This window comes from Staurois parvus, unplaced genomic scaffold (assembly GCF_062004578.1).
Source record: "Staurois parvus isolate SC_StPar_1 unplaced genomic scaffold, SC_StPar_1.0 ptg000586l, whole genome shotgun sequence".
NCBI classification, from domain to species: domain Eukaryota; kingdom Metazoa; phylum Chordata; class Amphibia; order Anura; family Ranidae; genus Staurois; species Staurois parvus.
This window is the reverse complement of record NW_028318382.1, coordinates 5,198,708-5,342,886: the sequence shown is the minus strand read 5'-3', so window position 1 is coordinate 5,342,886 and position 144,179 is coordinate 5,198,708. Positions and strand designations below refer to the sequence as shown.

General features: G+C 42.1%; 2 protein-coding genes across 4 annotated transcripts in view; both read left to right on the top strand.

Annotated features, from left to right (window-relative positions):
• The window catches only part of LOC149450059 (zinc metalloproteinase-disintegrin-like 4a), a 57,493-nt gene extending 19,193 nt beyond the window's left edge, over positions 1-38,300 (top strand). Inside the window, exons 9-18 of the mRNA XM_089692502.1 lie at positions 6,293-6,374; positions 11,236-11,366; positions 13,527-13,704; positions 15,582-15,671; positions 22,629-22,824; positions 34,352-34,454; positions 34,796-34,940; positions 37,902-37,982; positions 38,065-38,140; positions 38,227-38,300. Coding sequence (XP_089548628.1) covers positions 6,293-6,374; positions 11,236-11,366; positions 13,527-13,704; positions 15,582-15,671; positions 22,629-22,824; positions 34,352-34,454; positions 34,796-34,940; positions 37,902-37,982; positions 38,065-38,140; positions 38,227-38,300 — 1,156 coding nt within the window. The remainder of the gene's footprint in view (positions 1-6,292; positions 6,375-11,235; positions 11,367-13,526; positions 13,705-15,581; positions 15,672-22,628; positions 22,825-34,351; positions 34,455-34,795; positions 34,941-37,901; positions 37,983-38,064; positions 38,141-38,226) is intronic.
• A 27,834-nt stretch (positions 38,301-66,134) lies between these two features.
• On the top strand, positions 66,135-143,952 carry LOC149450058 (zinc metalloproteinase-disintegrin-like batroxstatin-1). Of its 3 annotated transcripts, XM_089692491.1 has the most exons (24): positions 66,135-66,194; positions 68,887-68,969; positions 71,719-71,795; positions 80,647-80,725; positions 81,990-82,066; positions 90,701-90,881; positions 92,052-92,114; positions 95,800-95,871; positions 96,986-97,155; positions 99,469-99,553; positions 103,608-103,738; positions 107,033-107,210; positions 112,025-112,114; positions 116,599-116,794; positions 120,273-120,360; positions 123,735-123,888; positions 130,649-130,720; positions 131,257-131,332; positions 131,427-131,535; positions 133,254-133,353; positions 134,318-134,455; positions 137,536-137,595; positions 141,752-141,814; positions 143,730-143,952. In XM_089692491.1, the coding sequence occupies exons 1-24, from the start codon at positions 66,143-66,145 to the stop codon at positions 143,754-143,756; spliced, it is 2,421 nt and encodes an 806-aa protein (XP_089548617.1). In that variant the 5' UTR covers positions 66,135-66,142; the 3' UTR covers positions 143,757-143,952. The 3 variants fall into 3 exon arrangements, with proteins under 3 accessions (XP_089548617.1, XP_089548618.1, XP_089548619.1); XM_089692492.1 differs by lacking the exon at positions 137,536-137,595; XM_089692493.1 differs by lacking the exons at positions 66,135-66,194; positions 80,647-80,725 and having other exon boundaries at positions 68,918-68,969.
• The last annotated feature ends 227 nt before the right edge of the window (positions 143,953-144,179 follow it).

The window sequence follows — 144,179 nt, the reverse complement described above, 5'->3', positions numbered from 1 at the left end:
TTTGTGCGTAGGGAGATGTTTGACAACATCCAATAATTCTTCAGTAGAGATGTCCGCGTTTAAAGCCATTACATCATCAGGTGAAAAACTTGGTAGTTGTAAGGAGTAAAAAAAAGCGTCAAAGGCAGCCATCTGAAGGGGCGGATGGGTATCAGGGGCTAGGAAATTATAGAGCTTCTTATAATTTTCCCCAAATACAGTAGCCATTACATGTGGGTCATATGTGGGTTTGCCATCTGACTGGAGTAAGTGACCTGGCAGTTAGGGGGACGCTTGAGATTTGAGCCTATTTACAAGCATGCAATGCGGTTTGTTAGAGAATTCATTGCATTTTTGCCTAGCCCAAGCAAGGGACTGGGCAGTTTTATGTAGGTCAAGGGCTCTGATTTGATTGCGTATACGGGACATTCTCTGAAGCTGAGGTATAGACGGGTTGTCTATTAGTCGGCGTTCGGCTAAGGACAGTTGGCACAAAAGAGATTGTCTGGTACAGACAGAGGCCTTCTTTAAATGAGAGCCCATGGAGATACAAAGGCCTCTGAAGACTGCTTTGTGAGCTTCCCAGAGGGTGGAAGATGAGGCTATCAAGCCAACACTGTATTGAAAATAAGCGTCCAGTCCCTGAGAGAGTTCCTCTCAAAGGTGGTCCGAACGCAAGAAACTCTCATTGAGGCGCCAGTGACAGACCCTAGGGGAGGAGTTAGGGAGAAGATTAGGCTACAGTGAGGCGTGATCTGACCAAGTCATAAGGTTGATCTCAGAAGAGACCAGAAAGGGGAGCAGTGGGGCGGTGACAAAAAAATGATCTAGGCGAGAGAATACACGATGCGGAGTAGAATAAAATGTAAATTGCCTATGGAGTGGATTTTTGACCCGCGTCAAAGAAGCGGTGCTCACGGATCAGTTTATGGAAGGCCTTCAAGGAGGAGCATAGCCTTTTCGCTGGAGTATGTGTGAAGAGGACTTTCCTATCCTTGTGAGGAGGCAGACAAGTTAAAATCCCCTCCAACAATCATGCGTGGAGTAGATGGGGAATACAATTTATCTAAAGTTTGAGAGAGAAAGAGAGCAGCTGGCCAGAGTTAGGTGAATACAAATTCAGAAGCACAAGTGGGGAACTCTTGTACATAAATTCCAATAAAACATAGTGACCAAGTGGGTCAACCCTGGAGGAGGAGACCCATAGGGAGCAGTTTTTTCGAATCAGAATAGCCACTCTGGCTTTCCCGGAGGGGTCAAAAGCTGAATAGGATTGTGGAAAATTCTTAGAGGCAAAACAAAAAGAGCAATTCTGTTTAAAATTAGTTTCCTGAATAAATATGATGTCTGCTCCCGAGGATCTGAACTCCTTCAGATCCATCCATCGTTTTTGAATTGAGTTAAGACCTTTGACATTATATGACAACAGCTTTAAAGCCAGTGGGTGTATCGGCTGTGTAACCTGAGTATGCAGAAATATTGTCATCGATGAGGCAAAACAGAAAACAACAGATAGAAAAACAGGCGATTATCAAGGCAACTGGCCTATTACTTACAAATGTATCACTCACAACAAAAGCTGTAAGAATGATGGCTAGAAACAAAGATATTATAAAACATATACATCCAGGATAATGGGTGTGACGGGAGTGACTTTTGGGGGTGGGGGAACCCCTGTATCGTCTTCCCAAATCCCTCTTATGTCTAAGGCACCCTGTGCCTGTTAGGGGGTACAGGGTGAAATGTTCTAATATGGGTGTGGGGGTTGTCCATTGTTCACTGCCATGAGGTTGGTCCATTGTTCACTGCCATGTGGTTGCTCCATTGTTCATTGTTCACTGTCATGTGCTGCATCCCATTGTTCTGTGTCTTGAATTGGTGGGGGGTGTTTCTTGCAGCCCTTCCCCCTGCTGGGAGGGCCTGATGATGTGTTTCCTGTTCCTGCTTCTATTTCCCCGCCCTGTATATATATCTTGTGTTTGTGTAAAAATAAAGCAGTTGAATTCTTCTCTTAAGAAGAGTCTGGTGCTGTCTATTTCCTGCATGATCGGCGGTGGTGTCCGTGGATTTGTGCTCGTACCAAGAAGCAGGAGTACAACGGAAATACCCAAGTGCGGTCTGGGTCCGGTTCCATTACAATGGGAATATCCCGAGTCCTCAGGGCCAGGGGTCTGACGCTTCAGGGCGCAACATGGCAGCTGACCCATTTTGACAGATGCCTACTTCAGTAAAACATATAGCAATTGTAGTCAAGACACATCAATGTGGAAAAACACTAAGGCACACATGGGGAAAAAAAGAGCCCATTTAACATGGTGGGAAACCTGACATGTGGATGAGTCAGGTGGCAGGGCCCACCAATCCAGGAAGTCGTGGATGTTGAGGGGTACGAGGAAATTGCTTCCTTCCAGGCTTAGCAGGTGTCTAAATCTTACATGGAGTGGCAGAAGGCCTGGATGGGGTAGGAGGAAGTGGAGGGGTTTCGTCCGGTAGGAGAGGAAGTCCCAGTTGTCCGCTTCATGTGGGTCATGGAGTATGACTTGGGTGTTATCTTTGGAGACAACCAGCTTGAAGGGAAACCCACACTGGTATGGGATATGATGCTGTAGAAGATGAGAGGTGATCGGATTCAGGATCCATATTTTTGCCAAAGTGATGGGGGCTAAATCAATGAAAATTTGGAGCCTGTCTCCCTTAAATTCCAAAGAAGGTTTGTTGCAAATAGAAGTGAGCAAGACTTCTTTGCTGTCAAAGTAGTGAAAGTGCATGATAACATCTCTAGGCCTGGTGCCCTCAGAGGGTTTTGAGACTAACGACCTATGGGCCCGATCCATTCACCAATCAACATCCGTGAGCCAGAGTAGTAAATAGAGACAGCAAGTGATGCTGAAGTTGAGAGTCAGAGACCGTTTCGGATATGCCATAGATACGAATATTCTGACTACACTCCCTGTGTTGATACATGTGTTTGACTGTACACCCTCCTTTAGAACTATCAACAACTACACTATTCCCAAAAGTATTGGGATGCCTGCCTTTACATGCACATGAACTTTAATGGCATCCGAGTCTTAGTCCATAGGGTTCAATATTGAGTTGGCCCTCGCTTTGCAGCTACAACATCTTCAATTCTGGGAATGCTGTCCACAAGGTTTAGGAGTGTGTCTATGGGAATGTTTGACCATTCTTCCAGAAAGCGCAGTTGTGAGGTCAAGCACTGATGTTGGATGAGAAGGCTTGGCTCACAGTTTCCTCTTTAATTCATCACAAAGGTATACTATCGGGTTGAGGTCAGGACTTGTGCAGGCCAGTAAAGTTCCTCCACCCCAAACTCATCCATGTCTTTTATGGACCTTGGTTTGTGCATTGGTACACAGTCATGTTGTAACAGAAAGGGGCCTTCCCCAAACTGTTCTCACAAAGTTGGGAGTATGACATTTTCCAAAATGTCTTGCTATGCTGATGCCTTAAGAGTTCCCTTCACTGGAACTAAGGGGCCAAGCCCAACTGAAAAACAGCCCCACACCATAATCCTCCCTCCACCAAACTTTACACTTGGCACAATGCAGTCAGGCAAGTAGCTTTCTCCTGGTAACTGCCAAACCCAGACACGTCAGATTGCCATACCAAAAAGCGTGATTCGTCACTCCAGAGAACATGTCTCCACTGCTCTAGAGTTCAGTGGTGGTGTGCTTTACACCACTGCATCCGACGCTTTGCATTGCACTTGGTGATGTAAGGCTTGGATGCAGCTGCTAAGCCATGAAAACCCATTCCATGAAGCTCTCCATGCACTGTTGTTGTGCTAATCTGAAAACCACACAAAGTGTTGAGGTCTTTAGCTAATGACTCTGCAGACAGTTGGTGACTTCTGCGCACTGTGCACTTCAGCATGCGCTGACCCCGCTCTGTCATTTTACGTGGCCTACCACTTCATGGCTGAGTTGCTGTTGTTCCCAGTTGCTTCCACTTTGTTATAATATTGCTAACAGCTGACCATGGAATATTTACTAGCAAGGAAATTGCACGGATGGACTTATTGCACAGATGGCAACCTATCACAGTACCACGCTTGAATTCACTGAGCTCCTGAGAGCGACCCATTCTTTCAAAAATGTTTGTAGAAGAAATGTGAATGCTTAGGTGCTTGATTTTATACAGTTGCAAGAAAAGTATGTGAACTCCTTGGCATTACAAGGAGTTTTGCATGAATTGGGCATAAAATGTGCTCTGAACGTCATCTAAGTCACAACAATAGAAGAACACAGTCTGCTGAACATAATACTACACAAACATTAGATGTTGCCATGGTTTAATTGCACATAACATGTAAACATTCACAGTGCAGGGAGGAAAAAGTATGTGAACCTTTGGACTTAATAACTGGTTGACCCTCCTTTGGCAGCAATAACCTCAACCAAACATTTCCTGTAGTTGCAGATCAGACCTGCACAACGATCTGGAGTAATTTTGGACCACTCCTCTTCACAAAACTGTTTCAGTGTAGCAATATTCTTGGGATGTCTGGTGTGAATCGCTCTCTTAAGGTCATGCCACAGCATTTCAATTGGGTTGAGGTCAGGACTCTGACTGGGCCACTCCAGAAGGCGTATTCTGTGCTGTTGCAGCCATTGTTTTGTTGAATTACTTGTATGCTTTGGGTCATTGTCCTGTTGCATCACCCATCCTCTGCGGAGCTTCAGTTGGCGGACAGATGGTCGTACGTTTTCCTGCAAAATGTCTTGATAAACTCTGGAATTCATTTTCCCATCAATGACAACAATCCGTACAGGCCCTGAGGCAGCAAAGCAGCCCCAAACCATGATGCTCCCTCCGCCCACCATGCTTTACAGTGGGGATGAGGTTTTGATATTGGTGTGCTGTGCCTTTTTTTCTCCACACATAGTGTTGTGTGTTCTTCCCAAACAACTCAATCTTGGTTTCATCTGTCCACAGTATATTTTGCCAGTAGTGCTGTGGAACATCCAGGTGCTCTTTTGCAAACTTCAAACATGCTGCAATATTCTTTTTGGACAGCAATGCCTTCCTCCATGGTGTCCTCCCATGTACTCCATTCTTGTTTAATGTTTTCCTTATTGTAGATGTGTCAACAAAAAATGTTAGCATGTGCCAGAGATTTCTGTAGGTCTTTAGCTGATACTCTGGGATTCTTCTTTACCTCATGCAGCATTCTGCGCTGTGCTCTTGCAGTCATTTTTACAGGACGACCACGCCTAGGGAGAGTAGCAACAGTGCTAAACTTTCTCCATTTGTAGACAGTCTGTCTTACCGTGGACACATGAACATCAAGGCTTTTTGAGATACTTTTGTAACCCTTTCCAGCTTCATGAAAGTCAACAATTCTTGATCGTAGGTCTTCTGAGAGCTCTTTTCTGCAAGGCATGGTTCACATCAGACAGTGCTTCTTGAAACCAGTAAACCCAAAACAGGTGTGTGTTTTTTAAGGGCAGGACAGCTGTCAGCAACACATCCAATATCATCACACTGATTGGAGTCAAGGTTGGCTCACTCCTGGCTCCAATTAGCTCTGGGAAAAGTCATTAAGCTAGGGCCTCACATACTTTTTCCTCCCTGCACTGTGAATGTTTACATGTTATGTGCAATTAAACCATGGCAACATCTAATGTTTGTGTAGTATTATGTTCAGCAGACTGTGTTCTTCTATTGTTGTGACTTAGATGACGTTCAGAGCACATTTTATGCCCAATTCATGCAAAACTCCACGTAATCCCAAGGGGTTCACATACTTTTTCTTGCAACTGTACACCTATGGCCATGTAGGTGATTGGAACACCTGAATCTAATGATTTGGAGAGGTGTTCCAATACTTTTTGGCAACATAATGTATGTGCAAGGGTATGCCTGGCAGGATATAGAATGAATGCATAGTTTATTTATAGGTATGGTAAATGTAAAGTTAATTGTATGCCCAGATTGGTAATTGTATAGTGAGCTTAACAGTTTAGAAACATCTGCTGTATGTTTCCATTAGAGGGCTGGCAGATGGCCAAGATATGTTCTCATAGAAAAACACAGTGACTGTATTCTGCCTGTGCTGGGAAATTTGAAAATTAATTTCTCCACAATGCATGTAAATACAGAGATGATTGTGGTCTTGTCTAAAAGTGCTTTTACTGCTAGTTCAGAATCTACAACTACTTTAGTGTGCTTCATCTGCGCACTTTGGAGTAGCTGTTCACCAGCTACTCCAAAAATATAAAAGAAAAATCTTAAATGATGAGCATTGTAGTAATAGTACCTAATACTCTGATTTTTGTGTTTGTTTTTGCAGGGACATTGACTTCAATGGTACTGCTATTGGGTATGCACAATTAAGTACAATGTGTGAATCGATGTCTGTTGGAATTAGCCAGGTAAAACAGATTCGACTTTGGGGTCACTTCACTAAAACATAATATGTAGGAACTTTTTATTACTAATACATTTATTGCTATTTTTATGATGAGGCACACTTGTCTTCTACCACGACCAGACCCCTCACATTCACAGAGGAGCTTCTTCTCTACAGAAGACAGACATATGATACCTACTGATAGCATATGTTGTTAGCTTAATTCTATTGTAGATGGTTATAGGACTACATCTCTCACTCAGGCCTCTCTGTCACTCTCACTAGTGCTCCACCTTAATCATGGGGACTTTCTTATCTGGTGCCCAGGAAGCTGCATGCACCACGTACAGCCTGCCATTCAAGTGAATGGTTGTACGTGCTTAAGGTCTTGTGAAAGACAATGCATTTTGCATCAGCATTTACTCATGCACATATGTACGATGTTTGAAAAATGGATGCCATGAGCAGATAAAGAAACAATGCAAAGAGCATTGCTGTTTACCAGAGCATAGCCACATACACTTGTATGGCGAGCTATGCACAACACGTGCAGCTCCCTGGGTGCGGGAAAGCATCAGGAAATTGTGGTAGGCACATAAAATTCCTGTTAAAGCCCTGTGTGTATAAACCTTAAATTACTGTGCCTGTGAATGAATGTGTCCCTTATGTAAACCTAAAGGATCAATAAAAAAAAATGCAACATGTGTACACAGACATCCAGAATGAAAGAATACACACAGGTACAAAACCTACAGATTGGCCACAGTTCCAGAACTTTGACCAATTACAAGTAAGAATGACAGAACAATTGCTTAACTGCTGACTGGTTGCGGATTCATTAATGCCAGCTGAAAAATGTCCTGCCCTACACCACCACGTAGAAAAGCTATGCCCAGCAAGAGGGATTGCGAAACAATGCTCAGCTCTACAGGATTTGTATCAAAATTTTGGATTGTTGGGAGAAATGCAATCCATTTGTAAGTGCACCTGTACCAGGACTAGTGACAATAAACTTTTTACACATTCTTTTCAAGCAGTAAATTATCTTTAAAATAAGACTTATCTCACCCATGAATCTGATTTTTATATAAATGTATTCATTCTCAGAGATTCTTAAAGATCTCAACAAAGATTCCAAGTCAGGTTTCATTTGGCTTCTTTCAATTTTGAAATACCTACTGCTTGTTTACATTGGAAGGATGGCAGACGGCCAAAATTCTGCTCTCGTAGAAAATAGCTAAAATGTCAATGCCTGAAAATTAATCTCTTTGCAATGTCCATAATTGAAAAGATGAATGAGTGCATTAACAGAATATATTAATATGTATTTGTTTGGTGAGCACAATTTGTGCTCAGGTTCACTTTAAGGTCACATTCTCTAATTCTAGAGTTGAATATAGCAAATGAAAGGCATAAAATTGATCTCTACATGAATTCCATGATTGTTTTATTTTTATCTAATCTACATTCCTTTCCAAAGACGGTTTAGAACTGATTAATGAAAATAGTACTTTTTTGGGGGCTTTCTATAGACAAAATTGAATATTTCTGTAGAACCAGACCAGAACACAAACAGTCCTCCCCTAACTATGGTCTTTAAACACACTTACATATTTGAGATTCATAACTTTTATTTATTAGTATTATACAGTATTTATATAGCGCCAACAGTTCGCTCAGCACTGTACTTTACAATGGGGGACAATACATAAGACAGTACAAGAACAATACAGTGCGATACACGAGGGGTTCGAGGGCCCTGCTCCTTGGAGCTTACAATCTAGGAGGGAGGGGATAGTGGTATGGGAGGAAAAGCTGTGGGCGATGGAGTGGTAGGCAGAGTGGAGGAGATCGTCAGTTAGCAGAGGGTGGGGTAGGCTTCCCTGAATAGGTGGGTTTTTAGGGTGTGCCTAAAGGAGAGGAGAGTGGGTGATAGTCTGATGGATTGGGGTAGGGAGTTCCAGAGGATGGGTGATGCCCTGGAGAAGTCCTGGAGGCGGGCATGGGAGGAGGAGATCAGGGAACTAGAGAGAAGGAGGTCTTGTAAAGAGCGGAGAGTGCGTTTTGGGTGGTATTTGAATATTAGGTCGGTGATGTAGTTTGGGGCAGAATTATGGACAGCTTTGTACGTCAGTGTTAGCAGTTTGAATTTGATCCGTTGGGCAATCTGAAGCCAGTGGAGGGATTGGCAGAGGGGGGTGGCGGAAACAGAGCGGTTGGTAAGGTGGATGAGTCTGGCCACCGTATTCAGGACTGAAGTGAGGATAGCCTGTTGTGAGCAGGCCAGTGAGGAGGGAGTTGCAGTTATCGAGTCGTGGTATGATGAGGGAGTGGATGAGCTGCTTAGTAGTTTCTGGGGTTAGGAATGGGCGTATTTTGGCGATGTTGCAGAGGTGGAGTCTGCATGAGTTTGTTAGCGATTGGACTTGGGGCTGGAAGGATAGATTGGAGTCTAGTATGACACCAAGTACTCTGGCTTGCGGGGTGGGCTTGATGGTGGCATGGTTGGACGTGATGGAGAAGTCAGTGGGAGGGGGCGTGGGCTGGGGGGAAGACTAGGAGCTTGGTTTTGGAGAGGTTCAGTTTAAGGAAGTGGAGCGACATCCAATCTGATATGTCGTTCAGTAGGCTGGTGATTCAGGCGGACACTGAAGGGGTGAGGCGAGGGGTCGAGAGATAGATTTGCATGTCATCAGAATAGAGGTGGTAGTTGAAGCCGTGAGAGTGTATCAGTTGGCCAAGGGAGGAGGTGTAGATGGAGAAGAGAAGGGGCCCGAGGACAGAGCCTTAAGGGACCCTAACAGAGAGGGGGAGTGGGGGGGAAGTGGTAGTGTTATAGGTAATGCTGAAGGAGCGCTGTGATAGGTAGGGTGAAAGCCAGGAGAGAGCGGAGTCTCTGAGGCCAAGGGAGTGTAGTTTCTTGAGGAGGAGGGGGTGGTTGACTTTGTCGAACGCCGCGGAGAGGTTGAGGAGTAGGAGCACTGAGTAGTGGCCATTAGCTTTGGCGGTTAGCAGGTCATTTGTGAGTTTGAGTAAGGTGGTTTCGGTGGACTGTAGGGGACGGAAGCCAGACTGTAGGGGGTCGAGGAGGTTGTTGTCATTGAGGTGGGAGCTTAGGCGAGTATAGACTAAGCGCTCAAGGAGTTTGGATGTAAATTGCAGCAGGGAGATGGGTCTAAGGTTGTTCGGGTCGGTGGGGTCCAGGGAGGGCTTTTTAAGTATGGGAGTAATGTGTGCGTGCTTCAGAGGGGAGGGGAATGCACCATGTAACGGAACCGGACCCCGACCACACTTGGGTATATTCCGTTATACTGCAGCTTCCCCTGTCCGAACACCATCCAAGAACCACACCCTTGAAATCCCTCAGGAAATAAACAGCACCCAGCTCTTCTTAAAACAGGAAGCCAACTCTCTTTATTTTAACACAAAAACACAGGATATATACAGAGGGCGGGGAAACACAACCAAGAACAGGAAACACATCATCAGCCCACTCCATCAGTGGGGAGGGCTACAGTATGGGCAGGAAACACCTCATCACCCCTCCCCATCCAACCAAGACACAGAACAATGGGATAGCACATGGCAAGAACAATAGACAGCCATGTGGCCGAGACAAAGGAATAACCACATGGCAGGGACAAAGACAGCCATGTGGCCGAGACAAAGGAATAACCACATGGCAGTACAATAGGCAACCACATGGCAGGGACAAAGGACAACACACCAATACACAATACTCGGACATTCACACCCTGTACCCCTTAACAGGCACAGGGTCACTTAAACATAATGGGGAGAACATGAGCTGACACAGAGGTCCCCCTACCCCCAAAAGTCACTCCCGTCACACACCAGAAGAGAGGGAGAGATTAAAGATGTGGGTGAGGGAGCGTAGGATGGAGGAGGAGGGAGATCGTAGGAGTTGTGAGGGGACAGGGTCAAGGGGGCAGGTGGTGAGGCGGGCTTCAGAGAAGACCTTGGTGACCTCCTCAGTGGTGGTGGCTTCGAAGGAGTGGAGTGTTGAGGGGGCTACTGTGTGAGGGATGTTCGATGGGGTTAGATGGGGTGGAGGTCTGAACAGTGGTGAGGCCAAGGGGGAGGGGTGTTGAGGGGGTTGCTGTGTGAGAGGAGGTAGGTGGGGTGGAGGTCTGAGCAGCAGCGATGTCCCTGTGAATAGTGTCAATCTTATTTTTGAAGTGATTGGCAATCTTGAGGGCGGTGAGTGAGGTACTGGGTGGAGGTGGGGGCGGATAGAGTAGAGAGTTGAAAGTGGAGAAGAGCCGGCGAGGATTGGAGGAGAGGGTATTGATGAGGGTCAGAAAGTAGGCTTGTTTGGCAGCGTAGCGGGAGGAGGTGTAGGTGTGGAAGGCAGATTTGTAGCGGGTGAACGCTAGTTGGGACCTGATTTTGCGCCATAGTCGCTTCAGCGCACGACTGCGTCATTTGAGAGTTTTGGTATGATCAGTCTGCCAGGGCTGGAGCGGGCAGGGTCTGATGCTTCATGTGGTTAAAGGCGTAAGCGAGTCTAGAGCTGATGACAGCGAGTTGTTATAGGCAGTCGTGGCAAGGTCAGGGCAGGACAGAAGAAGGATACTGTCGTAAAGTTGATCAGCTGCGGAGTGGAAGGGGGCAGGGTTCAGGTTGCGGAGGTTCCGGCTGGTAATAGTTTGACATTACCACTAAAATGTACAGTTTTGTAAAGCATATTGTGTTTTCATTGATATTCCGAAGCCAGAGATTATAGGTTAATGACTGTTATCACATAATTTCTGATTACTGCAGTTAAAATTAGGTTGTGCATTGAATTTCAATATCATATAATATGCGTTTGCATTTGTCCCACGACATCTTATGGTTTCTACCTATTTATCCTTTCCTAGGATGTCTTCATGGCTGCAGCTGGTGTTGGAGCAATAATTGCTCATGAGATGGGGCATAATCTGGGAATGAGTCATGACAAACCCACCTGCACATGTGGAGCCAATAAGTGCATCATGTATCCAAGTGTCAGGTACATAATGTCATTGTCTACATGGAAATCATATGTTCCACTCATGTGTATGTCTCCCCTTCGACAGTTTGAGAACATACTAGAGGGATAAGCTGGCTTGCTGTACATATCTGCCATTACTGACCTTACTGTATTTCTGTCCCTCTAGTCCTGAGATTTATACAGTTCTTCCCCACATCACATGGCTGTCAGGCAGGGGCAGGAGGCCTGTTTTTTTTGCTATGGTTAAGTAACACTTACCATTCTTGTTCTTGTAAATAAGTAGTTACTGATGGCCAACCATGACTTCTAGATTATATAAAATATTTATACCTCTTGTTTATATGATTTAGGCCAGCGGTTCTCAACCTGGGGGTCGAACAACACTTTCACAGGGGTCGCCTAAGACCATCGGAAAACACATATTTCCGATGGCCTTAGGAACCGAGACACTGCTCCTCTATCCGTCTGCAGGTGTGGGCGGGATGACATGCCGTCCCTGTCATCTGGACACACCCCCGGGATCAATCCTTCGCCGGTGATTGGCCGCCGGAACTGTAGCTCAGGAGAGGCACACAGGCGGCCAATCACCGGTGAGGAGGTGGAGCTTGGAGAGGAGGAGCCGAGCGGCACCGCGAAGATCGAGCGAGTAAAGAGGAGGAGAGCGGCCGGAGAAGGAAGACATCTGACCGGTAAGTGTCTGTACCATGGGAGAGGGAGGGAGCAAGCGAGCCTAGGCTGGAGCAGGGGTCAGCAAGGTAAGTATCATTGGTGTCACTGGGAGGAATAGTGCCCCATCACTGGTGTCACTAATACCAATGATGGGGCACTATTCCTCCCCCCACTGACACCAACGATGGGGCACTATTCATCCCCCCACTGACACCAACGATGGGGTACTATTCCTCCCCCCACTGACACCAACGATGGGGCACTATTCCTCCCCCCACTGACACCAACGATGGGGCACTATTCCTCCCCCCACTGACACCAACGATGGGGCACTATTCCTCCCCCCACTGACACCAATGATGGGGGCACTTTTCCTCCCACTGACACCAATGATGGGGGCACTTTTCCTCCCACTGACATCAGTGATGGGGGCACTTTTCCTCCCACTGACATCAGTGATGGGGCACTTTTCCTCCCACTGACATCAGTGATGGGGCACTTTTCCTCCCACTGACACCAGTGATGGGGCACTATTCCTCCCACTGACACCAGTGATGGGGCACTATTCCTCCCACTGACACCAATGATGGGGCACTATTCCCCCCACTGACACCAATGATGGGGCACTATTCCCCCCACTGACACCAATGATGGGGCACTATTACTACCACTGACACCAATGATGGGGCACTATTCCCCCCACTGACATCTATGATGGGGCACTATTCCTCCCACTGACACCAATGATGGGGCACTATTCCCCCCACTGACACCAATGATGGGGCACTATTCCTCCCACTGACACCAATGATGGGGCACTATTCCTCCCACTGACACCAATGATGGGGCACTATTCCTCCCACTGACACCAATGATGGGGCACTATTCCTCCCACTGACACCAATGATGGGGCACTATTCCTCCCACTGACACCAATGATGGGGCACTATTCCTCCCACTGACACCAATGATGGGGCACTATTCCTCCCACTGACACCAATGATGGGGCACTATTCCTCCCACTGACACCAATGATGGGGCACTATTCCTACCACTGACACCAATGATGGGGCACTATTCCTCCCACTGACACCAATGATGGGGCACTATTCCTACCACTGACACCAATGATGGGGCACTATTCCTACCACTGATACCAATGATGGGGTACTATTCCTCCCATTGACATCAGTGATGGGACACTATTCCTCCCACTGCAAAATTACAGTTATGAAGTAGCAACGAAAATAATTTTATGGTTGGGGGTCACCACAACATGAGGAACTGTATTAAGGGGTCGCGGCATTAGAAAGGTTGAGAACCACTGATTTAGGCACTTAGGATTTCAACAGTCATGCATATATTGGTTAGAAATTAAAAGGTTAGACAATCAAAAGTAGACTTTTAACTGTTTGATGAGCTTAACATATCTGTTTCTCTTCTGTGCTATGTATCCTTGTGATACGGTAGATTTTTATTCTCACTGTCTCTATTTTAAATTATTATTAGCTCTGACGTTCCACTCAAGTTCAGCGACTGCAGCATAGGTGACCTCAGGAACTTTATCTATGATAGTTACCCGGATTGCCTGCTGAATGTTCCAATCTCATCACAGATCTTGTCTCCAGCCGTTTGTAGTAATAAATTCACTGAAAGTGGAGAGCAGTGTGACTGTGGGGAGCCACAGGTAACTAAAAGAATTATATCAGTATATCTTCACTGAACAGGGAGTGTGTTGGAGAGACACAGCAAGTTATCCCAGCATTCTTGCTCAGTGCATTAAACTTTGAGCAAAGGCGGCCAAAGACATGGTTTTGATAGATTAGAAAATTAGACAATAATCATATTTCAAAGTTCGAGAGGGTAATAAAAAAGATCCAGAAACCATGTCTGATAGCTAATCGTTCCCCTTCCCTCAGGTAAGGTGATACTGCAACTGTCTACCAGCGTCTTCCTTTTTTGTTGAACATACTTAGGCAAAACAGATCTAAAATGACTAAATGATGAGCAAATTGTGCTTTCTCAATCAACTAACACAACACTTTCCTGCAAAATTTATCGGCATTTGATACATCATGGTGTGTTGAATGTCTGCATCCCTTTTAACACTTGGTGGTTTCTCCCACTGACCCCTAAGTTATTATGGTGTAATGTAATAATGATGGAGCCATAAAGGGGGACATGAGCATTCAGCACTCCCAGAAATGTTTAGTGCTGAGTCCTTTGATGGAGGCTCGAACGCTGTTGGCATTGCTAGCACTCCTTCTGCTAGTTACCTGACTTAATCTGGTTTCCATACTTCTGAATCAATAGCCTTGAACAAGTATAGAGAGTTAAAAGAAAAGTATGTCTAAAGCTTTTTTGTCCATACTTTTCTTGTGGGTTACAGAAGTGCACTTCTTTTTGCTCTCCTGTGACCCAAGGTCGACTTATAGCGGGCCATTGCCCACTGTCCACTGACATGGCAGAGCCACTCCAGGCTCTGGAAGGATCAGCTCAGCATGTGGCTGTGAGCCAAAGCCAGCTGCATTCACCCCCTCTTCAGCCTAGCACTCCAGTGAGCGCTCTAAACAGACTGAGAACTGAGCAATCAGCATATGATTGGTCAGTTCTCGGGCTTAGAGCCAACATGGAAGAGCTGCAGCATCACACCCATATTGTAGCATAGAGGTCAGTATGTGTGTTTATTTTTTTATGAATCCTATACATGTTCTTGTAGGGAAAGCTGAACTCCAGGTATGGTTTTTATTTCATAGTTACATTAGTCCAACTGGGATAATTGCAAGTATACTGTACATATTCCATACCCATGGGACCCCTGGGCAAGCAAAGAATCACTGTAGTAGTTGTCACTACTACAGAGTGATAACCACAGTTTTTCATGCCGTGCCAAGCGGCTGCCTGTCTGCATAGTAAACACAGAAGGTCACTCGCTTGGCACAGCCACCATTCACAGAATACTTTGTATTATTTTCAATGAATACAAGGTATTCTTTGGTTGGACAAGGTGAAGATCGTGACTTTACCACCTTGCATCTCCACTTCATCCAATCAGAGAATGCCTTATAAAACACCATGCTATAAAAAAAACATACCTGGAGTTCAACTATAAGAAATTCTGATTTTCCCCTGACTTTCATTTGCTATTTACTTGTTCTGGGTTAGTGACTGACAACCTAAGCTTGGGCATAGATCTGCAAAACTGAAAAAGACTTTCTATTTATTAACTATTGAATATTATGGTAAGAAGAGAAAATTGTTAATGCATGTGGCCACAGAAGAGCCAATAGCAGAAGAGAGGCAGGAGTACAGAAAAAGCATCACTGAAATCTCTATTGTAGCCATTTATTGTTATAATGGTTATTTTGCATACCTCTATCAAAATTTCTGGGAAATGTTAGCTTTAACGCTTGGAAGATGCAAGGATCACCTTGACTAACAGGGTGAAAAGCTGAATATTAAGCGTCAGAATATAAATTGACAATGGGGACATACTGTACAGTTTAACAGCACTGTATGTACTTTTGTTTAGTTATATGCTCAGTTGATATATTTTTCTTGAAGGAATGTACAGATACGTGCTGTGATCCATACACCTGCAAATTAAAGCCAGGATATGAGTGTAGTGAAGGAGCATGTTGTCACAAATGTAAGGTAAGTGCGTAGCTTTGCTGCAAAATAAGATATTTTCATTTTATCATTCAAGTAATTCATACTCTGTTGACATGCCTGGCTAACAGGCATATACAAATGTCATAGCCACTTTATTTAATTGTATTCTAATTAGCTTTACCCATTGTTGCTTGAACATGCATGCAGTTACATATGATAAATCTCAGATTAATATTCTTTCACAATTTTAGTAAATCCTGCTCCAGTAGAGGGGCAGACTGCTGCAAAAAGTCCCACCACTAGAAGTTCCTACCCAAGTAAAATCCAAATCCAAGGGAGGGACAGACAGTTGCAGAAAATTTCACCATTAGTAGTTCCTATCTATGGGTTTGTTTACATATACTGTATGTTTGGATTGTGTTAAAAAACAGGCAGTTGAGCCCTGTTTTAACTACCCCTCCCCCTTAAGCTGCAAAGACACCTGGATAGGGATGTACACATGTTGCAGCTATGGTGCTTTGAAAATGTCACGTTTGGCAGGCGGCACCACCACCACAATTCTCACCATTGCATGTTTTTACCCAAGGAAAATTCAGCTGCCATGGAGGGGTATGAAGTCTCACCATTAGTTCTCACCCAGGAGAAATCCAGCTGCAATAGGGGGATACATAGCTGCAGGAAATATCACCATTAGTTTACATCAAAAACCAAAATATTAGTTATGACAGGAATTTCCCATGTCCATTTGCGACTTTCTGTTTCCCTGGTTTTCACTTCCCACATTATTATACTTTTATGGTTACATACTAGCCTGTAATTACTTGGAACTGTGGGTTGTGGTACAAATAATGAGGGTTGTGGAACAGATCAGAAGCAGGACTGTGGATTGTGGATATACAGTAAGTTTGGTGTAAGGCTTTGGATATAGGTCAGGTGCAGGGCTGTCGATTGCAAGTATAGGTAATGTGCAGGGCTGGGGGTTATGGGTGTAAATTAAGTGCAGAACTCTGAGTTGAGGTTATAGGCCATGTGTAGGCCTCTAGGTTGTGGGTATAGGTAAGGTGCAGAGTTGTGGATTGTGGGTGTAGATCAGGTGCAGGGCTATGAATTCTGTGGGTGTAAGTCAGGGGCAGAGCTCTGGGTTGTGAGTATAGGTCAGGTAGAATGAATTGAATGATAATTAAAACTATGACACTATTGAGTCCCCAGGGAAAGAGGTCATAAGGGGTGATGGCTGCTGCTCCCCTGGCTTAGGTCTTAAGATAGTCTAATGCACATGTATTAGAAAAGAGGAAGAGGGGGCACACTATCTGAGTGTAACCTGTGATAACACTTACAACAAAAAGTAAATGATGTACTCACTTTGTATGGAGAAACCTCAGCGTGTAGAGGTGGTCATCTGTAAGGTTGTAGAGATTGGAGCCAAGTGGCTGGTGGATGCAGAGGTTGGCAGGCAAGTGGCTGGTATATACAGAGTTCGGCTCGGGAGGTAGCTGGATGGTGAATTAGAAGGAACTGCTGCTGTGCTTGGAGGTGGAACTGTAATGCTGTGCTGGCAGCTTCCTGGTGTCCTCAGCAGCGGTGCACTCAGGGGTGTTGGGGATGGCGTCACTACATTCAAAGGGCCGTGGTTACGCTTTTTTGAGGCTCCGTCCTTTTGTCAAACCAAACAAGGTTGTGGGTATAGGTGAGGTGCAGGGCTGTGGGATGTGGTTATGGGTCAGGTGCAGGGCTGTAGGTATAGGTCAGGTTCAGGGATGTGGTTTGTGAGTATAAATCATGTACAGTGCTGTGGGTCCCAGGTATGGGTCAAGTGCAGGGCTGTGGGTTGCAGATATAGGTCAGGTGAAGGGCTCTGGGTTGCATATATAGGTTAGGTGCAGGGCTGTGGGGTGTGGTTATGGGTCAGGTGCAGGGCTGTAGGTATAGGTCAGGTTCAGGGATGTGGTTTGTGAGTATAAATCATGTACAGTGCTGTGGGTCCCAGGTATGGGTCAAGTGCAGGGCTGTGGGTTGCAGATATAGGTCAGGTGAAGGGCTCTGGGTTGCATATATAGGTTAGGTGCAGGGCTGTGGGTATAAGTCAGGTGTAGGACTGTGGGTATAAATCAGATGCAGGGCTGGGGGTTGCAGGTATAGGTCAGGTGCAGGACTGTGGGTGTAAGTCAAATGCAGGGCTGTGGGTGTAAGTCAAATGCAGGGCTGTGGGTGTAAGTCAAATGCAGGGCTGTGGGTTGCAGGTATAGGTCAGGTGCAGAGCTGTGGGTATAAGTCAGGTGCAGGGCTGGAGGTTGCAGGTATAGATAAGGTGCAGGGTTGTGGGTATAGGTCAGGTGCAGTGCTGTGGGTTGCAGGCATAGGTCAGGTGCAAGGTTGTGGGTATAGGTCAGGTGCAAGGCTGTAGGTATAGGTCAGGTAAGGTGCAGGGTTGTGGGTATAGGTCAGGTGCAAGGCTGTAGGTATAGGTCAGGTAAGGTGCAGGGTTATGGGTATAGGTCAGGTGCAGTGCTGTGAGTTGCAGGCATAGGTCAGGTGCAGGGCTGTGGGTATAGGTCAGGTGCAGGGCTGTGGGTATAGGTCAGGTGCAGGGCTGTGGGTTGCAAATACTGTATAGGTCAGGTGCAGGGCTGTGGGTATAACTCAAGTACAGGACTGTAGGTTGCAGGTATAGGTCAGTTGCAGGGCTGGGGGTTGCAGGTATAGGTCAGGTACAGGGCTGGGGTTGCAGATATGGGTCAGGAGCAGGGCTGGGGGTTGCAGGTATAGGTCAGGTACAGGGCTGGGGGTCGCATATATGGGTCAGGTGCAGGGCTGAGGGTTGCAGGTATAGGTCAGGTGTAGGGCTGTAGATATAATTCAGGTGCAGGGCTGTGGATTGCGGGTATAGGTTAGGTGCAGGGCTGTGGGTTGCAGGCATATGTCAGGTGCAGGGTTTTGGGTACAGGTCAGATGCAGGGCTGTGGGTTGCAAGTACAGGTTAGGTGCAGGGTTGTGAGTTGCAGGTTTTGGCCAGGTGCAGGGTTGTGGGTTGCAGGCATAGGTCAGGTGCAGGGTTTTGGGTACAGGTCAGATGCAGGGCTGTGGGTTGCAAGTACAGGTTAGGTGCAGGGTTGTGAGTTGCAGGTTTTGGCCAGGTGCAGGGTTGTGGGTTGCAGGCATAGGTCAGGTGCAGGGTTTTGGGTACAGGTCAGATGCAGGGCTGTGGGTTGCAAGTACAGGTTAGGTGCAGGGTTGTGAGTTGCAGGTTTTGGCCAGGTGCAGGGTTGTGGGTTGCAGGCATAGGTCAGGTGCAGGGTTGTGGGTACAGGTCAGATGCAGAGCTGTGGGTTCCAGGTACAGGTTAGGTGCTTGGTTGTGAGTTGCAGGTTTTGGCCAGGTGCAGGGCTGTGGGTTGCAGGCATAGGTCAGGTGCAGGGCTGTGGGTATAATTCAAGTGTAGGGCTGTGAGTTGCTGTTATAGGTCAGGTACAGATCTCTTCTGCATATCCCAAAATATATAACCTTTTATTTAGACTCAAACTATAGGCTGATATATCTGAACACATATTGCCTGCAATGTGCACTTAGCTGTTCATAAATTAAGCATTTACAATCTCCACAGCTGTTTTTATTATAAAGAGATTACAGACAGGCAGCCCTTTTACCTCATACAATACTATAGTGCTCACATTTGGCAGGAAGAAACAAATGCCTCTTTAAACTACATAACATCTGCATGGAATGCAAGGGCAGTCATTCTGACCCCTAATGCAAGCAGTATGAAATTTCTGATATCAATAACTATGCTGCTTAATACCGCAGGGTGTATGTGCCTAGTAGAAACATTTATCTCACTTTAAATTCTTCTGGTCTGTATCTGATGCTCTTAACCAATAGATTTCTTAAAAGTCTTGAGATGATTGTTTGTACTAGGTGTTCCTATCCACACATGCAGAAGCCTTTCATCTGTGAAGCGATCTGACTGTCATGATCAAAGAGGTAGCTGCCTAGAACAGAAATGGGTCCATAAAAACTGTCAGGAAATGCTGAGTTATTACGTTAGTTTTAATCGATCGCATCACAGTGCCTCCAATACAATAGTTTAATAGGCAAACAGTGACAACATGTTTTGCTTTGAAACCGGATGTGATGTAACATTCTTTTGCCTCTGCTGTGCGATGAGACACCTAGCTAACAAATGAGAAGCCTCACTTTCGTCATTCACTGCGTGCACTGCTAGTTATAGAGAGCTGTTTCAGAGCTTACAGAGCTGTTTCAGAGCTTACTGAGCTTCAAAGAGGGCAAATTGTTGGTGCCTGCTTAGCTGGTGCCTTGGTGACTAAAATTGCCAATTTTTTTCCCGCTTCACAAGGTACTGTATGAAAAGTTATGACGACATATGCAGCTTCCAGGAAAATGTTATCTGATAAGCATAAGCATGGTCAACTGACCAAATATACAAAATGACATTGTGCAGGATTGTAACCCGGAAAAAGAAAACAACTTCTGTAAATGTGACTGCTCAATCTCAGTCCCTGAAGACTGAGATTGAGCTTCCCACCTGTTAGCACCTGTTTGCGGAAGCTTCTGTTTTCAACTCAAAACTTTCATACCTGCTAATCATGTAGTGTTCCATTTTTTCATTTAACCCCTGTGTATACCAATGAGACAATGATTTTACCCTTCTGTATATATCCTAACTGATTAAGTAAAATTTAGCAGATAATGATCTGCATTGGACTAACTTGACCCATGAACCCGCTGTAGTTGAATCACCGAATGAAGTTCGTCTATAGTTATGCCAATAAGGCAAATTAAAATGACCAGATTTACAGGTGTTAGGATATTGGGTGGGGTAGCAAATCAACTAGCATAATTACTTGCATACAAACAAAATCAATAAATAAAGATGGAATATATAGTTACCCTTTTAAAATGGCTATTTGCTTTAAAATGGTCACCGCCAGATGGCTGTCAAATACTGGTTGTAGTTTACCTTTCTCAAGAGGTGTCTAGCTATGTTGGAGATGTGAGCCTGATGTGATGAGGTGTCGGATTTAGATGAGGTGATCCTTCAGATCAGGGTTTGACAGATTTTTAGCCAGCTAAAAAAGTTAGGATCCCTTTTTTTGTAGCATAGCACGGGTTATTAGCACCTGGAATAAGGTAAGTCATTTGCGCTCTCCAACGCTAACTTAGTTACAATTACGTCAGGGTTATAGGCTGGCTGGAAAGAATTACAATAAAAACCTCTTTTGGGGGAAACTCCTCATTATGCCAATTGCCCTCTCACCAATTTTCACAAATCCCCCCCCACACTCTTCACAAACTCTGTCCTGAGCCCCCCATTACTTGCCGTAGCCCCCATTACTGTCCAGAGTTCCACCATTACTGTCCTGAGCTCCCCCCTTAACTGTCCTGATTCCCCCCTTAACTGTCCTGAGCCCCTCTGTTACCTGTCCTGAGCTCCCCCCTACCCAATACAGCAGACCTATGCCTCCATCCCCCTCATCCAGCACACTTATGCCTCAAATCCCCCCCCCCCCATCCAGCACACCTATGCCTCGAATACCCCTACCCATCTAGCACATCTATGCCTCCAATCCCCCCCAATCTAGCACATCTGTGCCTCCAATGCCCCCCCTCCCCCATTCAGCACACTTATGATATTCCCTAGTACCTCACTATTCCCTGGCAGTGGCATCCCTCCAACACCTGAGCCCCTCATTACCTTCTCAGTTTCCCAGTGGGGCCACTTTGTCCGGTGTATGGCAGCGTAATGGTGAAGCACATTGAAAAGATGACGTCAATGCTGCCAAACCCTGCCTCCTCTGACTCCACCCCTCTCCTTTTACAGAGGTGTGCTGTTGCTACAGCCTGGCAACTGCTCCCTGTGCGAACTCGCTGCAGGAACTGTCAAAAGCTTAGGTGCCAGGATGCAGTTTTTAGTCACCATGGCGACCTGGCGCCTGGGATTTGTCGATCCCTACTTCAGATGTGCGTGTGTGTCATCCAGATGAGATGATGCAGATGATATGTTGATGATCCTTAAGTGTACCTGACTTCTATTTTTAATATTGTGATAACAGGAAGAAGGTGTGACCTTATTCCTAGTGGTGGATATATTTAATGATCAAACCAGTGTTTACTCAAGCAATATCTCCATTGGCCACTAGGTCGCACCCTCAGATAAGGAATTAATATTTTAAGTTTAATTGGACACTCCCTGGTGATTAACTCTGATATAATAAATTCACACACAGCAACAATTACTCAGTTTCTCTGAAATATCTGGAACGCTTTGGAGAGTCTGGGGCAGCAGCAATTAAATGGGAAATTTACCTCCTGCAAGAAAAACATTGACACTGACCAATTTCCACTCTCTTCCTTCCAATGCTATCACACACACACTTATCATGCTGTTTAATGAAAAATGTGCAATATTCATGTGCTTTATTTTTTTATTATTTAAAGTGAACCTGTCACCACAGGATCACTTGTACAGAAGGGTACACCCTGTAAAAGAAGCAATATACTTACCTTTCTGGTGCCCCACGTGTTGAAACACAGCTGCTTCACTTCTCTGACCCCCACCCTCCACAAGGCCAGCAGCAACTATTTAATATTTTCAGGCATGTAGAATACCTGCTCCCTGTCACCGGCTCATAAGTCAGTACAGGATGTGCAACCTGTCAGGAGGAACCACCACATGTGGAAGTTGCAGCAGCTTTCTGACACAACTGAATGGTCAGATACTTACAGCAGCTAAAGGGAAGCAAAGCAGTGGTGTTTCAACACATGGGCCAGAAAGGGAAGCATATTGTCTCTTCTTTCATAGAGTGTTCCTTCAATACAAGTGACTCTAATGTGGCAGGGTCACCTTAAACAACAATTTCTTACCTTGAGCATAGACATATTAATCTAAATAACTTTTATACCTGTAATTTATCATTTATAATTTTTACTCCTGTAATATATTTTCTAATATTGACTTGTCGTTAACATGTTTGTCCTTTACAGTTCAGACCTGTAGGATCTATTTGTAGACCTGCAAAAGATGAATGTGACATTGCAGATTATTGTGATGGGATATCACCTATATGTACAAAAGATAGCTTTAAAATAAACGGATATCCCTGTATGAATGGAAGAGGGGCCTGCTACAAAGGAACATGCCCAATCATTAGTAACCAGTGTGCTGCTATTTGGGGAGAGCGTAAGTACCTAGAATATTTTTCTTTTGTTTTGCTAGAATACCTAATAATAAGTCACTAGCCACAAGGTAAATCAACATCTTCATTAACAAAACATCTTCATTAACATACTGGCAGAACTGTGCTCATTTGTTGAATGGGCTGAATAAAGAAGGATACATCACTGCAGTGACAGAAAGCACTAAAGTGCGCATTGTACACAGATGCTGAGGACTGTCATCAGTGCAGTGGCAATTAGTGCCAAGATAGCCATTGATGCAGTTTTAAGTGTAGTGAGGGAATGTTGGGGAGGTGGTGAGAGCAGGAAGAGAGGATGGGAGTCAGGTGCAGTGGCAAGAGTGGGGGTTGGTGTGCAGGTGTCATGTCGGGGGAGGATGGTGGTCAGTGGCAGTAGTGAGAGCACAGAAGGTGAGGTGTAAAGGCGCAGTGGTGGTGAGGTTTTAGGCATAGTGCAGCCACAGTGATGATGGGGGATGAGGGGGCAATGGAGCAGTGGTAGTGAGGTAGTGGTTGCAGGCACAGTAGTGAGTGGTCCCTCCTCAAGGAGCTGTTAGCTTAACTCCAGATGCAGTCCCCTTGGCCAGTAGCAGAGGTTAGACAGATGGGTTGGTAGTGTGAACTGTCAGTGCGGAGATTACAGATTAAGACCCAGCCGCTGAAGGGTAGAGAGTTTGTGTGAGCTGCTGGGGCCAAAAACTAGAAGGTCATGTCCCACTGCAACACAGACTTCCCTCCCTGGATGTGCTTTCTATTGGGTACAGCTGTTGCAGATGGCATTGGTCTACATTTAATATCAACACAATGTTATTACCTTCCTGCTGCTACTGTGCATGGACCAGGTATTGATACCATTTTATCTTATCCCAAAGACTTTACACTACCTCCAGAGGAAGTAGGACCTGGACACAATGTATCGCTCACCCCAAAGGGGCCGCTGAGAATATGCCCAGGTCTTCCTTGTTAGTACAGAGGTCATCAGTCACACGCACAGTCTCATGCACACTTACAATAATAGCTCAGTCTAGAAGATGTCTTTTTTACTATTTATTGCTGAAGAAATTCAACATCAGAGGGCATTAACAATAATAACAATCAATAGGAGGACAACTTCTTTAAAAAGAAAAACCCTTACAGGAGCAAGCATACACTACATTCCCAAATCAGGTCTTACTCACAATGTGGTTAGAGAGAAAACAGGTGGCGCACACACCTAGTGCATTATCCAAGGTTTATTGTAGGAATTAAATCATAAAAACATACTCACAGACGAAGCATGTATCTAAAAAGCATAGAAAAATGACAATGGCCACAACGGCGGGCAAGGTGTTCTCACTGTCAGTGCGGTCAAATGGCTGACGCGTTTCGGGGACTAATCCCTTTCCTCAGAGCTGATGACCAACCTGTATGGAGGTCAAGTAGTAAATAACCAGGGCTAGATGCCTTGGGAGCAAAGCTCCACCTCCTCTACTTGTTATAAGATGAGGGGTTGAAGGGGGTTATTTAAAGTGCAATATTTTGTAGTTTTTATAAACGCATATACATACATATATACACATATACAAAGAGATATGCATGCACTAAGAGACAAAGCAAATAAAAAATTATTAAAAATACATGAATATAGCACCTGCAAATGTAAATAAATAGAAAACATTTTTTTAAAATAAAATATATATATAAAAAAATAAATAAATAATGTATATGAAAATAATCATAGTAGTAACACTGGCAATGCTGATAAAAATAATGTTAGTAAACATCATAAAAATAAAAGTAATAAGACTAGTGGATAATGGATGATTATCAGTTCAAAGTAATGAGTGTGGCTGTAGACCATATATATCTCTTCAAACGTGAAGCGGTGAGCAAACTGTCAGCACTGTGTGAGTGCTGTGTAGTGATATTGGACTGTTGGGAAAAAAAAAAAAAATGGGAACATTAGAAAACATAAAATAAAGAGTGTGTGTATGGGTAAATGAATGACCTTTAGGAGGCAATGGTTAAGTGAATGGATGAGACATATGAATATGGTGTAGATACCTCTGATGCTGATGCACGATGAATGGAAAGTAAAGTAAGAGCCCTGCTGTTGATGCCTGAGTGAGATGGTGTGGGAGTGTGCTTTTATACCTGTGGGGAAATGGCTGCTGGAATGCAAACCACAAGACAGGAAGTAAACTCCGGATGACTCATGCCTGGTATCCCTGGAACAAAACATGAACAGGTGCAGTGATATGTTCTATAATGGAAATTAACCTATGAAAGTGGCAGACTTCGGGGGCAAGGAAAAAAGGGGGAGGGGAAGGGAACCAAGAGGGCAAATATGTTTGTAATGAATATTGAAAATGTAATGATCAACATGTCAGAACTGAGGGGAGGAGGAGGGAAGGGGGATACAGACATGTGGGAGTATTGTATGATGTATGGAGTGTGGCAAAAATAGGGGGGGGGGGGAAGAATGAGAGAACATGAAACTAATGAATAATAAGTCTGAGAAGAAGAAAAAAAAAAACAAAAATAACAAAAAAAAACCACACACCCTCTGATGCGGGTGTATATTAAAAATATGTGATATACTGATGTAATTGTATTGGTTTAACTGATCGCAAGGAATCTGTATATATATATATATATATATATAAATAAATGAATAAATAAAACATCAAATTCACACCGCACATGAGAAACTGAACATAATCATAAACTATGGTGGTGGAAAAATTATGATCATGAAGACTATTAATAAAATAATGAGAACAATCGTGCAATAAAACCATATGAACCCTGAGGGCGCATGCGCGGCTGGGAACTTTGATGGCTGCATTCCTGTGAGCTCTGTACATCCCCTGACCTAAGAGACTCACCCACGGCGCACCGCTGCTCCATATTCCTCCCTGGGTGAGTCACAGTAGCAGGGCACCCAGCGCGCCAGACCTCAGTCCTATAATGGGGAAGATAGGGCGCTGGAAGCCCCCCTCCCCTCCGCCACGTGAGCCGCGGCCGTCACCGCTGCAGCGGTTTCTTCACAGGCCACAATCCTCGGCCTCAATTACAACAGGGATCCCACAGACGAGCTCCGACGGGCCCCCAGTGGCGGTCGGAGGTACTACACCAGCTGCCTCCAGCTTCCTCCACAATGCCTCCACAATGCAGCCAACCTCCTCACTCCCAGGGATGAGCTCTGATGGGCCCCCAGTGGCAGCAGGAGGTACTACACCTGCTGCCTCCACAATGCAGCTAATCTCCTCACTCCCTCAGCACCAACATATAGATGAATCTGAATCCCAAATCCCTATAGAGGGGACAGCAGAGCATCCTTTGATGAGCCTTTCCTCCTCCGCTCTCACAAATCTCCGTGTGTCACCTGCCCTCTCGATATCTACGCTAGAAGAAAAATTGCAGGTATTCTTGCGCAATATTACCGCCACTATTGCCGCTGAAGTGGGCAAATTAGCCTTGGATCTTCGTGGAGAAATAGCGCAGATTGGGGAGCGTGCAGATCAACTGGAGAATAAATTTGATGAACTGGTGCAATACGTTCATGTCTTGGAAGAAGACAATGCGTACTTGAAACACACCATGTCCCAAATTCAGCTCCAGCAAGAAGATTTGGAAAACAGGGAACGCCGGCAAAATGTCCGTATTCGAGGTATGTCTGAATCCATTGCCGATTCCCAACTTCGCCGACACCTCCTGTCTTTCTTCACCACAACCGCACCCTTGGTCCCAGAAGCGGAGTGGCGCAGAGCTCATCGTTCTTTAGGTCCCAGACCTGCTGATGGCACCAGACCACGTGATGTCATCGTCCGCTTTCATTTTTTTGAGAGCAAGGAAGCCTTGTTGGCCTCTGTACGCAACGTTCCCTCCCTGGAATTTAAAGGGGACCGGCTTCAGCTCTTTTGTGATCTTTCTCCTATTACCCTGGCTAAACGGCAAGCGCTGAAACCACTCACCACACATCTTCAACATCTTCGTATCCCTTACCGCTGGGGTTTTCCCTTCAAGCTGGTCGTCTCCAAAGATAACGCCCAAGTTATTCTACGTGATCTTTTTGAAGCGGACTCCTTCCTGAAGCAACTGGGACTACCCCCCCTGCCGGACGACAATGCCTCACTACCATCTACTCCATCTCGTCCTTCCGCTACCCCCAGCAAGATCTGGACACCAGTTCGTAGGGGCCGGAAGCGTCCTTCCCGTACTCCACAACGCCCTCGCCCTGCTCGTTGTAGTGATGATCCTGCTTGATGTTTTTTTGAGGTGTTCTTCAAGGTTGTATCCCTATCTCCTCCCCTCTCTCCTTTCCATCCCCCCTCCTTTTCTTCCCCCCCCTTCTTCTCCTTCCCTTTCCCCCTCTCCCTTCTTTTCCTCACCCTCCCTTTTTTTTCATTTTATTTTTGCGCTGGGTGCCTTTTTATGCTGTATCTTTTTGGCCGGGTTTGCCGATTTCTATGTTCCGGTTGTCATGTTGCCCCCGATCACGTCCAGACATTTGCCTGGACGACTTGGGTGCCGATGTCTTTCCCAAGTTCATATCCATATGGATATCTATGTTCTTTATTGTAATTTTTTTGGTTTGTCTATTAATGTTATTAGTTCTAATGTTTCATGTCCCTACTGTTCTTAGATTTGCCTCATCGATGCTATCTCCATTATTCTTTATCTGGGTACATTTGCTATTTGTATGTTTATCTAATGATGGCTTTACGGTTATTATCGTACAATGTCAAAGGTCTTAACTCCATCCAAAAACGGTGGATGGCTTTGAAGGAATTTCGATCCTCAGGAGCAGATATTATTTTTGTCCAGGAGACCCATTTCAAGTCGACTGGCTCTTTTCGTTTTGCCTCAAGGTTTTTCTCCCACTCCTACTCGGCTTTTGATCCCACTGGGAAAGCCGGAGTGGCTATTTTGATTTGGACACACTGCTCCCTTCGGGTCATTTCCTCCAAACTCGACCCACGGGGTCGTTATATCATTTTGGAATGTATGTTTGCTGGTTCCCCCCTTATCCTGTTAAACTTGTATGCCCCGAACGCAGGTCAATTACATTTCCTCTCCCAAACCCTTGCTAGACTGAATGTCTTTACCACACCACATATGATCATTGGAGGTGATTTTAATTTAATCATGTCCCCCCACAAGGATAGGAAAGTACTATTTGAATCCACCCCCTCGAAGCGGCAGTGTTCCTCTTCAAAATCTTTTCGCAAATTGATAAGGGAACATCGTCTCTTTGATGCTTGGCGGATCAAACATCCCCTTCATAAACAGTATACTTTCTACTCCATCCCTCATCGGAGTTTCCCCCGCTTGGACCACTTTTTTATCTCTTCCCCCTTACTCCCTCTCTTGGTTTCATCCGAAATCAATCCCAGTACATGGTCCGATCACGCCTCTTTGTCTCTGAATCTTTTCTTCCCTGATTCTTTACCGAAAGCTTGTCATTGGCGTCTCAATGAGACCTTTCTCACTACTGCCTGTTTCCGTGAAGAACTCTCTCGGGGATTGGATATGTACTTCCAACACAACGTTGGCTCGGTGACTTCTTCCTCGACACTTTGGGAAGCCCACAAGGCCGTTTTCCGGGGAATATGTATCTCTATAGGCTCCCGTTTGAAAAAGTCCTCAGCCAGTGCCAAGACTTTTCTCATCCACCAATTATCCTCAGCTGAGCGTCAACTGCTAATCAAGCCGTCCATAACTCATCTTCGTAGGGTTACTTCTCTACGCGACCAAATCAAAGCTCTTGACTCACATAGAGCTGTGCAATCACTTCTTTGGGTCAAACAGAAATTTTATGAATTTTCCAATAAGCCCCACCGTATGCTAGTCAACAGGCTTAAAACGCAATTTTCTCCCTCGTTACCAGACCATCTTCTTCAATCAGATGGTACACCTACATATGACCCTCATGTAATGGCCTCACTTTTTGGATCATATTATAAGACTCTCTACAACTGTTTAACCCCGGATCTCCATCCTCCTTTTTGTAAAACGTCATTCGATGCCTTCTTTGAGTCATTCTCTTTGCCGCAGATATCACCTTCTGACCTTTCGGCCCTTAATGCCGATATCTCATCTGAGGAGCTGTATGATACAATTAAGCAGCTCCCTTCTCACAAATCACCAGGACCTGATGGCTTGCCTTATTCTTATTACAAGACATTCATAGGCATTTTGGCCCCCCATCTTCTCTCTTTGTTTCAGGATCTCTTAAGAGGTGTCCCCCCTCAGGCTGATTTTTCACGTGCCTATATTTCCGTTATCCCCAAGCCTGATAAGGATCCTTCTATTCCGGACAATTATCGCCCCATTGCCCTGTTAAACTCTGATTATAAAATATTTACTAAGATTTTGGCCAATAGGCTTTCCCGATTCCTCTCCAAGCTCATACACAGGGACCAAGTGGGCTTTGTGCCCACCAGACACGCTGCGGACAATACCAGGAGGTCTATTGACCTGATCGACCTGATTCACAGAACTTCATCCCCTGCTATATTGCTGAGTTTGGATGCTCAAAAAGCTTTTGATCGCCTTAGCTGGCCCTATATGTTTATGATCTTGGAGAGATATGGTTTCCGGGGCCCGTTTGTGATGGCCCTGAAGGTCCTTTACTCCTCCCCGTCCTCAGAGGTCAGATTGTCTTCGTTTCTTTCACCTTCTTTCAGGATGTCGAACGGTACAAGGCAGGGGTGCCCACTTTCCCCTTTACTGTTTATCCTCTGCCTAGAGCCGCTGACCACTGCCATTCGATCTAACCCTGACATACGAGGGATACATTCCCATGGGCGTGAATATAAATTGTCCCTATTTGCAGACGATATCCTTCTTACTCTAACTAGTCCTTGCACCTCTCTTCCGGTTCTTCATAAAACCTTACAATTATTTGGGACCCTGTCAGGCTACAAGGTAAATACATCCAAAACCGAAGCACTCCCACTTCATATCCCACCCGACATGTTAACCTCTCTCCAAGCATCTTACCAATATCGTTGGTGTACCCACTCACTGAAGTATTTGGGTACCAACCTTACTTCCTCCTACCATTCCATATATGAGGCTAATTTCCCCCCCCCTATTTGTCGCTATTTCCCGTTCCTTAAAAGTTTGGGACACCCTACCTATTTCCTTTCTTGGACGTATAAATGTTATAAAAATGACCGTACTGCCCATACTTTTGTATCTATTTGAAACTCTCCCCGTCCCCATCCCTATGTCCAAGCTAAATTCTATCCAAAAATCTCTCTTACGTTTTATTTGGCACAACAAACAACATAGAATTGCACGTACTGTACTCCTTTCTTTACGCTCTAGAGGAGGCTTGGGAGTTCCGGATATTGTGACCTATTACTATGCCACCCACCTTCGTTTTTTAATCTCCTGGTCCACCAGACGCCCTTCTAACAAATGGACTGAGATTGAAACCTTACAACTTACTCCGACCCATTTATGCTCTCTGCTTTGGGATATGTCAGCGGTGGCCATCGCTTCTCACCGACACCTTTTACTTGGACCCATGCAATTCTCCTTGTCTATCTGGAAGAGATGCAGGGCTAAATTCGCTTTGTCCTCCGAGTGCTCCCCTCTGACTAATGTTCTCTTTAATCCCTCCCTTCCAGATAGTTTGTCCTTACACCGCATGCTCCCATGGGCCTCAGCCGATCTTTTCCAACTGCATCATCTGGTCCATCCCGTAACTCAGAAATTTAAATCATTTTCCGACATCCAAAAAAATACCCAAATACCTCCTCAGCACTTCTATGTTTATTTGCAGATACGCCATTTTTTCTCCACCCTGTCACCCTCATTGACTTTGCAGAAGCCTACACCCTTTGAGCGCCTGTGTATTCAGGGCCCACATCAAAAGGGCACAGTCTCCAAATCATATAAGCTCCTGCTGGATGTCCCTCCCTTAACTATTGATACCCATCGCTATATGCGTAAGTGGTCCCAGTTTCTCCGCTGTGACATTGACTTGTTGCAGTGGAAGAAAATATGGGAGAACGCATCCAAATCCTCTATGTGTGTAGTTTATAAGGAAAATGCTTACAAAATCATAATGTTGTGGTATCGAACCCCTGATGTGCTCCATTCTCGTAACTTGAGTGCTTCTCCTGCTTGCTGGCGCTGCGGAAGGGAAACCGGCTCCCTTTTTCACATTTTTTGGGACTGTAGGCTTATCACTCCCTTTTGGGAAGAGGTTTTGGCCTTATTACAACTGGTATTACATTCCTCTCTCCCTTTTGAGCCTCTTTATTTTTTATTGGGCCTGCCCTTTCCAGGTCTCTCTAGACCATCGAGGAGACTCTCTGTGCATATTTTGACGGCGGCCAGGAGAAGCATTCCAATGAGCTGGCTCTCCCCTACACCTCCCTCAATGTTGACATTATTTAAGATTATTGCAGATATCAGAAAAATGGAATATCTAACCGCTTCACATGCCGATTCTATAATCTCATTTGAAGCTGTGTGGAACCCGTGGGATGTTTACACCTCTGGTCAACCTGCTTGACTTGTGCGGACTTGATCATCCTTCCAATGTTGCCCTATTGTCATTGCATACTGTTATTTTTCTACCCATGTTACTAGCATCGATGATCCCTTTGTTTTTCTTTATCTTTATTTCTTTTTAAAATGTCATGTATGTATATACATGTGGAAAATTTAATAAAATGTTATTCATAAAAAAACCATATGAACCTTAGTGGCTAGGGGCGGATGGATCACCCGAGGGTCTGGAGCCAGCAGGTGCCCCATGAGGTCCCCCCGGAGCCTCCCCATGTGCCCTCCCGAGTGTGGGCAAGGCCACAAGTGCCCAAAGACCCCCCACTGGCGGGGGTCCCACGAGCCAACAGTCCGCCCCTACTTTTGGCCATGATAGCAGGAGAATGACATCTCTAGGAACTAAAATGGTGATATGCCTAATGTATTGACCACAAAGAAAGTGACTTATCTTAAAAATATCCCATCACCCAGATGGGCATATATATATTAAAAAAAAAAAAAAAAAAAAAAAAACCAAAGGGGGGAAGTGAGTCAAAGGGGATAGATATTTAAAAACTAGATGAGAGATTGGATATCCAACCCCTCATTTAGCCCTCTGGGTGATAGTGTGCCCAAACGGTGGATCCAGAAGGTTTCCCTCTGGCATAGACGGCGGAAACGTCTGCCTGTGTCTATGTCCTTAGGTATGCTGTCCAAACCGACCACCCTAAGACCCATGGGGCTCTTGTCGTGTTTTTCTTTGAAGTGGTTTGGGATGGAGTGTTTATCACGACCATGTTTGATATTCCTTTTGTGTTCCCCAAATCTTGTACGCAAAGTGCGGATGGTACGACCCACATATAATAGACCGCAGGGGCAAATGAGACAGTACACCACATATTGTGTGCTACAGTTGATGAAATGCCTAATGCTGTATGTGTTGCCATCATGCCCCATGACCTCTTTTTTCTTGTGCCACATGTACTTACAACAGCCACAGTTGCTGCCACCACATTTGTAACTACCTTTTTGGTCAAAAAGTCTGTTCCAAGGGGACCCCATTGAATTTTGAATTTTTTTGACTCTGTTAGTGGCTATGTAACTCCTATAGTCTTTTGGTTTTCTGAAGATAACCTCCGGATGTTCTGGGATGTTACTACTGAGAAAAGGGTCCTGTTGTAAAATGCCCCAATATTTTTTAAAAATATTTCTTATCTGGAAGGCCTTGGGGTTGAATTGAGTGCAGAAGGCAGTACGTTTGGTAAGCTGTTTTCCTTCAACACGAACCCGCTCTTGTTCTGGAATGACCAAGGAATATTGTGCTCTATATTTTGTGTATGCCTGTTCAATGACAGCTGAAGAGTACCCCTTCTCTATAAATTTATTTCTTAGGGTGTTGCTCTGCATATCATAATCCTCTAAACGTGAGCAGGTTCTTTTCAGCCTGCAAAATTGGCTTACTCACAATGTGCCAGGAGCTGTCTGCCACCCAGCATCCTTAGATCCTTAGTGAGGGAGATAACAGATCCTTCTGCAGACAAGGACTTCAGGACAGTGCCAGCAAATAACCTTTAGCAAACTTCTCCAGGCCCTCAGCCCAGCTACTGATGAGGCCCAGACTGCAATTTATTGTCTCAGTAGCTATTTTCCAGGGGCAGCAACCCTCCCTGGAGAGGAAGGGACACTTTGGAAAGTCCCAAACATTTTTCACCTCCCCAGTCACCTTCTGGAAACCTCCATCCAGGCATTGGCTTGAGCATGATAAATATACATACTGGTCATTTGACTTCATCTAAAAGCAGGTAAAAGAAATCAAACACCTTGCTTAGGAAACCCTAACCAGAAAAAAACAATAGATCACTGCTCTATTGACTGTAGTGAAGCCAAAAACTAAATTTAGCCTAGCAGCCTAACTAGAGGATGGGGGGAGAAGGTGAGGAAATGGACAGAAAATGCTGTTTTAAAGTGTGATTGTTTTTTAGGTAATATCAATGATAAGGAAATGATGTATGTTATTCACTTGTAAAATAGACAAAAAAAGGTGGTCCTGTATATTAAAGTCATAATGTGATCTACTCCATGAGACATGAGGCTTGAAGCTGATGTGCATTACTGGGAACATGAACAAAGGGGTGGAGCTATCTATACAGCATGAACTAACCAAAGGAAGGGGAGGAGCAGAGACAAAATACAAAGAACACTTAAAGGCATATGACAATCATGTGAAACATTACAGGCCTCAGTTGACACACATTGGTGAAGCAAATCCTTCTACATAACTTGTACCTGTTTATCTGCAGCCGTGTGATCTTTACATTCTTGTAAAACCCAGAGATGAAAAGGATTTTTCAGACTCACAAAGCAAGGGGTGGGGAGTTACTCACTGTACAAGAGCTCTGAAGCTGATTGGAGGGAAGGGACACACCCCTTTTCACACAGCACACAGGAACGGAGCTGAGGCTGTCAGGCACAGGCTTTGAGCTGGAGGTCCCTCCCTTGTCACCTTTTTAGCTCTTGTTGTCAGGAAAACTTGTCAGAAGTGACCCATGCCTGTAACAGAGGAACTAGAGAGCAGAGAGAAATAACACTTAGCCCCCGTTCACACCAGCGTGATTTGTCATGTGATTTGACAGTTCAAAATTGCATGACAAGTCGCACCCTATTTGTGCTTTTGGAACTGTTCAAATTGGTGCAACGTCGACTTACTCCGATTTTGAAAAAAGGTTCCTGCACTATCTTTGGTGAATTCATGTTCAACTTGCATTGACATATGTGCATGAAGTCGCACAGATGTCTGCAAGACGCATATGAAATCGCACTGACAGGTGGCTTTGAAATCGCGCCACTGTTCTGTGTGAACTTGGGCTTAGTGCTTTGGAGAGAGGCAAGTAAACATTACAGAAATATGTGCTTTCTTCAGTTTTCATATCTGAGGTTTACAACCACTTTAACAATGCTTATCATTTATAGGTAATATTTGTTTTCTGTCATTTCATTATACTGTGCATGAAATAGATGTGCTTATATTGCTTCTTCTCCCTTTAGAGGCTACAGCTGCACCTGATTACTGCTTTAACATTAACACTCAAGGCAATCGCTTAGGACACTGTAAGAAAGAAGGGAATACGTACATTGCATGTGAAATACAGTGAGTAACGCGTAACCTCTGAGCAGATTAGTGTTGCTAAATGTCATCTTTGAATCTCCATGATTCACAGTCATGTATGCTGTGTTTCTCCTTACTTGGTGGTGGGTGCTTGACTCCCTTCAGAGCTAGCCATGCGTTTCTTTTTCTCAAAGATCATTTTCATCTCAAAGTGGTGAATTGTAATGAAATGTGAAAAACATGGCTTGACAAATACGGGAAAAAGTGGAGGAAGACAAATTGTCCATCTTTTCAAACTCTAGATCTTTACATGTAATGTCTCTTATGCAAGTCCCTCCAACAATTATAAAATGACACACCAGAATTCAATGCTTTTCATGCAGAGATAAGACGTGTGGGCTTCTCTACTGCGTTGGAGGACAAGACTTTCCCAGAGTTAGTGGAGCTGCATTCAGACATGGTACATGTAAAACTGTTGTGTTTGAAGGTGGACTGGTCAGCACAGGAACAAAATGCAGCGATACAGATGTAAGTACATATTTATTTATTTATCAATCACAGTCATTTATATAGAGCCGAAAATTTAGGCTGCGTTTTACAAATTGGACATTCATATCAGTCCCTGCTGTCAAGGAGCTTACCGTCTAAGTTCCCTATGTCTCATGTACGCACAAACTTACTAGGGCCAATTTAGGCAAGAGCCGATTAACTTACCAGCATGTATTCACGTATATACAATATATATGTAGTACATGTAAATTGTGAAATAATAGCAGTAAAGATCACCATTGAGCATATTACTGTAAACTGTTTTTACCGACATTATACCTATTCATCTTTTCCACTGATTCTTCTACTCTTGAGGAAGGTTGGGCAAAATTTTGTTGACATGCAACTGAAGCTGAAATTTTGTTGCATTTATGGTCATTTTTGTTTTAGTGCAGTGTGCTTTAAATAACTGCTGAGTGTTACAGAAGTTCCTTTCTACCCTGGATCAGTAATTCTGTCAAAAAAGAACATCTCGTTAGTCTCAATATACTGTCCTGTTTTAACAGAACAAAAAAGAGTAAAAAAAAATCTTAAAGTGATAGTACACTAAAAAAAAACTACAATTAGCTAAATTACTCTAAATACAACCCCCCAAAAAACTCTCAAAATAAAGTTTAAAAAGGAGTAGGTATTTTATTGTTTTTTTTTCAGCAAACTTCATCTAAGCAGCTCCATGAGCAAATGGTACAGTTGCTGCTTATACAGGTGAAACTCGAAAAATTAGAATATGGTGCAAAAGTTCATTTATTTCAGTAATGCAACTTAAAAGGTGAAACTAATATATGAGATAGATTCATTACATGCAAAGCAAGATAGTTCAAGCTGTGATTTGTCATAATTGTGATGATTATGGCTTACAGCTCATGAAAACCCCAAATCCACAATCTCAGAAAATGAGAATATTTCATGCAATCAATAAAACAAGGATTGTACATAGAACAATATCGGACCTCTGAAAAGTATAAGCATGCATATGTACTCAGTACTTGGTTTGGGCCCCTTTTGCAGCAATTACTGCCTCAATGCGGCGTGGCATGGAAGCTATCAGCCTGTGGCACTGCTGAAGTGTTATGGAAGACCAGGATGCTTCAATAGCGGCCTTCAGCTCTTCTGCATTGTTCGGTCTCATGTCTCATCTTTCTCTTGGCAATGCCCCATAGATTCTCTATGGGGTTCAGGTCAGGCGAGTTTGCCGGCCAATCAAGCACAGTAATCCCATGGTCATTGAACCAGGTTTTGGTGCTTTTGGCAGTGTGGGCAGGTGCCAAGTCCTGCTGGAAAATGAAGTCAGCATCCCCATAAAGCTCGTCTGCAGAAGGAAGCATGAAGTGCTCCAAAATCTCCTGGTAGATGGCTGCGTTGACTCTGGACTTAATGAATTACAGTGGACCAACACCAGCAGATGACATGGCTCCCCAAATCAACACAGACTGTGGAAACTTCACACTGGACTTCAAGCATCTTGCAGTGTGTGCCTCTCCATTCTTCCTCCATACTCTGGGTCCTTGGTTTCCAAATGAGATGCAAAAGTTGCTCTCATTGGAAAAGAGGACTTTGGACCACTGAGCAACACACCAGGTCTGTTTTTCTTTAGCCCAGGTAAGACGCTTCTGATGTTGTTTGTTGTTCAGGAGTGGCTTGACAAGAGGAATACGACATTTGAAGCCCATGTCCAGGATCCGTCTGTGTGTGTGGTGGCTCTTAATGCACTGACTCCAGCCTCAGTCCACTCCTGGTGAAAGTCCCCAACACTTTTGAATGGCCTTTTCCTGACAATCCTCTCCAGGCTGCGGTCATCCCTGCTGCTTGTGCACTTTGGGAACATCCAATTTCTTTTGCAATTACCTTTTGAGGCTTTCCCTCCTTATGGAGGGTGTCAATGATGGTTTTCTGTACAACTGTCAGGTCAGCAGTCTTTCCCATGATTGTGATTCCTACTGAACCAGACTGAGAGACCATTTAAAGGCTCAGGAACCCTTTGCAGGTGTTATGGCTTAATTAGCTGATTAGAGTGGGACACTTTGAGCCTAGAATATTGCACCTTTTCACAATATTCTAATTTTCTGAGATTGTGGATTTGGGGTTTTCATGAGCTGTAAGCCATAATCATCACAATTATGACAAATCACGGCTTGAACTATCTTGCTTTGCATATAATGAGTCTATCTCATATATTAGTTTCACCTTTTAAGTTGCAATACTGAAATAAATGAACTTTTGCACCATATTGTAATTTTTTTGAGTTTCACCTGTACTAGATGTACACACAATCACTAAAATTTTGTGTAGCCACCCTGCCCTAAACAGGAGTGTTTCGGCAAATTTAGTACTGCCTGGCTGTATCTAGCTAGTACTTAAACCATAGATGGTGCTGTTTTTCTTTCATTTCCCTGACTTCAGCCTGATTGTTTGCTCCTGCGTGTTTTTAGGCAGGTGCAGTCTGTTTTCTCCACTGTAGGTGGCACTCGACTGCAGCAGTACCACAGCCCAGAGAGGAAGTCAGCACAAACTTGGTTTCTCTATGGTTTCCTGGTCCTTGGGGACAGTGTTTCAGTTGGGTACACTGATTTCTGGTGGCCATCTTGGGTCAGCAGAATCTTTACAAGTCCCTGCCCCCAGGTTTTGGTGTGCATTTTGCGAAGTTGCTAGAGTAGGGAAAGAGCACCTGTCTGTCAGATAAAAAGGAAAGGTCCCAGACAAATAGGGACAGGCTACAGCTGATGCTGGAGTAGGTACATCTGGGCAGGAAATGACTGCAAAAGAGAAGAGGGCTTTAGCAGCAGTGAGATGCCAAAACCTATGAACATCGCAGTTGTTTGACATTTTAGCAAACTGTGTCATCCAGTTAGGGAATTTTATCTACTTTACAATGTTCGATTTGTGGTTATATTTGTGTGGTTTGCTCTATTTTTTGCTATGGTCATATATCTATTATTTCAGGTTTGTTTTAATGGAAAATGCTCCAATATAGAAGAGACCTACATGACAGAAGGCTGTGCAAAACAGTGCCCAGAGCACTCGGTGAGACTTTGTTGCTCCAGAAAGTATAGAAAGGTTTTGTTAAAATGAATGATTATTTGTATTTAAACTCAATTTTCTGCAGATTTGTGATCATGAACGACAGTGTCAGTGTGAGCCAGGCTGGGCACCTCCAAATTGTAGTGTCCCTGCAGGAGCAAGTGAGTTTACTATCCAATACAGTCTATGGATACATTATATATCTGGCTTTAAAGAGAATCAGTCACTTCTGTATTTTGTTCTATAGGTCAGTTTATTCTAGAAGTTTTTTCTTTATGGTGGTGGCCAATCTTGCTGTGGACATTGCCACTGGACACGTGAATCTAAGTAAGTTGCTTCCCACAGGAGACAAGCAAAAGACTTTATTAAATAGGCACAGAAACTAATTCAAGGATGAAAGGAGTGAAAGAAAAGATTAACATATTCATAAATGGAAATATCTGAGAATTATATGTAAAGCTTAACCTTTTAACCTTGATTCTTTTTCTCTTATTACTCACCTGCCTTGCCTTGCTGAATTCATCATGAAGATTCTTCATGAATTCATGAAACCACCGTCTCTATGGGAATATACCGGCAGTCCAATGTTGATGATCCTTAGACTGCTTCAGAGGTTGTCAGTGATCCATTGTTGATTGGAGAGGCAACCTGTATGGCCATCTTCTGTTGTACTGCAAAGAGTACGATGCATTATAATTTCCAGTACGGATTAACAGTACTGTAGCTTCATCCCCTTTTGAACCCCAAATCATAGACTTTCCTGTGGAGGGAGACACAGCCAGAACAGAGCCAAGAGCCTCCCTCTCTAAGCTGAGTGATCTATCACTAACATGAATGAACAATCAGCGCTGCTTGTTCATTCACAATAGTAAAAGATAACTTAGAGCTGCTGCAGTATGTAACGTTTGAAGTAAAAGCAGCCGCAGATACTTCACACAGAGTCGCAGCTCTGATTGATCTTTTACCATTGTGAATGAAAAAACAGCGCTGTCCATTCATAATAGCGACTCACAGCCTGGCCAATGAATTCACTTTTATGCATGAATGATCAGCAATGTCTGGACCAGTGCCATGTATAACACAACCCAGCACTGATTGCTCATTCACAAAATTAAAAGCTCACAAAGTGTTGCAGCATAATATAATCCATCAGCAAGGTTGTGTTTGGGTAAAAGCAGCTGCTGATAGATGCTCAGCACTAAAGACTGTGTTTTTTCCGTGAATGGCAGCACTGGTCTCCAGAGCAGCCCCTGCTACCAGAGTAGAGATGTCAATCATAAGTCAGTCTTCTTTCTAGTAGCAAGGTTGGAGAGGAGGAGGTGTCCAACCACACTGCATAGAAATTAAGGGACAAATAGAAATTGGACTAATGCAGACCATAGACGGGTTGTTTATCGGCCGAATTTTCGTCCGAACAAAAAATCGGCCGATATTCACACCATTAGTAGGGCAATGCCGTCGGCCATTTTTCGTGGATCTTCTCGTTTCTTTTTATCTGTCATGCTGGAAAATCCAATAAAAACATCCGTTTTTCGTAAGCATTGGTGGCAGCATCCATGGCAGCTTTCGCTTTTTTTCGCTTATCAGCCGACAATTCGGCCGATAAACTGCCCGTTTATGGCCAGCCTTAGTGCAATAAGCACTTGGTCCTCTGTTCAGTTAAATAACATTAACATGTTTGTAATGATAGTACTTCTTTAAATGATCCTTTAATTGCACCAATGTGTTACTGTGCCTTTTAGAGTACTCACATTTTAAAGACTTGGTGCTCCAGGCTAAATGTTATGTATTCTTTATTGCACTATTTTAAGACTAATAAAAACTATTGAAATTAAAATGTATTGATATATTTTCTTTCAGTCATATACTGTAGAGTGTCTTGAACACATACATCTACATAAATTCTTGAAGCATCATTTAGACTACCACAATACTTATGCAATTATTTATATAGATGTTTCTCTGCGTGACCTAGGTGCAAATGAATTTCAAAATAATCTGTGCTAAACAAGTATGCATAGAGAATACAGTGAAAAAAACAACAATTCTCCTAGTTACTGCTTACACTGAATTGTTTTTCCACATTTCTTAAAGATACATGCAATATAAAGTTCAGCGCAACCAGATTAAATCCAAAAGGATTATCATTTGATTATCTCTCATATGATCATCATATAAACACACTTAATTGTGAAAAAATAACTAATAAATTATTTCAAAATAATCAGTGACTTTGAGTCAATTATTTTAAAAAGATGAGTAATTATATAAGTGTTGTAGTCCACATTTCAGTGTTCAGTACACAACAAATTAATCAAAAGTCCCCAAATGTATCTGTGCAATGTGATAATTGACTATTCCCTTATTGCTTCTTTTGTGCTTCACCGTCACTTTGTTCTCTCACCTGAACAACTTGGCCTATACAAACAATAGGTCACAATGTGCATTCCCCTTTAAGGGGTCTCAGTAATCCTTTTGGGGTATCTCCAGATTAGGTGCACACCATCCCACCCCAGATCTTGCGTTTAGGTCCAGCATTTGTATACAATGCACATAAGCAGCTCCATAGAATACATTTAAAGTGAGGGATGTTCACACTCTCAGCTTCTTCCAGGTGTTTAAAGTGGTATAAAGAACATTGACTGCTTATGTCGGAGCAGTACCTGTGCACAGACCATCACACATAAAAAGCGCAGGCTCTGTACTGAACAAAAGGGTTGGAAATCACCTTTGCACCTGTCACTGATTATTTCAAAATAATTTATTAGTTATTTTTTTCACAATTAAGTTCACTAAAATTTTCTTCTGGCGGAGGTCCTAATCTCATGTTTGTGCTATGACTCAGAGTGTAGTCACTGTATGTCTATTAAAAAATGAGAAATGTACAATCTCCATAGCAAGGAAGGAAGGGGTGGGTGGAAGGAAAAAATGGAGGGGTGGGTGGGTGGAAGGAAAGAAGGGAGGGGTGGAAGGAAGGGGTGAATGGAAGGAAGGAAGTGAGGAGTGGGTGGAAGGAAGGGGTGGGTGGATGGAAGGAAGGAAGGAAGGGATGGGTGGATGGGTGGAAGGAAGGAAGGGAGGGGTGGATGGAAGAAAGGGAGGGGTGGGTGGAAGGAAGGGAGGGAGGGGTGGAAGGAAGGGAGGGAGGGGTGGAAGGAAGGAAGGAAGGAAGGAAGGGAGGGGTGGGTAGAAGGAAGGGGTGGATGGAAGGAAGGGGTGGGTGGAAGGAAGGAAGGTGTGGGTGGAAGGAAGGTGTGGGTGGAAGGAAGGGATGGGTGGAAGGAAGGGAGGGATGGGTGGAAGGAAGGAAGGGAGGGATGGGTGGAAGGAAGGGGTGGATGGAAGAGAGGGGTGGGTGGAAGGACAGAAGGGAGGGGTGGTTGAAAGGAAGGGGTGGGTGGAAGGAAGGAAGGGAGGGATGGGTGGAAGGAAGGAAGAAAGGAAGAGAGGAGTGGAAGGAAGGGAAGGGTGGGTGGGTGTAAGGTAGGTTGGACTCACGTGACTCAATCAGATGCATCAGAGCTGTCGGCTGTTGTGTTCAGTTTCCCGCCCACACCTCCTCTGTAGCTGCACGGACTGGAGTGTGGGCAGGCACAGGGAGGAGGCAGAGCAGATCCAGCCTCTCTCCCCTCTTCTCCTATTGGTGTGAAGGATGGAGGGAGGAGCTGGGCATTGAGAAGAACACAGCAAAGGTGGGAGGGAGGGGGGGGGGGTAGAAAGAAAACTGAACTGTCAGGTATGTTCTGTGCAGCGGTGGGGGCGGTGACAAGAAGCAATCTCCTGTATGGCGTTCAATAAAGTAGCTGGAGGGGGGCGGGGCTGGTGAGTGAGGAAGATGGTGGCTTGAGTTAGCAGCTCCTAGCAGCGCATGGCTACCGGAGCAATTTAAAGCATTACAGGACCAAATTGGTGTTTTTTCACGCCCGAGGACCGGGCACACATGGGCAACATGACGAGGAAAAGAAAGGATCGGGGCAAACTGGGCAAACTGACATATTTCTTCTGTCCTCCGGTCCATCACAGCAGCCAAGATAGTGCCGGCAGCTCTCCAGGATCCCGCTCAAGCAGATCATCCGTGGAGGGAGAGCGAGGAGGGGAAGGTAGGCCTGCAAGCAGCAATCTCCTACATATCATGGAGGCTCCCAGACTTCATCCAGTGCTAATAGCCCTGTGAAGACAAGCCTAAAATTAGTACAGAAAGCTCTTTATTCAGAAGAGGTGAGAGACACTTGCAATTCTCTGAAGTAAGTGACAGAGTCACTCACATAGAGAACAAGTTGGTTGACTTTGCTGATACATTTAACGAAATGGTGGATGCACATAATGATCAGATAATATTTTATGGCTCAAAGCAAAGGTGGCAGACATTGAGCATAGTTGCAGAAGGAACATTATTAAAATATGTGGAATCCCAGAAACGGTTAAACCATACAAATTGAATGCTTTCTTGACAAATATTCTAAAGAAGTCACTTCCTGATCTGCCATTGGAAGAATTGGTCATAGACCGTAATCACAGATTTCCTAACCCTAGACACATTCCAGCAAAGCTTCCTAGAGACACTATTGCAAGAATCCACTATTTCCATGTAAAAGAAAAGTTGATGTCACTCACCAAGAAATCAACTCACATTCCTGACTGCAAGGATTATCTATTTTTGCTGACCTCTCAGCCTACACGTTGCAATGCAGACGCAACCTGATAACAATAGCCAAACCCCTCAGAAACCATCACATTCTATATAGGTGGAATTAAACTGACAAGTTGATAATAACCAAGGGGGAAAGAGAATTTGTTGTATCTACACTAGATGAAGGTTTGCGCCTGCTCGGAGAGTGGAAGATTCTGGCCCAAAATGGTGAAAACGACCAAAGTCATCCAACTTCTCCTCTTCGCTCCACTGAATGAGGCCAGGGCATATCCATTACAAGTCCTGTAAATTGATCACATTGGCTACAACTTAGCTCTGGTGGCTGTGAGTGGCAAGATTATGAGTTTATATTTCCCCCCAACACATAGTGAGCTTCAACCTACGCTCAGATTTCCGCAAGAAATCGCAATTTTATATTGTGGCGCAATTGGCTCAACTCAGTTTTGTTTTATTTTCATCACACTCTTATGTTAATATGCTTTATCTAGGTATCACTGTGGTAAACTGAAGATCAATATATTGAGTAGGGATCTGTATTCAGGCTGTTTACGTCTACTGGCTATTTTCCTATCAAGCGCCTCACTGCTCAAAAAAATATGTCCTTTAAGATTACATCGCTCAATGTTAATGGCCTAAATAGTCCGCAGCGGAGGCATATGTTGTGGCTTTTTTCGCCAATGCTCCCTGAAAAAACGTGGCATGGCCATCTTTATTAAAAATACGGTATCTTTCGAACCTGTCTTGTCAACCTTTGATGAAGAAGGGCGATATGCCGTGTTGACATGCAAAATAAACAATGTGGCATATACCCTGATCAACTTATATGCACCAAACACAAGACAACTCTCTTCCCTTAACAAGCTGTGTAAAAAGGCCACATCCATAAGCAAAGGCCATGTGATCATGTGTGGAGAACTTAATACGGTTTCAGACCATTTCCTAAACAGCTCTAAGTCTTCTGGCCATAACCAACATAGAATAACCCTATCTAATTTTCTCAAGTTTACAAATCTATTTGATATCTGGCGTTGCCACCATTCTATGGAGAAGGATTTTTCCTTCTTCTCTTGAGTACACCTTACATATTCAAGAATCGATATGTTCCTATCAGATAAATTTCTGCTTCAAAAAATTTCCAGCTCAGAAATTAATTCCATTACTTGGTCAGATCACGCTCCAATCTCAATTACGGTGGGAGCTCATGGCTCTTTCACACAGGCCAACAGATGGAAGAATGAAACATCTTTTTATGCATCCAGAGATTTCTAAAGAAATTGGGAACTCAATCCAAGAATTCTTCGCAATTAATAGTACTCCTGGAATAGACCCTCATACTTTATGGAATGCTCACAAAGCATTCATTAGAGGTGTCCTTCTTAAGATGGGGGCAGTATTAAGGAGGCAGCGGAAGCAGCAGCTGGAAAAAAGTTTAGATGAAATCACCGACTTGGAAAGTAAAAATATAAAAATCACCTTCCATTTATATCAGTAACAAACTACATCAAGCTAGACATGAGCTACGCAACTTCCTGATAGCGCAACACACACGTAACATGAGAATTATGAAAACAATATAAAGCAAGTAAACTACTGGCTAACCAAGTTAAACAAAAATAATTAAATAACACATACCATTCATACACCATCCCAGTACTGGTGCCAAATTATATAATCCAAAAGAAATTGCTGATGCTTTTAGCAACTATTATAGCTCTTTATACAACTTAAACGATGACCACAACACAAAACAACCTACAGAGGATCTAATTTTGGAATTCTTAAACAGCATATCCCTGCCTAAACTCCATTCCTCTGATCTAGAACTTTTAAACCCACTTTTCACTAAGGAGGAATTAGAGAGAACTATTACATCACTACCTCTTAACAAATCTCCAGGACCAGCTGGATACCCAGCTGAGTATTATAAAACTTATTCAAATACTTTAACAGCAAACTTTCTGAAAGTATTTACATCTGCTGCTTCCAAAGCTTCTTTTCCATCTGAAATGCTTGAAGCAACGATAATAACTTTGCCTAAACCTGGGAAAGAGCCAGACTGTGCTCAAAATTTCAGACCAATATCTCTACTTAAAAATATATGCAAAACTTATAGCCAATAGACTAGCACAATTTTTACCAGGTTTGGTAAAGCAAGACCAAGTAGGTTTCATAGCAGGTAGACAAGCTCCAGATGCAACACGAAGAGTAGTAAATCTTATCCATACAGCGAATTATCTAGGTGTCCCTCAATTCTGCTATCATTAAATGCTGAAAGGCATTTGACAGAATACATTGGGGATACCTGTCGCAAGTTTTACTAAGATTTGGTATTGAAGGTACATTTCATTCAGCTATTTCAGCACTATATTCTTCCCCGTCAGCATATGTCTACACTGAAAGCCTGTTCTCAGAGAAATTCCATATTACCAATGGTACAAGGCAGGGATGCCCTTTACCTCCTTTGATCTTTGCATTATTAATGGAACCCCGTGTTGAAAAAATTAGAACACATCCACAAATTACAGGTATTGCCAGTGGAGGAAAACACCACACCATAATACTATTTGCAGATGACATCATTTTATCAGCATCCAATCCGGCTCTCTCCCTGCCTGCTGTACATGAAACGTTGCAATTGTTCAATGCCATATCGTATTATAAGATTAATACTTCTAAGTCAAGTATACTAGGCATAGCTTTAACAGATGCAACAAAAATACTGCAAAGCAAACTACCATATACGTGGTTAGAGGGCTCCTTTAAATATTTAGGTATAACTCTAACCCTCTCTCACATTTGTACAAAGCTAACTTTGAACCTCTTTTGAGATCCATAACAAAGGAAGTAGAAAGATTCAGTTTGATCTATCCTGGTCAGGCAGATTGGCGGCCTACAAGATCATTCTGCTTCTTTAGATTTTGTTTTTCTTTAGAGCACTGCCTATCTTAATCCCCCACAAATTCTATAAAATAATGCATAGCATGTTGGCTGGATTTCTCTGGACTGGGAGTAAAGCTAGATGTCCACATGCTGTTCTGATTAAACATAGACGAGTGGGAGGTATGGGAATTCCAGATATGAAATATTATCATATGGCAGCCATACTGAACCAACTTAAACAGTGGTTCGATCAATCAGACTCAAAGCACTGGTGTGTAATAGAACATGATAGGTGAAGAGAGGCAAGTGCTCCCAGGGGCTCTAACAAAAAACTCAGAATTCAGTCATCATCCAACAATATCAACTGCATTACGAGCTTGGGAGTACTTCCTATTAAAAAATGATAACTCAGTTCCGTGTTCTCAGATTCCTATACCATTAATTGCACTGGAGTAAATTTGGCTTAAGCAATCTAGATGATATGGGACCTCAAGATCATCTGATTTCATTCACAGATCTTTCCAAAAACCTCTCTTTGCCCAATAAAGAGTTTATAGCTTATGCTAGAGTAATAAGTATCATGAATACAACCAAGAACCCATCTATATCGATCCCAGATCCTGTGTGGTCCTTTTGGACTTCTAAAACTCCCTTAAAAAAGGAATCACACTCTTCTACAGAGAAGAACTTACTACAGAGTAAACTGACCTTTACAAAAGTTACTCACCCCAGTAAATGGGAAGCTGAGTTAACATTATAACTCACCAATGATCAATGGTTGAAAGCCATACAACTTAACTACTACCAAACTAAAATGTGCAAATTTTAGGGAATTATCTCAAAAGATACTCCTTAGATGGTACAGAACATCTTACTTTCTGGAAAAATTTTCGACAGGAATGTCTAACACATGCTGAAGTGAATGTGGACAGGTGGGCATTTTACTGCATAGGTTCTGATTCTGCATATACTTGCAAAGCCTTTGGAAGGCCATGGCAATACTTATAGCAAAAGTTACAGGGATCCTTAACAAATTAAAAATAGTGCAGGCTCTACTGAGCGTTAACATGGACATATATCCCATCAACTCTCGTACGATTGTCATGCAAATATTATACGCAGCAAGACTTGTAATAGCATGCAAATGGAAATTGACTATTTCCCCTAACATTAGCAAAGTACTAAACCTAGTAAATTAATCATATGACTATGAAAAAACATTGGAATAAAGAAGGCAATTATGCTAAATTTAGCAAGGGTTGGTCTATTTGGAAAACATGCTAATTATTGCATATTTGACAGAAGTAATTGACGAAAAGATACAGTTACTTAACAAGGGAGGCATCGTGGTATAATATTACTCACGTTCCCCCCCCCTCATATTTGATGCTGTTCTTGACATGTTAGGTGGAATAATGCCAGTTTAAAGTATTACCTAAATATGATACTTTTTTCTTCTCATTTTCCTTTTCTGTATGTATTGTCTTTTCTTATACACTCTCGTTTTATTTGATTACACTGGTCTCTTAGAATATTGGACTTTGTGACTAGACATATACTATTGAATGCAATTCCAGTATGTTTGAAATATAACCATGTGCATCAATTGGTGCTACCATTGACCATTGTTTGAAGACTATATTGACCGAGGACATGTTGTCTCTTGTACTGTCAGTACTCTTTTTCAACTGTTTTGAAAATCGAATAAAAATCTATATGATAAAAAAAAATAAAGCAGCTGGAAGCCGCATCTCCTCCTCTCTCTCCCCTTGGCTTCCAGCTGCTTTATTGATACATGAGATCACTGCTTGTCACCGCCGTCCCTCTTACACACCCCAAGTGCTGGCACTGCTCACCGCCCCCCACCTTATTTCCACTCGTGGGCGAGTGGAAATTTCGAGGGCTGTAGGGATGGTTCGCAACTCTCCTCTGGGGGGGTTCAGACCCCCCTGACTTCCCCCTTATCTACACCCCTGCTGCAAGGGGTGGGTCGCACACTGTGATGTCATGTTGCCGTGAGGACTGCCCTGCTCAGCAGTGGATCTGTCATTGCGGGCTGGCGGTCCGGAAGGCAGCGCTGTTGGGGCAATTCTCAGACCGCGTTCTGCCATTTAGTGACCTCTGATATAGGCGATAATCACATGATAGTTGTTTTGGATTTAGTCTGGTTGCGCTGCATTTTACATTACAAATACTTATGCAATTGCTTTTTCTTCTTGATAAACCACTCTTTTGAAACAATAGTCTTTCAACAAGCCCAATTTTATTCACAATTGTTCTGTACTCATAAATTCTCATTGATCCCCTTCCCTGCATCATGATCCATGTAAAGGCTCATGGCTGAGAATATGTTGGGTCGCTCTGCACACATTTTCACAGCCTCTTTAAGCTCCTGTGAATGCTCTTTGAGCTCTTACAAATTACACAGAATTCATATTCAAAATGAATAAACTGGGTGATTTTAGCAGAGCAGCATTTCTGTCAGATAATGTACCACTTCGCCTAGAAAATTGTTGCAATTACAAATGTTTAGGCATTCTCATGTTTATTTTTTTTGGTTTGTATTGGTATGACACAAAAAAGTGGAGAAACAGTGCAGAATCATACCATAGTATATAGAGACTATTTAACCTCTTCCCTACCGTGCTATAGCTGAAACACAGCTACAGCGTGGTTGTTTAGTTCTGGGACGACGTCCATGGACGTCATTCCAGAACACGCCTCCTGCGCGCCCCTACGGACACAGCTGATCACGTGATACGGTAAACAGCCAATCACAGCAGCCTTTTACCACATGATCAGCTGTGTCCAATGACACAGCAGATCACTGGGTAAACACAGTCGCTGGTTATCGGCTGCACTTTCCTCATGTTATCACAGCGTGAGGAAAGTACTGCCGATAACCGGCAATTGTCAGAGAAGTGATCGGCACTGATGATCAGTGCCCAGCAGTGCCGCCCACCTGTGCCCATCAGTGCTACCCACTTGTGCCCTGCAGTGCCACCCACCTGTGCCCAGCAGTGCCACCCACATGTGCCCAGCAGTGCCACCCATCAGTGCCCAACAGTGCCACCCAGTGCTGCCTATAAGTGCCCATCAGTGCCGCCTATCGGTGCATCATCATCAGTGCCAGCTCATCAGTGCCACCTATCAATGCCTCTTATCAGTGCCCATCAGTGCTGCCTATCCATTCCACCTCATCAGTGCTGCCTATCAGTGCAGCCTCATTAACGCACATCAGTGAAGGAGAATAATTAACTGTTTGCCAAATTTTATAATAGAAGCAAACCTTTTTTTTTTATATTTTTCTCTTTTGTTGTTTATAGCGCAAAAAATAAAACACCCAGTGACGATTAAATACCACCAAAAGAAAGCTCTATTTGTGTGAAAAAAAAATTATAAAAATTTCATATGGGTACAGTGTTGCATGACCACGCAATTGTCATTCAAAGTGCGACAGCACTGAAAGCTGAAAATTGGCCTAAGCAGTGTCTTGGAAATTCGCTTTAACGAATTTCTCCTTACCGTGAGTACTCGCAGTTGGATGCGCAGAAATCCCCCATAAAGCTGTGCGAATCTTGCTTACCACGACTGCAGCTAAACTACACAATTCCTGCCCATCCAACTACTTTAGCTTCTGTTGAAATGTGGGTGATTGGAGCTCCCTATACCTGGAAATGATCACACGACACCCTTAGGTTGATGGTTGAATTCACATAAGGGCCGGCTTCAGACTCAGCCCTCGGTTTTATTACAAGCACACACATGCCCCCCACATGAATAAAGTCAATCCCCTCCCACCGAACAATGCAATGGGGAGTGCCTATACACAGGATGTACATTCCGATTGGAGCATAGCCTTTCCTATTATCTATCACTGGTCCTCCCCCATGAGCCCTCTGAGGTCAGCAGACTTCCTCCCCTTCCACCCATGAGCCTTCTGAGGTCAGCATATCTCCTCCCCTTCCTCCCATGAGCCCTCTATGGAGAGCATATCTCCTCCCCTTCCCCCCATGAGCCCTCTATGGAGAGCATATCTCTTGTTCCAGCTCCTAGCAGTATGTTCATTCTCTGTACAAGCATTCCCTAGAAATATCAGTCTGTACCTGGATGGGCCCGATACGATCTTTATTAAAACACATCCATCCGGATACAGTTCAGATTGGTAATGGGTTGTAAGATATGCATAAGCCTACACGCGGAGTTCGTACCGCTTGGCGCCTTGCGGCACGGAGTCCATGTGGTACTATGCTGCTGATATGTGGATACAGGCCCACGGTCTACTGCCAGCGGCATTCGCATCGAATGCCGTGGTGGTATACACGCCGGTCTATAAGCGCAGATCTGCCATCTCATCCATTACCGAGCTGAGTACTGTAATACATACATTGTACATGCGCATGGCCCAATTGCAGCCTTCAGAGCTTTAATTAAGCCACACGAGAGACATATGAATAACACGAATATATGACACATTTAAAGTTCGACCAACAATACAAAATTTCCATGACAGCAGGAAGGGGGTATAAGTGCCCGGTAGGCAAGTGGTTAATAGCATAATAAAAGTTTGACGCTTTTTCACGCCCTTATCAAGGGAATAAAAACTTGCAATACAAAATACAGTTTCGCAATATTAGTAATGTGTGATGTAAGTTCCCATAGGAACTATCAGTCATCAGCTATTTCCTGAATTTGAACACTGTCCTTTAGATCTGTAACAAAAATGTATGTAACAGAAATATATGTATCTAATGTGTAATCATAATACACTTATCACATCTAGTTCATTAGTTCAAATATATAGCAAAAAATATAGTCTGCACACAACCACATAAACATTTTCCAGTAAACTATTTGCAAAAATTCTTACCCCAGCACTTGAAGTTTACAATCTTCGAAGCTGCTGGGTCCTGTGGCACAGTGGACAGTGCAGTCTCCAGTCAGTCTGTTGGAAAAGGGAGGGGGAGGAGAAGGGAGGAGCAGGGGAGTGTTTTGCTATTCTAGGCAATGGGGCTGTGTATTTCTATTGAAGTACATAGTGTAGGGAGACAAAACTTTAGTCCCTGCATACAAGAGTGGCTTCATAAGACACTGCAATGAAAAGGAGCCACCCTGAAACAGGAGACCCAGGGCAATGGTAATGGCAGCAGATTAAACTGGAACATAGACAAGGATTTAATGATTACCCTGCTGATTTGTTACTTTTGCCATAATGAGCCTCCAGGGGTTCTTAACCTGGGGTACACATCCCCCTGATGCATCTTAGCTCATATTGGGGGTTGAGGACTGGTTTCAACATAGCAGATCATCACTTCGCTGCTCATGTTGCAACATTAAGGAAACTTTCCATGGAGCTGACTGAAGGTTTGCTACAATGAAACTCTGCATAAAGAGTATATATACTGTATTTATATAAGTAATAGACATTGAAACCAGGTCCAGTAATCCAAGCCACTGCTTCTTGCATGATGACGTAGATTGTAAGCTTGAAAGAGCAGGGCCCTCGATACCCTCATGTTTTGCATTGTATTGGTATTGTTCTGTCACATGTTCTGTCCCCCTTTATAATGTACAGCGCTGAGCGAACTATTGGCGCTTTATAAATACTGTATAATAATAATAATAATAATAATAATGACGTCATGTCACATCATACATAGAGAAGTAATATTCGACTGGGTCACCTCAGGATTGTTCACAAAAGCACTTTGTAACCACTCAGTTTCTGGGGGTCAATACAATTTAATAAGCAGTTTGTGTTGCTTGTCCTGTCCTCGGTGGAGATGTGGAAGTCTTTGTGACTTCAGTTCCTGCACAGATTTTTTTGTCCCATAGCACTTGAATTTAAAGCGTTTAATGTTTCAGTATTGAAGTTACCACTTTGTAATACATTGGAACTGCTTATGGACTACTAGAGTATATACAGGGTGATTGAAAAGTAACTTCTTATTTTAAAAATCTTATCATTTATTTTTTAATCATTATTTTTACAAACAATGAATATGAGAAGAACACACATAACATGGAGTTTTATTTAAAATTCGATATGTGCACCAGCATTCGCCTGCAGCTTCTGAAGCCGCTCGGGAATCGCATCAACTGATCTTCACAGGAACTCTTGTGGGATGGCAGAAATAACTTCTCGTAGTCACCTTTCAAGTTCTTCTAAAGTCTTTGGTTTCGTAGAGTAATCTTGTTCCTTCAACCAACCCCAAAGAAAAAAGTTGCAGGGTGTTAAATCAGGACTTCTGGCCGGCCACTCATGCAGACCACGTCAACCCAACCATCTCCCAGGAAAATGTTCATTCAGCCATTCACGAACAATAATAGCAAAATGTGGAGGAGCACCATCTTGCGTAAAAATCAAGTCTTCAATATTCTCCCAGGTATTGACAACTGGCCAGATTTCATCTTGCAGCATAGTGAGATACCTTTCGGCATTCATGGTATCGCAGATTTAATTGTCATAGATTAAGGAACATACATTAAAGAATTGAGAAAAAAGTAACTTCATATAAAAAATTTATAAATAGTTTAAAATAGGGAGTTACTTTTCACTTGGCACCTATAGAGCGATTGTCATAGTTACCACTTACTACTAGATGTTTTTTGTTTTCACATTCATGAACTTTCACTTTGATTGTGAAAATTGTTCAGTGTTGCACTTTTAAGTGTACTGAAGTACAGGCCTCTTTAAAAATTTACTAATTAACCACTAAGAGCTGGTTCACATCTGTGTGGTACACTTTTGGTGCATTGCCCCTTAGGCTTGTTTACATGCAAAAAACGCATGGGCGTGAATGGGGCCTAAGGGTTTGTTTGCACTTGTAGTGCTCTCTGAAAAGCAATCTGCATTCGGATAGCTCTTTGGAGATTATTTGATGGTGAGGAAGTGTAGTATTACCTCATCTCCTGCTTTATCACCTGGCATTCCGCAGCGGCACATGCGGTTCTTGGCTGCTTGCAAAGCAGCCTTATTCACTTGAATAGGTCACTTCTGGTAGGCACTACATCTGCCAAAAGCAACAGGGGGTGTAATTCTGCTGTGGCATGTGTACAATCCTGGTCGCTGTCTCTGCAGCTAAAGGGGGTAGTGGCTGAAGGATAGTATGGGTTCAACAAAACAGTTTTTACATGCTAACTCTGTGGTGCTTGTGATTGGGGCATGGGGGTTGTGTGACTTTTGCCTACAGACATTGCAACACAATGTGTCCTTCTTTCCCATCATAGAAACTTGGGAAGTTTGGTATTCAGCTTTTCAGAATTTCCTTCTAAATTGGGTTGATGTGGGCAGGAAGGAAAGAACAGAGAGGGTTAATATTTAGGCTCTGAATAGAAAAACAGACACCTGATGCTTCTGCAGAAAATCTCTGCCAGTTGTCTCCACTGGCACCAAAGTGTAGCCAAATTGTGAAAACAAATTTCTCATTAATTTTCAAAAACTGAATATTTGTATGTGTAGAGTCAATAGATAAACAAAAAAAATGGAATTTAGATGTAATGATATGTGAAGACATCAAGTTCCTTCTCTTATGAAGAACAGGAAATAACAACCGAATGATGTAAAGACTTCTCCAGTATACCATTATCTCTGTATCAGTCTTACATGTGTGATCAACCAAAACACGTAACTCCCTTATAGCACTCAGAAAAAGGGCAGTTTTAAAGCTACAGTTTATTTGGCCTCCTTGGTCCCTCCATCAACAACATCCTAATGAAATTATTAACCATTTGCCCTTCAGAGGATTTACCCCCATCCTGACCAGGCCATATGGCGCTGCGTTACTTTAACTGACAATTGCGCGGTCATGCAGTGCTGCACCCAAAATAAATGTACGTCCTTTTTTCCCCACAAATAGAGCTTTATTTTGGTGGTATTTGATTGCCTGCTCGTTTTTTATTTTTTGTGCTATAAACAAAAAAAGCTATACAGAGCCATACAAAGCAGTGTGCAGGAGCTGACAGGGGAGAGATCTGTGTTTTTTATACACAGGTCTCTCCCCCATTGGAGATACTCAGCGATCATCGGGTGCCAGGGAGTAATCACTGGCTGGGACCTGGTGATAGACAGCCGAGGCAACAAATGGCGGCGCAGATAGGGCGTGCACGCAGGTGCGCCCCCTACCCGGAACTGCAAATTCACGTATATATACACATGATTTTACGCACACGTGCTGCCCTGTAGCAGTATTTCTGCTATAGGCAGCGGAAGAGGTTATTTAAAAATTTTCTGCTCTCATTACATACCTTATATAAGACCCAGTGACATCATCACTAGGAAATAATAATATTATACAAAAATGCAGCGCAATACTATATTCTCAAATAAAGTTATATATAACAAATTATATATATGATGAATTAATAAACATAAATCTTACTGTGTGACAATGTGGTATGCTTAAATGACCATATCTGTGCATAATCTGTGCTCCATATATATAACGTATCGCAATATAATAATATTAATGACGCACCATTCTCATATTGCTGCCCTTATTAACCATGCGTTATATGAACCATATCCACTGTGCATCTAATATCTACTATCAGTGTCCCACTATACATTAATAACAATCCTTGGTGAACCGTCCCTTTAAGACTCAGTGCTCCAAGTGCTTATGTGCAATCTCTCCACTGCGTATATTCATCCAGTGTTTTCGTGTGACCCCCAGTGTTTATTCCACCTTCGACACACTTATGCGCTCACCTTGTGAATTAACCTGAACTGTCCGGTCAAACCAAGCCTTTCCCTTTAACCCAGGCGGGTATGCTGGTGTACAAATCTCCAACTTCTCCTGCACCTCCATACTCCAAAATGCACTACTTGAGGATTGACCTGAACCATCAGGTCAAAGCGCGCCTTTCCCTTTAACCCGGGCAGGTATGCTGGTATATAAATCTCCAACTCCTCCTGCACCTCCAAACTCCAAAACGCACCACAGATAAATGGAAAAAATGCTCCAAATGGTGAAGTATATCAAAAAAGTATAAGCTTTATTAAAACACTTAAAATCTTCCACTTACATTTATTTGTGTCCGCCTGGGACACTACAGTTTCAAGGACTCTTTGTATATCAATTTTTGTGAATGAAACTGCATGGATCCCTTATTCAAGATGGCGGTACGTACACTTCTGGTTATGGCTTGACGTCATTAGCATACCCTAAGCATTAGGTCACGACATGTGACTTCATCATTTTTTTCCCTACTCATCTTTTCTTTTTTTCACTAGTTTTGCATTTGGCTATGGTCAGTGTCACTACTGGTAGCATAAGGCGATACCTGGACCCTATAGAGGTTGCACAGGCAGTCCAACTCCTCCAGGATGGCACATCAATACGTGTCATTGCCAGAAGGTTTGCTGTGTCTCCCAGCACAGTCTCAAGATCATGGAGGAGATTCCAAGAGATAGACTGTTACTCTAGGAGAGCTGGACAGGGCCGTAGAAGATCCTTAACCAATCAACAGGACCGGTATCTGCTCCTTTGTGCAAGTAGGAACAGCATGAGCACTGCCAGAGCCCTACAAAATGACCTCCAGCAGACCACTGTTGTGATCAGAAAACAGACTTCATGAGGATGGCCTGAGGGCCCAACATCCTCTAGTGGGCCCTGTGCTCACTGCCTGGCACCATAGAGCTTGATTGGCATTTGCCATTGAACACCAGAATTGTCAGGTCCGCCACTGGAGCCCTGTGCTTTTCACAGATGAGAGCAGGTTCACCCTGAGCACATGTGGCAGACGTTAAAGGGTCTAGAGAAACTGTGGAGTATTTTATGCTGCCTGCAACATTGTTCAGCATGACCGTTTTGGTGGTGGATCAGTGATGGTCTGGGGAGGCATATCCATAGAGGGATGCACAGACCTCTACAAGCTAGACAATGGCACACTGACTGCCATTAGTTATCGGAATGAAAACGTTGGACCCATTGTCAGACCCTACACTGGTGCAATGGGTCCTGGGTTCCTCCTGGTGCACGACAATGCCTCATGTGGCGAGAGTATGAAGGCAGTTCCTGGAGGATGAAGGAATTGATATCATTGAATGGCCCCCACGCTCACCTGACCTAAATCCAATAGAACATCTCTGGGATATCATGTTTCGGTCCATCCAACGCCGCCAGGTTGCACCTTAGACTGTCCAGGAGCTCAATGATGCGCTGGTCCAGATCTGGGAGGAAATACCTCAGAACACCATCCATCGTCTCATTAGGAGCATGCCCCGATGTGATCAGGCATACATACAAGCACGTGGGGGCCATACAAACTACTAAGTACCATTTTGAGTTGCTGAAATGAAATTTTAGCAAAATGGACTAGCCTGCTGCATCATTTTTTCAATTTGATTTTCGGGGTTTCTTTGAATTCAGTCCTCTGTAGGTTGATCATTTTCATTTCCATCAAACGATGGGGCATCCTTACGTTACACATTACCCAGGCCATATCAGTATAGATATCTAGCATAATATTTTTCCCCATTGAGATCTGATGTGTTTTCAAAGTGTTTCTTTACTTTTTTTGAGCAGTGTATAACTGGATTTCAGAGTACTTATCCTATTATGTATACTGGTAAGAATAAACTCCTGTAACCGTGTCCTAAACACCCTTCAGTGCTTTTAGTGGCTTTTCTTCACTGCTCATATTGCTTCTGCCTCTGCAAAGTCATCGGCAATCACTGAATTGTATGTCGCCTCCCCAGTGCAACAGCCATTGGGACTGGTGATTGGCCAATCAGCGAGACTCTTACTCAGAGCTCATGTGCTGCTTTATGGGGAGGTAAGTTACATATCCTATTATTCCCCTTACCATGAAGTATGATGTTTTAGAAATTGGTAGAGGAAAAGGAATAGCAGCAAAGGTAAGCCTAAAAAGAGGAGCTTCTCTAAGAGAGTGTGGACTATTGAGTTGAGAATTTTGTTTCTGACTGGTTAAATTTAAATCCTTTTCATGAGTTGCCCATTATTGTAAGAGTGGATGGTAAACATACTTTATGACACATTGGTGGATGCAGCAGGAAAACATGCAAAATCAGTTGTTTCAAAATGTGAACAATATCTTTGGGGTCTTAATGCAGGCCATAGATGGGTCGAAAATCGGCCGATTTTTCTTTAAAAAAAAGGAAAAATCGGTCGTTCAAGCAGCCGACGCTACCAGCAATGGTAAAAAAAAAAAAAAAAATCGGCCGATTTTCATCCCGTCTAGAGCCGGCAAAAAGTGTCCCTGCAGAGAGCTCTGCTATTTCTTTGACAGTTCCTTGACATTTATAGCGGTTGCAACAATGTATCTATTTGTATCCATTTAGGATACAGATGTTTTTATTCGGAAACAAATAGATACATTGTTGCAACCGCTATAAATGTCAAGGAACTGTCAAAGAAATAGCGGAGCTCTCTGCAGGGACACTTTTTGCCGCACTGGAATTCCTCTTCTTCTACTTCTTCTTCATCCTCTTCTTCATCCTCTTCTTCATCCTCTTCTTCTTCATCCTCTTCTTCTTCATCCTCTTCCTCTTCTTCATCTTCTTCCTCTTCTTCATCTTCTTCATCTTCATCCTCTTCTTCTTCTTCTTCCTCTTCGTCATCCTCCTCTTCTTCCTCCTCTTCATCCTCTTCTTCCTCCTCTTCTTCATCCTCTTCTTCATCCTCTTCTTCCTCCTCTTCTTCATCCTCTTCTTCTTCCTCTTCTTCTTCATCCTCTTCTTCTTAATCATCCTCTTCTTCTTCCTGTTCTTCTTCCTGTTCTTCTTCCTCTTCTTCATCCACTTCTTCTTCATCCTCTTCTTCTTCACCCTCTTCTTCTTCTTCCTCTTCTTCATCCTCCTCTTCATCCTCTTCTTCTTCATCCTCTTCTTCATCTTCTTCTTCCTCTTCCTCTTCTTCATCCTCTTCTTCGTCCTCTTCTTCATCCTCTTCTTCATCCTCTTCTTCATCCTCTTCTTCCTCTTCTTCTTAATCATCCTCTTCTTCTTCTTCTTCCTCTTCTTCTTCCTCTTCTTCTTCCTCTTACTCTTCTTCATCCTCTTCTTCATCCTCTTCTTCTTCCTCTTCTTCTTCCTCTTCTTCTTCCTCTTCTTCTTCTTCATCCTCTTCTTCTTCCTCTTCTTCTTCCTCTTCTTCTTCCTCTTCTTCTTCCTCTTCTTCTTCTTCATCCTCTTCTTCATCCTCTTCTTCTTCTTCCACTTTTTCTTCTTCATCCTCTTCTCCATCCTCTTCTTCTTCATCATCCTCTTCTTCTCTTCCCCTTCTCCTTCTTCCTCCTTTTCTTCTTCCTTTTCCTCTTCTTCATCTTTTTGTCTTCCTCTTGCAGGTCACTGCTCATGCGCAGATTTTTTTATCGGTAAAAGATCGGCCGATTTGCCCATCATTGCCGCGAAAATCGGCCGATCGGCAAAATCGGCAGATTTTTTTCCAACTTTACCGATAAAAAAAAATCTGACAAAATACCGAAAAACGGCCGAACATTTAGCCCACTAACGATCCGAAAATCGGCCGATTTTATTTTCGGCTGAAAAATCAGCCGATTTTCGACCCATCTATGGTCTGCATAAGTCTTAGATTAAAATTTGTCCAGTTCAGCAGAGATTGGACCAATTTATATCAATCTATGGCCATTCCTGCTCAGCAATAGTTGATTGAATAATAAACTTGAACGTGACTGTTGGAAACTTTTTCTTGATCAGCCAACTGCAGCCAATCAGCTGCAGCTACCAATCAGTGTATTCTAACATAGGAGGAATCCCACTGTCAGAATACAATGACAGAACAGAGAAGCATCTATGGTCAGCCTTAGAGGGTACTGTCTCCAGAACAAGGTTCTTGAATATTCAGCTGTTTACTAAAAAGAAAGCAGCTCCCGTACAATCTACCAAGCCCTACAATAAACTCACAATGCAATACAAGATCTCAACCAGACACGTTAAATCATTATTTTTAGCTGCCAAGCACCAATCAATGTCGATTATGTTGACAGATCCTGACTAAGCTTTCCTGCATTGACTCATCACAACTGATTGCTCAGCAATGTCAGCCTTAATTTATAAAGAGTGATTTCCGAGTTGATTCATTCCACTCTACTATGCAAAAATCTTGCTTGGATAGTGTTTTTTGCATATATTTTATTTTTTGTTATGTTGAGCAATAATTTTTTTAAAAATATTTTTTACTCAACTAAATATGAAATACTATATGTGAATAATTCATATTTATGACTTGCAGCCAGTGCTTTGTACATTCAAGTTGCTTCTTTAAACTTTCCCCAGGTTATGTTACAGCTATGTTGTAAACAGTTTGAATAGACTTGCAATTCTTCTGCTTTTCAGCTCTATTTTTAATACACACTTAAAGTGAAGCTCCGGCACTCCCCCCCCCCCCCAAAAAAAAAAAATTAAAAGTCAGCAGCAACAACTAGCTACAAATAGACCTAATATAATTTCTCCATTGCAGAGATCCACCCACAGCTAATGCACTCCTAAATACATAACTCATACACTTAGTATGGATTTTCAGTTGCAGAGATTCAGTCAAAAAGATGACATTGGTGGGCGTTCTTGCTGGAAAGAGCAGTACACTTCAGCTCATACATGTATAGTACATACACCCAATATAGATTTACAGAGATTAATGCAAAACTATTTTTTTAGTTTTGGATATAATGAAGATGGATTAGAACACCTATTAGGTAATTATTGCTCTCTGTGCCCCCATTAGGGAGATTTGTCTTTTCTATTAATGCTCTTTAACAATATAATCAAAAGTGAAAGTAAAAGAAATTACAAATTTTGGGTGTCCCCAGAAAATAATAGACTGTACAGGTGAAACTCAAAATTTAGAATATCGTGCAAAAGTTCATTTATTTCAGTAATGCAACTTAAAAGGTGAAACTAATATATGAGATAGACTCATTACATGCAAAGCAAGATAGTTCAAGTCGTGATTTGTCATAATTGTGATGATTATGGCTTACAGCTCATGAAAACCCCAAATCCACAATCTCATAAAATTAGAATATTGTGAAAAGGTGCAATATTCTCGGCTCAAAGTGTCCCACTCTAATCAGCTAATTAAGCCATAACACCTGCAAAGGGTTCCTGAGCCTTTAAATTGTCTCTCAGTCTGGTTCAGTAGGAATCACAATCATGGGAAAGACTGCTGACCTGACAGTTGTGCAGAAAACCATCATTGACACCCTCCATAATGATGGAAGGCCTCAAAAGGGAATTGCAAAAGAAGTTGGATGTTCCCAAAGTGCTGTATCAAAGCACATTAATAGAAAGTTATGTGGAAGGGAAAAGTGTGGAAGAAAAAGGTGCACAAGCAGCAGGGATGACTGCAGCCTGGAGAGGATTGTCAGGAAAAGGCCATTCAAAAGTGTTGGGGACTTTCACAAGGAGCGGACTGAGGCTGGAGTCAGAGCATCAAGAGCCACCACACACAGACGGATCCTGGACATGAGCTTCAAATGTCGTATTCCTCTTGTCAAGCCGCTCCTGAACAATAGAGATGAGCGAATCGAACCTGGCGAAGTGGAATTCGTTTCGAATATCAGGAAAAATTTGATTCGCATCGAATCCGAATTTTAGCAAACTTCGGGTGCACGAATCGAATTTTTCCCGATCAGCCGGCAAAAGTGTCACTGCAGAGAGCTCCGCTATTTCTGACAGTTCTGACAGTTCATTTACAGCGGTTGAAACATTGTATCTATTTGTTTCCATTTAGGATACAGATGTTTTTATTCGGAAATAAATAGATACAATGTTTCAACCGCTGTAAATGTGAAGGAACTGTCAGAGAACTGTCAGAAATAGCGGAGCTCTCTGCAGATACACTTTTTGCTGTACTGGAATACTTCTTCTTTTCATTCTTCTTCTTCTTTTCATTCTTCTTCTTCTTCTTTTCATTCTTCTTTTCATTCTTCTTCTTCTTTTCATTCTTCTTCTTCTTCTTTTCATTCTTCTTTTCATTCTTCTTCTTCTTCTTTTCATTCTTCTTCTTCTTCTTTTCATTCTTCTTCTTCTTCTTTTCATTCTTCTTTTCATTCTTCTTCTTCTTTTCATTCTTCTTCTTCTTTTCATTCTTCTTTTCATTCTTCTTCTTCTTTTCATTCTTCTTCTTCTTCTTTTCATTCTTCTTTTCATTCTTCTTCTTCTTTTCATTCTTCTTCTTTTCATTCTTCTTTTCATTCTTCTTCTTCTTCTTTTCATTCTTCTTCTTCTTTTCATTCTTCTTCTTCTTCTTTTCATTCTTCTTCTTCTTCTTTTCATTCTTCTTTTCATTCTTCTTCTTCTTCTTTTCATTCTTCTTTTCATTCTTCTTCTTCTTTTCATTCTTCTTTTCATTCTTCTTTTCATTCTTCTCATTCTTCTTTTCATTCTTCTTTTCATTCTTCTTCTTCTTCTTTTCATTCTTCCTCTTCTTCTTTTCATTCTTCTTTTCATTCTTCTTCTTCTTCTTTTCATTCTTCTTCTTCTTCTTTTCATTCTTCTTTTCATTCTTCTTCTTCTTCTTTTCATTCTTCTTCTTCTTCTTTTCATTCTTCTTTTCATTCTTCTTCTTCTTCTTTTCATTCTTCTTTTCATTCTTCTTCTTCTTTTCATTCTTCTTTTCATTCTTCTTTTCATTCTTTTCATTCTTCTTTTCATTCTTCTTCTTCTTTTCATTCTTCTTCTTCTTTTCATTCTTCTTTTCATTCTTCTTCTTCTTCTTTTCATTCTTCTTCTTCTTCTCTTCATTCTTCTTCTTCTTCTTTTCATTCTTCTTCTTCTTTTCATTTTTCTTCTTCTTCTTCTTTTCATTCTTCTTTTCATTCTTCTTCTTCTTCTTTTCATTCTTCTTTTCATTCTTCTTTTCATTCTTCTTTTCATTCTTCTTCTTCTTCTTCTTTTCATTCTTCTTCTTCTTCTTTTCATTCTTCTTCTTTTCATTCTTCTTCTTCTTCTTCTTTTCATTCTTCTTTTCATTCTTCTTCTTCTTCTTCTTCGTCGTGCCCCGTGACTGCCCAAATGAGTGAAGTGTGCGGTGATTCTAAGATTGACTGCACTCATCTGCATGTCATACTGACTGACAGTATTATTTCTCTTCCCCAGCAGACTCCAAGGGCATTTAAATTAAAGGTACAGTGTTCTGCACTAATATAAAGGCTCTCTGAAGCCTAGAAACCCTTGTAATAAGTTAAATTCGCGGCGAATAAATTCGCATCGAATCGAATTTCTCCCGCAAATTCGGCGAATCAGCCGAATCGAATTTTTGAATAATTCGCTCATCTCTACTGAACAACAAACAATGTCAGAAGCGTCTTACCTGGGCTAAAGAAAAACACATTCCTGGTCTGTTGCTCAGTGGTCCAAAGTCCTCTTTTCTGATGAGAGCAACTTTTGCATCTCATTTAGAAACCAAGGACCCAGAGTATGGAGGAAGAATGGCGAGGTACAGACTGCAAGATGCTTGAAGTCCAGTGTGAAGTTTCCACAGTCTGTGTTGATTTGGGGAGCCATGTCATCTGCTGGTGTTGGTCCACTGTGCTTCATTAAGTCCAGGGTCAACGTAGCCGTCTACCAGGAGATTTTGGAGCACTTCATGCTTCCTTCTGCAGACGTGCTTTATGGAGATGCTGACTTCATTTTCCAGTAGGACTTGGCACCTGCCCACACTGCCAAAAGCACCAAAACCTGGTTCAATGACCATGGGATTACTGTGCTTGATTGGCCAGCAAACTCGCCTGACCTGAACCCCATAGAGAATCTATGGGGCATTGCCAAGATAAAGATGAGAGACATGAGACCGAACAATGCAGAAGAGCTGAAGGCCGCTATTGAAGCATCCTGGTCTTCCATAACACCTCAACAGTGCCACAGGCTGATAGCTTCCATGCCACGCCGCACTGAGGCAGTAATTGCTGCAAAAGGGGCCCAAACCAAGTACTGAATACATATGCATGCTTATACTTTTCAGAGGTCCGATATTGTTCCATGTACAATCCTTGTTTTATTGATTGCATGTAATATTCTAATTTTCTGAGATTGTGGATTTGGGGTTTTCATGAGCTGTAAGCCAAAATCAACACAATTATGACAAATCACGGCCTGAACTATCTTGCTTTGCATGTAATGAGTCTATCTCATATATTAGTTTCACCTTTTAAGTTGCATAACTGAAATACATTTTTTTCCACAATATTCAAATTTTTCCAGTTTCACCTGTATATTTTCCAATGTAAACACTGGTTCCCAGTTCTTGTGACCTGGGGGTCCCAAAGTAATTCCCTTACTTTGTAGGGTTTCCTCTCACTTCCTGTTTTGGCTATGGGGCAGGAAAGTGAAGAGAAATCTCCATAATGGGACACAGATGGCACAAAACAATCTGACATGGGTTATAACCCTCTACTCTATGAAAAATGTAAAAAAAGCAGGTGGGGTTCTGGTTCAGAAGTTAGTGACTGGCCCAGGCTGGGTGAAGGAAGGAAGGAATCAATCTGCCTAGTCACAGTTGGCAGGCTTTTTGGAGCTTCAGCTGGCCCACCTGTGATAGAAAACTGGAGAAGGCTGAGACCCGAGGCCCTTTTTCCCTCCAGTATTCAAGCCTGAAGGAGGGACTGCAGCTCTATGTAGTCTACTACAGTCACTGAGGGTTTTATCAGGAATTAACTCTGCCTGCATGGACTTTGCCAGTGCACTTCCACAGCTCATATGTGTATAGTATATACACCCACAATGGATTTTCAGATACAGAGATATTGAAGTCAAAAAGTTAGATGACATTGCTGGGCTTTCTTACTGGAAATGTCAGTACACTTGTAAGCAGGATGGGCTCTGCTTAGTGAGTTGGTGACTGGCCCAGGCTGGGTGAAGGAAGGGGCTAATCCGCCTAGTCCCTGTTCACGGGCTTTTGGGGGCTTCAGCTGGCCCACTTGTATTATAAAAAGTGGGAACGCTGAGGCCTATTTCCCTCTTTTATCCAAGCTTGAAGGAGGGACTGCTGCATTCTGCAGTCCACTACAGTCACCGAGGGTTTCAGAGGACCACCAGGAATGGACTCTGCCTGTATTGACTTTAGCAACATTGACTCTTGCTTCTAGGAGCCGCCAAACATTGTAGTTAGTGTTATGGACATGGAACTGTCATACTGAACTGTACTGCAAAAGTTCTTCAGTAAAAATTACATTAAAGGGGAAGTTACGCTCTTCCTTCTCCTCCAGGGACCAATCAAATAGCACAGCATGGCTCGTGCATGCACAGTGAGCAACGGGATGTGAAGCTGCATTTAGTATGCCACTGCCTCGGACCAAAGCTCAGTGATGAAACTAGCTGGGTGAGGACATTGCTGGATCCTGGGACAAGTGAGTGTCCTATTATTGAAAGTCAGCAGCTACAGTATTTGTAGCTGCTGACTTTTAATTTTTGAACTTTATACTGGACAGCTGCTTTAACTGTTTCTTGAGCCTGGTTTGAAGTTATTAAGGGGGTGCATGATGGTTCCGGCATATCCAAAAGAACCTTGGCCTGGAAAGCATGAAGTACGTCACACTATAGTGTCAACTCAGTATGCTAAGGAATAGCAAGTCCATTGCTAAGGACAGCTAGTACAAGTTCAAGACACAAGACAATCAGTCGTAGGTGTAGTACCTGAGTGAGGTGGGGTGTCCTCTGGTAGTGAGGGGGTCTCTGCTTGGGGTCCTTCCCTAGTGGTCCATCTCCCATAGCAACCAGACCAGCATTACAGAGGCCCTCAGCCTAGCCGCACAGGATGAGAGTGATGGAGTGAACACAGGAAATGCATGACATACGAGCTATGTGTCTGGCGGGATCCCATGCTGTTACTGGGAATGAGGCAACAGAGGTAAGCTGGTTGGTGGAGGTGGCATGGCTTTGCCTGCCACTCCAAATGCAACATTTCAAAAATCACAGTGTGTACAGACATAGGACACTTCATTACAGAAGAACTTTGCTACATGCAGTGAAAGCTCATTTGTAAGTCAGGGACATACAATACCTTAATGTTAAACTTTGCACATGACCGCAGTTCCCGGCTGGTTCTGGGCATTGGTAAGCTCATCCTTGGGCAAAGGTCCCCTTAGTGCACTGATGCAGTAGGCCCCGCCCAGACACTTCCACAACTTATACATGTATAGTACATATACCAAAACTTAGGGAAAGGGGGATGGGAAAGGTTAGGGAGTCCACCCACAGTATCTAAAGAATGAGGTGCCACCAGAGAATCTGGAAGGTTGCTACCTAATCCACTATCAAAAACAAAAGAAAAAGAAGAAAAGAGGCTGCACACCTAATTGGCTAACCTCAAATTAATTTTATTATGCACCATAAACAGTAATAATCCATTGGAGACATGACAATCCTGCATAACAGAGGACACTACCCCCCCAGAGAATTCAAGAGAAGGACCCCCAAGAATGGACCAAGAATGGAAATAGTCCACAGGGACTAACCTAACCCAACCTTCCAAAATCCAACCCTTGACACAACCCACCCCGCCAAACACTCCCAACCCCCTAGCAACCCCCACAGGGACCCATAATGCACCCCTCCCCTAGATGAAGAACCCTCCCGTCCCGACACCCCTCTCACTAATATGAGAGAGAGGAGCTGAGAGGGAATACCAGCCCACTGACACCCCCAACCCCCCCAATACCTGTTACATGGAAGTATATACCAACTACATACACCAGGGGCTCCTGGATAAATTAAACCACACAAAGAGAAAGTTGTATACACTACTATACAGCAGCCATGTAATGCATAAGCCTAAGGCAATAAAATGAATTGCAATCAGTTAAAGCCAGAGTGGATGTGTCCTCTGTTATGCAGGATTGCTAGGTCTCCAATGGATTATTACTGTTTATGGTGCATAATAAAATTCATTTGAGGTTAGCCAATTAGGTGTGCAGCCTCTTTTCTTCTGATAGTACATATACCCACAATGGATTCTCAGTATCAAAGTCAAAATGTTGGATGGCATTGCTGGGCTTTCTTATCGAGGAAAACAAAAAGCAGTACACTCACAGTTTATATACTTAAAATTGTATAGTTCATATATGTATTATCAGTGGCGGACTGACAACTCATGGGGCCCCCGGACAATAGGGGATCATGGGGCCCCTGTGTCCTTGCCCAAACTCAAAAAAGCCTATGAAAAAGGTACCAGGGGCATCTCATGGGGCCCCCTACTGACCCCGGGCCCTCGGGCAGTGCCCGAGTTTCCAAGTGGTCAGTCCGCCCCTGCGTATTATATATTTTTAGTTAAGGAGAGTTCATCAAAAGGTTACATTGCTGTATGATCTACAAAGGGAAATTAAATGACCCTATGAGAAATGTAGTTCTAAAATAGAGAGTTTATATACATAATTAAAATATATGTAATTACATTTGTAAAATAAAAATGAATACATTGATTCAAAACAATCTAATTTGAGGGTTAGATGGGTAATTAATAAAAAATTATATCAACTTGCTACTTAGCATAAACAGAGCCTATTGATAAAAAAATGAATAAACTGAAGTGCTGATGTTTCCATAATTTTACACCCGTGTACAGATAAGTACTATTGAGCAATTCTTCAGCTCATACTTAAATGCAAATACTTCCTGTGTTACTTTCACAACAGGATCAGCACAGTGACAATGCCAGGACCTTTTATGCTGCTACTTTTGCTGGTGAACACCCAGATTATCGGTAAGTCTGCAGATCCATTTCTGTGTAATCTAAAAATTTACAAAAACTTTGCAATGAGGTTAATTTACTAAAACTGGAGAGTGCAAAATCTGGTGCGGCTCTGCATAGAAACCAATCAGCTTTCAGGTTCCAATTCAAAGTTTAATTGAACAAGTTAAAGTTAGAAACTGATTGGCTACCATGCAGAGCCCAGTGTTTTACTGTTTGTGTTTTTTTTTTCTATTAAGAAAATGTACGTGTTCTAAATTATTGCCTATTTCTTAAGTGTGTTCATTTTTTTTATTATCTTTATCTATTTTTTTTTTTTACATTTCCTTCTAGTGGTCATGAACATCCTGCACACTTTACATTCTGATCGTTTAATCTCTGTTTAATCACCTTTAGATTTAACAACTCTGTAGCATCAAGGCCTACCTAAAAATCTATTCAATGGGTGTCCAGTCAGGTAGACCTCATACTACCCAGTTAGTGGTAAATATAAAGGCAATTATTATAATTATACAGGATTTCTATAATAGTTTGCTCAGCACTTTACAATGTAATGGGAGACAATACAGCAACAATACAGTTCAATACAAGAGGGTTAGGAGGGCCCTGCTCCTTGAAGCTTACAATCTAGGAGGGAGGGGCTAGTGGTACAAAAGGTAGTAACTGTAGGGGATGGACTGGTAGGAAGAGTAGAAGATTCCATTGTTAGCTGACAGCAGGATAGGCTTCCCTGAAGAGAGAGGTTTTCAGAGATCGCCTAAAAGTGAACAGAGTAGGCGATAGTCTGATAAATTGGGGTAGAGAATTCCAGAGGATGGGGGAAGCTCTGGAGAAGTCCTGGAGATGAGAATGGGAGGAGGAGACAAGGGAGCTAGAGAGCAGGAGGTCGTGTGAGGAGCGGAGAGTACAGTTTGGGTGATATTTGGAGACAAGATCGGTGATGTAATTTGGGGCAGAGTTATAAATGGATTTATATATTATTGTTAATGTTTTGAATTTTATCCGTTGGGCAACGGGAAGCCGGTGAAGGGATTGGCAGAGAGGGATGGCAGATACAGAACCGCTAGTAAGGTGGAGGAGTCTGGCAGCAGCATTCATGATAGACTGAAGAGGGGATAGCCTGTGATGAGGTAGGCCAATGAGGAGGCAGTTACAAGTCAAGGCGAGATAACCAGGGAGTGAATAAGTTGCTTAGCGGTTTCCGAGGTTAGGAACGGCCATATCTTGGAGATGTTGTGGAGGTGAAGTCTACAAGATTTGGACAGCGATTGGATTTGGGGCTAAAAGGACAGGTGGGAGTCTGGGATTACAACTAATACTCTGGCATGAGGGGATGGACTGATGATTGTGTTATTGATCTTGATGGAGAAGTCAGAGGAGGGGGCACGGGCTGGGGGGAATACTAAGAGCTCAGTTTTAGAAAGATTGAGTTTGAGGAAGTGGAGTGACATCCATGCCGATATGTCGCTTAGTAGGTTAGTAATGCGAGAGGAGACTGAAGGGGTGAGGTGAGGGGTAGAAAGATAGATTTGTGTATCATCAGCATAGAGATGGTACTTAAAGCCATGGGAGTTTATCAAGTGACCAAGGGAAGAGGTGTAGATGGAGAAGAGTAGGGGTCCAAGGATGGAACCTTGAGAGACCCCTACAGAAAGAGGAAGTAGAGAGGAGGAGACAGAGTTATAGGTAACACTGATGGAGCGCTGCGATAGGTAGGAGGAGAAACAGGACAGAGCAGAGTCTCGGAGGCCAAAAGAGTAGAGTTTTTTGAGGAGGGGATGGTCAACCGTATCAAAAGCTGCAGAGAGGTCGAGTAGTAAGAATATGGAGTAGTAGCCATTGGTTTTATTGGACTATCAAATTGTCACATTTCCCACAAGTGTGAGAGATGCCTTTTATTTTTTTTGTCTTGATGAGAATGTGAAGTAAGCAGCCTAATGAAAATAATCGTACCTACATCTGGCTGTTTAAAAAAATGGCAAAATTTGTAAGTACGAGGGATCAGCAAAATTTGCTCATTACATCTGTGGCCTCTGCATCCTGCATTCTAGTGCTGCAAATTCTGCGCCATGCTGAATTTCTATCCAGTTGTCGTGACTCCTGCTGCCTATACAAATCCTCCCACAGCCTTACCTGTTACTCAAAAACTTTGATTTTGAATATTCTACAGACAAATGCCATCTAGCTGTTTTTGACTATAATTACCATTGTGTGTTCCCCAGATCTGTGGTTACACCATTTAGTAATTTTCAAAATTGACCCCCATGCACTCCAGATGTTTAGGCCCAGTCTGACTGCTGCTGTGGCTAAACGGGAGTGGGCGGTGTACGCAGCAGTATGTACATTAAAAGTAGACTTTTTGTGTTCTGGGCATTCATCCCTGGGCTCATTCTGCTCTAAGTGGAAGTGCTGATAGGTGCACCGCCCAACCCTAGACTCAAAAAAAAGTTTGACAAACAGCAGCAGGACTGGATGGCGCACCTATAGCTAAACATCAAAGCCCCCATGCATCGGGGCTAAACGCCAACTTTCATGAGTTTGCAGTGTTGCTTTGCTTCAGATGGCATTGTATTCTTAAACATATTGAGTGTCACAATGACATCTCATCTTACAAAAATTTCTTATGAGCAATAATGAAAACTTCAAAATGTATTATATTACACTGTTGCTTAATTTTGTTAAATAATGATGTTCTATTTTCTAGCATTTAATGCAATACCTGAGGGATGGAAATATGAGGTGGTCTATCCTCGAAAACTTCATACTCAGCACAAAAGAGACACTAAGGTAAAGTAAACATACAGTTAGGAAAAACGACTGATTCTGTACTGTTGAACAAGCATGAAATATGTTATCACTGTGGAAAATTAAATGTAGTCTATTTTGTTCATTTATAATGGTACAAGTATATTCTGTAGAGTTTTACAGAAAACATGAAAACATTCACCCTGCTCCTTCTGCACTGCACAATATGCAGGTATCCTTTTATCATGCAGCGGTAAATGACCGCTACTCAGTTCTCTGGAATTCTCAGAGGAGACAGTTCTCCTCTGAATGCCTGTTCATGAAGCGGTGTGGATCACTTCTCCTAATGAGTGAAGCAGTCTACAAATGCTTTGAACTCTAGAAACCGGCTGCTGGTACTGTAATCTTGCGAGATTACAGTAAGAGATCAGTCAAACACAGGGGCGGACTGACAACTCATGGGGCCCCCGGGCAATAGGGGACCATGGGGCCCTTGTGTCCTCGCCCACACTCAAACCACACCCAAAAAAGCCTATGAAAAAGGTACCAGGGGCATCTCATAGGGCCCCCTTCTGACCCCGGGCCCTCGGGCAGTGCCCGAGTTCCAAAATGGTCAGTCCGCCCCTGGTCAAACACACCATTTACTAAGAAGCGATAAATTACCTTTGCTTCATTTGCGGCTCTCTCAGTGGAGATCGCTCAGTACCTCACTACACTACACACACACACACATTGTTTTTCTAACTTGATCTACCCCATTGGGGTTTGTGAAAGACAGCGGGGCTTTTCCACTGTCTTGGTGGCTCTGATTGAGTTAGAAGGAAGTCAATAATCTTCCTCCTTCCTCCTCAGTTCTCCCAGGATTCACTCTTCTCTCCCCGATTCTCCACCTCTGGGCTAGAGAATCTGGCAGCGAGAAGTTTCACACAGATTGCCAGTGAAGACCTGACATCACTCATTAATACTTTGGCCATTTCTGACAGATTCTCTGGGTGCTGAGATGATCAGCGGAGAACATGTTCTCCGCTGATCATCTCTGTTTCCTAAACCACTAATGATCTGAGATCAGCAATGATCCTCAGGATCGCCACTGATCTCAGTTTCATAAAAGGACATCAAAGTCCTAACTTGCTTACACATGGACAGAAATGTTTGCATTGGACAGTAAGCCTTATAGAATGTTCTAGAGTTGTGGGGAAAGAAATAAAAACACTTGTAGAAAACCAAGCAGTCATAGACAGCACGTAGCATTTGACTGCGTGATGAAAATTGAACTCATCGATGCCATCACATCAAGGGGTGCAGTGATCAATTTTCAACAAGTCATTATAGGTGTTGTTGAAAATTCATGGCTGATTAGCTGTAGAAACAATTGAGTACTGTCCGTGATACTTTTTTTATTTGCACTAACAAACAATTTTGACAAGCTATCGGGGAGTGTCCCCTTCTTCAGGTCAAAGCAGTACTGATCACAAAGGTATAGGAACAGTTCTAGCCTCCACCCCCAACACACGAAACGTGCCATCATACACAGTCAGGCCATTAGATAACACTGAATATGTTCTGACCCAAGAGACAGAGATAAGCATCTCGGGACACTAGCAGACTCCTTCCATAAGAAAGGTTACAAGGACAAAACTATCAACACCAGCATAAACACAGCCTTGAGAACCCGAAGAGAAAATTTACTTCAGTACAAAGAGAAAAAAACAAACAACCGAGTACCTTTACTAACCACATACAACCCAGCACTAGAAGGGATAAGAAAAATAATCAAAGATTTATAACCCATCATAACAGAGGATGGAACTCTGAAAGAAATATTCCAGCAACCACCAATACTGGCCTTCAGACAACCCCCCAACCTCAGAAATAAACTAATCAGTAGGAAACTTCCTTCTGATCAAGATGTCACAAATAATGGAAGCAAACCCTGCAATAAAAAACACTGCAAACTGTGCAATCAAATCAATCCATCAAAAAGTGTCAGACGCTCAAAAGGGATCTTCAATATCTCCGGATCATACAGCTACACTTTTAGTAATGTTGTGTACCTTATCCAGTGCAGAAAGTGTAGCAAAGGATCTTATGTTGGCGAAACAGGACAGACGTTGCAAACAAGGATGAATTTGCACAGACATACCATCAAGGAACATAAAGAAGATGACCTTTGCACACCTGTGGGACACCATTTCGCACAACCAGACCACACTTTGGGAGACCTCAATATTTTAGTTCTTAAAGGAAATTTCAAATCCATTCAGGAAAGAAAAACTTTTGAACTAAGAATGATAATTCTATTTGACACAAGAGATAACGGCCAGAATTTGAACATGGGATTCCTCAATCATTATCCAACAGTTTTATCACCTCAAGCATGACTGCCTCTGTGAGTGTTGTCTCCCCCCCCCCCCCCCCAGACTTTGCTTTTGCTGTGTCTTATCTCTGTTCTCTTCTCTTTTTTTTTTTTTTTCCTATCCCCTACATCTCTTCTTACATTCTGCTATACCTTTGTGATCAGTACTGCTTTGACCTGAAGAAGGGGACACTCCCCGAGAGCTTGTCCTCAAAATTGTTTGTTAGTGCAAATAAAAAAAATATCACGGACAGTACTCAATTGTTTCAGCCGCAAATGCACTAATATGGCTACAATCACCTCAAGCAAAATGGCTGATTAGCTGAAATGGGTTGCTACACATATCTATTATTTGTAATATGATAAAAAAGTAACCAGTAGGTCCTGTTTATCTGATGCATTTTCCCATTGAATAATGAACCTTCCCTTTCACAGAGCAAGTATCCAGACCTAGTGCACTTTGGATTAGAAGTAAATGGAAAACCAATAGTTCTTCAGCTGGAAAAGACTGAGTGAGTGCCCACTGTATCTCTGTTTATCATCACATTACCTATCTGTAATGAACTGCTATTTATTTAATATCTTTACTATATTATCATATAATTATCACTTTATTAAACAAAATTATGCTTTTTGACAAGTCACTAGTGACAGAATCACTAGCAGCAGTGTTGCTCATCAGACATCATCCTTAGATGAGTTAGCTTCTGACCCCTGGTTCACATATATGTGGCTGTCATTTGAATGGACTCCCGTGCCCGTGACATGCAGTGAAGAAGTCCCTGCACTTCTTCTGAAAGCTCAACCCGCATGGGAACCTCAGTTCCCAGTATGGTTGCGTTTTCCAGTGTGGGAGGCATGCCATTAGAACTAATAGCATCCGCCCGCGGGTCAGCATTTCTCTGTGCAGGTGGTGTAGCTGCATAGATTTTCATGCAGATCTGCAACGGCACCACCCGCACATATGTGAACCTATCCTTAGGCCTTGTGCACATGAAGTGCATTAATGCATACCCCATGCAAGGGCTGTGTTTACCCACACAGTGATGCAAAGGTGTTCCATGCATCCCTGTGCAGGCAGTCCCATTGATGTTAATTAGGGACGCATCGGCTGGATGGACATAGCCGTTGCTCCCAATATGACATCTGTGTGGGTGCAGGTGCATGGCCCCGAACCCAGACAGTGTGAGTTCTGGGACCCGCACCCACACAGATATCACATTGGGAGCAGTGACTGTACATCCCAATAGACATCAGTTGGAATGCATGCATTGGGATGCATGAAATACCTGTGCATCCCCATACAGGTAAGCATTGCCCTCGCACGTGGTACACATGGATACTTCCCATGTGAACAATGCCTTACAAAGACATCTACTTGTGGTAGGCCTCATTACCACAGGTGCTGAGGCCCATAACTTGCTGCATAAACATAGCCCCTCGTCCTAATGTGAGAGGCGTGCGGGTGAACTGCCCCGAACAAACACTGTCTTGTCTGCATGAAATTAGAGCTCATTTAGGGCTCATTTAAACTGGCTGCATGCTAAATACTAAATACTGTTTAGCGTTCAGGGAGATTTCACTTTTTTGGTACAGTGAGCAGGCGTTTTATTTATTACAGGTACTTATATAGCACTGTCAATTTACGCAGCATTTTATATATACAGGTGTAACCTTGGTTTACAAACGCCTCAGATAACGTAATTTTCAGTTTACGAATGAAAGTCCATTGAAAATAATGCCTCGGTTTACAAACTTTTTACAAATTTATTTCGCAATACAAAGTGTGTGTTGGTGCTGATTTTTAAATGCAATTGCTGGCTTTTTTTTTTCTTCACTATAGCTTACAGAGCTGTTACTTTCCCCGGAGTTAAAGGAAGCTTTGTTTCTTTTAAGAAACTAAAAGGAAATATTGTTTCTTTTAACTTGGGGAAATAAACTAAAAGGAAACTTTCTCTTGTAGCTGTGGGGAAAGTGACAGCTGAATCTCTGAGCTATAGTGAAGGAAATAAAAAGCGGTAATTACATTTAAAAACCAGCACCATAATAAATAAAAAAACAACATGGGGTCCCCACTCCCATCCATACCAAGCCCTTCGGGTCTGGTATGGATTTTGAGGGGAACTCCCACGGCAAAATTAAAAAAAAAGGCTCTGTTTCTGACGATGACTCCTGCCGTCTACCTGCTCTGGTAGTTTGACAGTTCTTAAATAGGTAAGGGGCGGGGCCATCCGGGGACATCACACATGTGACCCCACCCCATGTGACATCAACTATTTAATAAAATATTAATTAAATATGCAACGCTATTCTTATAAAACAAGGTTAGCAAAACACCTCCACCATGCAGGGCAGATGATATGGGGGTGCAGTAAAAAATGTCAGGTGGGCAGTGAATGAAAGGTCAGCAGGGCAGTGTACAAAGGGTCAGCAGGGCAGAGGATAGGGTCAGCAATTTTTAGGGCAGCATACAGAAGCCATTAGCTTGTACGGCAGTGCACAGGGGTCCAAAGGGTGGAGAACAGGGGTCAGCAGGGCAGTGTAAAGGGGTCAGCAGATCTGAGAACTGGGGTTATTACATAGTTCCCAACAGTCCTGAAATGCCCGGGACGGTCCTGAAAATCTGACTGATGTCCCATTCAGAGCTTGTCCCAGGTAAAATCCTGAAAATTTAGCTCTGTCACAGGTAACTCTGAGACATGCCAATTAACTTTATTGAAAAGGGTTGTGGTTCCCGGGTTTATTAAAAAAGAGACACACTCACAATCAGAGAGATCCCTCCACCTACCTCCTCCGCCTCCAGTAAGTCAGGTGCTGCCTGCCTGTTTGCGGATTGGTCAGTCCTGAGTGAGGGGGCATGGCCACCTGAGGGTGATCACCATGATTACCTTTGGGTGGCCACACCCCTTCGCTCAGGACTGACCAATCCGTAAATAGGTAGGCAGCACCTAACTGAGTGTGTCTCTGTTTTGATTCACCTAGGCACCGCAACCATTTTCAATACAGTTAACCGGCATGTCTCAGAGTTGTCCATGATGGAGAGAGCCTTGTGGTACACCACCATGTGTGATGCAGGGGGAGGCTGCAGCAGAACGGACCCAATAAAAGATATGTTTAGTGCTGTAATTTTGGATCTCCCTGCATCTGGATCTCTGGGGGGAAGATCATGATGGCTGGGGGGGAGGGGTAGGTCTCTCTCTCTCTCTGTTTTTATCTTGTGGGTATGGCTGTCAGTGTTCTCCATCCTGCACACAGTCATCTCCATCCTGCACACAGTCATCTCCATGTCATCTCCGTCCTGCTCACAGTCATCGCCATGTCATCTTCATCCTGCCCACAGTCATCTCCATCCTGTGCACAGTCTTCTACCATGTCATCTCCATCCTACACACAGTCATCTACCATGTCATCTCCATCCTTCACACAGTCATCTCCATGTCACCCCCATGTCATATCCATCTTGTCATCTCCATTCGGCACACACAGTCATCTCCACCCAGCACACACAGTCATCTTCATCCAGTCATCTCCATCCTGTACCTAGAGTCAACTCCATCCAGTCATCTCCATCCTGTACACAGTCATCTCCATCCTGTACACAGAGTATGTGCACAGCATATAACTGAACCTATTTTAAACTGTGGTAGTCTGGCTTTGGATGAGTTTTTGGGTACAATGTAGTAAGCTACCCACTTATTCTTGCTTTGGAAAGCTGGAACTGATTTAAGTTGGTGGATAGCTGAAAATTGTGCTTAGAAGTTCATTCTTGTCGGTAGAAAAAGGATGTGCCGGCGGCTGGTCACATGCTGAAATTATTTTGTGTGCTGTTGTAAGCACTTGCATTACAATCACATTACTGTCACAAGTGTCACTTGAATCTGTCACATAATTTGGTATTATTATGGCATGGTGCACACACATCAGGATAAATACATACATTACAGTCTGATTGTTCAATTTTAATTTTGAAACTATGAAATGCAAGGGCCTACCAGGGGCAGCCTGACCATTTGGAAACTCGGGCACTGCCCGAAGGCCTGGGGTCAGTAGGGGGCCCCATGAGATGCCCCTGGTACCTTTTTCATAGGCTTTTTTGAGTTTGAGCAAGGACACAGGGGCCCCATGATCCCCTATTGCCCCATGAGTTGTCAGTCCGCCCCTGGGGCCTACCCAACTGGATAAAAATGTAATGTATTGTTTATGTAGTAGGACCATGTACTACATAATTGTAGGCAAATCTTAAGAGGAACGTGAGTGTACAGGATGGTATATAAGAAAGGAACATAAATGAATAGGATGGTACATAAGAGAGGTACATGGATGAATAGGATGATATATAAGAGAGGAACATGGTATACAGGATGGTATATAAGAAAGGAACATGGATGAAGAAGATGGTATATAAGAGAGGTACATGGATGAATTTGATAGTATTGAAGAGAGGTACATGGATGACTAGGATGGTATATAAGAGAGGTACATGGATAAAGAGTATGGTATATAAGAGAGGTACATAGATGAATAGGATGGTGTATAAGATAGGTACATGGATGAATAGCATGTATATAAGAGAGGTACATGGATGAATAGGATGGTATATAAGAGAGGTACATGGATGAAGAGTATGGTATATAATAAAGGTACATGGATGAATAGGATGTATATAAGAGAGGTACATGGATGAAGAGTATGGTATATAATAAAGGTACATGGATGAATAGGATGGTATATAAGAGAGGTACATGGATGAAGAGTATGGTATATAATAAAGGTACATGGATGAATAGGACAGTATTTAGGAGAGGTATATGGATGAATAGAACGGTATATAAGAGAGGAACATGGATGCAATTTCTAAACACCATAGATCTGAAAGCAGATATATAAAATTGTATTAAGTCAAATTGCAGAATTACATAGTTATAAGCTACCTTGTTTCCCAGTTAGAAATTTTGAAGATTGACTCTGTTTTACCAAACTTATGACTACATTGCACAAGTGAAACACCCCACCCTATCCTGTTAATTTTTTTAATTGTGTTAATATCTTAGGGTTCTAATTGTGGTCCACTATACGAACCCAACCACTCTATGCACTAGTCATCCTTTTTTGGTATGAGAGGAAGGTTCACACTTGGTATCTTTGCCCCCTCGTTCTGCACTGTACATTCCCTATTTTACATTACCACATTCTGCACTATGTAAGTCATTTCAGACTTTATTTAACCACACTCCTTTAAGCCATGCCCAATATTTAGCATAATTTAAACCACAACCATTTTTCACCACAGAGTGTTTTGAAAGCCACATTTTTGTTTCTCTTGCTTCTGGTAGAACCACACCCATAATAAATGAATGTGGCTTTCTGCAAACACAGAAAAAAAGCAGTCCCTAGTGACAGATTAGGGCAATATAGTGGCAGGCTAGAGCATTACAGTATACGTTTAGGGCAGTATAGTGGCAGGTTAGGGCAATATAGTGATAGTATAGTGGGAAGTTAGGACAATATAGCGACAGTATAGTGGAAGGTTACGGCAGTATAGTGGCAGGCAAGAGCAGTATAAAGGCAGTATAGTGGCAGATTATGGCAGTATAGTGTCAGGTTAGAGCAATATTTTGGCAGTATAGTGACAGGCTAGAGCAGTATAGTATAATAGCAGGTTAGGACAATATAGTGGCATGTTAGGGCAGTATAGTGGTAGTATTTTGGCATGTTAGGGCAATATAGTGGCAGATTAGGGCAGTATAGTGGCATGTGTGGCAATATAGTGGCAGGTTAGGGCAGTATAGTAGCAATATAGTGGCATGTTAGGACAATATAGTGACAAGCTAGGGCAGTATAGTGGCAGGTTAGAGCACAATATAGTGGCAGGTTAGGGCAGTATAGTAGCAGGTTAGGACAGTATAGTGGCTTCGTAAGACAGTATAGTGGCTGGTTAAGACAGTATAGTGGCAGGTTAGGGCAGTATAGTGGCAGGTTAGGGCAGTATAGTGGCAGGCTAGAGCAGTATAGTAACAGTATAGTGGCAGGTTAGGGCAGTATAGTGTCAGGTTACGGCAGAATAGTAGCAGGTTAGAGCAGTGTAGTAACAGTATAGTGGCAGGTTAGGGCAGTATAGTGGCAGGTTAGAGCTATATAGTGGCAAGTTAGGGCAGTATAGTAGCAATATAGTGGCATGTTAGGACAATTTAGTGGCAAGCTAGGGCAGTATAGTGGCAGGTTAGGGCAGTATAGTAGCAGGTTAGGACAATACAGAGGCATATTAGGGCAGTATAGTAACAGTACAGTGGCAGGTTAGGGCAGTATAGTGGCAGGTTAGGGCAGTATAGTGGCAGGCTAGAGCAGTGTAGTAACAGTATAGTGGCAGGTTAGAACAGTATAGTGGCAGGTTAGGGCAGTGTAGTAACAGTATAGTGGCAGGTTAAGGCAGTATAGTGACAGGTTAGGGCAGTATAGTGGCAAGTTAGAGCAGTATACTAACAGTATAGTGGCAGGTTAGAGCTGTATAGTGGCAGGTTAGGGCTGTACAGTGGTAGGTTAGGGCTGTATAGTAGCAGAGTAGAGCAGTGTAGTAACAGTATAGTGGCATGTAAGGGAAGTATAGTGGCAGGTTAGAGCTGTATAGTGGCAGGTTAGGGCTGTATAGTGGCAGGTTAGGGCAGTGTAGTAACAGTATAGTGGCAGGTTAGGGCAGTATAGTAACAGTATAGTGGCAGGTTAGAGCTGTATAGTGGCAGGTTAGGGCAGTATAGTGGCAGGTTAGAGCTGTATTGTAGCAGGTTAGGGCTGTATAGTGGCAGGTTAGAGCAGTGTATTATTATTATTATACAGTATTTATAAAGCGCCAATAGTTCTCTCAGCGCTGTACATTACAAAGGGGGACAGAACATGTGACAGAACAATACCAATACAATGCAAAACATGAGGGGATTGAGGGCCCTGTATTACCAGTATAGTGGCAGGTTAGGGCAGTATAGTGGCAGGTTAGGGCAGTATAGTGGCATGTTAGAGCAGTATAGTAACAGTATAGTGGCAGGTTAGAGCTGTATAGTGGCAGGTTAGGGCTGTATAGTGGCAGGTTAGGGCTGTATAATAACAGGTTAGAGCAGTATAGTAACAGTATAGTGTCAGGTTAGGGCAGCATAGTGGCAGGTCAGAACTGTATAGTGGCAGGTTAGGGCTGTATAGTAGCAGGTTAGAGCAGTATAGTAACAGGTTAGAGCAGTATAGTAACAGGTTAGAGCAGTGTAGTAACAGTATAGTGGCAGGTTAGGGCAGTATAGTGGCAGGTTAGAGCTGTATAGTGGCAGGTTAGGGCAGTATAGTGGCAGGTTATGGCAGTATAGTGGCAGGTTAGGGCAGTATAGTGGTAGGTTAGGGCAGTATACTAGCAGGTTAGAGCAGTGTAGTAACAGTATAGTGGCAGTTCAGGGCAGTATAGTGGTAGGTTAGAGCAGTATAGTGGCATGTTAGAGCAGTATAGTAACAGTATAGTGGCAGGTTAGAGCTGTATAGTGGCAGGTTAGGGCTGTATAGTGGCAGGTTAGGGCTGTATAATAACAGGTTAGAGCAGTATAGTAACAGTATAGTGTCAGGTTAGGGCAGCATAGTGGCAGGTCAGAACTGTATAGTGGCAGGTTAGGGCTGTATAGTAGCAGGTTAGAGCAGTATAGTAACAGGTTAGAGCAGTATAGTAACAGGTTAGAGCAGTATAGTAACAGGTTAGAGCAGTATAGTAACAGGTTAGAGCAGTGTAGTAACAGTATAGTGGCAGGTTAGGGCAGTATAGTGGCAGGTTAGAGCTGTATAGTGGCAGGTTAGGGCAGTATAGTGGCAGGTTATGGCAGTATAGTGGCAGGTTAGGGCAGTATAGTGGTAGGTTAGGGCAGTATACTAGCAGGTTAGAGCAGTGTAGTCACAGTATAGTGGCAGTTTAGGGCAGTATAGTGGTAGGTTAGAGCAGTATAGTGGCAGGTTAGAGCAGTATAGTAACACTATAGTGGCAGGTTAGGGCTGTATAGTGGCAGGTTAGAGCAGTTTAGTGACAGGTTAGAGCTGTATAGTGGCAGGTTAGGGCTGTATAGTGGCAGGTTAGGGCAGTTTAGTGACAGGTTAGAGCTGTATAGTGGCAGGTTAGGACTGTATAGTAGCAGGTTACAGCAGTGTAGTAACAGTAAAGTGTCAGGTTAGGGCAGTATAGTGGCAGGTTAGAGCAGTATAGTAACAGTATAGTGGCAGGTAAGGGCAGTATAGTGGCAGGTTAAGGCTGTATAGTGACAGGTTAGGGTTATATAGTGGCAGGGTAGGGCAGTATAGTAGCAGGTTAGGGCAGTAAAGTAACGGTATAGTGGCAGGTAAGGGCAGTATAGTGGCAGGTTAGAGCAGTGAAGTAACAGTTTAGTGGCAGGTAAGGACAGTAAAGTGGCAGGTTTGGGCAGTACAGTAACATTATAGTGGCAGATTAGGGCTGTATAGTGGCAGGTTAGTTACAGGTTAGAGCTGTATAGTGGCAGGTTAGGGCAGTATAGTGACAGGTTAGAGCTGTATAGTGGCAGGTTAGTTACAGGTTAGAGCTGTATAGTGGCAGGTTAGGGCAGTATAGTGACAGGTTAGAGCTGTATAGTGGCAGGTTAGGGCTGTATAGTAGCAGGTTACAGCAGTGTAGTAACAGTATAGTGGCAGGTTAGGGCAGTATAGTGGCAGGTTAGAGCAGTATAGTAACAGTATAGTAGCAGGTAAGGGCAGTACAGTAACATTATAGTGGCAGGTTAGGGCAGTAGAGTAACATTATAGTGGCAGGTTAGGGCAGTACAGTAACATTATAGTGGCAGGTTAGGGCTTTATAGTGACAGGTTAGGGCAGTATAGTGGCAGGTTTGGGCAGTACAGTAACATTATAGTGGCAGGTTAGGGCAGTACAGTAACATTATAGTGGCAGGTTAGGGCAGTACAGTAACATTATAGTGGCAGGTTAGGGCTTTATAGTGACAGGTTAGGGCAGTATAGTGGCAGGTTTGGGCAGTACAGTAACATTATAGTGGCAGGTTAGGGCAGTATAGTGGCAGGTTAGGGCAGTATAGTGGCAGGTTAGGGCTGTATCCAGGGTGGAGGAGGGCAGCAGTTGGCTTCAGTGGGGTGCAACTAAAACCTGGGTGGGCCTTAGATCCGGCCAATCAACCAAGCTATGATTAGTAGATTGGTGCAAAAATTTAACATAAGACACACATGCCTTTTACTGTGTAAGAGCAGAAATAGCTGTTTATTCTACTAATTACAAAAAGTGTTAATTAATTTTTATGTAATTCTTGAAGTCACCTAATTTTACAGTAGAACATTTTGTTAGATATCTTATGTTTCCCCACAGTGATGTGCTCTCTAGTAATTATACAGAGACTCATTATCTGGACGATGGAACACCTGTGACCACTTTTCCAGAACAGAGGGTATGTTGAAAGTCAAAAAAAATGTTTTATTTCGTATCTCCCAATTTTCTGAGGTCAAAAAACTGGGACAATTTTAGCTTAGTTTGTAGACAAAAATACACTCCTGCCAATCCCCGTTATGTGGATCAGGAATAATAAATATTTAAAAAGAGCTTTTGGTGCTTTTCCATTATCCAGGAGCCACAGCCTTATTTCATATCTGAACTTATTTATATATGTCTGAATGAAAGTTGTTTTTGTATTTCAGGAGGCTAAAGGCTAATATATTGTCTCAGCACTGGGTACACTAGGGAAGTGGTTAAGTGGTACTAATGATTGACCAAATCAGAATAGGGAGTGTACCACACTTAAATGCTGAAATTCCATCATTTGATAAGCGCATAAGGTTAATCAATAACAAAAGAGGAGACACAGCAGTTAAAACTTGACCATTTCACAATTTATCTAAAACAAAAAAATGTGGCTTTAGTTTTGTCTATATGAGTTAAGTTAAATATGCACAGATTCATATATGTCCAAGTATTGTGCAAGGAAGGTTGTTGCTCTAGTTTGCTATATTTTGTTGGAACACAGCTCAACATATCTGGCTATTGTTGCTTGAACACAATGTTTTAAGTCCTCTTACAAAGATTGCTCTTATTGTTGATTTCTGTTTTCTGCTATAGCTTAGATCAGCAGGAATTGAAGTGGGCACCTATGATGTTTTGTGGTAGAACAAGCCACCTTGTAGATCAAATATAATCTGATCAATTCATAACTCATTTGATTAATTCAGTAGGAGCCTCCATTTAATTTGCTACACATGGTAAATCACATAATCCTATGGAAATTGTCAGCTCTCTTAAACAGCTCCAACACGCACTGAAATTATTGCAGCTTTGAGCCTACCCTTCTGAGCCCTGGATTATCCATTCCTTCATATTATTGGTTCCTGTGATTCAGTTGGCCAGGGAAACATTTATGGACTGTTTTATAAGTTGTTCCTTTTTTGTGGTGGTAAACCTGCAAACATTTGGCCAAATTTTTTTGTTTTGTGAACTTCATACTAGATCCCTGGAATTTCCCACAAACACATGGTAGCTTAGAACCTAAACATCATCCCTACTGTCCCATCACAATATGGGTTTTGACATTGATGCCGAATGTCAATATCTGTCTGTCACCATGGATAGCCAATTGTTCTGCAGACTGTACCACCTAAAACGTAAAAAGAACATTACTAGCTGCAGTCTTCCCATACATGACTACTTTGTACCTCTTTCAGGATCACTGCTACTATCAAGGCCATGTAAAGAATGACAGCAGCTCACTGGTCAGCCTCAGTGTGTGCCAGGGACTAAGGTAACAAATGGAGGATGTTTTCATGCAAATCACATTGGTAATAGATACTTCATACAATACAAGCAATACACTGAAGAAGAAACTAGAAGGAAAGATCATAGAATTGATCACCAGTATACTTTTCACAATTCATAGCATTAATGGCATCTGCACTCCAGCACAAACTGATCAATCATCAGTATCCATGTATCCAGTGTGATCCACACAGCAGAACACACCCATCACCACCCTCTACCAATTGTAACATTTGGGAATGTGTAGCTCAGTGGTAGGTGTGTTTTGTAAGCGAATTCATCCAGTCAGGAAATATTTTTCAGGGCTTGGTAGCCCACTTATATTAAAAGGAAAATAAAAAAGGAAAGTCCAAAACACATAATGTTTCCCACGCAGGGGTTCTTCTTCAGCAAAATATACACAATCCAAATGAGAATGCTAGCTCACCTGGCTACTCATCAGCAGCACTGCTGCTATAGATACTGGTCCCTCTGACCACCAGCTCTTCCAGGCACACAGCTTAGAGCTTCTTGGACACACACAGCTTCTCTGGCCTAGTCCCCAGGCCATTAACTGTCTCTTGCAGACATTCCTACTCCTGCTGCCACATGCAGCCTCTCTGACTTCTCTAGGAGGCCTTCTGTCTCTCTTGGGTGAAGCCCAGAACAATGGTTAGACCTCTACAAAAAGGCCTGCACACACCTGTGTAATCAGTGCGCTGGCTGTTTACAAACCCTGGACCCAGGACTGGAGATTTCATCCCATCCAACATGGACTTTAGAAAGCAATGAGGAAACTGAAAAGACAGTTTCCTCTGCATTAGGAAAACCCCTGGAGCCCCTCAACCCGCCTGGATGAGAATCCGAGGTTATAATCCTCACTTAGACCCTACCAGGGTACTGCACTGCCACATATCCCCCCCCTTTGTTTTGACCCCGGAGGGGGCAGAACACATAAGCATAAACTCTTTAATTTGGCACCTTTGTACCAGCTATCACCCACATGAGCCCATTCCTGACTCACATTACTATCAAAGGGACCCTTTACTTCCTGTCTTATGAGGCAACTTTCTCTGTGTTCCCCTACTACACTGACTTTTTTTTTTTTTTATAAATATTTATTAAATTTTTCCAATTCATATACAAAACATTTCAACATTTCTATTAAAATAATTATCCCAAATGTTTTCTCTTCTTACATAAATTATCCCTGTATATGACTTTCTTTTCTTGCCCCCCCCTCCACCCCCCCATCTCCTCCAACCCCTCCCACGCTCAACATTCTCTTTACTCTCGTTAACTCCATATTATTCTGTTGTTTCTAAATCTCAGTTCTAAGCCAGCTTCCAGGAATATTATCTCTTCATATATTTCACCTTTTCTCTGTATTCTTCCCAGCCTTTCCATTTTTTATTATATAACTCCAGCTTGTCCTCGTGCGTGTAATACAATCTTTCTGTCCCAGAGATCTGATTTACTCTAGCCATCCAATCCTCCTCAGTTGGCACCTCTCTTTTCTTCCAGAACCTGGGTATCAGACTCTTTGCTGCGGTCAAGTAATGCCATATCCCAGAACTCTTATATGTTTTCACTGAGAGTTCTGAGATATGGAGGAGACATACTTCTGGATCTAATCCTATATTGATTTTTGTGATTTTCCCTATCAAATAAACTATCCTCCGCCAAAACACCTGTATTTCTGAACACTCCCACCACACATGATACCACGTGCCCACCTCTCCACAACCTCTCCAACACATCTGTGAGATTTCCGTATTCATCTTGTGCTCCAGGTAGGGGGTAATGTGCCATCTATTCAAACACTTATAGTTTATTTCCACTTCTCTCATACTAATATTTTCGTGAATTAATGTGAACATCTTCTTCTTCTCCTCCTCCTCTATTTTTCTTCCCATATCTCTTTCCCATTTCTCTATGTGCATTAATTTTGTGTCTATATCAAGTTCCATTAATATCTTGTGTATTTTTGCCGTTCCGTGTCTACCATTTCCCCGTGACTCAAAAATTCTCTCAAATGGATTCCAGTCTTTTCTAGTTCTTATTGGTTTTGGAAGGCTTTAAAATAAATTTTTCAGTTGGTAAAATCTTAGTCTATCCATCTTATTAAAGACTTCACCCTTTCTTTCCTCCATATCCTTATATGACCCCATTTCCTCTCCTACCATTATATCTCTCAATTGCGCCTCCTGTTTTATTATCCATTTCCCTGCTATACTATCTTTTCCCGGGATGAAATATTTTGTGTTCCTAAGTGGCATTAGTTGTGAATTAAAAACCCACCCCTTTTGTCTGTGTAATAAATCCCATTCTTTTAGAACATTAAGAGTGTACGTGCTTGTGCTCTCCTCTAATTCTCTGTATTATGCAGGGACCCAAATACTATTACTCAAACTTTTTCCACTCAGTGCTTTCTCAATTTTAACCCAAGTTTTCTCCGGATTATGAATCCAGTCGAAGATTCTTACAATAATCCCCGCTTTGTAATATCTCCTAAAATCTGGTACCCCCAATCCTCCTCTTTCTTTACTTCTGGTCAGCGTTTCATAACCTATTCTAGGCTTTTTATTCCTCCATATGCATTTTATTATCATTTTCCTCAGTTCTTTAAAATATGCCTCTGGGAGTTTGATTGGGATCATTTGAAATTTATATAATACTTTGGGGACTATTACCATCTTTATCAAGTTTATGCGACCTATCCACGATGGATTTCCATTTCCCACTCTACTCAACTCCTCCTTGATTTCATTTAATAGCGTTATATAATTGGCTTTATAAAGGTTCTTATTTGAGGCTGATAGTTTTATTCCTAGATATTTTAATTCTTTGTCTCTCCAAAGGAAAGGGAATTCCTCTTGTAGTTTTTCTTTTTCACTATTTTTGAGATTTATGTTTAAGATTTCGGTCTTTGTCGGGTTAATTTTTAGGTTTGACAGGTCTCCGTACTCCCTCAATGCTTTCATTAGATTTGGAAGTGATGTTCTAAGGTTTCCAACATAAAACATCAGGTCATCCGCATAAGCCACTACCTTGTGTTCTCTATCACCTATCTTTATTCCTTTTATGTCTATGTTCCTCCTAATCATGGACAGTAAGGGCTCCAGTGATAACACATATAGCAATGGAGACAATGGGCATCCCTGTCTTGTACCATTTGACATCTTAAAGTACTCTGATCTTCCTCCATTTACCATTATGGTAGCGGTAGGCCCTCTGTACAACTCACCAATCCACCCTCTCATTCTATCTCCCATTCCTAATGCTTCCAGAGTGTCCATCATAAAACCCCAACTCACTCTGTCGAATGCCTTCTCAGCATCTATCGACATCAGTTTCATTGAGGTTTTCCCTTTTTTGCCCTCCTGTATAAGCAACAATGATCTCAAAGCATTATCTCTACCCTCTCTTCCCGAGACAAACCCCACCTGATCTCCATGTATCCACTCCGGCATCAGCTCTTTCAGTCTATTTGCCAGAACCTTTGCATATATTTTAGTGTCTACATTCATCAGCGCTATTGGATGATAACTCGCACATTGTGAGGGATCTTTATCTTCCTTCTGTATCAATACTATATTCGCCTGTAAAGACTCTCCCCTTATCTCCATCCCGTTCCCCAAGGTGTTCATATAAATCTTCATTTTGGGGATTAAAAGCTCTTTATATTTTTTATAGTATTTGGCCGTATATCCATCCGGACCCGGGCTTTTCCCTCCCGCCATACATTCTAATGCTATTTTTATTTCCTCTAAAGTTATTTCTGCCTCTAGAGAGTTCCGTTGTGTTTCTCTTAATTTCGGTAGGCCTGCCTCCTCTAGGTATGTCTTTCTTTTCCCTCTATTTACTGTTTCCGTTTTCCTAAGCGTATCCTGAGGTATGATATTATACAGCTCATTATAATACTCTTTAAATATTCTAGCAATATCCTTGGTTGAGTGTACAAATTCCCCCTTGGGATTTCTTATTTTCTCGATATAATTTCTATTTTTCTTCTTTCTTAAAGTTCTCATTAAATACTTTCCCGGCCTATCTCCCCATCTGTACCTTTCACTTGTTATTTTATTAAAGACTCTTCTTTTTTCCTCCTCCATTACATTCTCTAATTCTTCTTTATTAACATCTGCATTATCTCCTTAGATCTTTCCCTTTTATGCACCTGTTCAAGATCATATATTTCATTTAGTAATCTATTTATCTTTTCTCTCCTTTCTTTTTTCCTTTTTGCCCCCATTGCGATAAGTAGACCTCTGATGTAAACTTTATGTGCTTCCCACACCGTTGCAACCGACACATCCTCTGTTTCATTATCTTCAAAAAACCATTCGATTTCCTTCTCAATTTGACCAATCTCTTCCTCCATGAGAAGTGCCTCATTCAACCGCCATACATAACCTTCTTTCCCTTCTCTACCCCATCTTAACTTCATTGCAACTGGGGCATGATCCGACAGGGTACTTCCTTCAATTTTTACTTCTGCCACCAACTCTATCATTCGATGTTCTACTAATATATAATCTAGTCTAGAATAAGTCTCATGAACGTGCGAAAAGAAAGTATAATCTCTCTCCTTCATATTCCTAATTCTCCAGATGTCCACCAACTGACATTCATGCATTAATTTCTTTAACATTCTCAAGGATTTGCTTTCCTTCCTCCTCACAGAGGAAGTGGTGTCTATCCGCGGGTCCATACAGATGTTAAAGTCTCCCACTACTATCATATACCCGCTTTTAAAATCCATCAATCTCTTCAACACTTCTCTCATAAACCTCTCCGGCCTCTTATTTGGACTGTATATGTTTGCTATTGTACACTCAATTCCCAGTAATTTTCCTCTCAAAAATAGATACCTTCCCTCCAGATCCGTCAATCTCTCCTCCACCTCAAACCTTATATTCTTTGCGAAGCCTATAGCAACTCCTTTTGCTCTTTTAGTTGGTGAATCCGCATAGAACCATGTTGGAAAATATCTAGTCCTCAGTCTAACCTTCGACTCTATCTCTAGGTGTGTTTCCTGCAAGAATACCACTGAGGATTTTCTATGTTGAAGTTCTTTAAATAACCTGAATCTCTTTCCTGGACAGCTTAACCCTTTTACATTGTAGGTTATATATTGGATTTCTTCCATCTTACTCTTTTCCTACCTTCTCTCTCTTCCTCCTTCAATTCCTCTTTCTTGTTCCTATAGAGCGTTTTTATCCTACTACCCTTTTCCCTCCCCCTATCCCTCCCCCCCTCCCTCAATCCCCTCCCTCTCCCCCCCTCCCCCCTCTTTTTAGGCCTTCACTTTGCCTAACCATCATTTGTGGAAATAACATCCACCTTTGACTTAATCCTTAGGGCTTCACTCCTCCCATGGGCAGCCTCCCCTCCCTCCGGATCCCCCCCTTGACCCCCTCTCTACTTATACTTCTATAGAAGGAAAAAGGAGTCAAGCTGGAGGGACAAGGGAGAAAAAGGCGATGGAACGGGAGCAAGGAGAGAGAGAAAAAAAAAAAAAAACAACACACACAAAAAACTTCTCTCCCTTCACTCCCCCTCCCCGCCCCTCCTCCCCCCCTCCACCCGTCTCCACCTCTCCCCTTTTTTTGATCTATTTCCCCCAGATTCTTCTTCCCAACCTTTTATTTCAATTTTCTGCATTTCAAGTCTATCGCAAAAATATCTCAAGTCCTCTGGGAACCTCAGCTGGGCTGTTATTCCATTTTTCCATCCTATTAAACACTCCGGAACTCCCCATCTATATTGCACCTTCTGTTTTTTCATCTGCTCCAGCAAAGGCCTCAGGGCTCTCCTCTTCTGGAGAGTCTCTGATGACAAGTCCGCATATATTTGAATATCCATTTCTCCATACTTTATTACTGGTTTTCCCTTAATTTTCCTCCAGATTCTTTCCCTTTGCTGTAATTCATAAAATTTAACAAGTATGTCTCTCGGCCTGTCCTTCTCATAATTCCCCTGGAGTTTCCCATTTCTGGAGATTCCTTCTATATTAGTCCTTTCCATTTCAGAGTTTCCCATTATAAAGTTCAGTATTTTGCAAACCATCTCTTCCAATATTTCTCCTTTTAAACTTTCCGGAACCCCTCTTATCCTTATATTTCTCCTTCTTTCTCTATTCTCTTGAATTTCCACCTTGTACTGCAATTTTTCCTGAGCTTTTTCCATATTAATTATCTTCTTCTCTAATTCGGAAATAATCTGGGTCTGGTCTTTAACTTTCTGCTCCGTTTCTTCCACTCTTAGCAACAACTGCCCCAGGTCATTCCGTATATTTACCATTTCTTGCTTTATTGTTCTCTCCAGATCTTTAAACATTTCTGTCATCTCTTTTTTATTTGGGATTTGTAGATCTTTTTCTATCTCTGATATTTGTTGATTACTGATATCCAATTCCATTGATTGTTTAGGACTATTTTGCATACTTAAATCAGACTCTCCTTTGTCATTTCTGCTCTGGGGCCTTTCTGGGGTCACATTTCCCTGGGATGTATACTTTTTAATTGTCCCCGTTTGGGTCCCTTTAGGCCCGCTTCCTTTTGCACTTTTATTTTTCATTTCTTCTATAACTTTTATTTTCTCTCTCATGTACTTGTACTTTGCAAAACAAAGAAATCAACAAGGTGTAGAAATAGAATTCCCGGCTCTGTCTTCCCACCTTTCTGTATGCCTTTGCCTGCGCCTTGCGTTCTTCTTATTTTATTCTTATTCTCTGGGGGTCCCCCCTTTTTCTCTCTCTCCCTGCTTGCCACCAGCTCTATACAGTTTTTATATTTGGGGCCACCGCCAGACTCACTCACCCTTCCAACGCTTCTCGTGAGACGGCTCCAGGCTCCATCCTTCAGCTCCTTTGGTAGGTCAGCTCTCGTCCTCTCAGGGGGACCCTCCAGGACTTTCCTCCAGACTCTTCCTTCTTTGTTCCTTCTTTGTTGTTGGGCAGGCTCACCATTGACCGCCTGCCAGGGCTCCAGGGGAAGCAGGTCGTCCTGGCAAAACGGAGTCTCTCCTGCTCCCTGTCAGCCTCCGGCCTCCTTGTTTCCTGGCAACCAGGTACGGCGCCCAGGCTCAGCATCCCTGCCTCTCTCCACTGGTCTCCTCTCCCAGCTCTCCCCGCCACGGGCAGCCGCCCAGCCAAGGAAGCCTGCCCGGTCGAGGTAGGTCACTACCTTCTAGGACTCCATCTTCAAAGGGGGAATTCTAGGGTCCAAGGGGGGGTAGGTCGGAGGAGCCCCGTGCGGGAGCTCCTACCACGAGCTCTCCACCGCTGCCATAGTCAGGCTCCGCCCCCCGTGCCCCTACTACACTGACTTGAGCTCTATAAAGACACCGTGCCTTTTTACGGGTACGGTACTTCCAAAAGCGCTGTCTTCCTAATTTCCTTGAGACTACAGTAGTATTTTACCATTACGGGGTTTACAAATCTTGGTATCTTTTTTAACTTGAGGTTGACTCCTAAGCTTTAGGTGCCAGGTAGCTGTAAAGTTACATCATGTTCCCTCAATTTTCTCTAGACCAGCCCTTTTTGCTTTGTTTAATTTTGAAGGGTTTATATTTTTAAACCCTTTAGTAATAGACGTGGGCTCTTTGCACACAGCCAACAGTCCCTTGCTGCTCTGGCTCCCACCTCTCTTTGATGGAGCTCTCCTAACTCCTGGGCAAAGACCTTCTGTCTCTCTTGGGTGGAGCCCAGAACCATGGTTAGGCCTCTACAAAAAGGCCTGCACACACCTGTGTAATCAATGTGCTGGTTGTTCACAAACCCTGGACACAGGACTGGAGTAGTCACAAATTAGGCCCGAGTCTCTTTGTATGTTAATTGCTGAGCCCAGAAATTCAGGAGAGAGGGTTTGGGGTTGCAGGATAACAAAAAAGCACAAAAACTGGAGTACAGAAACACTGCTACAGCAGCAGGCCATATGAGAGTGACCTCTGAATAGATTCTGATAGACAGAGAATGCCAGATTATGCTGTGATCCTTTGAGAGCATTCACAGTGTTTACTCTTTCACTAATCTGGCTTCTGTCCCTCTGTGAGCAGACAAAAATACTCGAACCTTTGGGAAAATAATTTTTTTTACAATGTACAAATGGCTGCTTCTACACAGCTCCTCTGCAACATACTTCAGCAAGAAAATCCTCTCCTCAGTCCAGGTTTCTTCAGGTATCCATTCCAATTAATGCTTAGTTTCCAGGGCACACAGCACATGGCTCGTGCTGAGGCCAGGCTCAGACAGAAATTTTTCAGACAAACCTTTCCACAGGGAGAAGCCCCAGCATTTTGAAATGGAGCTCCTAAAGATTATACCTATGAGTCAGCTCCTCAGGTATTGGCTGGGTCAAATACATATTCTAAACTCCAGGTGTTAACCTTCCCATACAGCTTCTTAGAGCCTCCTCCCAGCAATATGCACAAGCAATCAACCCACGAGGTTTAGGGAAGACCTGCAGAGCTCTGAAAAAGTAAATAACAGCTCAGGGTAAATACGGCCTAGTAACAACCAGACACAACAACTTAGGAGAGGGTCCCTACACACATTCTGGATGGTTAGGTTTAAATTTCATCCCAATGTAATTTGGTATGTGTTGAAAATATAACTTTATACAATTCTTTTATCTATTAGTGGCATTATTATGACACAAGAACAAAAACTTTTGATTGAGCCCCTAAATCTGACAGAGAATGGAGCACATGCTGTGTATGACTATCAGGACCAGGAAGTCCCTAACACTTGCGGGGTGGACCATACCATGTATAATGAGTCTGTGTTGACCAAGACATCCTCTTCCAACAGAAATTCTGAGGTAAGACTGCAACAGCTACAGTAAAATCGAAAAAATAAAAATGGTAGTTTAAGAGCTTTGTATTTATATTATCAAGTGAGTCAAGGGTCTGCAGTGTGTGTGTACACATTTACAGGCTCTTAACTCCTTTTCTACACAGAGCATGTACACTCAATGAGAGAGAGGACCATTTTGTGTTACTTTCATGCAATCTACTTCTTAGACTTCCATGCAATCTACTTCGCAATGACCAAACTACACCTTGGAGACCCTGCACAATTTAACATCTGAGACAGATTATTACATAGCTCCATACAAACCTGTATACCTCTAAGAAACATCTATATGTCTTTTACAATAGGAAAAAAATAGATTTTTTTGTGGTAACTGACACCTACCAAATGTCCTGGGTAAGATCACAAAATAATTTTACTGCACTATACTTTAATTAAAGAAGAACTATCACCACAACACTTGGTCCCGTTTCCTATTTTGATCTGTGGTCCCATTGTGCATTGAAAGTCAGTTTTGTTTTCTACTGTTTGTGCCTGCTGTAGTTCCAGCCCATGTTGAAGCCCAAATTGTGAGTGTTTCTATGAAAAAGATACAGCCCACACTATAGCCACTTCACCCTCCCTCTGCAAAAAACAGATTTTGTACATTGTGCTAACTTACTCTGCCAATGCTGATTGATCATTTCCCAACACAAGCCCTTGTAAAAAAAAGAATCATTTAGTGCTGTTGGTTCTGTGTGATTTATCTGCTGGTGCTATGTATGTTCACAAGCAGCTTCAGATAGATCACACAGCCTCGGCAGAATGATCTTTTACTTTTGCGACTGAACAGATGTTGATGGGGATATGTGACTGGTTTGTGACTGGCATTTCTCTTTGCATGGCTCTGATCAACAGCTCCTGTTCCACAAAGCTCCTTCTTTCCTAGTTGCCATAAAGTTCTTCAGCAGCTCCAGCACCCGCACCACTTGCGGGACCACTCTGGACAGGGCCTCTGGTCCTTACTGCTCTGTGAGACTTTGCACATAGGCCCTGTACTACACAAATTAGTAGCAATTAATTGGTGAGTGTATTGTTAACCAGTTCAGCTATGAAATGTCTACTTTTTTAAATAAATTACTTAAAAATGTTTACAATTATGTATATGCTTGTATCTAATTTTTATTGATTCTGGTAGGTACAAGAATTCATGAAAGCTAGAAAATACATTGAGCTGTATATTGTGGCAGATCATTCATTGGTAAGACCATAGAAGTAATGCTATTAATATGATGTATTTGCGGTATGCATGATATGTAAAAATAAGTAACAAGTCAGTTAAAGAAACACATTTTAATTATCTGCTTGCTTACCTCTGATAACCAAGGAGCACCCTTGGGGCTGTGTTTAAAAAGGCTGGTTATATGCTTTCTTAAATCTGAAATCTAGGAAGGTATCAAAGGACTGTTGGTTATGTGTTAGAGAAGACACTAGTAGCTTGTGATGAGGCAGAACTTGGTTTACTTGTGTGGCTTAAGTTGCAAACATACAAAAGATTTCAGCAGACTGTAATGCAGACATCTTGGTTATAAAAAGAGAGAGAGAAGAGAGAGAACCAACAAGTTTTCAGATATGCACAACTGGTAACCTTAGTGTACAGTGCCATCTACTGGTCAAGTGATATTAACACACAATATTGTATATAGTACGTGCTGTTGTATTCCCAACAAGGACAACAATGAATGCAGCTAATTAATTCATTAATTCATTAAATAAATAAACAAAATATAGTAAATGTATTTTAATTAAAAGTAGTATAAAAAAAACTAATAAGGCTTGATTTTAGCCTCTTTTAGTCGAATGTACAACAGTGTTCAGACTAGAAGTAGCAGCAGTACTTTGGGCCAATCAGGGGTGTTGCACATACATTTGTTGACAAGGAACAAGCCCATAGGAGGAGGGAGCAGAGAGTAGACCTCATCTGTCTGTTACTGAACTCTCATTGTCCAGAGGGGGAACAGTGATGGTGCATTACTTAACTGCAACAGAGAAAATCAGGTCACCAGTCTGGCTGTACTGTGTGATGGGGCAGTGTTTTGCCTGTCTGACATTCAGTTTTTAGTGGTTGGGGTGCCTTCAGATTAAACAGATTCTGCATTCTAGCTTCAGTGCAGTTCCATATTTGTGGTGAAGCTGTGCCCTCCCCTAAACACTTATGGTGCTGGTATTATGAACCTGAGCTATCTGTGTATTTTGCACTCACCTACTATGGCCTCTTGTCAAAAAGTTATCTTTTGTCCTTTATCCAGGTTCCCTTCCACAGACTCTGTACATGCACAGTTTTCCAGGGCATGACTATGTACTCCTGGTAGGTCCATTTCTCTTAAAGGCACAGTTACACCTCTAAGGGCCCATTCACACCTGTTCATTAGCACATTGTGGTACTGTAATGCCTATAAAATGTGTTGGCCTTGGACCCTTTGTTTGTTGGGGAATTTTTACAATAATGCATCATTGCCCATATGCTAGAAGCACGAGAAATGACATTGATGTAATTTCTCTAGGCTAAAGGAACAGGGTTACAAGACATTAGACTGCTTAAAGCAGATAAGAAGTGTTTGTGGGATTGAACGTGTTTGTGACATCTAGAAATGTTACATTAGACTGCTTAAATTAGATAAGAACTTGTTTGTGCATTTAAAAATGTTTACTTGTTTGAGAAGTTAGAAATATTTAAGTTAAGGGTAGATAAGCTGATTTGTGGCAAAAGTGTGATATTAGACGTTGTTGTCCAGTAATGTGGCTGGGTATGACTCTATTATCTTCAATGGACTTTTCTGTTGGCTCCTCCTGGAGTGGGTGTGGCACTCACCCATTTTGGTAATGTTGCAAGAAGTGGTTCACAGGATATTTAAAGGGGAGCTTGCACATGGTGAGCCTTAGGAGCCTTCCTATGCAAAGGCGGACGTTCTGACGCTGGGAGTCTTACCAAGGCTACATGGGCTCATTGATTAGTCATGTTTAAGGCTTCTCCACGATCCGCTGTGCACTGCTCCGATGAGGTCTCCTTCCCGTCTTCCCATAGCTTTAGTAATGTATTAATTCTATGCTGTGATGCTGTCAAAAGATGTGTCTATATCATGCTGTAATGCTCACATTATTATTGGTGTGTTATTATGCAGATCGTGATGACTATAAGATGTATCCTGCATGTTGTGTGATAATAAAAGTAGAAGTTTTGACACTGCAGGAATACTGCAGTTGGATTCTGTTATTTCTTGGGGTGCCGAGTGACTGCTATTCCGTGCCAGGACAGGGGTTCATTTGGTAGAGGGTCTCTCACATGCTTAGAATAATGGTGTAAATGCTGGTTAAATCATACCTGTGTGATGTATGTGACTTGTTCTTGGTGTTTGTGTACAGTATTGCATTACAGGTGCCATTCATTTTCAATGGCCTCCACAATGCACTGACCCAAAGGACCTTTGGCACACATTCAAGCCACGCACCACAATGCATGGTATTTCACTATAGTCCACTGTGGTGCACTATGTTGGTGCACTGCATGTTTTTATTTTTGAACAATCTGCTTCATTAGTAGCCCATTCATTTGAATAGGCTGCCTTAATGCAATGCACATTGTCACATGTGCATTAATGAAATTCATCAGTAAATCAAAGTATGAATGGGCCCTTAAAGAACAGGAGGTCTCAGGAGAGACCACAAGAGTGGCATTAGAGAAACCAGCAGAAAGACCCTAGAAAGAATCGAGGGGGGAGGACAGACACTGAACAAAGTAGGTATCCAGCTACACTCCAGGTGGTTGACTAAACTGCCAATGGTTAACCATCCTGCAGGGTGAACATTCTGTAGAAGCATACCTAACAATTATGCATTAAATTTGCACATATGCTTAAGTAAAATACAGCAGTTGTCCTGCCATTTTGCAATACTGAGGGAAAGTTTTTGCTTTCAACTCAATTGCCTGTACCTCTTTTGCTTCCTCCCAAAAATCTGCTTGCTGAGCCTCATCAAAGGCTTGGTCCCTACCATGGCTGAGGACACTTCTCAGACTCCTACTGTTTTACGTTAGAAAGGTGATAACTATGCACTAGAAAAAGTCTTCTCCACCCTCCATTCAATTTTAACAACAATTGGTGAACACTAGTCTACCTCTCTAAAAGGACTCCTATGCTAATAGGTACTTCTTCAAGAAATTTGACAAGTTTGGGTAAAGTGGATAGCAAGTAATTCTGCTGCCTGGTCCCATTTAATTCTTCACAATTCTAATCCCTCCATATCTTAGGTCCACAGTATTACTCTGGGGTACTAACCTGACAAGGGGTATTGTCTCTCTGTTATACTCCTTTTCTAGCACGAACCACACACATGCACGCTTTTTCATATGTTTGTTTTGTTTTATTGAGTTGTTGGCAATATGTACTTGGTATATACTGGGTAGTATACCCCTGTGAAGGCTTGTTCACTCTTGACTAAATTTCTGACTCTTAACAAATGCTCCTATTGCGTTAGTATGGGTGTTAGATGGGCGTTTGTTAAGAGTTAGAAATGTAATCAAGTGTGAACTAGGCCTTAGGGTTCAGCCACTCTACTATTTCTTTGTATACCTTTCTAAAAACCTAATAAAAGATTTTGGAAGAAAAAGAAAATACATCAGTTCTGATACATTTTATACATAAATAGTACAAAACTCAGAATAGATTACTTAGTAACTTACTAACATAGCACTTTATCACATAAAAAATATCAGACTGCCCAAACTATTTCCTAGATAGAGATGTAGGTTTTTGGGCTTTACTGGTTCCTTATTGTCATTGATTTTTCTGGCAATAAATTCTACTGTATAGGATAAAAGTTTAGAACAATATTTAAGGTATAAGACCAATAATATTAACACACTAATTACACAACCCCTTTTTTTTTAGTTTGTAAAATATAAGGGAAATGAAGATGTAATCCGGACAAGGATACTTAAAATCCTAAATTACATTAACACAGTAAGTAAATGTATATTTGTGTCATCTAGTTTTTAGAGCTTTGATGGTTTTGTGGTGTGATTCAGATTTTATAAACCTTAGTGTACATGTCTGCTAACACAGGCCCTCAACCCAAAGAACTATAGCCAAACTTTTTCAGGACCACATTCATATTAACAAGTTGTACTAAACAGATTTGAAGTAAAATGTTAGGGTCACCATACACATTACCATCAATGTGTTGCCCAGTTACACTTGTCAGCGTCTTGCCCCCCTCCCCCAGTTATACTGGCAAGTCAGTATAGCAGCCTCAATTACATTGGCAGTAACTGTAGTGTTCCCAGTTCTTAGCTGTCAGTCTAATGCCCCTTTAAACTGGTGGTTAGTGAGGTGCCTTCTTTGAATTGATGGTAAATGTTTTGGTGCCCCCTTTAAACTGGAGGCCAGTGTGCTGCTACAATGGCTTGTTGAATATGTTATGTACAGTATATGTTTTTATGTATTTGGTATGTTTCTTTGTTCTCCCTCTGTTTTTGCTCCTAGTTAGGCCAGCACTTGGTCAGACACTATTGCCCCTATTCCTTTTTTAAAAGCAGAATTAAACTCAAAAACAAACATTTATTATATTGTAGCTTACCATTTTTGTGATAGCTGCATTTGTTTTTTGTTCACACCAGATGCACTCCAGTGCGTTTTATTTCTGCATCAAAAATACATGCACAGTGTTTTCCATGTATTCTAGTTGCCCTAGTTCACACCAGTGCAGTCAGTTCCCGTCAGTTTCCGGTGCAGAAAAAAAAAAAGTAAAACATACTGCATTTTTTTCTGCACAGGATTATACTGGCACACAGCAAAATGCATACAAAATGCACTGGAACGGAGTGTGTTGTGAACTGTAAGCAAAATACATCTGGAAAGCATCTTGAGTGCATTTGTGCTCATAAACAGACTGATTTTACTGTTGTGGGTTTAGTAACACTTTAAGTTGGTTGTCATTGGCTTTGATACCCCCTTACATTTAAAGTCAATTCAATTTTTAAAGCTATTGAAAGCTGAGTATCTTTGAATGTCACATTGTCAGCCTACCAATGGAAGACATTTATAATATACATACCTCTTTTATTATTATTTTCAGGTGTACAAGCTGCTAAATATATTTGTGACATTGACTGGCATGGAAATCTGGAATACAGAAGACCATTTTCAAGTAGTCACAAACATACATCATACACTAGACAGATTCTCTGATTGGAGGAAAAAAAATCTGTTCCCCAGGAAACCCCATGATAATGCTCAATTTTTGACGTAAACCTTGCTTGTATTTATCTGTTTATATTAAAAAAGGAAGAAATATAAGGAATATGAAGTGCTGATTAGTGTATCACAGCATGATTTTTGGCAGTTGTCTACACTTTGTATTTATTGGTTTTTTTACTGTTAGTGGCAGGTGTTATCTATTGATATTTTACATATTCATTTGGCTTACTTACCATAGTACCTACTTATTCTGTAGGTTGGCATTTGATTGGTGAGCTGATTGGACTACTGATATAGTTACAGCCTTTGATACAGCTTTATTCCTAGAAATATCTACAGCCACCAATATAATCATAGGGGTGGGTACGAGGCACTGCATACCACAAATGTAGAGGGCTTTCACCAGTGGCATACTAAAGGGGGTGCAGGGGAATGCAGACCTACTGAAGGTGCTGAGGCTGTCCAACATTAATTTTATTGTGTTGCATGGCGCTGCTCCAATAAAACACGCAGACATTTAGGGGAATTTATGAAAACTGGAGCATACAGAATCTTGAGCAGCTCTGCAAGGCAACCCATGCATGGCAAGAAAGTAGCTGATTGGTTGCCATACAGAGCTTCTCGAGGTTCTGTCTGCTCCAGTTGTGATAAATCCCCCTCAATGTGTTTTACATTTTATGCTCCTGGCCACTACACAGTAAGTACATTACTCCTGAAGTTCTTCTTTAAGGTAGGCTGTGTGTAGAAAAGCATATGTATGAAAAAGTTTCATTTTATTAAAGTGATTGTAAATGCTTAGTTGTTTTTTTTTTAATAACAAACAGGTTTATACTTACTTGCTTTATGCAATAGAATTGCACAGAGCAGCCCTGAGCATCCTCTTCTCGGGTCACCTGCCGTTTCTCATGGCTCCTCCCCTCTGCTTAGTGCCCCCATAGAAAGCTGCTTTCTATGGGGGCACTCCTGTGGGCTCACTCCTGAACCTTGCTAACTGTGTCTATTAACAAAGACAGCGGGACTCAGCCCTGTCCACTGCCCCCTTGTCAGTGCCTTCCACTGTCTTAGCTAAGCCAGTGAGACCAGGAAGTGAAGGGAGAGAAGAACTGCAGACCTGCTGAATCGAATGAGGGCTCAGGTAAGTATAAGGTGGGGTGAGGGTGGATTCTTTTTTATTTTAATACAAGGAATGTAAAAAGGTAAAAAATATTTAGGCTTTATTACCACTTTAAAATGAATGTGTTGAGGTTTATACATGTCTGTTACACTCTTGCTCGTGGAACAGTCATTAAAGTGTTACTAAACCCAGGACCCTGAATTCACTATATCTGGTCTCCCACAGTACAGACAACATGGAAGTGCAATTATTTTAGTAAATATAAACTGCTAAATACCTTTTCTCATCAGCAGTTAGAGCAGTCTTGTGACTTCTATTAGTGTCCAGCAGAGCACTGGTTAAAGCTTGTAGGAGGTGTTTTCTTTCTGCTCTAGGAGGATGCAGAACCCCTGACCTCTGTCTGGACAGTGCTGATTGGCCCTGTGCTGATCACATGCACTCTCCCAAGAAGAAAAACCTCTCTAGCAATACACACTAATACACACCAAACTGAGCATGTGCAGAAGGGCTACGGGTTTAGTCTGTCTTATCAGGAGATAATACATGGACATTTGAACAAGAGGAGGGGCAGAGAATAAAGGATCAAATGGCCTTTTTACACAGTGCAGAGTATTAACCTCTTAGGTTCCACAGTGAAAATAACATGCATGCTTTACTGCATATACAGACTGAATTTACTGTTGTGGGTCACACTTTAAAGCATATTTTATGGGTAAAAGGACTTTAGCATATGTGTGTTGAGTATAGGGGGAGTAGGCTCAGGTTTTATTTACCTAGGCCCCTTTAAGCCCCTTCCTTGCAATTTGACCACCAATAACTCAGTGCAGCACATTTTGTTGTTCATAACATTTTTTGGATGTGGGGGTGTAAAAAAATTACCTGCACTGGGTGCCAGATATGCTAGGTATTCCGCTGGCTTTTATAGAATCAGAGGGGTCAGCAGAAGGAACCATGGCAGGGAACACAAGCACCCAACATCACCTAGAATTGAGGGACATTAATGTCATAGAGGGGAGTATACTATGTCTTCTGTTGCTGCTGGTGTTATTTTGTTTTCTTTAAAGACCTGATGGAGTCTCTTTGATTGCCCATTTATCTGTCTGTCCAGTTGATTCCTCTTTAGATTTCTATTGTACAACGTAAGTTAAACTGCTAAACACCGACAAAAAACATGAAAACATTAGCATTTTTTGTCCAGCATTGCTACAGGAGTTTTCAGCTTCTGTATATGTTTTTGTTTCTTTCAGGAATGTTGATTTTGATGGCAATGATGTGGGACTAGCTTACACTAAAGAAATGTGTGATGATAAATGGTCTGCAGGAGTAAACCAGGTGAGACGTGAAACACTCCTCACAGTCCGTGGCTGATCATTATTGCTATTACAATGTTTTTTACTACAAGAATGTTAGTAGTATCCAGGGATACATGAACAACTGCCTGTTAGCTTAAAGCCCAACTCTGGCAAAATGTATAATTATCCCTTGCAGTGGGGCTGCAAGGGATACCTGCTTGTGTTGTCTAGGGAAGAGGAGAAACACTTTTACTTACCTGATCCTCTGTTTCCCCATGCTCTGGCAGTGGACTGTCCTTTGGCGTCATCAAGTCCACTACAGAACTAAGGGCCCTGCATTGGTCTTGATGATGTCAGGACCCTAGCCTGCAAGAGTGCAGGGTAGAAGATGCTGTGGGGACAAGTCTAGAAGTGGAGGAGACCAGAAGATTGGGCAAATAAATCTTCTTTTATTGTTTCCCTAGACCTAAATGAGTAATTAACCTTTGCAGCATGGGCATAACTTTTTAGCTCCCTGGAGTTGGGCTTTGAGAGCTTATGTCAGCAGGCTTCAGAACTGCTTTATTCCCTGTACAATTCTATTTAAAAGCAGCCACAGCAGATCTACTGCACCTATAATGGATTTGGAATGATGTCAAAAGCCTCTCATAGGGATGTTGAAAGTATGCTGTATTTGCCCATAAACACTTGCATTAATGCTGTTATTTACAGGATTCAAACACATTGTCAGAACAGACAGTAGATCTTCCTAAGTATTTAAATGTGACTTACTGACACCTCTCAGAGTCAGAAAGGTGTTAAACCAAGTACACAGCAATATGCAAAAACACAGTGTAAGCAGCTGAGTAGGGTTAACCACTTGACCAGGCCATTTTTGCAATATGGTAATTTATGTCATTTTTTTCCCACAAATAGAGCATTCTTTTAGTGGTATTTGATCACCTCGGGGCTTTTTATTGTTTGCTCTATAAATGAAAAAACACCAACATTTAAAAAGAAAAAAAAAGAAAAATTTTACTATTTGCCATAAAACATATTCAATAAAAAAAAAATTTAAAAAATAAAATTTCTTCATAAATTTAGGCCAAAATGTATTCTGCTACATATGTTTGGCAGAAAAATCCCAATAAGCATATATTGATTGGTTTCCGCAAAAGTTATATCACCTACAAATTTTTTATTTATTTATTTATTTCAGGTACTTATATAGTGCTGTCAATTTACACAGCGCTTTACACATATATTGTACATTCACATCAGTCCCTAACCCTCAAGGGGCGTACAATCTAAGGTCCCTAACTCACATTTATACATACACATACTAGGGACAATTTAGACAAGATCCAATTCACCTACCAGCATGTCTTTGGAGTGTGGGAGGAAACCGGAGTACACGGAGGAAACCCACGCAGGCACAGGGAGAACATGCAAACTCCAGGCAGGTGGTGCTGTGGCTGGGATTTCAACCAATGACCCTAGTACTGCCAGGTGAAAGTGCTAACCATTTAGCCACTGTGCTGCCCAAATGGCGGTATATACAGTTGTGACCAAAATTATTCAACCCCCAATGCTGTAAAGGGGTTTAGGGACTATAGTGTACATTTGGAATTGTATTCAGAATCAAATCCTACAAGGACGTTGTAACTACCCAAATGCAACTAAAATGACATCAATTGTTTATGTAATACAGTAGTAAATGGTTCTTATGTGGTTTCTTCATTGCCACAATTATTCAACCCCTTAAAGACTACCACTCTGAAGAACAGAGGTTCATACAGGTGCTTTCCATCAGGTATTGAAAACACCTGTGGATGTCACCGAGCAGCAATCAAGCATAATAAGCACCAATTAGGCAGCTTTAAAATGACTGTGATACTCAGCTCCTTCTAGACATTTACTGGTGTGGTTACAAACATGGTGAAGGCAAGAGAATGGTCCAGGAAGACAAGAGAAGAGGTGATTTCTCTTCACAGGAAGGGCAATGGCTATAAGAAGATTGCAAAGATGTTAAACATACCAAGAGACACCTTAGGAAGCATCATTCGCAAATTCAAGGCAAAGGGCACTGTTGAAACGCTACCTGGTCGTGGCAGAAAGAAGATGCTGACTTCGACTGCTGTGCGCTACCTGAAGCGTAGAGTGGAGAGAAGTCCCCGTGTGACTGCTGAGGAACTGAGAAAAGATTTGTCAGATGTGGGTACAGAAGTTTCAGCCCAGACAATAAGACGCACACTGCGTAATGAAGGCCTCCGTGCCAGAACTCCCAGGCGTACCCCCTTGCTGTCTCCAAAGAATAAGAAGAGTCGACTGCAGTATGCCAAAAGCCATGTGGACAAACCACAAAAGTTGTGGGATAGTGTTCTGTGGACTGATGAAACAAAATTAGAACTGTTTGGGCCCATGGATCAACGCTATGTTTGGAGGAGGAAGAACAAGGCCTATGATGAAAAGAACACCTTGCCTACTGTGAAGCATGGTGGAGGGTCAATCATGCTTTGGGGCTGTTTTGCTTCTGCAGGTACAGGGAAGCTTCAGCGTGTGCAAGGTACCATGAATTCTCTTCAGTACCAGGAGATATTGGATGGAAACGTGATGCAGTCCGTCACACACCTGAGGCTTGGGAGACGTTGGACCTTTCAACAGGACAATGATCCCAAGCATACCTCCAAGTCCACTAGAGCATGGTTGCAGAGGAAAGGCTGGAACATTTTGGAGTGGCCATCGCAGTCACCAGACTTAAATCCGATTGAGAACCTCTGGTGGGACTTAAAGAAAGCAGTTGCAGTGCGCAAGCCTAAGAATGTGACTGAACTGGAGGCCTTTGCCCATGAAGAATGGGCGAAGATACCCGTAGATCGCTGCAAGACACTTGTGTCAAGCTATGCTTCACGTTTAAAAGCTGTTATAACTGTAAAAGGATGCTGTACTAAGTACTAAGATTGAATGTCACTTGGGGGTTGAATAAAACTGATAATGCTGTGAGCACAGAAAAGACATTTGTGGTTATTTCATTATAACTGTTATGTTATATTTGTCTGACCTACAAGTGCCTCTTTAATGTAAATGTAAGCAAGATGACTGAATGATCAAAAGCAATGTCAAACTGGCCAAAACACTCAATTTCAGTGGGGGTTGAATAATTTTGGTCACAACTGTATACTAGATTTTTTAAATTAAATTTTTACTAGTAATGGCAATTTATAGTGGGACTGTGATATTGCTGCAGACAGCCTGACACTAACTGACACTAATATAGTGTTCAGTGCTAAAAATATAAACTGACACTGTACTAATGACACTGACTGGGAAGGGGTTAAACATTTATTGTGATCACAGGGGTAATTGTGTGCCTAGCCAGTGTTTTTGTGTGTACAGTGTGCTGTTTTTGCTAGGTAATCTGCTAGATTTTATTCCCTGAATAAAATCTAGCAGATTGCCACTGACAGAGCACAGCTCTGCCTTGGTTACATAGACAGAGCTGTGTTCTGTCAGTCTCCTTGACGATCAACAGGTGACGGCGGTGATCATCCATTGTCCAGCACCTGTTGATCGGCTTGCAGAAGTGGCGCTCCAGCATTTCCGCACCCCCCCCCCCCCCAGTGGCGGAAATGTAACGTTTATATACGTGATTTTGCACAGAACATCCACCATGCATGTAGCAGTAAATCTGCTATAGGGTGGATGGAAAGTGGTTAAATAGTCTTGCTGTACCCAGGCTGTGATTGATGACTTGCATCCTACGATTGTTGGTAGACACCTGTAGGAGGCTATTGGAATTACAAGCTGATAACCACTTGAGCACCATACCACCTCTGTCAAGTTGTTGCCAAGTTGTAGCATTATTATATGGACATAAACCAACATAAACCAGATGCAGTTACAGTACATGTAGCTGATTCATAAAAATAGGATGCATTCAATTAAAAATTAAGCCCAGATGGCTTCCTAATCTTCCTATCCTATCCAGAATTTACTTGGGATTCATACCCTGATCGGAGGTCTCCTTTAACATTACATCAGGATGTTTTACAACTCTACTCTATGTTATGTTTCCTTTAACTTCTGATAATGCTGTTCTCTAACAATGTTCACAGGATCACTCTGCAGATCCTATTAGGGTTGGTGCAACCATGGCACATGAAATGGGGCACAATCTAGGAATGAATCATGATGAAAATGAATGCAAATGCTACCCTAAACCCTGTATCATGACACCTTCTTTAAGGTAAGTGACTCAAATACCAATTTTCACAGCTGATGTAAGCAGGGATGTAAACCCATTCACAAAAATCTATTGAACTCTTTAAAGATGAAGTTTAATCTGCTTATATTTTGCCTTTCCTTGTACTCCCATCTTCCATTTTCCATTCCATTTTTAAATAATACCTTTCTGTTTTTATTAGACACCTTGTTTTAGATCTAGTGAGATCACAATTGCCAACACTTGACAATAATTAATATAAACAACCAGAGCCAGTGCTACCACTAGGCAAACTAGACAGCGGCCTAGGGCGCACTGCCACCTAGGGCACAGTCATGGTCAGGGCCACTGATAGGGCAGTACAGCCAGCTCTCCTGTAACATTAATGATATTTTCTCTGGGCCCCATCAGTTCACCAGAGGGGCCCAGGAAGCAAGGAGCAGAGAGGGACTTTTTTTTTTATTTTCAGCACAGACAGCTAAAGCCACACTGCGTTTTGCAATGCTGATCAGTGATCAGCTGCTCACAGCCTTTCACTGGTGGAGTAATTCTTTCACTGGTAGTGTGATTATCCCTTTCTCCGCTGTGGAGGGCAGAAGGCGAGGATGTAGCCTGGTGGTGGGAGGTGATTCAACAGCAAGATGGCCGAGGGCATAGGCAGCAGTGGGAACTCAATGCACGGGCAAGCTCACAATTTCTGTTAGCTGAGGCAAAGAAATGTGTTGCTGAGCCACACTTTTACCGTCCCCCAACCACTCCCCATTATGCTGCAAAGGCACTGCCACCATAGTATGACAATAGTGTTGGGGTGTTGTGTAAAACCTCCTGCTTCCGTACTACATCAACGTTTTCCCAGAAACTGTATATGCCATCATAACCTTTGATACTGTACCTCACGACAAAGCAAATAGACTCGCAATTTCAGTCACAGAGGTGCCAGCTACGCGGGCACCAACAATTCACCCCCTTTGAAGCTCAGTGCACTTTGACAGGACACAGTATTACTAGCTGCATATGCAGTGAATGACGAAAGTGAGGCTTCCCATCTGTTAGCTAGGTGTCTCATCACACAGCGGAAGCAAAAGAGTGTTACATCACTTCCGCTTTCAACGCTAAACATGCTGTCACTTTCATACCTGCAAATTATATAGTGTTTCAGTTCTTTTGTCTAACATATATATAATGAAAGAAATATATATTATTTATTTTTTATTTTTACATACTGTAACCAGTCAGGGTCCCTAATCACCACCGCACCTGTCAGTGTCTCTGATCTCCACCATACCAGTCATATTGTCCCTAATCACCACCACACTAGTTCAATGACCCTGATCATTGCAACAGAAGTTACAGTGTCCCTGATCAATGCCACACCAGTCATATTGTCCCTAATCACTGCAACAACAGTCCTAGTGTCTCTGATCACCGTCACACCAGTTATATTGTCCCTAATCACTGCGACAACAGTCTGAGTCTGCCTGATCACCACCACTACCGTTACAGTGTCCCTGATCATCGCCACACCAGTCCCAGTGTCCGTGATCACCACCACACTAGTCATATTTTCCATAATCACCACCACGCCAGTTGCAATGTCTCTGATCACCGCCACACCAGTAAGTGTCCCAGATCATTACTGAATGTGCAGCTTATGCCCCTAGATAGCCTGAAGGCGCTCCTTGGATTTTGGGCCTCTCTATATAGCTAGGCTGTGAAAAAGTTTCACAAATGTGAAATGTGTTTTAGGGTGTAATTCTAAGTATACCTATGGTGTGTGTTAGAAATATCCTATCAATTGACAACTTTGTGTAAAAGCATACATTTTCATTTTCTTTCCTGCATTTTCCAAAAACTTGTGATAAAAAATGACATTTTCAAAAGATTCACGATGCCTGTCAGAAAATACCTTGGAGACAAGAGTGTGCTTTTCAAATGTGGTAATTTTGTGTGTCCTGGTGCTCCATTTTTTGACCCCCAAAAATGTGATATTTAGTTGGGAAATTAGATGTGTAATTTGTGCTCCTTAAAAGCCCCTAGGGCGCCCTTGGATTTTGGTTCCCCTCAATGCATCTAGGCTGAGAAAAAGTCTCAAGCATGTAGTATCCTCACACTCAAAAGGCAAAGCAGAATGTGTTTTGCGGTGTATTTGTAGGTATGCCTATGCCAGATGTGAGAAATTAATATTTAATTTAAGTTTTTTAAAATTTGATTAAAAAAAATACAACTTAAAAAAACTCACCATGCTTCTTGTTGAATACATTGGACCGCCTACTTTCCATAAAGCAGTCATTTGGGGAGTATTTGAACTGTCTCAGAATTTTAGGAAAAATAATTGAAATAAGCAGTCAGTACATCAGGACTGATCAATGTACCATAGATCGTAGACCCTAACACTTCACATAGACTAAATAATATACACTGATTTGGGTTATATTTACCAAAGAAATGTAGCAGCATTTATGAAGAAAGAATATTTGTGTGCAAAATTTTATAGCAGAAACTAAGAGAAATGTTTTGTTTTTTTTAAATTTTCGCTATTGTTTCATTAATTTAGCACAAAAATAAAAAAAAACTCAGTGGTGATTAAATACTACCAAGAGAAAGCTCTATTTGTCTAAATATGAGAACAATTTCATTTCGGTACAGTGTAGCATGACTGAGTAATTGTTATTCAAAGTGTGACAGCGCTGAAAGCTGAAAAATGGCCAGGACTGGAAGGGGATGAAAGTGTCTGGTCCAGAAAGGGGTTAAGGTACTTTCAGTTACTTTTTCAAATCTTAAATGTGCAAACTCATGTTAGGAGTGTTGAGGTTTCTAAAAATGTTTGGGAATCCAGAGTTCAGATTGAATGTTTAAGGCTACGTTTACACATGTGGCTGTCACTGTCATACAGTGAAAAACAATCAGTAGTGAAGAGAAGGTAGTGTGGGAAGCGATATGTCTCCTTCTCACTGCCTGTTTTAACCCTGTAAAAGCCACATCACCGTGGAGGCACAGTCCCATTCGCTTGAATGGGTCACATTCACACATGGTACTGCCTGACGAACACAACAGGGAGCTTAATGTTTGCCAGGTTGGGGGGTGGTAAAATGAGTCTCAACCAAGTGTTTTATGGCCCCCAATCACAAGTGTAAATTAGCCCTAAGTTCTTCAGACAATGGTAATCTCTTGAATAAGTGGCTATTAAGCTCTAAATACAATTTGTTCCTTTATGTGCAAAATCATATTTTAGCTGCTTGCCACTCAACATACAGAGATATGCCTTGTCCCCTGGACACCATATACCTCATCACTCTTATTGTGTATCTCCTTTTACAGCGGTGATACTCCATACAAGTTCAGCTCTTGCAGTCATCAGAGCTATCAGAATTTCATTGAAAATCAAAAGTCACTCTGTATGAAAAACAAACCACAAAATTCTGATATTTTGAATGATCCAGTGTGTGGAAATCAGTTCACAGAGGCTGGAGAGGAATGTGACTGTGGCACAGTGGAGGTAATTATGCCTTGTCACCTATAAACTTGTTTGTGCCAGAGAACCTTCACTTTTTCTGTAGTTATTTTTATGTTTTTTTAAAAAAAGTTGATATAGCATGGAGATTTGTTTGCTATGAAAATTATATTAAAGGTTAAATGCTAAATAAAACCTGACAGAACACAAAAAATGATTACTTATTAGGGAGATGCAGCAACCCATAGGGAGCAATGAATTACAAAAAAACCCAGAACATTGTGATATAACACATTGTGATTTATAAATAGCCATTAGCCCTTTTCTGTGTTGTATTTTGACTTGGTTGAAAAAAAGTAATGTTCTTTACCTGTGCTAATGCTGTCCATCCAGTCCTGGGATTTACACAGCTCTGTTACACATGTCAGGGGTGGAGATCTGATTTTTTTTCTGCCACAATAACACTTGGAGGTCTCCACCCCACCCAGTGCCTAGACAGGGAAAGGAAAATCAGCACACAAATTAATTCATTTCTCTGTCACTCGACTCTCTCCTGCTACCGACATGCTTCTTACATTGCAGCACAATGGATTGGCAGCTTGTACCGCTTCTCCCTCCTCCATTCGAAGCTCCACTTTAAAGAGACTGCAGGTGGTTGATACCAAGTCAGATTCAGGTAGTTACTGTGCTTTTAAATAAAAATACATTTCATGATGTAGTAAAGAATACAGAGCTACAATAATTTGTCTTCTTCATCTACAGTAGCTGGAGTTCAGCTTTAAGCATTAGGCCCCTTGCACACAGGGCCGTCTAGGAGCAGTGTTTCCTTTCCAACATTCTAGTATGCTCAGGAAGGACAGGAGCAGTGTCCAGCCCCGCTGCAGACAGCCTATCAAAATGTATGGCAGGCTGTGGCTGGATTGAACTAAATGCCGTATTGAATGGTACCCACATTTGGGGCTTTGTGCATTCAGGGACGAAAGTCGTAGAGGGCCCTAAATGCGGGTACCAATTGATGCAGTGTTCAGTCCTATCCATGGACTTTGACAGGCTGCCCGCAGTGGGATTGAACGCAGCACCTGTCCCTCCTTAAGCTCCTAAATCTGGCCAGGTCTACATAGATGTAACCACTTGTTAGCAGTCATCATTTTACAGCATACTGAAACTAAAATGATGTTTATGAGACATCTGTTGACAAGCAGGTAAATATATAAAAGATAAACTGCTAACACTTAAGAATTTGGCTCATCCACCCCAATGCGCTTCACAGGACTGCTGTCTTAGCCACCTGTAGAATGCATCGTAAAATGGAATAAGGTCTGCACAATCACATTAAGCATTGAAGATTTTATTGGACTTAACAAGCAGTATTTCATAGGATGCCTTGATGCCTTTTACTCAGAAGTACTTACTAGTAATTACAGATGATAGCCTGAATAAACAGCATTTACCAGCCAACTGGCTGAAAACCCACTTATCCTTCAAGATGCTGCTGTTGCCACACTGCATGTGGTTTTAAAGTTTTAACACCATTCTAATGCATTGATGATTCCGAACATAAATTATACAATAGCTTGGAGCGCAAATAAACAGGTTAATATCTCAGAGATTAAATTGCCCAGCTCTAGATTACACAATGCAGACAGTATAGACCAGACATTGTAAGCCAGGGTTCTTCCATAGGTTGTTAGAGGTTCCTTGGGCTTTGACTTATAGACCTCCCATTTGATGGTGCCTGCACAATTCTAGGACCATTGTGACCTAGCTAGCAGCTTGACACCAACGTTCTTTTTACCTGTCTACAAGGGTTGCATTCTTCCTACTGACTGTCACTATAAGAATCATTTTCCCCAAAGACCCATTATGAATTGGATTTAATAAGGGTTCTATGAAAACTGCAGCTGCCAGGAAGCTGGAGCAGTGAACTTGAGTTTGGAAACACAGCAATCCTCCCAGTGGCAGTATGGAGTCAGGTCTCAAGCTATATTTGGCACCAGCCAGGCAGACAGATGCAGAATCATGATCAAGTTCAAGGTCAGGAACAGGCAGGAGTCGGCAGTGTGTGCTGTTGGTGAGGTACCAAGTTAGGAGGCAGAACCATGGTCAGAAGTCCAAGCCATGGTCCATAACACAGTGGAACAGAAGACAGACAGAGTGAGGGGTAATCCAAAGAGAGGTGTCAGGCGTAGCCAAGTCAGTAAAAATGTAAACAGACTTTTAGGAACTCAGAATGCAGGAACCAGAGCCGAAGACAATCCAGCAATGAGGCCAGGCAAATCTTAGGTTTAAATAGCCCGCTGGGCACCAGAATCTCTGGGTGTGCCCATGTGCCCATGCATGCATTGAGGCCTGTTTGTGCTTATGTGTGTGCGCATTCTTGTCCTTGCACATGCGCACGGAAATGAGCACCTGCTGCATGGGAATCAGCACTTGCTGTACGAGATTCCAGACAGTAGCATAAAGATAAAAATAGTTCATGTTGATTGAGAGAGTTTAGTTCTGCTTTAAAGTGTAAGGAAAATTTCAAAAAGTCCCCCCCCCCCCCCCACTATGCTAATCTTACTCAACCCACTCCACATAAGTTAGCTCTGATGAACCCTATCTACACTGCTCAAAAAAAAATAAAGGAACACTTTTTAATCAGAGTATGGCATCAAGTCAATTAAACTCTTGGGATATTGATCTGGTGAGTTAAGAGGGGGTTGTTAATTAGTTTCAGCTGCTTTGGTGTTAATGGAATTAACAACAGGTGCAATAGATGGGCAACAATGAAACAACCCCCAAAACAGGAATGATTTTACAGGTGGAGGCCACTGACACTTTTTTCCCTACTCATCTTTTCTGAATGCTATTCACTAGTTTTGCATTTGGCTAGGGTCAGTGTCACTACTGGTAGCATGTGGTAACACATGGACCCTACAGAGGTTGCACAGGCAGTCCAACTCCTCCAGGATGGCACATCAATATGTGCCATTGCCAGAAGGTTTGCTGTGTCTCCCAGCACAGTCTCAAGAGCATGGAGGAGATTCCAGGAGATAGGCAGTTACACTAGGAGAGCTTGACATGGCCGTAGAAGGGCCTTAACCCATCAGCAGGACTCGTATCTGCTCCTTTGTGCAAGGAGGAACAGGATGAGCACTGCCAGAGCCCTACAAAATGACCTCCAGCAGGCCACTGGTGTGAATGTCTCTGACCATCAATCAGAAACAGACTTCATGAGGGTGTCCTGAGGGCCTGACATCCTCTAGTGGGCCCTGTTCTCACTGCCTGGCACAAGAATTGCAAAAGGCCAACCTAAATACATAGACAGTATGATAACCAATAAAGATCTGAAAAGAAACAACAAATATGAAGGGCTATAGCCTCTAAAGTCCAGCCTAAACAATCAGGTCACTAGTGCACTAGAAAAATATGTAAACTTGGTATGGCCAATCCAAAAGAAAAAGGAGAAAAAAGGTGTGTTAATGATGATGTCCAACAGAATGTATCCTCTGGAAGTCCATGAATGTGTACTATATCAGATATTCCATAGACATCCTGCAATGGTCTATCTTTACCATTGCAGGCTGTCTGTGGAATATCTAATATAGTGCATTGCACCGTATATGGAATATTATTTGGTGGTATATGTATTTTAGGTTGCACAGTTATGTATTTCATAGAGATTAATCATCATTTGAAGATCAATGAATTTTTAGTTTGCACATATTCTTTTATTCATTTATCACATTTAAAGTGAACAACGCACTTTTTTCAATGTGTTGAAATTATTTAGTCTGGTATTCAGGAAGATAGTAGCAGCAGTTCACTTTTTCACGATATACAATATAGCGCAAAGATTTTCTTCTTTTTCATTAGGAGCATGTCCCGACATTGTCAGGCATGCATACAAGCACGTGGGGGCCACACAAACTACTGAGTACCATTTTGAGCTTCTGCAATGAAATTTCAGAAAAATGGACTAGCCTGCTGCATCATTTTTTCACTTTGATTTTTGAGGTGTCTTTGAATTCAGTCCTCTGTAGGTTGATCATTTTAATTTCCATCAAATGATGGGGCATCCTTACGTTCCTAAAACATTACTCAGTCCACATTAGTATAGATATCCAGCATGATATTTTACCCTATTGAGATCTGATGTGTTTTCAAAGTGTTCCTTTAATTGTTTTGAGCAGTGTATATTAACAATATAAAGAGTCTTTATAAGAGTCTCTAGCTCCCTGGTCTCCTCCTCCCACGCCCGACTGCAGGACTTCTCCAAGACTTCCCCCATCCTCTGGAACTCCCTACCCCAATCCACCAGACTGTCACCTACCCTCCTCACCTTCAGGCGCACCCTGAAAACCCATCTCTTCAGGGAAGCCTACCCCACCCTCACCTAACAACCGATCTCCTCCACTTCTCCCACCACTGCATCCCCCACAGCCACTTCTTCCTGTACCACTTCCCCTCCCTCCTAGATTGTAAGCTCGAAAGAGCAGGGCGCTCGAACCCCTCGTGTATTGTATTGCTACTGTTTTGTCTCATGTTCTGTCCCCCTTGCTATTGTACAGAGCTGAGCAAACGCTTTGGCGCTATATAAATACTGTATAATAATAATGTATAATAATAAATGGCAAAGCAAGTCCCACCAAGTAAGCGTTGACCTATGGAGTGGCCACACAGACCCAGGTTAGAAGTGGTAGACTACTCCTTGATTGATTAGGTGTCTATATTTCTTTCTTATATAACCTTGCAAAGATAAAATTAAGGATTGTTAGCGGCCAGAAAATAGTCATTTTGTCAACATACAGTGTAATAAATAGAGCCAGCTATACCCATGTATAATTGATGTGATCACCTTTCCCTTCCTGTTACAGGAATGTACCAACAACTGCTGTGATGCCACCACCTGCAAACTCAAACAGGGCGTTCAGTGTGCAGAGGGAGAATGTTGCAAAGATTGCCAGGTAACACTCATAAATAAGGAAAGAGAGAGAGAGCAAGTGAAAGAGATAAGATGGGGTACAAAAGCACATTTTAGCAATAAATAAATATGGCATCTTTTTATTTCGCTTTGTTTGTACAGTTTGGTGGAAAAAGATACTGGTCCACACATTTTTCGTAATAGTTCAGAGTTGAAGTGTTGGGTCCATGGGTAGAGGGTTTGGAAGGGTGTATTTGTTCATAGATTTAGTTTGTAAGTTTCTTTGGCAAACCACTATCTATACAATACAGGATTATTACAAGTGGTCCTTGTAGAAATCTTCAAAGTCTGAAATGACTGAAGCACCAACTCACTACTCAGTGTCTAGAATGGACTTTATTAGATTTGGCAGTCAACAAAGGAAAGCTAGTGGATTTCCACTGCTAAACAGTCAGCATACATGAGAAACAGAACTGTCCATCGCAAATAACATTAAATATATTCCAGACTTTAGAACAATACTTCATAGCCCTGAACAAGGGAGGTGTTTGTAGCTCCAGAAATGCGTTGACTTTCTTTTGTTTACTGTTATGTCTAAAAAAGTCCATTCTAGATTCTGACTAGTGGGTTGGTACTTTTCCTTTGCACATCTTTTGTTTATCACATTTTAATGATATTAATTGCATTGTGAAAAGTTGTGTAATATAAGCGATGTGTGTTAACTGTGCTCATTCTGCATTCTCGACCCCCTAGTTAGTCAGCTTCTGCAAATTCTGCTAATAAGTTCTAAGAATGGAGGAGGTGGGCCTTTCACTCATTCGTCGATCCTCCATACATAGATCATTTTATATTGATAGAAGCTATAGTATGGCTTCTATGAATGGGGGGGGGTAAGGGTGGGCATAGCTGGCACTCTTCAAGAGTGCCTATGACAGGTCCCTTGGCTCATTTTAACCCCCAGAGCACTGGAAGATTACAGCTGTGGGGGTGGGATCAAATAACCTAAGATTTTAACTAATGCAGGCCATAGACGGGTCGAAAATCGGCTGATTTTTCTTTAAAAAAAATGAAAAATCGGTCATTCAAGCGGACGACGTTACCAGCAACGGTAAAAAAAATCGGCCGATTTTCATCCCGTCTACAGCCGGCAAAAAGTGTCCCTGCAGAGAGCTCTGCTATTTCCTTGAAAGTTCCTTGACATTTATAGCAGTTGCAACAATGTATTTGTATCCATTTAGGATACAGATGTTTTTATTTGGAAACAAATAGATACATTGTTGCAACAGCTATAAATGTCAAAGAAATAGCAGAGCTCTCTGCAGGGACATTTTTTGCCGGACTGGAATTCCTCTTCTTCTTCATCCTCTTCTTCTTCTTCATCCTCTTCTTCATCTTCTTCATCCTCTTCTTCCTCTTCTCAATCTTCTTCTTCTTCTTCATCCTCTTCTTCTTCTTCTTCTACTTCTTCTACTTCTTCTTCTTCATCCTCTTCCTCTTCTTCATCCTCTTCCTCTTCTTCTTCTTCTTCATCCTCTTCTTCTTCTTCTTCATCCTCTTCTTCTTCTTCCTCTTCCTCTTCTTCTTCTTCCTCTGCTTCTTTATCCTCTTCCTCATCCTCTTCTTCAGCTTCTTCATCCTCTTCTTCATCCTCTTCTTCTTCTCCTCCTTCTCATCCTCTTCTTTTTCTTCTTCTTCATCCTCTTCTTCTTCATCCTCTTCTTCTTCATCCTCTTCTTCTTCCTCTTCTTCTTCATCATCCTCTTCTTCATCCTCTTCTTCTTCTTCATCCTCTTCTTCTTCCTATTCTTCTTCTTCCTCCTCTTCTTCATCCTCTTCTTCTTCATCATCCTTTTCTTCTTCCTCTTCTTCTTCCTCTTCTTCATCCTCTTCTTCTTCCTCCTCTTCTTCCTCCTCTTCTTCCTCCTCTTCTTCCTCCTCCTCTTCCTCCTCCTCTTCTTCATCCTCTTCTTCATCCTCTTCTTCTTCTTCTTCTTCATCCTCTTCTTTTTTGTTCTTCTTTTTGTCTTCCTCTTGCAGGTCACTGCTCATGCGCAGATTTTTTTATCGGTAAAAAGATCGGCCGATTTGCCCAACATTGCCGCGAAAATCGGCCGATCGGCAAAATCGGCCGATTTTTTCCCAACTTTACCGATAAAAAAAATCTGCCAAAATACCGAAAAACGGCTGAACAATTAGCCCACTAAAGATCCGAAAATCGGCCGATTTTATATTCGGATGAAAAATCGGCCGATTTTCGACCCATCTATGGCCTGCATAAAACAGCACCCAGCAGCATAAGGGAAATTTTTCCTGACTGTAATTACTGTCACATGCTGGTGTTTTTTTTTGGTTTGACTTAACTTAAGCTTCAACATAAGCCTGAAATGTAAACCATGAAAAGTGTGAAGTGTAGCATCAAGGAAGTTCCAAGTATATAATTTCTGTCTTTATTTGAAAACTTGTATAACCAGTGTCAATGTACTTTGGGGAGTCTCAAGAGCTTCCTTCCTGAGGGCTTTGAAAGGGATGAATCGAGCTGGAAAACCTTGGATGCTAGATCTGCGAGTTCAACAGGCTAAATAACCAGGGTAGAACCCCTGTCAGATTTATTTTCACATTTGTCCCTGTTGCAGATTTTCTGTCACTTCTTGTCTGGTGAAACCATTGTCAGCAGGAAGAGAAGTGAGTGTAAGGGCCAGTTCACACTACATGTGTTTAAGTTGCTTTTTTTCTGCATCCAAAATGCAAAGAAAGTAGGTTATATGGTTGTCAATGTCATAGTTCACATTAGTGCTCTGTTGGCAGAAAAAAAAGTAGAATATGCTGCATTTTTTCTGCACAGAACTGTACTAGAATGTGGTAAAATGCATAAAAATGCACTGGAACTCAACAAAAATACACTGGAATGCACATGTCCCTATTTAAATTGAAAACAAAAAGGAAAATTAACTGGAATGCATCAAAAACACACTGGAACGCGCCAAAAATGCACATGCAAAAACACATCCCGAATGCATCTGGTCTGCGGTTCTATAGTGTGAACCGGCCCTTAATATTTTTAATGGAGCCTGGAATAACAGTAAAAAAGAGAGAAATCAGCAAGAATGTTTTGGGTTAACATATAACTTTAAACCAGCCTTTTGCAAACTTTTTTTATGCTAGCGAAACCTGTAGCACTACCCATGCAGAAGCTGGATAGAATGGGTCCTCTGTTCTTTGCCTTGATCTTCTCTAGAACCTCAACCCCTCTGACACAACAGGTTGAGTGTACAGACATACAGGGGTTTATTTACTAAAACTGCACTCTGCATAGAAACCAATCAGCTTCCAGGTTTTAAGATTAATTGAACAAGCTGAAGTTAGAAGCGGATTGGCTACCATGTACAGATGCACCAGATTATGAGTGCTCCAGTTTTAGTAAATCTTCTCCACAATATCACAGAAAATCACTGAAAGTAATACTTAGTACCCAATAGTAGTGCTATATAAAAGAAAACAGGCACCAAACCAGGTAATAAAGGCAAACATTATATTGTCACTCAATTTGGTTGGTAACTAGGCAAGCATACAAAGTGATTAACAGTAAGGATTAGGCATAAGATGACATTTGGGGGGTTATTTACTAAAACCAGAGAGCACAAAATTAGGCTCAATTCTGCATAGAAACCAGTCAGCTTCCAGTTTTTATTGCCAAACCTTAATGGAACAAGCTAAGGTTAGAAGCTGATTGATTTCTATGCAGAAATTAGCCTGATTTTGCACTCTCCAGCTTTCCTCAATAAAAATCTAGGTGTCCAGATCAGCATAAAGAGTAGCAAAGCCACCTCAAGTGCAGCAGTGAACAGTAGTAAAGTTTAATCTACCAAGTGCTGGAACTATACTGTCAGAGAGCATTTATGACAGCAATTCTAGTTCTAGACCGACTGGGCATGCACTGTCCAAAAGAAAAGGAGGATAGTAGCAGAGGGGGCAGGGGAACAAAGGGGGGGGGGGGTGCACAATAATTATTAAGATATTAACTGCATGTATCTGTCTGTAAATATGACGGAGGTTACATTGTATATACTGGAAAAATTTTCACTAAAATTTTTATTGAAAGGAAAAAGTGAATACCACATGATGTGGTCTATGCACTTTTCACTTTGCCCTTTTATTGGACCAATCAATAATGGATGCATACAAGTAGACAGTGAGATCTCTGACAGTTGTTGGGATACAGAAACCTCGTGGAACAAGCAGGGAGAATATGAGGGTGAAGCACTAATTTCTTCCTGATCTCTTATGCCATTATTTGTTATAGAAAGTGGAATTTCCCTTTAACATAATTTAATTAACTAGATATTATAACAATTTTTTGCTGAAGCCAACCTCCATACGTGACATTGTGCTTTTGCACTGTTACCTGTTCATTTGTTTTCTGGAAGATGGACTCTCTGATGTATAGTTCTGTGCTCCTCCTAGTCATATGACTTGCAGACATGACCTGAGGCTCAATCATCTGATTTACATTATGGTGTCTCCCCTCAGCTAAAGACTGCAGGATCTGTGTGTAGACCCACTAAAGATGAATGTGACTTACCAGATATGTGTGATGGAAAATCTCCTATGTGTCCCTCTGACCGCTTCCAGGCCAATGGAGTGCCATGCTTGAATGAAGAAGGTTACTGCTACAATGGAAAATGCCCCACTCTCCAAGGTCAATGTAAGAGCTACTGGGGTCCAGGTAACAGACAATACTTTTGAATATTTAAAACACTATCTGTACAGCATATTTCTTCTATAATAACAGGTGATTGTGAATCCAGCATTAGTAGAAGCTCACATTGAAAACCACATGATGAAAAAAATATTTTTTTTCTGCTTTCTTTCTAACTGTGAGATGGGAAGGAGGAGGTAACTGTAAACTCTAGGTGGGCATATATTAAAAATTCTGTTTAACCACACTTACAATTCACTCACCTATGCCGGACAGCATAGCTTGATTCCTGACCTCACTTTTCTGGTACTGCACTGAAGGCAGTGCATTTTGGTCAAGAACCCACCATGGTCTGTGAATGGATAGTGAATGAGCAATAGCGCATTGAAGAGGACATTACTTATCTCTTTGTTAAGATCTTTGTATTTAGATTGAGATCACTATGCAGTAAATGTCAGTTCACTGCCCCAAATGCTTATGTCTCTCCAGAAAAGGGGTTCTCTGCTGACCAACCAGTAGCTGTGCTATTGCCAAATCTGCTTCTGTTGTGGCTGGGTTCTATGTGAGACAGAGGCACCGAGGAGTTTTTAACCACTAGCCTACAGGGCACTTATACCCCCTTCCTGCCCAGGCCAATTTTCAGCTTTTGAGCGCTGTCGCACTTTGAATGACAATTGCACGGTCATGCAACACTGTACTCATATGACATTTTTATCATTTTTTTAACACAAATAGAGCTTTCTTTTGGTGGTATTTAATCACCTCCGGGTTTTTTATTTTTTGATAAACAAACCAAAAACCACTTAAAATTTTGAAAAAAAAAGTTTTTTCTTAGTTTTTGTTATAAAATTTTGTAAATAAGGGATTTTCTTCCTTCACTGATGTGCGCTAAGGAGGCTGCAGTGATGGGCACTGATAGGCTACACTGATGGGCACTGATAGGTGGCACTGATGAGGAGGCACTGGTAGGTGGCACTGATGGGCATTGACAGGCATCACTGATGGGCACTGAAAGGCAGCACTCATATATGGCACTGATAGGCGGCACTGATAGGTGGCACTGATAAGCGGCATTGACTGGCACTGATAGGCGGCACTGACTGGCACTGTTAGGTGGCACTGACTGGCACTGTTAGGTGGCATTGACTGGCACTGCTAGGCTTCCCTGATAGGCGGCACTGACTGGCACTGATAGGCGGCACTGACTGGCACTGATTGGCAGCACTGGTAGGCACTGATATGTGGCATTAATGTGGCACTGATGGGCACTGGCAGGTGGCATGGATGAGCACTGACAGCTGGCACTGATGGACACTGACAGGTGGCACTTCTGGATCTACACAGATCATCAGGGCACACTGATCATCAGTGCCCTGATGATCAGAGCACATGTCCCCTCTGAGTAATGCCGATTACCGGCTCTCCTCTCCTCATGAGCTGTCAGCGTGACAGCTCGTGAGGAGAGAAATGCCGATAACCGGCGTTTCCCTATTTACATGTGATCAGCTGTGATTGGACACAGCTGATCACATGACCGTGCCAACATCTTCGGCTCTTTCGGTTGGGACACAGCGCACCACCAATCACCGTGCTGTGCGCTCCTGGAGCCGTGCATGCGCGGTTAGAATGGGACGATGTCATATGACATCCTCCCAGAACGACAAAACCGCCTTGCGCCCATCGTTTTCTTATATGGCGGGCAGGAGGCGGTTAAGCAGAAACTCTAATCCAGGGGTTACCAACCCATAAATTGCGATCTGGTGACTGGTAGATCAGGAAATTGGCTTTCTGACTCACCAGCCAAGAGCATCAAACAGAGTGCAATGCAGAGGGACTACTTGTAAAATTGGAGCTGTAGTGGGGAGCAAGATCCACATAAGGCAATACCTCTTTAGTGCTGGCTCCTGTCATGTTGTTCAGGTAGATCTCCACCTCTTTAAGGTTGCCTAACCCTGCTCTAATCAATGCCTTACAGAGTACACCTATGTTTGTAGCCTAGAGGTGGAATGTCAGTGAGGCTTTTTTTTTTAATGGCAGAACCAAGGGGGGCTGACTGACCTAAAGACTTTAGTTCAGCATAAAAACTGAACAACAGGCAAATCGATAAATACATATTTGTATTTCTGTGCCTCCAGTCCTGAAATCTGCTCGGCTCTGACCCACAGTACAGCTCTGTCTCTCAAGGATAGGAACCTGATCTTTCTTTTCTGCACTTTCACTAACAGGTCTCCTCTCCCTTCCGACCCTGTGACCAGACAGTAAAAGGAGAAGCAGCACACTGATGAGCTCATCTTTTTGCCCCCTTCTGTACAGAACAGGACAAAGTGAACTCATGCTTTTTGCTGCCTTCTAGTTGCAAACCTTATCCTGCCTTATCAGATTCACACATTGCCAACGTGTTTGTGGCCTCTAAGTTTTGCTTATATTCCTCCCCCAATTCTCAGTGCACTGGCCACACCTGGACAGCGGCTTCCCATGGGGTTCTATATGACCATCTCCCAAGTGTCTCCTGCCCCGTAACCCTATGGGAAGCCACTGAGCAGGTGTGACCAGCAAACTGTGGATTGGCAGAGAAATGTAAACAATGTAAAGCATGTAGGTACAATTGCAAAGTAATGATGCATCTTTAGAGGGGTGCTAGGTTAGTGCTGCAGTTGGCAGAAAAAAAGGTAAATGCACTTTGTTTTAAAGAGCACTTATTGTTTAACAAAATATTTTTCTAAAATCTTACTTTGTGAAAATCTTTGCAGTTTCCAAGGTTTGTTGTTCTAATAGACACTGGGACAGAGAATAATTTAAAACTGAAGTGTTCAATCCTCCTTCATGTAATTGCCAGCAGGTTTAAATCATTCAAAAATATACAAATCTCTGCACTCCTTGCCACCCTTCCAATGTGATTAAGAAGTGCTTTACTTCTTCAGCCAGTAAATTGTGGTGTGTACATAGAAAGTACAGTATATTATTAGTAATGTCACTAGGATAAAGCCATATAAAAGAGAAGCTAAGAATACCAGAGTTTATACAACTGTCTTCCTTCTTTTCTCAAAGGTAACTGCAGAGTCGTAAACACAAATTATAATACATGTGGCTATTTCATTCCGTTATTTGCTATTTTTACAATTAAGTTTTCAATATTGTACCAGCTAATTGAACTTACATATTACATTAAAGCATATTTAAACCCAAAAACAAACTGTGTCTTGCAGTTTAACAGTTCTATACAGTGGCCATACTGTACTGTTTTTTTTCAGGTTATGTTTCTTTGTACTTTCCTGGTGATCTTGCAAGTAATAAACATTCTGTCCTAAGGTGACAACATTCACTCTCCATACTATATCTATGCAGGAGCAGTGTTGGCATTCTTGGGCAGCACTACAGAACACCTCCCCCTCTTCTCTGTAACATAGAGGGGGGCAATCTGATTATCAACATCAGTTTTAAATACAGTTTGAAGTAAATGCTGATGTTTTTACAATGTTTTCTTGTATGTACCCCTCTTCATTAGGGTCTGTTGTAGCAGATGATTCCTGCTGTGATACAATGAAGATAGGGTATTGTAAGGAATCTGTAGCTGGTATTGACTGTGCATCAAGGTAAGTGTAAATTGGAGACTAATCAGACATATTACAAGTCCAGTTTGCTAACAACTACTACAGTAATCCCCAAACAGCAGCATGCAAATTACACGTGATATACACTCACTGGCCACTTGATTAGGTACATCCAACACAACAAACACTTTACTCCTGCGCTAGGAAAGGACTCAGTAGACCCAATAGGAATGTTCTGGAATTTTCTGGAATATGCACTGCTTGCTGCCCTCAACAGACCGGGGTGGTCCAAATACACTGGATACAAATGGAGAAACAGAAAAAGGGCACACCGACCTAGTGCATTATTGTTTAAAATAATTTATTGAAGAAACAAAATAGGTATCATACTCACAATGGACATATTAACACAGGCATGTCAAACTCAGAGCCAACCTGAGGAAGAGGTTGTGTCCTCGAAACGCGTTAGCAAGTTGGTCACCCAGGGTTCCATCGTATGGACTCGGATGTTGTTTGGATCATACATCTTGTTCAGTTTGACATGCCTGTGTTAATATGTCCATTGTGAGTATGATACCTATTTTGTTTCTTCAATAAATTATTTTAAACGATAATGCACTAGGTCGGTGCGCCCTTTTTCTGTTTCTCCACTTGATTAGGTACACCTGTTCAATTACTTGGTAACACAAATTGCTAATCAGCCAATCACTTGGCAGCAACTCAATGCATTTAGGCATCTAGACATGGTGAAGATGACTTGTTGAAGTTCAAACCAAGCATCAAAATGGGGAAGAAAGGGGATTTAAGTTACTTTGAATGTGGCATGGTTGTTGGTGCCAGATGGGCTGCTCTGTGTATTTCAAAAACTGCTGATCTACTGGGATTTTCACGCACAACCATCTCTAGGGTTTACAGAGAATGGTCCAAAAACAGAAAATATCAAGTGAGTTGCAGTTGTGTGGATGAAAATGCCTTGTTGATGTCAAAGGTCAGAGTACAATGGGCAGACTGGTTCGAGATGATAGAAAGGCAACAGTAAATCATGTCAATATGGACCAAAATCTCTGAGAAATGTTTCCAACAGCTTGTTAAATCTATGCCATGAGGAATTAGAGCAGTTCTGAAAGCAAAAGGGAGTCCAACCTGGTACTAGCAAGGTGTACCTAATAAAGTGGCCAGTGAGTGTATTTTTAGCAGCACTCAGCATCCTTCCAGTGGATATTTAGCTTGTATCCACTATTCATCTCCAACACTGCATGGATCACACCCTAAACATTTGTCACACATGAAAAATTAATGTGTTGACTTTATTTAATATTATTGTCTGACTGGTGACTTTGTCGCAACCCTTAGCTTTGGGTTTAGGGGTAAGGGTAGCTTTGGGTATAGGGTTAAAGTGACCCTCTCACATAAGGAACATTATCAATAAACAAAGAACCTATCAACCATATCTGTTATAGGGGAGGGCCAAAGAGGACATAGTAATGATGTGGAGGTTGGCGAGAGTAGCCACTGAGGACATAGTATTGACATGGAGGTTTGTGGGAGGAACAGCTGAAGGCATAGTTGGGACATAGAGGTTGTAGGAGGAGTCAGTGAGGGCACAGTAGTGACTTGGAGGACAACAGAGAAACCAGTGAGGGCATGGAAGTGACAAGGAAGTTGGTGAGAGGAACCAGTGAAGACATAGTAGTGATGTGAAGATTAGTGAGAGGAAGCGGTGAGGGCATAGTAGTGAGGTGAAGGTTGGTGAGAGGAACCGGTGAGGGCATAATAGTGATGTGAAGGATGGTGGGAGGAACCAGTGAGGGTATAGTAGTGATGTAGAGGTTGGTGGTAGGAACCAGTGAGGGTGTAGTTGTGATGTGAAGGTTGGTGGGGAGGAACCAGTGAGGGTATAGTAGTGATGTGGTGGAGGTCACTGGGAGGAACCAGTGAGGCAATAATAGTGATGTGTAGATTGGCAGGAGGAACCAGTTAGGCCAAATTAGTGATGCGGAGGTTGGCAGGAGGAATCAGTAAGGGAACAGTAGTTCTGTTTGGGTTGGCGACATGAACCTGTGAGGCCATAGTACTGATGGGGATGTAGGCAAGAGTAAGGGCAGCACTGAACCAGGAGATCAACATTCCAGAAGGTTTTGGTTTTAGAAGAACTGTATCTGGGGATTTCTCACCAGCATATCAGCATTCAAACATTCAGTAGTCTCTCTTTCTTCTTTACAGGTACTGGTTTTATTGAAAAAATGTTTAGTTATCTGAACCTACCCCACAAAGAAATTCAGATCTCAGGCAAAATTTAAATAACTACATTAATAAATGTATTATGGTGATTGATATTATTACAGTTCACAGAGATACCAGTAATCATAACATTGTCATGCATATGTCATGAATATGCTATAATAATGTGATAGAGGTAAGGCAGTTAAACATTTTGTATGTTAAGCAGAAAACTCTTAGAACTCCAGTCTTGAGAGATTTACCTTCACTTTCTGTTGGTTTCACAAGACAGGAAGTGAGGGAAAATCTGCAAAAGGGACAGAAAGAGAAAAAAAAAATGAGCAAAGGTTTTAGCCTTTGCCTACTCTACTGAAGAAAAACATTTTTATTTCTGTTTGTGTTGCTGTTGAAAAATTCACCTCTCTTTCTGTGTGGTAAAATGTTGTCAGCAAGACAGGAAGTTAGGGTAAATCTCTTTAATGGGGCCCTGGGCAGCAGTAAACCTGAAGAGCTTTAACTGATCTCCACTTTATCAAAAATGGAAAAAAAGGGAAGTTCCATTTATCCTCCTCCCCCACCATATTTGGATTTTTTTTTCAGGGAGCAAGTACCTAGTTTTGACTGGTAATCGCTCCCACTAGGTGATCTGAGTGGAAGTTCGCCCTATTACCCTTCCCCTTCCCACCCACAAATGCCTGGGACACAATGCAGGTCCATTCAGAAAGCACAGCATGACTGGCGCATGCACAGTGGAGAGCCAGCTGTGAGCCAATAGGAAGTCACAGCCAGCTTCCCACACTCAAGACGGCAGAGCTGGGGACCCAAAGACCAGCAAAGAACTGGTCTGGTCAATGACAGCGCTGGATCCCTATTCCCTAGGCTGGTGAGTACCTGTTTTTAAAAGTCAGCAGTTACAGTATTTGTAGCTGGCAAATTTTAATTTAGTTCCTCAACTATCCATGTCAATAATAAAAGATTTCTCAGTCAAACATTTGTTGCGTTAAATAAATCACTGTAGTATGATTCCAAAAAAGGGGGTTGAATATGTATAATTTCATTCAAATATCTTTTAGAAAAAGCAAATATTTAAGAGTCCATTTCTTTTCTGCCAAAGTGAGACTCAACACCATATGTTCTATTTAAATGTGGTTTACATACTCTCTAAGATCTAATTACTGTAATTTCTGTGTATGCAGGGATGTGAAGTGTGGAGTGCTATTCTGCTCTAGGGGTCATCCAAAACCCATTGCTAGTTATGGTCACTGCATCATGTCAAACATAAAGTCAGACTGCAAAACCCTGAAGCCAGCTGTGCTAGTGGAGGATGGAACTCGGTGTGGGAATAACAGCGTGAGTACAGATTTAATGACGTTCCATTGTACACTTTTCAATGTATTTCATTTGGACTTTTTACAAGCTGGCCCAAATAACAGTTTACTGCACTAATAGGTATGCTTGCTGAGTACACTGTATTAACTGTATGTAGCCTCAACTATATACAGTCAGTGGTGTATTTAGGTATTGTGCTGCCCTAGGCAACACAAAAATTAGAAATTGTGGTTGTGACAATAAATATGTGCTACACAAATATGTTCTCAACGCATACACATAGATACCCATAGACTTGCACATAACAGTAATGAAATGAATACAAATACCATATGAAATGTACTTAATAGTGAACTGTCCCTTTAAATCTCAGATATCTTCACGTGTGCTTGTGTGATATGTCTCCTATATATCGTGATCCAAATACACCAGCAACAAGTGTCTCATAAATAAAATCTCCAAACAATGGTGAGCTGTCCCTTTAAATCCGCTGTACTCCAAGTGGATCAGTGTAATCACACTACTGCATACACGTGTATGGTGCTCCTGTGTCACCCCTTACTGTTCATCCACCTCCAACACACTAGTGCGCTTACCTCCAGGTTTGACCCGTAATGCCAGGTTAAGCTACGCATTTCCCTTTAACCTGGAGGGTATATTGGTACACAGATCTTCACCACTGTCTGCACTTTAAAATTCTCCAGAACGCTTCACAATCATAGGAAAAAAATGCTCCATATAATATAGTATTGTCAAGTAAAACAAACTATATTAAAATAATCAAAATAAATTCACAGTTAAAAGTGTCCACCTGGGACACTACAGGTTAAAAATTTACTATACAGTATGTCTTGTGACCAATGTACAGGAATCCCTTTTCCAAAATGGCTGCATGTGCGCTTCCGGTTTGCAGCTTGACATTATCGGAGTACCCTACTCGTTACATCACGGAATGTGACTTCATCAGGAATAGCCAATTGGATGTCAAGCCTTCCATATATACCTATATACTAATTGTAATGCAAAACATCTGTGTCGGCGCCATTTTGTTGGAGACCGTCACATGGTCTCGGGCACCATTTTCTTGTGGATCTGTATATAGATATAGTGCTCCGATCTCACTCTGTCAGGGGGAGTACTATGACAACACCTGAAGCAAGCACAGGGGCATCTGATCCACATTTGATTACTCCCTGTGCTCATCTTTACGAATAATACAGAATATATAAAAAGTATGGGCATAACTAAATAATAAATCTGGCAGATTGGGTAAATAAATAAATACTATGGCAGATTGGATATACTCAATATCTCCATCGAATGGACATGAAGGACATGAAGAAAGGGGGACAAATACGTAATATTGCATAATATGATATATAAAAATGTGGGCATGAATAAATTAATATGGCAAGTTGGATATACCCAATATCTCCATCTAATGGACATAAAGGACATGAACAATGGGGCCATAAATGAATACATAATATGACATGAATACATAATAAGACATGAACAAAGGGGACATTAATAAATACGTAATAGGACATAATATGATATATAAAAATGTGGGCATGAATAAATAATTAACATGGCAGGTTGGATATACTCAATATCTCCATCTAATGGACATAAAGGACATGAACAATGGGGCCATACATGAATACATATTATGTCAGGTTGAATACCTAATATTGTCGTCTCACGGATAGAAATTTATGTTGTCATACCCATAATTCACTCTGTTTTGATTATTTCTTGGACCTTTGTATCCGAATTGTTGGCCTTTGGGTGTCTTGTATCCTGACACCAACACCCCACCCCACCCCCAGCCAAGAGAGCCTTCCACTACCACCGACCTCCATACACCTGCCAGCACCCGCCTCAAACACTCAAACACCCCCCTGGAGAGAGGGAGAAAGATACTTACCTTCACAGCTCTGGACTTCCCCAGGAATGAGAGTCGGATTCTGCATACACTGTCAAGCAGCCCGCAGCCTCTCTCAGATCCCACCTGGTCCCCATGCCACGCGTGTCCCTTCTTCCGTCCCCTCCTCCAGGGGTGGGCGGCGTTGGCGTCCTGAAAAACACCACCCTAGGAAAACGCCTTGTTTGCTTAATGATAAATATGGCCCTGTATACAGTATACAGCTCTGTGCTCCTGCAGTGGGACTCAGACTTCCCATCTCCCTCCTGGAACAAAATAGAGACAGGCAGAATGCTGCTCAGCCATTCACAGGAAGCTTAGCATTCTATGAATGCATACAAAGCTCCCTCTGGCTGAGTTGAAGATTGTGATTTCCTCAGCCAATTAGAGGAAGCTTTGTATTCGTTCATAGAATACAAAGCTTCCTGTGAATGGCTGAGCACCATTCAGCCCAACTCAAGTTTTTTCCAGGATGGGAAGATGGGAAGTCCTTGTCTCTAGCTAGAGCACAGCAATGTATGCTGTACTGTATCAAGCTGAGGCTACATAAAGGTAATACAGCGCACTCAGCAAATGCACCTGTTAGTACAATAAATATTTCTTTTGGACCAGTTTGGCCCAAATGAACTATTTAAAGGGACCATAAACGTTTAACCACATCGCCTCTCACACCTTGTTCACCCACAATGGACCAGAGCAATTTCCGCATTGGATATTTTGTCAGCAATAACTTTGTCATTACGACAGATAAAAAGTTAACACATATATTGTTTTTTAAGGACAAACAGGGCTTTATTTTCAAGATATTGTCTTTCACCAATGAATTTTTGTTTTTCGCATGCCTTAGACTATAGAATGCAACAAAACTAAACAAAACACGCTTTTTTTAGCAGTTTTAGTTTAAAAATAGTGTTACTGCACATATAATGGACACATTTTATTCTGTAATTTGTCCTGTTTAAAATGACACTAAAAGTATGATTATTTGATTGGTACAAAGCATTGCTAAGTTGTTTAAAAATTAAATATTTTTTTCTTCAGTTTTGCACTTTTTTAATTAGGAAATGTGTGAATATATGAAATGTATACAAATATTAACAAACCAAAGCAAAAAAGTTTAAATATTAATGGTTAAAAAACAAACAAAAAAAATCAGCAAGAAAATAGTATTTGGAGAGAAGGAGACGAGGGAGTTAATTAAGGACCATTAGAGTAAACTAAGGGTTAAAAAAGGAGTTAAACAGAAGAAAATGTTATTAAAAAAAAACACAACCTTTTATTTTACTTGTTAGGTTGCTTTAACTGACATCATCTGCGTAGCTAAATTCATCCCTTTGATCTGCAGATGAATGAACAGAAAGATAGAAATGTATGGACATGCTGAGCTACTGAATTCTCTGATTATACTGTATTATACTGTAATGCGCATTAATAATCACTGCCAACAATTTCGGTATACTGGGGGGGGGGGTCCAAGAAGCAGGACAGAGAGACTGGATGTGCTACACACACCAATGATCATGGTTTTTGGGGGCATGTGTAGCACACCCAAAGTCTGAGAGTAGTTATCCAACATCTAACAGATAATGTAAAAGAGGGTATGGCTTGGAATCAGATCTTTTTTGGGAACAGCTTTTTGAGAACTACTGTAGTAGCTATTATGTTTTTGATGTGTATGACTGTTACCCTCAGGGTCGTGTGAGATGACCCCAAAGCAACCTAATATTTATACATTCCCAATACCCCAGTCCATATACTACAGTATAGTCCTTTGGTGTATCCATTTTCAGGGCTGAATCCTTGGCATGAGTGGATCAAAACAAGATGGGCACCAGTCACTTGATTTAAAGTTTTATTTGCTGAGGCACTCAACAGAAGACAGGATGAGGGAACAGAATACCCAAAGAGAAATGTCTGTGCTTTAACACAACATAGCTATTTCCTTTTAGTAGGCCCCATGCACACCTAGAGTGGCCAAAGAGGTAAAAAGTTCCCTCACAGTCAAAGTTTTGGTATCTGATTAAAGCGATACTAAAGGCTTAATTTTTTTTCTAAAAATAACTAACATGTCTATACTTACCTGCTGTGTGCAGTGGTTTTGTACAGAGCAGCCCACATCATCCTCTTCTCGGGTCTCCAACAGGCTGGCTCCTCCCTCCTGTCAGCAGCTTGCTATGGGGGCACATATAGTCATATACATATAGTCATATTTGGAGTAATTAACTAAGTGCTAGAAGCATTTTTAGTGAGTCCATATGTCTACAGCCCATCACCCAGTTCTGCAAACCTGCTCCTGTGCCCATGACTTTGTTTAGTAGGAGACCAACCTCATCCACCAGGATGAGAGACCACCCCCCTCCCTCCAACCTTTTGTTGACTTCTGGTATTCCCCCTATATGCCCCGCCATGCACCTACTGCTGCCCTATTGGCTCTATTCCTGTCAGAATGTTCATTTTTGCACTGCAGCACACCTGATTGGCTCAATGTTCTGCTTTTCTATCTCCCAGCCTGAGCTCTACTGTACAGGGGATGGCTAGATTTTTAAGTAACATTCACGTATCCCCTCTATAACCCAATGATGTTAGCAAAATATCACAGCACTACAAAATTCTGTTTCTCCAAAGAGATGGAAAAAGGGACACCTGCTTGTGTAGATCTGTCCATTAAATTATTGGTTATATGTATTGCTGAGCGAAGCACCATATGACATGATTGTTAAAAATGAAGTTGACAAAGCACTAGCCATGGCCATTACATAAAACAGATATACCGTATTTTTCGGACTATAAGGCGCACCGGATTATAAGATGCAGTATTAGTGAACGGATCTATTTTCATATATAAGACGCACCAGATTATAAGGCGCATAAAGCGAAACAAAATAGTCGGGTAAGTCAGACTTTATTCAAATCATTAACAATAACTGTCAATATTACACAATAGATCCAGTCAGACCACAATATTACACAATATTAAAGCGAAACAAAATAGCCGGATAGGTCAGATATTACACAAAAGAGTATGCTCACTTTTTCAATCATTCATATTCTACGAATCCATCAAATTCCTCGTCTTCAGTGTCGGAATTTAACAGTTGGGCGATAGCGGCATCAAGCAAGCCCGGATCCCTCTCGTCATCATCCGATTCAGTCTCATTGCTGTTGCTTGGCTGTTCATTGATGATTCCGGCCTTCATGAAAGCTCGGACGACAGTTGAAACCGATACCTTAGCCCAGGCATCGACGATCCATTGGCAGATAGTGGCATAACTACCCCGGCATTGCCTGCCTGTGTTGGTAAATGTGTGCTCACCTTCTGTCATCCATTGCTCCCATGCGGCTCGCAATTTAGCCTTGAACGCCCTGTTGACACCAATATCTAGTGGTTGGAGTTCTTTGGTCAATCCTCCAGGAATGATGGCAAGCTCCGAATTGGTTTTCTTCACTTGGCTTTTGACAGTGTCAGTGAGATGAGCGCACATAGAGTCGTAGATCAATAAGGCCGGAGACTTGTGGAAGAAGCCATCTGGTCTCCTGACGTAAACTTCTCTCAGCCACTCACTCATTTTCTCCTCGTCCATCCAGCCTTTTGGATTGACCTTGACGATGATCCCAAGAGGAAACGTTTCCTTTGGCAAAGTCTTCCTCTTAAAAATGACCATGGGTGGTAGTTTCTGGCCATTAGCCTGGCAACCGAGAACTACAGTGAAGGATGATTTCTCATTCCCTGTGGTGCGTATAGATACAGTAGACGTCCCTGTTTTTTCTACAGTACGGTTCGCGGGGATGTCAAAGGTGAGAGTGATCTCGTCCATGTTTGTGATGTGGTCTGACTGGATCTTCTTTTCGATGATCTTGTCCTTGCAGTAAGTGCGGAAGATGGCCATCCTTTCTTCATAATCCTTTGGCAGTTGCTGCGAAGTGGTAGTTCTTGTGCGGATGGAGAGATGACGCCTTTTCATAAAACGGAAGCACCAAGAAGGACCTCCTTGAAATTCGTTGATCTTCATATCTCGTGTCATCGCTGTTGCCTTAAGTCGAATGGAGACTGTAGAGACGCTTCTACCTGCTGTTCTCTGTTCAATAATCCACTGCTCAATTTTGTCCTCTAATTGTGGCCATCTTGCCTTGTTCCCTCGGAAACTCTTCTTCGTCTTCTTTACTTGACGCAGGTCATCTTCTTGTTTCCTCCACTTCCGTACCATTGATTCATTAATGTTGAATTTTTTCGCTGCTGCTCTATTCCCATGTTGTACTGCTTGGCTGATGGCCTTGAGTTTGAAATCCGCGTCGTAAGCATGTCTCTTAACAGGTCTCTTAACAGGTGCCATTTTGGGGTCCTTAATTACCGGATTTGGAAGCACAGTACATATCAGGTAGTTTTCGGTAAGTGAAAAAGCTTTGATTTGTTGTTGATTGCTTGGCTCTGATTGGTTTATCGTCGCCAGGATAAGCTCGAATAAGCAAGGGGAGTGGCTTCGTCCAAAGTCATAATAAAACATTTTGACAGATTCTTCAGCACAGTGTGAACATACACTGTTCATACATAAGGCGCATCGGAATATAAGGCGCATTGCCGATTTTTGTACAAATATAGGGATTTTATGTGCGCCTTATAGTCCGAAAAGTATGGTAATTTATAAAACTATACTATTGTATATTTTGGCTACACCTTTTAATGCTACATAAATTGCCAATCATTATACTGTTTCTCCCTGCATTATGTTCATTCTAATTTTGTTACTGCCACTATAACAGTATTATTATAGGGAGCATCCGCTCATGTGTTTTTTGGGTTCTTAATAATTTTGTTAGTATGGCAATGTTGTTGATGTAAAATATTTCATTTTGTAGATGTGTGACAAGGGAAGATGCATTCCTGTCGCTGATGTTCAGAAATGCTCTGCCAAGTGCTCAGGACATGCGGTGAGTGCTCGAAATAAGAGAGCAACCTGATAATACTTGTGCTAGGCAGAAAGCAACTTAGATAGCTCCTCATCCCAAGTGTTCTTCATTTTACTCATACTGTAAAAATTAAGGAAAGTGTAGAGGTGGAGAGTGGGGTGTCTAACGTTTAAAGCATCTAGCCAAAACTGTTTGTATTTTAGTTTTGGATAGATATGGGAAGAATAAATATTATGATAAAGTTTTTATTGCTGCCTGTGACCCTCGCATGGAGATTACAGCTGAAATTTGGGCTTGAACTGGGGTGTACTCTACAACCAATGTATTAGGCTGGTAATGGTAATGTGTCTATACACAAATAGCAGGAAAAGGCACAGGAGACTTTGACAAGAATGGGTGTTATAGCTTAGGGTGGCCACAGGCTAGGGTGAAGGATAACCACAAATGACATAATGAGATGGATGCACTTCATGTGTGCAGTCTGTAAAGCGACATTTAAAAATTCATTTATTGGTGTAATTCCAAATGCAAAAGTCATTATTCTGTTTCTCTGGCAGGTTTGTGACCATGAACAGCAGTGTCAGTGTGAAGAAGGTTGGGTACCCCCTAATTGTGACACCAGAGCACAGCTTGGTAAGTGACAAAAGTGAAAGCCATTCAAGAGAATTACAATACATGCCAAATCACTATCAGTCATTTTTAAATGCCATCTCTTTTGTCCCCATAGGCTCTGGCTACATTGCACTCATTGTCATCATTGTCATCATTCTCCTGATCATTGTAATGGCTGTGCTGTTTATAGTGTACAAAAAAAGATATCAGCAGAGGATTCGTTGGTATGACTGGGAATTTATGTGATTGCAATATACAGAGTCCTGATGAGATGTTATAGGATGTCACAGGGGATAAAACCTATTTTATTTATGTTTATTAAAATTGCATAAGCAGATTGCATCAACTAAAAATCTATACATTGATAATATACCAGCCAATTAAATGTCTTTCTAGCCCTCTTCTAATAAATGAGAGATGTAACAATATATTTCTCAATGCTGTATAGCATAATTAGAAAACTAGGCAATAGGCATGAGGGAATTAAAGTTGAACTCCAGGCAAATCACTCCATACAAAGATATAAATACACGCCTTTGAGCTGTATTAAAGCAGTGTTACACCCAACACCAAAAATGTATTATATTGCAGCGTATTTACTATTTATCATTAGATGTGGTGGCATCATTTTTCTTCTGGAGAACTTGTGCTTTTGAAAAACAACAGACTTGCTGACTGGTTCACCAAGTCAAAAAAGAAGAAAAAAAGCCTAAAAAAGGAAACTAATGCACCCAACACATCTAAGAATTAGTAAGAAATTGGCAATATACTAAATGTTTGCTTTTCGGTTTAATACTGTTTTAACTTCCAGAGGATGTTTGTTTCTTCATCCCGTCCCGAGATTTATGCAGCCCTGCCTGCCAGTGCAGGAGACCCGATTTTTCTCTGCTGCAGTTGGGTAGCACTTACAGGTCTCTCTGTGACTGGACAGTGACTGGAGAAGCAGCACACGTATAGGATCATCTCTCTGTCCCTTTGCTGTCTCTTTCCATTGCAGCACAACTGATTGGCTCCTTGTGCTGCTTCTCCTTCCACTACTTTGATCTCTGCTGTACAGGGACTGCAAAAGGCTGATACCAAGTCAACTTCAGGTACTAAAACTGATTGCATTTTTTAAAAAAAACAGAAATGATGATGAAGTAAGGAATACAGAGCTGCATTAATTTGTATCTTTTATATTTGCCTAGAGTTTAGATTAAAGGTTTGACTCAGCTCTAAAGCACTGTTTATGGAGTTACTTAACAGGATCATCTTTTGATATCAATAGAAATTTACATTTGCACCATTGTAAATACAAATATCTACAATTCAGTTTCAGATGTAATGGGACAACAGCCAGAATTTCAATGGTGTATGTAGAGCCTGACTCTCGTTCCCGGGGATGTCCAGAGCTGTGAAGATGAGCGTCTTTTTCTCCATTGCCAGGGGGGGTAGTGGAAGGCTCTCCCGGGTGGGGGACAGGGGTGTTGTTGTTCAATGTCAGCAATGTCAGGCTCTCTCTGCTGGAGGGGGAAGTGGGGTGGTGTTGGTCTGTGTCCGTGGGAGCACCCGTCCTTGGGCAGCGCAAAACCTAAATACACTACTGGGTTCCACAGTCATTATAACAAGCATGCTTTACTGCATATACAGACTGATTTTACTGTTGCGGGTTTAGTAACACTTTAGGTTTATTTATAGTCAGACTAAATGCTGGTGACATGTAGCAGATTTTTATGACTATTGCAAGCGTCTGCTTACTAACAGTATTATACTATATATAGACATGTTTCTGTGAAGATGACTCTATGGTAAATATGGTTCAGTGTGATGAAATATGAATGATCCTCCAAGTATTTCACATCCTTTGAAGACTCTCGTATGAGGGGAAGGGAAACATCGCTATCACTGTAATGTTTATATACTGTATGATGTAAAATGACACAAGTGTTTTCTCCATTTGTAGCAGGGGATCTGCAGAAGGTAACTCAGGCTTGAACAACCCAATTTTCAATGCTCCAAAACACACACAAAACTCACAAAATCCTGATTCCTCAACCCCTCTGGTAAGATTTGGCACAATCTATTATATTACCATTGTTCACAATCCATGAGGTTGCCATTGTTGATCAAACACTTTTCCTGCTGCTATCCTTATTAAGGCCATGTCTTCTCATTGGTGACAAGTTTCCAGTGACAGAATTGTTATGGGGGCAGAGAAATGCTGCCCTGTTTATACGAAATCACTCCCTCACTGGCTGGATCAGCAAGGTGTCTCCCTTGTTGGCGAGGGATATTCTTTTGTGTTTTTGTTAGGTCTTTTTCTGATGGACAGCTAGAGGGTGGTAAAAACGGGTGGCTGGGCTGCAGTTTTACTGTCCCCTGGCTTCTCACCCAAACTGTAAAATAAAAGCTGGACAGGGCCATTCACATGACGTGGGTGTGATGCTTTGCGGCCATGGCATTTTAAACTTGGGTTGCAGATTTTGGCAAGTGGTACTGCTTGTCAAACTTGCAAAAGACTACAGGTGGAGGAAGGATACAAGACCAGTCACCCTGCACAAGGAGAGAAAGCAACAGTGGCTGGGGTTGTTTCATGCTGGACTGGAATGCAGGAGTTGTTTCATGCTGGATTACTGCACAGATCTGGAAGAAATACACATAGCACACCATGGCTCAAATAAGAATACACATGGCTTTTGTATTTAGATGATACATGTTTAGCTCAGATTCCATTGTGGGCTAAGAGCTCTGGAACTAAAGTGCCTCCCTATGCCCATAGTGCGTTTGTGGTACATTTTACTACCAACACTACATGTAGGTTTCCTTGAACTTCAATATTCACAGTATACATTGGGCAGAAAGCATTAACCAACCTCATTGTCAGCATCATCTGTATAGATTAATAATTGTAATGGTTTGCCACCTACAGTATGTAGCATTATTTTCCACTCTCAAGCATGCCAACAGTTAGTAGTCAGAAAGTAAATACACAAAATTTCACATCATAGAATCTTTTCTTTTCTCTAGGGGAATTTTGGAACTGCGGATTACCCTCCTACACCCCCCACACAGTCTCAGAAGCCTAAGGTCTCAAACGTGTTTCCTCCACAGCCACCAGCACAGTCTCAAAAGCCTCAAGTTTACTATGAAAGCACCCCAAAAAAGGTAAGCATCGTGTTCTTGATCCATGTACAGTTGCAATAGAAAGTTAGAATGCCATCTATTTTTACATCAATACCACCTTATACTGTATGTACAACCCTAACAATTAACTCCTCATATTTGTTACTTTTGTCTGTTAGACATATCCTTGAAAGGATTTTGTTAGTCAAAAAAATACCTGTTGATTGTGTCAGAAAGTCAAAGCTGTTCTGTGTCCTGTGCAAACTTCCTATGATAACTCAAGACGTCCAGCTAACCCACTTAGTTGTTATCTTAGGACTACAGAATGATTAATGTCTTTGAATAACAGCATAGGGGGTAAGTTTTAATAGTTTACCAAAAAAAAACTGAGTATGGATGACACCACTTAGTCCTCAAACATACTATGTGTTGTCAGCCCATAACAGGAACTGAGTGCATTTCTAAAAGTTCAACAGGTGTTTTTTTTGTACTTGAAGGGCCTATAAAAGGTATACAACAGAAACATGCATATATTGTAGAAATGTTATTATATTATTTTTATTTTGCCCTGACATACACTTTAAGTGGGTTTTATAATTCACTACATGATCCAAAAATGTTGAGATAAATACGGATATGCAAAGAGATATTATCACTATTTGCAAGAAGAAGACATGTTGGTCAAGATTCCTTAAAGTGGAGCTCCACTCATAAGGGGAATTTCTGATTTAAGGCCTCGTCCCCCGCTCCCCTTTAAGGATTGGCACCTTTGGGGTGCGGGGTATGAGGGGGGGAGCGGGTACCTGATTTTGACAGGCACCCACTTCAGTTCTTATGCCCCTCCTCTTTCCCCCCCACAGTCTTCAGGTCCTGGAAGACTGCAGGACCCCATATAAATGTGCAGCACCACTCATGCATGCATAGTGGGCACCCGGCTGTGATGCTGCAAGCTGTCACAGCCAGGATGCTCACATTTAAAATGCCAGGGATACAGGATGGCTGGTGAGCCTGGATCCTAGGACAGGTGAGTGGCTGTTTTTTAAAAGTCAGCAGCTACATTTTTTTTTCACTAGGGACTGGAGCTCCGCTTTAATGCTCTTCACTTAAGTCACCCCCAAATTTTCAAAGCAATCCACCGTAAAGGTCTGTATGGAATTTTCTACACACACACAGACATCAGTTGCCATCTACTAATGGATTTGAGTGACTGTACAATGTTTACATATAATCTGCAGATGGACCCACACACAAATTGGGTACATATACACACCTTTGTAGATATTGTAATTGGTGGGAAGTGAACCAAGGACCTCAGCACTAGGCAAGGCAAACTAATATGGTGCTGCCATGTATTCTATATGATGGTGGCCTTTTAGTAAAACAAACTTATATTGCAAGTTACTTTGTTTCAGTCATCAGTTTTTTTTTTCCAGTCAGACAGCTCTAGATACAGCCAAGTACTAGCTTGTGAAGAGTAAGGCACTCAGAATAGGATGTTTTTCTTTATTTAACCACTTAAGGACCGCCCTATAGCAATTATACTGCTATCACGTATATACACGTCATTTTGCATTTCCGGGTAGGGGGTGCGCCCTACCCCCGCCGTCATTCGCGGCTGCAGATGTCAATCACCGTGTCCCGGCCGGTAATTACCCGCCAGCGCCCAGTGATTACCGAGCATCTCCGATGGGGAGGAAGATTGTTTTGTTTACAAACAATCTTCCTCCCTGGCAGCTCGAGCACACTGCTCGGAATGGCTGTGTACAGTACAGCCATCCTGATCAGTGTGCTTACAGTGAAGAACACCCCCTAGTAAAACACTCCCAGCACACAGTTAACCCTTTGATCACCCCTCACATTAACCCCTTCCTGCCCAGTGCCATTAGTACGGTGTCAGTGCTTTTTTTTAGCACTGATCACTGTATTGGTTTTACTGGGGTCTCAATGACACCAAGTTAGTCCCCCCCAGTGTTAATGTCTGCTGCAGTCCCGCTAAAAGTCGCTGATCGCTGCCATTACTAGTAGAAAAAAAAAATCCCATTATCTATACCGCCATTTGTAAACGCTATAACTTTCACGTAAACCAATTAATTTACACGTATTGGGATTTTTTTTTAGCAAAGACATAATGCAGAATACATTTTGGCCTAAATTTATGACAAAATATGATTTTTTTTCAATTTTTTAAAGTCCAAAATATTGTTTTTTTCTCAAAACTGTCGGTCTTTTTTTACTTAGCACAAAAAATAAAAAACGCACAGGCGATAAAATACTACCAAAAGAAATCTCAATTCATGGGATAAAAAAAGGACGTAAATTTCATAGGCTGCAGCGTTGCATGACCGCGCAATTTTCAGTTAAAGTAACGCAACGCCGTAATGTAAAAAATGGCCTGGTCATGAAGGGGGGTAAATCCTCAGGAGGGCAACTGGTTAAAAACTCTTACATATACCCAGTGAAACAACTAGCCTGATGTGATACACAGAGATAAAACAAATACATAAGTTGCACTTGTTTATCTTAAGTATTCTCTCCTCTACATCCATTCAAAATCCAGAATGTATAAAACTTGTCTGAGCTGTCAGAAAAATAGGGGCAGAGAGCTGAAATTACACACTGCAGAGCTCAGTGAGGAGAGACATGAGAGCTGATTGGAGTGAAGGGACACTTCCCTCTCAACACAGCTCACAGGAACAGAGCTGAGGCTGTCAATCTGTTGGAGGTCCCTCTCCTGTCACCATTTTTCTCTTGGTGTCAGGAAAACTTGTCAGAAGTGACTCATGCAGATAGCAGAGGAATGAAGCAGCAGACAGAAATGACACTTAGTGCTCTGGATAGAGACAGGTACACATTATAGAGGGATATGCTTTCTCCATATTTCATGCCTGAGGTTTACAACCATTTAAATGTGTTTAAACTGTTTATAAAAAGGGATGAGAGAGGCAGCAACCCTTTTCGTGTTAATGTTGCCCTGCTGGAGACTAGAAGGGGTCAAATTAGCAGTCAGTCTCCTGTGTAGTTCTGTAGCTTGGCATTGGAGTGTCATTGAAATTGCCCTTATAATGAAAGTAAACAACAGGGTCTTGCTGTGCATCTATCACTTTCTCTGTTCCTTATTACAGACTTATCATGGAAAGTCCCAGCCCTTTGTACAGCCTCCAGCTCAGTCTCAGAAGCCTCAGGTAATATCTCATTATAGAATACTATACAGTGATAATGTGAAAAACATAAAACATGCAGATAAATATGTTGTCCTTGTAAAATTCTAGGTGGTTGTCTCATTTTGCTGTGCATTTTGCTTTCTGTCCTTACAACTCAAGAGCCTGCTCTTTTTTGAAATCATAATAGTACTCATCCATCTGATGGGTGATTATAAACACAGGCAGTGGCGTCCTGAGGCAGGTGCGGTCCGCACCAGGTGACACTGACCGCATGGAATGACACTGGACCCGCTCCACAAAAAGGTAAGTTGTAAAGCAAGCCGACGATCGTCAGCTTGCTTTACAACTTACCTTTTCTTACCTTTTCTTGGAGCGGGTCCGGTGTCACCCCGTATAGGTTGCATGCAGACGATCCTGCAGAGTGACACCGGTGTATCGGCAAGCTGTGTCTCCCATGTAGATATGTCCCCCTGAAGCAACTGCGCATGTCCCGGTTTCAGGCACGATCGATCGATGATAGAACTACTGCTATCATCGATCGTGCCTGAAACCCGGACATGCGCAGTTGTTCCGGACCCGCTCCAAGGAAAGGTAAGTTGTAAAGAAAGCTGACGATCCCTGCAGGATCCATTATGCTCAATCCGCAGATCTGATCCATTCTGTGGGGATTGTCGGAGGGGGTGTCACCAAGTGTTACCGCACCGGGTGACACCAACCCTAGGGACGCCTCTGAACACAGGTGGTTGCTGCTTTCACCCACCTGCTGACTGGACATACTTAAGTAAAAGTACAGCGTTCCTTACATATGTATTTCTTCATTTTCTTTTTTTTTTTGGACACATCTAAAATATCACTTCAAATAATTATTTTATTTATTTGTAATCATGTAACTATGATCTAAAAAATATTTTTCCTAGCTAGGCAGCATGTTTATGTGCCTTCTTGTCTTCTTGTGTTGTAAACGCCTGTTGTTTACAGAGCTCAATAGCTGAAGCTGACATATACACACATTAACATCCTTTACACTCTTCCCTCCTGAATGCCTCTGTGGTTGCAGTTCCATACAGTGAATATGAAAGGAGAGAACTGCTGCTGTACTCCTTGTTTAGAAAAGTTATAGTTTTCTGGGGAATACCTTGTGATGTATTAAAATTTTATTTGTAAAACAAAGATTGTACAAAACCAAGGGCGGACTGACCATTCGAGCTCTCGGGCACTGCCCGAGGGCCCGGGGTCAGTAGGGGGCCCCATGAAATGCCCCTGGTACCTTTTTTATAGACTTTTTTGAGTGTGGGCAAGGACACAGGGGCCCCATGATCTCCTATTGCCGCATGAGTTGTCGGTCCGCCCCTGTACAAAACTAATTTAAAACATCAGTTTGACGACATATAATCATAACAATTACCCAGAATAGCATCCCTGTGATCTTCCCTTCTATTGTTATTTTCACAGTGTTAGATTGACAGTGCTGTTCAAAGCAACAGAGCCATGAATGCCTCAGTAAGATCTTCCCTCTCCCAGTGTGAGTGCTGCTGTATAGAGGATTACAGAAAGATAATATAAAGGCAGAATTGGCTGTTTAAACTAGTCTTAAATAACTATGCATGTAATTATTTTAGAGGATATACTGTATATCTGGAATACAGGGTGTATTTATTATTCTTGCCTGGATCATACATATGATTCCCCCTTTTCCAGATAGAAAGGGTTAAATGCTGATTTTGTCTAGGGGAGTTTTAAAGCAGAGGAAGTGAGGTCACTTCCTTCTTTCTTTCTCTGGGCTAATATGTGCACTGTCATGCATTGCAGGGCATTTGCAGTGCATTTGCACGCGTTTTTGCATGTTTGCGGTGCAGAAAAATGCAGCATGCTGTACTTTCATGCACTGCGCTGCACTGCAATGGTGTAATCTATGCTCATAGGATAGCCTTGATTTTGGACTGTATATATCGGCGGTCGCCAACCTTTCGGACCTCACGGACCACTAAATTCAGAATTTTAAATCTCGTGGACTCCAATGACGTTACTGCAAGATGGAGAGCCATTTTTATTTCAAGCCAAGACCGTTACCGACAATACTGAAGCGTACAGCTCAGCAGCAGTTGCCTCATACAACTTAAGACTACCCTGACGTCATGCTGCGCCTCTCTTGCCTCCCCCTCTCTGGTACAGTTCATGAATTTAGTGCAATAGAAAGGTGAAAATTGTCATTCAGAATATAAGAATTTCTTAGAATAGTATTTTTGTTTTATTATTAATAAAACAAAAAATGCAAATGTCCAGATTTTTCTGCGGATCACCAAAATTTTCTCGTGGACCATCAGTGGTGCATGGCCCATCGGTTGGCAACCACTGGTCTATACAGTGAGACTGCAGTCCACAATGCAGCAAACTGCATTCCATTGTGTTTGGTGTGAAAGGGCCCTAAAACGTAGGCTAAAACTTTTTAAGCAGTGACAGCAACAGTTTTATTCCTTTTGGGATAAAATTTTCACGTAAATAAATAAAAGCTGATCATTGTAAGTATCTCTATCAGTGGTAAATGGTTTGTTTCAACAACCTGACTGCTACATCTGCAGGACAGCCTGTTCTGTTGAAAAACAACAGACCTACTGGCTAGATCACCAGGTGAAAATAAAGGAAAGCCTAATAAAGAAAACTAATGCAGCCATCACATCTAAAAATTGGTAAGCTGCAATATAATAAATGTTTGCTTTTGGGTTTACTTCACCCTGCAAGTACAGAAAAATACCTATTGATCTGACAGAAATGCACTCAGATTCTAAGGCCATACCATGGGTCAAATTTCGACCGATTTTGTGTCCGAAAATCGTACCTAAGAATAAGCAAGCGATTTTTGCTCTGTTAGTGGGTCAATGGCACCGGCCGATTTTCATGGTTCCTCCCCTTTTCGGTGATTGGGCATGTTGGAAAATTCGTGAAAAACAAACGATTTTCGACTCAATGATGATCAAATCTTACGATAATTTTTCTGAAAAAAATATGCGCATGAGCTGTGACCTGGAAGGAACAGAAGTTTTGCCTGTTAAATGGGGTGAGCTTTATGACTTGGACGGACGATTTTCGAAATCATTGATGGCACCATCAGATTACCGAGCAAACAACGTTTTTGATTTTCGGACGAAAAATCATTCGGAGTTCGAACCATGTATAGCCTGCATTAGTCCCATTGTGGGCTGACACCACACTTCTTTTTGGTCTGAGTACTGTTAGCCCTCTCACTCTCCGCTAAACTAGTCAAGCACTCCCACTCTCAGATCTGTACAACATAGAGGCCAGTCTTTTTTTAGTCCATCATAAGAACTAAGAGGGTTGCTTGAGGTAACAAAAGAAGTATGCACAGGACATAGCTCACTGCTTTCAGTGGTATACTAAACAGACCAAAAGGAAGCAAATAAAAGTTTGCAGAGTACATGCACTTTGGGTTCATCGTCATCCACTGATAACTGAAAGGAACCCTTTCGTTTTCCGATCTGTACAGAAACCAAAGAACTGTTCAGCTTATGAACAACTGACCACAGCATATTGATTTAAAAGAAACTGTTCTCCATTCTGTTCCCAGAGTTTCGGCTATTCCCATGCTGGATGTCACCATCATGTCTCTTGCAGAAGAGAAGGTGACAAACTGCTCTTTGAATATGTCTCTGTCCAGGAGAAGTGGTTAGAGACAGTTTTGCTACTGACGCTTATACAAAAGTCAAAATTTGAACATCAGTAATAGTGTTATTTTGTCTGAATATATTTGGGGGAAACAAGCACAGTTGAAACAGCTGATGGAGAAGATTATGAAGAGACCACCATGTTTGCATGCATGGGGAATTGAAAGGTCCTCTTTAAATTATTGGATTGATTTACTAAAGGTGGAGAGTGCAAAATCTGGTTCAGCTCTGCATAGAAACCAATCAGCTTCCAGGTTTTATTGTCAAAGCTTAATTAAACAAGCTGAAGTTAGAAACTGATTGGCTACCATGCACAGTTACACCAGATTGTGTGTACTCTTATGTCAGTTTATAAATTCAGTTGACCCCCAACCATACCCAACCCCAATAATACAGCACCGATCCCCTGCTGTTAATGTCTTTCTGACTCCCCCATCTCCTATTGCTATGAATGGTCATTGACTTTTAACTATTTTAGCTTTTTTCTTCAATTGCAGATCTGTCAGAGAACAACAGCTCCGCCTCCACCCAGACCATTGCAAACCATTGTTCCACCACAGGTAATGTATAACATGAAAATGTGTTTGGAATTACAAACACTGAAATTTATCCAGGAGCATAATACAAATAGTAATACTGTACTATAGTCCACCGCAAAGAAAATAAAGAAAATTTTAGCTTTAAAAAGAACATATAATAAAAATTAGGATATTGTATTGTTTATTAACCACTTGCCCTCCAGAGGATTTACCCCCCTTCCTGACCAGGCCAGTTTTTGCATTACGGCGCTGCGTTACTTTAACTGACAATTGAACGGTCATGCAACGCTGCACCCAAATGAAATATACATCCTTTTTCCCACAAATTGAGCTTTCTTTCAGTGGATCAACAGGCATTAATTTATTGAAAGCTACAGATTAAAACATTTTGAAAATGACCATAAATTACGTGAACATGTTAATGTTTATATGATATTTTAGTGAGTGGGTTTGCAAACAGTTTATCTTAAAGCTGGACATCACCCTAAAGGGGAAGTTTCATTTTAGGTCCTCCTCCTCCCCCTTTTTCTATTTTTTCACACTTTTTTGAGGGGGCGAGTGGGTACCTGGTTTTGACAGGTAACCCATCCCACTTCTGATCGAATCACCGCATCGGATCCACCAGAAGTTCTCCTCCCCCTCCCTCCACCCCCAATCTGCATGCACAGTGGGAAGCTGGCTGTGAAGCCACAAGGTGTCAGTGCCGGGGACCCAAAGGCTGCCGAAGAACTGCTTCGGGTGAGGACGGCGCTGGATCCCTGGACAAGTAAGTATCCTTTTATTAAAAGTCAGCAGCTACAGTATTGGTAGCTTTTGACTTTTAAGATTTTTCAAACAGGATAAAGGACAACTTTAAAGAATAAATATAGAAAGAAAGTTTAAAAAGTATGTTTATAATGCATAACATATTAATATTCCAAGAATGACAGCTAAGACAAGTCAGGAAAGCAGCCTGTCCGTTCAATCCTAAAATAATGCAAACATTTCCAACTCATGCTCAAGCAGCCTCATACAAAGCTAATTCTAAGATAGTAGCAGTAGTGGGTTCTTCCAAGCTTACAGCAGAGGCACAGGTTTGCTCAAGCTCTGTCATACCTGGAATAGAAGTTTATAGTGTACAGGGAAATCAGCATAAGTAATTTCAGTACAGGAGAGGAATTTGTACAATTATGCATGACTGAAGGTATGGCTAGATTTCAGATTTAAGCCAACCACTTAAAGCGCAGTTCCACTCAACCTGTCAAAAAATCAAAGTCAGCAGCTACAAAAACTGTAGCTGCTGACTTTTAAAAAACAGCCATTTACCTGTCCTTCAGTCCCGTGGTGTGTCCCCTGCAGCCCGTTTCACCTGCTGTGGGGTATTCCAGGAGGCCGGCATCTTCAGTGTGGGCACCTGGCTGTGATAGCTTGTGACTTCACAGCCGGGTACCCACTGCGCATGCGCGAGTAACGCTGCACTTCATGAATGGTCCTGTAATCTTCTTGGACCTGTCACGTGTCCCAAAAGACTACAGGGAGGGAGGACACCTTCCGCTTCCAATCGCCTAGGTGATCGGACCAGAAGTGGGAGCGGGTATCTATCAAATTCGGGTACCCCGCCCCTCAAAGGTGCCAATCCTTAATTGGGAGCGCGGGAGCAGTCCTTAAAGCAGAACCTTTGGGTGGAGCTCCGCTTTAAGTTATCGCATGATCCAGTTCATCTAATAATGTAAAAATTTAATAAGTGTTGTGTATTCCCAACTTCCAACATTTTTTGTGGTTGCATTTTTTTTTTACGGGGTCTTGAAAGGAAGACCTCTCCCTCTCCGTCTTCCAAGAAGATGGTTCAATTGATTCCATGTTCTCTTATAATATAAAATGTATTAATAAATTATTTAGATCAAATGGTACAGCTTAGTACCCTCATCCATAATCGTTTATGATTCTGTTGTTTCAGAATATGAAGACAAATTACAGAAGATAACAAGAAAATGCAATCTATTACATATGATGTTTATGTATAGCTCCTTTGTATTTATCTGTATTTGTTACTGTAAACTCCTCATACTTCTAAAAACCTTTCACTAGTGGTTTGCTAGTTTGTTCACTGTTAGTTATTCTTCAACCATTTAACATTTTTATTAGAGATCATTTTTATATAAATAAACCAGATTATTCAACTTGCTCCTCCATGATGTTAATGTGTACTAGTGGCTGGGGTTGATTTCCTAAAAGGAAAAATATATTTATTTTTTTACTTCAACCTTAAATCAAGTGGAAAAGAGAGTTTTTAAAAAAAAATCTGCAATGATTGGATGTTCAAAGCGCAAATGCGTGCAGGGAAACTCAACAAAACATGCAAATACTAAGTATGAATGACAATACACAAAAAAACTCAAACATATAC

Bases quoted from the DNA above. Each gene is read 5' to 3' on its own strand.
- LOC149450058 (XM_089692491.1), top strand. From the start codon at position 66,143: ATGCCAGGACCTTTTATGCTGCTACTTTTGCTGGTGAACACCCAGATT. The intron at 82,067-90,700 runs GTAACAAATGGA...TTTATCTATTAG, and splicing joins AGTGTGTGCCAGGGACTAAG to TGGCATTATTATGACACAAG. The intron at 131,333-131,426 runs GTAAGTGACAAA...TTGTCCCCATAG, and splicing joins TGACACCAGAGCACAGCTTG to GCTCTGGCTACATTGCACTC.